Source organism: Lagopus leucura, unplaced genomic scaffold (genome assembly GCF_019238085.1).
Source record: "Lagopus leucura isolate 7727_CA_CO unplaced genomic scaffold, USGS_WTPT01 Super-Scaffold_100157, whole genome shotgun sequence".
In the NCBI taxonomy this organism is placed as follows: Eukaryota; Metazoa; Chordata; class Aves; order Galliformes; family Phasianidae; genus Lagopus; species Lagopus leucura.
In genome coordinates this window covers 33,496,433-33,635,721 of record NW_024962334.1, presented here as the reverse complement: position 1 = coordinate 33,635,721, position 139,289 = coordinate 33,496,433, and the positions used below count along the sequence as shown (strand labels likewise).

General features: G+C 40.3%; 1 protein-coding gene and 1 long non-coding RNA gene across 3 annotated transcripts; both read left to right on the top strand.

The window, feature by feature from the left end:
- Positions 1–11,277: 11,277 nt before the first annotated feature.
- On the top strand, positions 11,278–19,380 carry LOC122189184. The gene is made up of 4 exons (XR_006181732.1): positions 11,278–11,289; positions 16,280–16,319; positions 18,375–18,511; positions 19,260–19,380. It is a non-coding gene; the product is annotated as an uncharacterized LOC122189184 (long non-coding RNA).
- A 7,939-nt stretch (positions 19,381–27,319) lies between these two features.
- Positions 27,320–128,438, top strand: PIP4K2A (phosphatidylinositol-5-phosphate 4-kinase type 2 alpha). Of its 2 annotated transcripts, none has more exons than XM_042888888.1 (10): positions 27,320–27,361; positions 79,451–79,548; positions 80,581–80,677; positions 96,263–96,415; positions 108,731–108,877; positions 111,635–111,673; positions 120,423–120,536; positions 123,627–123,870; positions 124,589–124,692; positions 126,160–128,438. In XM_042888888.1, the coding sequence occupies exons 1-10, from the start codon at positions 27,341–27,343 to the stop codon at positions 126,238–126,240; spliced, it is 1,098 nt and encodes a 365-aa protein (XP_042744822.1). In that variant the 5' UTR covers positions 27,320–27,340; the 3' UTR covers positions 126,241–128,438. The 2 variants fall into 2 exon arrangements, with proteins under 2 accessions (XP_042744822.1, XP_042744821.1); XM_042888887.1 differs by lacking the exon at positions 27,320–27,361 and adding an exon at positions 28,630–28,793.
- Positions 128,439–139,289: the final 10,851 nt, after the last annotated feature.

Genomic DNA, 139,289 nt, shown 5'->3' with positions numbered 1-139,289 from the left:
TAAAATACATTTAGAATGTTATTCATAATATTCACTTCTGTCTTTCTCAGAATAATGTGGAAACCCTATCACAGTTATTAACTATACATATTTCTGTTATTATTCTGTCAGTTTATCAGAAGAGCATATTTTAGATTTCTGTAAGCTATAAGAAGATATGACAGGCAGGCCAGATAAGAAAAGGTGTGGATCTTCACGAGTAAAAATTGGAATAATTATATGCTGTACTTGGTAAGACAGCAATCTTGTTGGCAAAAAAGACAAGGAAGGAAATTGTAACAATTTCAAGGCTGTAGAAAATTTTAGCTTATTCTTCCACTTGGCAGCTATTGTATTAACTGCAGCATAGAGAGATGAGGCGCAAAGGGAAACCAGTAAGCTTTTTCACACTGCAGGCCCCTGGGCGCTGCAAACAAGATCTCTACCGATTTTTATTGGTCCCTTTCATTGTGCTAATGAGGCGCTCTCGCTTATAAAGGGTTTCGCTTGGCTATTGAACTTTCTGCCACTCCAGAAATTGGCTAGCGCTATATAGTTGTATTGTATGTTTTAGCACCTGTTGTTATGGTCATTACTCAGGGATAGTGACAATTGCCCTTTGGTCTTTTGTACACGCTGTTCTTTCCAGCTTCTCTGTGGCTTATTGTTTTTCATGCTCGGAACCTGTCATCTTCCCAGTCTGAATAATTTTCTCACTATAGGACAGTTAGTGTCTCATCAGTCAAACACTCCACTATAGAAGTGATTTATTCAGAGCTGTGGGTTTTTACGAATCGAGAGCGCTTTCCCGAATGACACAAATGATAGCATTACTAAATATAATACTGGGGGATTTATTGCACTGTCTGCTTTATTCTAAACTCCAAGTTGTGTGCATCGCACGATCTCAGGTAGCAGTGTTCCCGGGTCCAGTTTATTTCGGTACCTGTAAGAATGCTGCCCTAGGTCAGGGGACAGGCAGCACGGCGCGGTGGGCTGGCACAGAGCTGGGGAATCGGGCTGCAGCCAGACGGCACGCATCCCTCAGCAGGACCCCTGCGAGCAGGAGGCTCCGCTGCGGCAGCACGGCCGTGCAACAGCTTCATTCCTGCTCCATGATCTCATGCGTCAAATCAAAGGAGCTGTGTAAATGCTGAATCGATGTGTGCGTCGGAGCCCCAGCTGCAAGAGAATGCCGGGCGGGAGCTAGCTGCCTGAGCTCTGCAAGCGGTGGGAAATGCTTGGCAGGTCTGAAGGCTGAGCTCAGCGGTGGACCTGATTGCCACGGACTCACGTCTTGCACAGTCCCTCACGTCTTTCACATGAAAAAAATGGGCGGCTTTACTCACATCGTGCAACAAACAGCAAGAAAACAAGTCACATATTTGCAAAGTCTCTACTGAAAGAGGACAGAATATTGTAATAATGTTAAAAAAAAAAAAAAAAAGAGATACTGTTCCAACAAGTATCTAAAACCAGGAAATAATCCCTACTATAAGTACTGTTGGGGGTTGTAATTTGTGTGGGACTGCTTTTATAAGCTGGTCATAGCTGTCAAGTTCAATCTGCAAGTAATATATTGTGCTAAATAAAGATGGTGTGGATGCATCGAGGGGTATTCTGGTGCTCTGGGCACAAAAATGTTTTGACTGTCAGAAACAGGACTGTTTAAGATTTTGCCGGTGTTTGTATTTGTATTCAAGAAATTATGCATTCATTATCTAGCACTCCTTAGTCTTCTGGCAGGCAAAGTTTTCTATAATTTTGATGTACACTGCATTGATTCTTTTCAGTGAAATTTTAACGCCAAGTTGGTATTCATATTATTCTTCCTCTACCTTATATTGAATTTTCTCATAAAGATTTTCAAATCAAAAATGAACAAAGATGTAGGAAATGACCAGTGCTTACTTCCTTTGACTTAGAACCAAATCTATACCTCAGTTCCAGTTAGTGAGGTTAAGTTCTGTTGACGGTGCAGTTTGGGGTCCAGCCACAAACATTTCTGACATCCCATTACACAGACAATCCAGTACAAAACAAATTCATTATTTATGTTAATAATCCTTCCCTAAAGTAGCTTAATTTGTCAGAGCACTTTGGAAAAAAAGGGTTTTGTCTGGAATTTCTTCTTTTTTCATTTGGCATAAGATAGACCAAATTATCATGACCTAGACATCTGATTCTTGGTCCAAAATGGACAGGGGCAGTGCCAAAGATGATGTAATTGTTTGCAGTTTTTTTCTGAAGACATGAAAAATGCAGAGTTGTTATCCAGTAAGTGCATCAGCTTTCTCTAACAGAGTTGTAAACAGAGAGTTGAGGGCAGATATCCCATAATTTGCAGCTTGATATCCAGCTTGTCTCATATCACTGTCTAAACTCTTATAGAGGAAAGAGCATAAGAAACAACAAAAATATAGTTCTTTCCAGTGAAAAGTACTGGACATGTCTGACTATTACATATACCTCTGAGCTACACCTGATTAACATGTTTGGCTGTTAGAGCGGTAGGAGATACCTGCTCAAGGACAGGAGTTATGTTTTTGGAGGATGTCGTGTCAAGGGTGGCATGGACTGGACTCACCAGTACTGGCTGCCCTTTCCACTCTAGTGTGCCAAGAACTGATTCACATAGCGTTTAATACTGAATAACTGATGATGATTTTTTATTGTTCCTCTGGATTTCTTATCACTTTCTTTTAATCATTTCAGTGTATCTTATAGGATTAGTTCATTTTTCATTGTAACTTGATTGCCTGCACGTGGAGTTACCACATGACATTTCAGATACCCTCAGGTAGCAGCCAAACGTGGCCTAGGACTGGCTATTCTTGCAGTGATCTGCTGAAGACCATGGGACATCTCAAGTGACATCACCAGATGACTGTGTACAACCATCTGAATCAAACCTTTGGGAGGGGTTTTGTTTGCAGGTTGATGTATCTACAAAGAGTAATCTGCATGTGTTACTGCACTTGAAGTTGTTATTCTCAGGGGCAAATCTAGTTAGTACATCCAGTGGAAGCTGGAACAAAATTCAGCTCATCATAACACCACCACCACAAGCCAATTCATTTAGCACAAGCACCTAGCACAATCTGAGATCCCATCAGGTATTCAGGCGTAGCTGGCAGGTCTGGAGCAGATGTGTGGGAGAACAGTGTTCTTCTGGAACAGCAGCCAGAGGCCAGGACAACATCCTCACTAGGAGAATCTGTGCAGAAGCGCAGCATGGGTATAAATGATGGCACGAGTCCATTTACTCAGCTGCATAGTTTTAGAGACTCCACTGGCTGTAGTGAATGTATCACCAATACAGAATGGGAGCTTAGGCACCTAACTGACATGTTACATTTATAAGCATATCCCTAAATTTATGCATACTAATATGCAGGATGATTTTCACCCTTTTGTTCACAGTCTGCTTTTAGGCATTTCAGTATCTAAAAGGGTTTTATAAGACAGAGTGTGACTTTTTACCACGTCCTATAGGGATAGGGCAAGGTTTGAGCTAGGTGATATTTAAGATTCTTTCCAACCCAAATCTAGGGCTCTATGACTGCTGGAGGTCCTTTCTGAACTGCCCAGTGGAGGAACCTATCTCCACCCATCTGTAGCTGGAGCTTTGGAAGCTGTGTGATTCATTTTTTTTTACTTTTTTTTTTTAAACTATCCCTGAAATGCAGCCTCTTTGAGTGGTACGTAATTCCCATACTTATTAAACCTTAGCAGGCCTGATGGATTTAACCTCCATTCCACTCAGGACATAGAGCTATACAATGGCTCCATTTCTAGTATAAAGCTGTGGCAGGGCAGTCTGGTGAAAATAAGCATACAGTCCTGTGATGAGTGCAGCTGCTTGGCTGTGTTTGCATACGTTTTATATATGCAATTGTATTTTACCTTGTATTTTCAAGGTATATTTTGTTGATTTTTTTTTAAGGCTAGCTTTGTTAGGAATTAATTCATCCTCATTACTCACGACTACTTCTGGTTACTTGCCAGGTTACCACTGTCCTTCTCCACTGTGTGCACTGCCACTTCAACTACAGATTTCCACTACCATTGAACAGACATCAAAGAAACAGAAGCATTATAAAAAACACTGTATACGTTTCAGAAATTTCTTTTCCTTTCTCACTTTAAATTTCATATCCAGCAAAAACTCATAAGCAATACTGGACTGTAAAACAGCTTGAAGATCTATCATGGTCATTTGTGATATTTTTGTTTTTGCTATTGTATTTGCGTCATATTAAGAACCAAATTTTCAAGACTTGCCTTGAGAAATGTGTAGATTTCTGTGGACTCAGAAAAATACCTTAGCAAGTAAGTATGGAAAGTAAATGTGCTGAAAGATGGCACACCTGCCTCTCATTGGTATTTCTGGAAAAGAGGCATTTACCCTGAATATGCATTTAGGAAGAAGCGCGTCCCTTAGTGTGTTTGGGAATCTATGCACTTTGAAAAAACTGCTCTAATTATTTTACTGAAGGTGAATAATTTCCAATGTCTGCTTAGAAATTGAAGATGTACCACAGCAGAAGTATTGGGGAACATGCAGAGTATGTAATCATTTAAAAAAAAAAATTGACAGACACTGTGACCTTTCTCGGTCGACATCATCTGACAGCTCCTTGAAAAAACAGCACAGTAAGTGAACTGTGTGTGAAAGAAATGGAGGGCTGGAAGGTGTTCCAGCACCAGTTTGGGAGGGCAGGTCACAGTGCATGGTTTGCTGCATGGATCTGCCAGCACAGGCAGATCCCAGTGGCAGAATCTGACAAATTGGCAAACAAACCCACTGCGCTGTGTGGGGAAATAAGCAGCAGTGTGATGAGACATAAAAAGTCAGTAATGTCAAAATTGTGGTCAGGGAATAGTGTGGCTGCTATATTTCGCATATACTCAATTGAGGGGGGGATATGCATAACAGATGGCCTGAAAACAGCAGTTTTGAATTAATCAGGATGCAAGATTGTGAGGATGTAGATGACAGATTTAGTGTATAGATGGTGAAAAACTAGATATGAGAGGCAGTACAGTGGAAGGATAGCAAGCTTTGCTTGTAGGCTTAGAATTGAGTTGGAAAGTTCTTTTGGAGGTCATCAAATCCAGTCCCTTGCTCAGAGCAGGGTCAGTGTTCAAGTCACAGCGGGTCTTCTCCAGATAAATTCTGTCTGCAAGGATAAATCATGGAATTACAGAATCATCAAGGTTGGAAAAAGCCTCTGAGTTCATCTAGTCCAAATGTCCACCTACCACCAACAGTTCCCCACTAAATCATGTCCCTCAGCACAGCATCTAAACATCTCCTGAACACCTCCACTCAACCACCTCCCTGGGCAGCCTGTTCCAGTGCCTGATGAAATGGACAGATTCCTACACCCTCAAGACAACTTGTTTCTGTGCTTAAGCACTCCCATAGATGACTTTTTTTCTCTGTCCACTCCAAATGTCCTTTGTTGCAACCTGATTCTTGTCTCTTGTCCTTTCTCTGTACAGCTCAGAGAAAGGTGCCAGTTGGGCAACACAAGCAGCAGCTGGATTCCATTCAGCCTTTTCTTCACCAGGCTGGACAGCAAGTCCATGTTTTTCTTGTGCTGGGACTGCCAAAACTGGACATGAGAGATGAAAAGAAGGGAGAAATCACTTTTGCCAGCCAGCTGGCTACGTGGCTGCACCTGGCATGCCATTAGTGCTACTGCTCCTGTGTCCAGAGTCAGGAAACAGGAGTCTGTGTAATGTGGTCTGTGTAACTCTGGATTTTAAGAATCACTAAAAAATCTCAAAGCCCTCCAGAGCCCTTGCGTGAGCTATCATGAATCCAACTGTGAAGTTCTGAGAGTTCTCCTGGCATGGAAAAGTGGCTGAAACTGTATAGAGGAATGGGTAACTGCAGGGCTCAAGGATAGTATGTGGTTATTCATCAAGTTCTTTGTTTGCTGAGGACACGGAGAAAACAAAACAATAAGAAGAAAATTATAAAGCAACAACTGAAATACTGTGCAAGAATTTCATATACAGTGCATAAATAAGAAGTTATATGTATTTTAAATCCATTTTATCTGAAGTCTAGTGCAGGAAAATTAAGTAGATCCGAGCGTGGCTAGAAAGAAGCAAATACATTCTTTTTATAAAATTCTCCATAAATATAGATGCATAACAGAAATTTGTCAGCGAGTATTATGATTTAAGTTTATTCTTTGTAACTTACAGGATATGTCTGTAAAATATGTGAGTAGCACAATATAAGTAATGGTGATGATTTTTACAGGATGCTGGTAAAAATAATGTATATTACGGATGGTTTTTATTTACGATACTATCATAAAACTGTTGACTGTCTATTGAAAGATGCTAAGGAATGTCAGTTTCCCATGTAGGACTTTGTCTTTAATTTCAGTATATTCTTTAAAGGACTATGTAAGCTCTTAAGATTCTTACTATACTGTAATAAATATCCCTTAAGTATTAGTCTTTTTCAATACAAAACAGGTGGTGCTGAACCATGATATATACCTAAAACTTAATCTAAAGCAGCCTTGATCTCTGTCTGTAGTCCTGCCATGATTTATATTCTTTTGTAGGTTAATTCTATAGCAGACTGAAACCACAAGGCAGAAGGTAGAGATGTGTCAAAACTTTCATTTACACTTTTTCAGTTCTGACATTTGGTCAAATCTTGCACGTTCCCTTTTCATAGGGACTATGAAGGATGTGTCTTGGCCTTGCGTCGGATTAATTTTAGGCTCTATCATGAAATCCTCTTTGGTGTTTACAGTCTCCAAGAGCAGAAGCTGCAATGCAGTTGGGGGACTTCCTTTTGATACTAGCTATCAAGAGCACTCTGACATTTTCAATGATTTCAGTTCTGATTAATGCTACTGTGAAATCAGACCCAGCAGAATTATGGTGGATTTGAGTTCACTTACGTATTTATTTATTTTCCAGTGAGTCTACTTTTAATGCTAGGTGATATGGAGAGATAAAAAAAATACACAAAATTTAATCGGATGTAGAGCACTTTAATAAAATAAAACTGCATTTGCAGGATTTAAATAAACCATCAGAAAAAGCTGTATGATGGAATTTAAATCTTAATTGAGCAGAGCTATGAAAATCAGCGTTCCTTCTCAGCCCATCGCAGGGTCTTTGTGGTAGCACATATCCCAGCTCTGCCTGCTTGCAGTCAGCTTCAGGAATGCAATGGAGTTACAGCGTCAGAGAGGTGTGCATAAATGTTCAGTAGTCAGAAACAGTATATTTTTGAAGGGGCTGGGACACCTGTTTTCTGGTTGGCATGGCTAAGCATCAGCAGCCACTGTCTAACACAAAGAGCTCTACATCCACGTTGGCAAAAAATTTGGTGCAAAAAAGCAACAGTCAATGAATTAATCAGTACTCTACATTATGAGAAGTTCAGGGCCTTTACTTCAGACTAGTTTCAGTTTGGCCCCCCAAACCATCACCACTATCATTACATGTGGTTTGGAGCTATCTGAGGCTTTGTTTAGGTAAGAAAGCATCATGCTGTGAGAAAAACAGATCTGCAGAGTGAAGCAGCTGCTGCTGAGAACCTCACATCCACAATATGCACTTCGGAGGGTTTGCTGCAGATTAGATCTTGGCCCAGGCACTGAATGCTCATTAGTAAATGCAGCACGTTAGGAGAAACTCTTGGAATACATCTTCCAGGTTAGTTCTGCCTTCAGAGAATCCAGTTGAGGTTTCTCTGAGACTTCTCTGCATTGTGAACAGAAGAGCAGGTCAAACAGCCCCAAGATCTGCTTCCTGTGCACACCTCTGATCTGGACTGACCAGCGGCAACACAAACATACCCTGAAGTGGTAAGCACTGTCACAGGCTCATGTGCTCCCATAAGGGACTGAAATGCAATTGGTGGCTATATGGAGAACAGACATCAGGTTGACCTCTTCTGAAAGGAAACCTACTGCCTGCAAGCACTGTTCTGCAGGCTGCACCAACCTGCAGTAAATGGGGGCTCTCAGGATTTGTATTGCCTCAAAACAAAATGCTAAACAGACACAGCTGTAGTCTGGATTTTGTGGCAGAACATTCCGTTCCTCTTGGCACCCAAAATGGAGCTGAAGCAGATGAAGCTTCTGCACAGCATTTCAGGAGACAACAATGAGTATTAGAGGAATTTCTGGGGATGGTTTTGAAAATTAATCCGGGTGCAGACATGACAGTCCATGAGCCACTGACAATCCCCGTCCCTTACACAGCCCCAGGCATTTGGGAGCATCATGAACCGAGCACATTTGCACTGTGGAGTGCCTCTGGTCAAAAATGGGGGCAGTGCTTCATTCCAGCGTTTTTTAGGACTGTTTCTTCCTTTTCCTTCTTTCCTATTTTTTTTTTTTTTTTAAATGTGCAGCTGCCTTAGGTCACAGGCATTTGATGCCCTATAGCTGTACTTCAAATATGCAATTTGAGGTTTAAAAAAGCTGTTACACTTGTCATCAACAAACAGGAAACTTTTATTATAAAATCTGTTTCTTAGATAGTCTTAATAAAAGTCATAAACTGAACTTGTTTTGTTGCTATGTGGAAACCATATTGGGAAGGATCTCCGACAGTTTTTCAAACATTCATCTATCACTCTTTACAGAACAGTTTTGTTCGTCAAATATATACAGTCCTAAGAACAATCATAAGTAAATAAAAGAAGTGTTCTATCCACAAGCCAAACAAATATTCTCTCTACAACTAGACCAAATCTTAGTATTTAACTCATCATAACATTTAGCTGAGGAGAGTCAGAGGAACATTACAATGCATTCGCATTCTGGGCCTCATAAGAGTGATCAGGACTATCAGGTAGAAAATCATGTGCAATTACAGAAAGTAATGGGCAGCAGTAATAGTGTCAATAATGATTAGTAGGTCCTTTTAATTGTATTTAATTGCATTTTCTTGAATTCCAGGTTGTTTGTTGAAGCTCTAGATTTCATGTGCCTCTAATAAAATCCTTCAGATCCTATTCCCAGGGGTTCCACTGAAATCAGCACAGGCAAATATATTGTTTATTTTACTTTTAAAAAATCTAAAGGCTAGTTCTATTCTGAATTTGCAGAGGTCTGAATTAAGACTTGTTTAAAAATAGATTGATTTTGATCTGTGATACTATTTAGAAACTCTCTATTTTACAAACTTGCTTGAGAGAACTTAACAAAGGCTGTTATCAGTGAAAATGTAGCTAGAACAAGATTTTTGGAACAATTAATGGCAACATTTGAAGCATTTTGTTTTGTACTAATCTGCACTTCTGCCCTACTGTTTGCTCTGTAACAACTCCGTTTTCTTCTTTAGAGATATATCTGCCCCAACAAACTAACATGAGACCACCTTCGCTATTAGAAATGGACCAAATATCTTATGTACAGGTATTCAGTGGAGAAGGGAGAATGGAGAGAAGTGCTAAAGCCAGAAACTAAAGTTGCTTCAAAACTGTAATCTTATAGAGACCTGATTTTCTCTCATATAATACTATGGTTTTCATAGAGATCCTGACTTTTTTCCTTTGGAAAGTAATGGAAAACTATCTGTTGAATTAAAAAAATCCAGAATTAAATGTAATTACTAAGGCAATGGTGATTGCATGCATATAAAACTGTACAGCACGCAGGCAGGGCAGATATTTGCAGGAGGGCTACGTGACTGTATCAAGTGATCTGATGTGCTGCACATACTGGTGGTGTAAGGAGGAAGGAAGCAGGGATAATCTGATCTTTGAACCATGCAACAGAGACAGAAGAGAATAATGTTTGGGATCATCAGCATAGGATGAATTTCTGAAGCTTTTATCTTTTATGAAATTTTGTTTTAATTGCTTCTATTTGAATTGTGTCTCATTTCTAGTGTCTGTTTGTGTGGAGAAGGAATGATGTTCAACACTTAATGCACTGGATTGAGAGATTTGAGATTTATCTGTCTCTGATTCCCAGTGTGACCTCTAGCTAATCGTTTCCTCTCCCCGTCTCAGTTTCCTTATCTGTAAAGTGGAGTTAATAAGCCTTTCTATCTCACAGAGTGTAGTGAAGTTAGACAATTCAATTAATAGTTGTAAAACTAATTTAGCTTCCGGGGTAGGAAGTGAAAAAAAAACTATAAGGAATTATTCATAAATGCAGTAAGCTATCACTGTCCAAAGCTGAAGAACAAACGTTCTGCTTCATATTTTTCCTGACTTCTGCCACCCAAGAAAGGTTGTTCATCTGTGAAAGATAGAAAGCTTAACGTACTTGCATCACCATTTCTTTCTTTTTACCCAGCATATTTGTATTAATGTAAATCATATCCTTTCATATTATATTATTATTAACTAACTACTAATATCAAATAAAGTGAAAGGAGTAGATAATATTCTCCCTGGGTAGAATGCTATTGATTCTAAGTCTGAAGCTGAGACTCACTGAGATATTGGGTGAATCTGGCTAAGTCTTTAGAGCTGTTTTACTTATGTTTTATGCCAAATAAAATATTATCAGAGCATGGACTGCAAACAAGGCATCATATTGTCAGTAATTTAATTTACTGTGATTTTCTATTATGACAAACATGCATTCTAAAGACTGCAAGAGTGATGCGTTTAAAGAAATCATATGCAGATTAAAGCTTTCCATTTACTAGCGAGCTGTGCAGGCTTCTGTACAAGAAGAAGAAAATTCATTGTGTCTTTAGATTACTGCTTCTCCATAAGCAATTTTGTGTATGGGAGGAGGGCTAAAATCAAGTACAATTTTCTATTAGCTCTATGGTTCTGATATGCAGGTTGCAATAAACAGTAATACTTAGCATACTTGGAAACAAACTACCTTGAAAATACAAAACTTTACAAAAAGACTAACTGAGCTAATGCAGGGATGTGAGAGACAAAAACGAGTTGGAAAATAACTCCATGAAACTAGGAGACTATTCTCATAGTGAGAATAAAACCATAGTTATAGAATTTGTGATGCCCGTACCAAACGCCAGATGTCTGATAGCATTACTGTTTCTAGGTCTTCTCATCTGAAACAAATTTTCCCATGTATTTTTTAAGCAAGCTGATGTTTCCTCATGTGTATGGGAACTACTGAGTCACGGCCTGAACCTCTGATTGATCACCTGAGGCGAGCCATGAGTCAGCCAGAGGAGCACAGGTGAAGGCAATTCTCCTGTGCTGCTGGAAGGGGGGGGAGCCAGGCTCCTCCTAGACCTATTTAAGAGCTGGCTACCAGTGGGGAAGGATCTCATCTGGAGATCCTTCCTTCTGGTGTTCTGTGGTGAGTCCAACTAAGGGTAAGCCTTCCATTTATTCTCTTTTGTTATAATAGTCTACTTCGCCTAACTCTCTTGTTTATTTTATGACTGTAGCATCTTAATATCTGTTGATTATACACTCATGTCTCTAGCTGACAGTTTTACCATGGCTTATATGCAGATAGGGACTTTGGGTAGGGTTCATCCCCCCCAGCACAGAATGGCCACAGCAGGAGCTGGCTCACGGTCAGACCAAGTCATCCCCAGCTGCTCCTATTTTCAGCTGAGAGGGAGCGGACGCTTTCAGGTGATGATTCACCTATCCTGACACAGGATGTGATGACTGGATTTTCTGCACCTAGAAGGGACTCCAGATGAATAGTTTAGATAAAAAAAGACAAATCCTTTGAGTTGGAAAAAAAAAGCTTTTCTGAGATGAAAGTCTCCCCAGTCCTTGCCATTGTACAGATTTTAAAAACAATTTTCTTCTAAGCACAAAAGTGACATTTTTAGTGAGTTACCTTCTTACAAATTAAAAAAAAAAAGAAAGAGAGCCAGAGGCAAGTACTAAAGAGATATCAAGTTTCTTTGAATTGTCAAAAGTGATTGCATTTCTTTGAAAGATTAGAAGAATAAGCGATATATTTAGCTTTCAACACTTCTAAAGGGGGGGGAAAAAAAAACAGGTATCATCTGAAAAAATGTACTTAAGGGTACAGATGTAACAACTTGTAATACCAATGTTAGCAGTGCCATAACAAGAGAAAGAATGAATGACAGCTACTCCTTGCAGTGATGTGCTTTAATTTTGCATGTCAGGACAGCCTGAAAGTGATACTAGCAAAGTAAATTCTATTTGAAATCATAACATTAATAGAAAATACCAGTGAAATAATGTATTTAAAGGTATGAAATATGAAATAGGATAAGCTTCACAGAGCATTTACTTGCCATATGCAACAAAAGGGGCAAATGCAGAATAATTGCCATCAATTTCTGAGTATCTTGGGAAAGTGCACTAAAAATATTGAAATGAGAGACTAAATAATTGGTTTGAGAATTCAAAGCAAAAAAAAATTAAATTTCCTTCATTATTTTTCTTTGTTAATATTTCAGAATATGTATCTGTCAAAATCTTTTCCATTTCAACCAATCTCTTGAAAATGGCAATTCACTGAATTCATCCAGTCTTGGGAAAGTGCTGCTTTATATGGGAGCAGTGGAAAGAGAGAACTTTATAATAAACAACTCAAAGTGCTGGTGGGGCAAAGAACAAGGTATCTGCAATCTGTTGGAAATGAATGGGGAGCCCATGTATACCAACTCTGCAGTGATTTGATGTGTTTTGATGTGTTTTCTTTTGTAATTTTTGCTTTTGTGACATTCAGTTTTCAGTTAAGATTTAAACAGACCAAAAAAAAAAAAGACTCAGTCTTTAAACTTCCATAGCAATCCACAACATAAATCTAAGTTGGAGATGTCCTGCAAATGTTTTGGTTTGATCTCAGCTATTATCATTTGATTATTCATTAGTTCGTCAAATTGCCGAAATGTGACTGAAAGCACCTTGTGTCTCTGTTCTGTTGAGCTGAAGGTCAAGCTGATACCTGAAATCATGACATTACTAAAATGCTTCATATGAGGGTATTTTGGTTGTACTAACAATTGTTTCTGTTCACTGAGATGGCTGCTTCTTAATGGTGCATCATTTTAGTACAGAACAGGAAGAGTGACTTTTTCTTTAAGGTTGCAGAGGAAATGGTTTTATGAATCTCAGTATGAAGATCTTACGTAGAGCCTCTTCAGCATTTCAAGCTGCACACTTAAAAATACTTATTGCAGACGTGGTTTAATATATGTTCCTCACTTTTGATCAAATGGGATCAATATATATATTCCAAACTCAGCATTTCTTTTTATACTTCAGTACAATGCAGTACAATAATTTGGGGGCGAGGGGGTTAATTCTGCCCTAATTACCTAATTGTCCACCTGTACTGAAATGAGCAAAGCAGCAGTCCTGCTCTTGATTGTAAAGTGGTGGAGTTTTTGACTCGGCTGGCACATCGGAAGGCTTTTGGACCCTTGTGCAAATTGCAGTATAATAGCAATACTCTAAAAGAAGTAATTATACCCAGCCTCTATAAGTCAGGAACTGCACACAAAAAACTTGGGCCTTTTAATTTGGTCACATATAATGTATAAAATGCAGTTCCTCTGAAGCTAATGGAACCAGAGGGAGCATTATGATTATGACTCTCTTAATATATTTTTCCATTTAAAAAGCAGGGTCAGCCTTGAACAGAGCAAAAGGATGAAGTATGACTTAAGTGCTTCAGACTGGTGCACAGGATAAAACGAAGCAAAAAACACAGTTGGCCTATGAGTAACTCCTCAGTGCCATTGCTTGTTTGAGTATCTACTCCATAAGCTGCCAGGCCAGCAGCAGTAAATAAGCACACTGTGGTATGGCAGTTAATACCCAATCATTCACTGTTGTTGTTGGTTTGTTGTTTTTTTTCAAAACCTTCAGAAGAGGTAAAACATTTAATATTAATACTATTAGGTGGAGTGGAGAAAAGAATATTTGTCTTTCTCTGTACCATTTGAAATAACACATGGAAAAGCTACTTTGTTTTGATGTGGTTAAAGGGATTCTGGCTAGATCTGTAGCAGTATGGTTTCTCAGTGCCTTTTGACGTCTTTGTAGCCAGCACCACAGCAAGTTTCTCTGTTCAAAGAGCCAGGGACCAGCTTCTCACTCATTTATTAATATTGAGTAGTATCTTACACAGGTTGGCCCTATGTTCAGGGTATACAGAAAACCTCTAAGTGGTATCCTTCAAGGGAACCCACTCCTAAAAGCAGTAATTAAGAGGCAAATGCTGCTGACTTATCTCCTGACTACTGCAGCCGAAAGGTACTTCAAAGCATCCCTAAGGATGTCATTCCCAGATAGGTTAAAACTAATCCTGCTCTGAGTCAGGCCTGCCTCTCTCATGCTGGTGCTGCTACTCATCTGAGCACAGCATATCAGTCTGCAGACTTAAACAAGCAGAAAAATTACTATTTTTCTGAACTGGATCACTCTGAGTTGAGACACACACCAGTAACTGTACACAGGAGGGAACAGGAAACAGGCAGGCCTGAAGGGTGAAGAGTAAGTAAAGGGACAGAACTGCAGCAGCGTAGTTAAGGTAAAGTTAAGGCAAAGGATTGGTAGTGGTACATTTTATATTTGCAATTGCCTTTATTTTGTAATTATAAACAAATAATAAATAAACAGTTGTTTTCATTTTAAGCTCCCTAGTGATAAACTCGTGAAGCAACAGATACATGGCAAGTTAATTCCTTGGCAAGAATGAGGATGGGCCAAGTGGTTATAAGAGAAACGTTTTGAATACCTGCAGAAAGTACAGATCTGGGATTTGCAGAAGCTAGGAGATGGAAAAGATACTTGGCGCACTTAAAACTGTTTCCAAGGACCTAGATTTTAATCCAGACATGAATGTTCAGGAACCCTAAATTAAGTCCTCTATCAGCAGTTGCCTCCCTGTAGGTGTATTTATGCCCGGTTGCTGGCTGAGCTCAGCAGGCTGACTTGGGAAAATAGCCCTCCTGGCAGATAGGATGGCTCTTTGTTGGCATCCACAGGCATGGATGAGGAGAGCCTCTTCTACAGAGTCTACAGATGGGAGTGCATCAGAAAGGGGTTTTTAAACCTTTTTTAAAAGTTGTGCATCATTCACAGAGACGTGCAAAATGAATTGTCTCATTCTGGGCAATCTTCTAAAAGAGGAAGATTTGACAGCGTTTAACAAATGGATGGCAGATTAAGTCATAGATTATAAACTAATGAAGAAGTTTGTATTGAACAATTGTCCATTGTACCTGAAATGTCTTGGCTGAAATTCAAAGGCTGCAAAAAAGTAAATAATTTGAATCATGTATAATCTCATAAACTGGATAACTTTCTAGAAAGCGTCCAAATTCGTTGAGGATTAAAATGCACTAGTAAACCTAATTGCTGTGGATCATGCCTGCAAGGCTTTGGACAATGATGTGAAGAAAGATGCTTGCAGCTGTGGAAAGTTGACTGTTAAAGATTTTCTGTCTGTGAAAAATAGAGTTCTTCATTGAGGGAAGAAGGCTGGGGCAGGACGGTGGCTGTGGCTGGGCCATGCTACATGCCAGGCTGAGGGATGTTCTGGCATGTGGCCTTACACAGTGCCTCTGGCAAGGGACACACGTGGGGAGAGAAAGCACATGATAGCAGATAAACCCATATTGTCACAGTGGCACACTTGGCAAAGATTTGTGCCCTGTTTGCCAGGAGCTACTTATTCACGTTCCTGACTGCCATTAACTTGCACGGCCAATTTATTCTAACCTCTCGATGTCTGTTTTTCCCATCTGCTGAAATTCAGTTAATTAACAAGTGAACTGTGACTTGTTCTGTACTTTAAAAACCTGATCTGATACAGAAATGTTGAATAATACTGGGAACTTCCTTTCAGATACTCCATAAAACTTCTCCCAGATAGCAGGTTCTGCCCAGGGAAGGAAGGATGTGCTCTTAGTTAAAACTTCAGATTTCTCTTAGTATAACATGGCCATGGAGCCAAAATATCTGCTTTGAAAAGGCCAAGATGTTGGAAATTTCTTTCTTTCAGGGAGCTAATGTCCAAAATAGTAGTTTCTAGGCTTAGCAGTAGAGGTGTGTTCATTCACTTCATTTCAGACATAAAGGATGCCTGGGCCTTGCTCCCTTCTCTTCCCCCTCCAGTGGTTTCCAATGATGTGACCCCCTGCTGTGCTTTGCCTCTGCCTGGTCCCATACTGATTCCTGGTCTCCATTCCTCTCAGGCTTTTTCTTTAGGCCATTCATTTTCATTTCCAAGGCAAAAATATTTTTAGCAAGGCAGACGCCAAGTCACCCAAGTGGTCTCGTGCTTTTTTAAGCAGAATGCTCCTGAGTGAAATCCCAAAGAATGTTTAGATCTCATTATTCCCATTTTCTTCATTTCAGATAGCAGTCTGAAGCAGTTTTACCGCAGGCTATTTTTCAGGTAGTTCTTTTTATCTGAACGTTTTTTGATTGTGCTTCTAATCTGGGGATAAATATATTGTAAGTGCTGCTTTCCTACTTCTCAGTTCCCTGTTTTGTGCATATGTTTGGCACAGAGATTCTTGGTAAGGTCCAACCCTGTCAGCTGACCAAGTGAAATTAATGAGGCTATCATCTATGCTGCTGAACTTTCAGCATCAGAAAGGATAGGTGAAAAATATAAATAAAGAGGCTGTGGTGTGCGATCAGCACACCAGAGGCACAGGATGCCATCCAGAGGGACCTAGACAGGCTTGAGCACTGGGCCCAGGTAAACCTCATGAGGTTCAACAAATCCAAATGCAAGGTCTTACACCTGGGTCAAAGCAAACCCCATTATCAATACAAACAGGGAGATGAAAGGATTGAGAGCAGCCCTGCCAAAAAAGACCTGGTGTACTGGTGGTGGATGGGAAGCTGGCTGTGAGCCAGCAATGTGCCCTCACTGCGCAGAAAGCCAACTGTATCCTGGGCTGCAGCAGAAGCATGACCAGCAGGGTGAGGGAGGTGATTGTGCCCCTCTACTCTGAGCTAGTGAGACCTCATCTGAAGTGCTGCATCCAGATGTGGAGTCCTCAGTATAGGAGAGACACAGAGCTGTTGGAGTACATCCAGAGAAGGGCCACAGAATTGATCCATGGAATGGAACACCTCCCCTACAAGGACAGCTCTCTCTACGGAGCGAGCTGGTGCTGCCTGGAGAAGAAAAGGCTGATAAAGTGACCTGATAGTATATCTGATATACACCTGATATACATACACACACACACACCTGATAGCCTTTCAGTATCTAAAAGAGAATAACAGGAAAGAAGGGGACAGACTCTTTAGCAGGGTCTGTGGTGATAGAATAAAGTGAAATGATTTCAAACTCAAAGAGGGCAGATTTAGGTTAGATGTAAGGAAAAAAAATCTTCTACAGTGAGGGTGATGAGGCCCTGGAGCAGGTTGCCCAGAGAGGTGGTTGATGCCCCATTCCTGGAGGCATTCAAGGCGAGGCCAGATAAGATCCTGGGCAACCTGATGTAGCTGTGGTGTCCCTGTTCATTGCAGGGGAGTTGGACTATATGGCCCTCAAAGGCCCTTTCTAACTCTAAGGATTCTATGAAAAACTCTCAAAATCCAGACTGACTTTTAGATTGATCATGCAAACTTGACAGATCTCATCTAGAAAGTGGATTCCTAGATTTCATCTAGAAAAAAATGATGACAAACTTATGGACAATTTTCAGGGTGGGATTTTAAAACCTCAAATATAGGCACTGTGCAGCTGTAAAAATCAGTTCTGAAACACTCTGGGTCAGTGGCAGAGATCTTAGAAAACTGAGATTTTAACTGGTTCAGCCATCAACCCTAATCCTCTTATGTTCGTGTGTTAGGACATAGTACACGGTTGAAAATTGTCACCCAAATCCTATATTCATCTTATATTTAATTGATCTATTTTTGTTAGCCTGTTGCCTAAATGGTTAAGGCATAGTTCTTAAAACAATTACACAAGAATAATTTGAGTTGCACTACAGAAAAAATACTTTCTCCCATACTTTGCTAACTGCTTCAGTAATTTTTAAATTACTAAATATTCTGAAGCTTTGTTTTACTATATTAGTAATGATTATTGAAGCATTACTACTAGTATCAATTAACAAGTGGTATGCCAGTTGGAAGAATGCTATGAATTTAAAGGAAGGTCATTTCCTTGTGTACCAGCTGGGATAGTCTACAGACAGCAGGTACTGACAGGGAATGGTGCCCTGGGGACGAAGCCTGCGGTACTTTAAAATGCGATGAAGAAACTATCAGTGTAGTTTTCCATGGATGGAAGAGGGAAGATTGCATTTCCCTGCCCAGTTTGTTATTGCTGACCACAGCATGGACTTTACTATTTTCTATGCTGACATTCAAATATTATTTTTGTCCTAAAAACCAGATTAATACACAAAAGATTACATGCATTTTTAAATAGTTCCTCATGCAAAAGTTGCTTAGAGTTGGCTTTTTTCCTACTTCTCCTTAGGGATCGTTAGAAGCAGCAGTACTTCAGACTTACCGGGATGCGTAGAGAAATACATCTTTCTCCTTGAGAGATTTGTTCCAAGCTAATAGCACTTTCTGCCAGTGAACATGACTGAAGACAGAGTCAAGAGAAACCTGGTAACTGACAGAAAATATCCCAGCAATGGATGAAGAAGCAAATGAATAAAATAATGAAGTGATAAGTCATACAAATTGTTTCTTTGCTCTGAGTGAAAGGAGAAACATGACAGTATCTGACTGAGCAGGTCACTTTGATGGCAGTCTTCCTAGACCTACTGTCCCAGTAAAAGCTATTTGACTTCATCTATAAGGCACTGTTTGTTTCAAAAGATCAGTCTCATTCAAGCTTTCTCTGCTATTCCTTTTTAAACATCCATCTAATGCCTGCACCTCTGAGTAATTTTCTTGTCACAGAGAGTGTGCAGAAGACGAAAGCAAACCCCCGCTGCTTCCTCCCTCCCTTTTCATTCTATTATTTCCTTGTTTCTTACACTCTCCTCCATTTCCCTTTTTGTCAGCTCTTTTCTGTGCCAGTCCTTCTTTCTGGCTGGTGCGTGTGTGTGTCTGCATATTGTCACAATCAAGAAGTGACAAGGAATAATGCTTTCTCGTATTTTTTAAATGGTGTCTTCATGCTATTGGTAGGTAGTCAGATAGCAACCCTGAAAAATAGGTTCTGCCTGCCAGTTAGTGGGAAGAGCTCACCCATTTACTGTATATGAGAAGACCTAAAACCCCTCCTTTGCAATATTCAGCAGCCAAAATAATGGGAAACAAATACAAATACCAGGTATCTTGGTTATGTCTCCTGAGTTTCCTCAGTCTTGAAAACAGGGGAGCCACTGTTTCTCTTTCCTCCCCCCAGCTTTCCGCAGGAACCCGAACAGAAGCCGTGTGGTGAGCACACTGGGAGCAGCATGGAGATGGCCTCCTTCCCCACAGCAGACCTGTCAGCATGCCTGGGTTTTATCTTTTTTTGTTGATACTATTCTGTGAGTCAATACTGATTCTGAACAGAAAAGGGGGGGGGGGGGGGGGACTAGATCAGTCAGTTCGGCATTGGTTCAGTTTCACCAATACCTTGACTTTATATTCAACATAGCATTGAGGTCTAGAAGGCTTGGCTTGCTGTGTGGTAGTTGTTGAAGACATTTCTGAAGATCAAGCTCAACTTGGATGTTCAAGAAACTGAAAAACACGCTGGAACACATGAATCTTTTATTCCTAAGCAATCTTCATACATCTTCACCTCAAAGGTAAGCAAAACCACTTGGCTTCCTCGTTGTATTCTTCCACGTAGGATGGAAAGTCTGCATTTCTGCAAGGACTGTGCCGTGCCTAACATCATAGAACTAACATCTGTGTAAATAGGAAAACTCTTGCTGTGCTACACTTACTCTGCAGTTTGCAAGCTTCTAATCTGCCCTTTCTGCCTACCTTGAGAGGAAATGTGGTAGTGACCTCATTTGCAAATGCAGAAACAGTGACAGCAGAAGAAAGCTGCAGGTTTGCAGTCTGTCTTCTGCTTCAGTTTTCTGCCACTCTTATCCTGCACAGCTCGCACATACGTAACTGTATAGTTTAGAGAGAGCTTTGAGCATAAACATCAGTTTCTTGTGTGTCATTTCCATCTTTTTTTCTTTCCCATTAATTAATCTCCAAGCCTGCTTCATGTGCAATGGACCTGAGAGAACACTGCTAAGAAGTTTTCAGTGATAGCGTCTAACAACCAAAGCCCTGTCTGCACACAGATTGCATTCTTAACAGCTCTGCTAATCCTCAGTAGCTGCCAGGACTCTGGTTACAACATCAAACCACACATGAAGAAGTAGCAGTGCCTTATCACCTCCAGATCATCAGGAAGTGCCACCCCCACTGCTACATGCATCAGAGAGAAAGGCTGGGGCACAGGCTCCTCTTCAGGCCTGGAATAGATAGGGCTGCTTCTTTTAACCTGCTTTTTAACACCAGAAGAGGCAATGCACTACAATCTCTTACAGCCGGAGGATGTCATACGTGTGCTCTCGTGGCATAGTTTCTGCTAAGAGCAGGAAACAGGCCACTCTCACCAGTGCAGCTGTTGAGCATAAACAACTGCAGTAATGCCTGCACTTGAGTAACTGTTCATGTTAAAACAGTGCTGCTCACGTACTTACAGTAAAGACCTGTGTAGATCAGGCCTCTTACACATGTATTTTCAAACAAACTCGTACAGGAGGGAAGAGCTTCCCTAAACGGAACTCAGCCCAACCCCCACTGCACACAAAATGGCGGTGCTGCTGCAGCCTGCAGCTCCTGAACCCACGGAGGTGGTACAGTCATGGGCATGCAGCACAGTGCCACACACTGAGAAGCCTTTCTCTTGATTCTTGTCTACTGTATTTTATGCAGTTTCTTGGAGATTTGTTGCAATTTCATGTCTAACCAACTCCTAAAGCATTTTCACTTCTGCTCTTGTGAGCAGCAGGGAAGAGATTTAGTGGGGAAAAAAACAGTTTTAAGGAAGTGACTTTTCTAATTTCCATTTTCTTACAGAATATTTCTTAGAAAATGTGTATTTGATATGTGAATTGGAAGAACTTGAGGCGAAATTGGTTTTACATGCGGTAAAAATGTATTTAGCAGAGGCATATCATATTTTACTGAACCCTAAATATTGCTTTTTTTTACGCTGTAGATATAAAATATCCTTTAAAGGAGGAATGTGATAGATTCTATTAAGGTCCCATTGCCAATTTTGTATTTATCAAAATAAAAACATACTACGATTGAGCCATAAGGAAGAAAGAATGCAAACTCACATCCATCCTGAAGAAGGCAAGAAGAAGAATCTGGAGAAATAAGGTCAAGAAGCTCAACTGCACTTTCTGCAAGAGTTATGGGCAGAATTTTCCTACAAGCCATTTCTAAACATGGGAGAAATAAAAAGGTGATTGGGAACCGCCAGCTCAGAATGATCAAGGGCAAATTATGCCTGAGCAACCTGATTGCCTTCTGTGATGAGATGACTTGTTCAGTGGTGGAGGGAGGAGCACTGTATGCTTTGATTCTAGTAGGACTGTATTCTTTGATACAGTCTCCCATTATCTCCTTAAAGCCAAATTAGTGCGATATGGATTGTGTAAGTGGATGATAACATGGGTTGAAAATCAGCTGAGCCAGTGAGCTCGAAGGGTGGTAATCAACCATGCGAAGCAGAACTGGTGACTGGTCATACAAGTGGCATCCCTCAAGGATTCATAGTGAAGATAAAACTGCATAATATCTTTATTCATGACCTGAATGATGGATGGAGTGCACTCTCAGCAAGTTTGTAGGTGCTATTGGAGGTAGCAGCTGCTATGCTAGGAGGACAGGGCTGCTGTTCATAGGGCTTTGTTCCAGAGATGGGACAAGCAGCCATAAACAAAATGGAGCAGGGGAATTCCTATCAGAGATACAGAAAAAACACGGGTGGCCAAATCTGGTAAAGTTCCTTGGAGATTTCAGAACACAAATCGACAAGATATGGAGCAAGCCAATGTGTGTGATTGTTTTATTTAGATGCCATACTTGGGACATCTGTTTTCCACAAATACTGTGCCACTACAGGTTCAGGATTCACTTGGGTTTATCATCAATCAGGGTCTTCATACCTGGTGCTTTCCATCCAAAACAGAGGCATCCAATAGTGAAGGATGTTTTTGTACTTTAAGCTCTGAAAACACTGTCCCTTATTTTCTGCACTTTCACAATACTTCTCTAGGAACTATGTCTCACTATTGGCATTAGTGGTACTTTTTAATATCTTCAGCAGAAAAATATCAGAAAGCTATTTAGCAACACTGAAACAGAGCATAAAGATACCCTTCTTTTAAAACAAAACCCTTAGTAATAGTGGCAGCTGTCTAAATTAGAATGTGTGGGAACCACCACAGTTCTTCAACAGTTCATCACCTATGGTAGTTCCTGTGAGTAACCACAGCAAGCAAGAAACTCTAAAATGGCACATACTAAGGAAGCTGTGCTTCTCAGCTGGAAATTGATAACGCTGCTGAAGTCCTGTAGCAGGAAGGAAAATGTCCCTGAAATGTTACAAATATTAAAAATACAGCTGTTGCAAAATGGAACTTAATCGTGTTATCAAATAAGATGAGCTCTGCACCAAGCAAGATCTACTAAAAGATATGCAGTTAAAGAAAGTAAATACTACATTTTGTTTCTTAAATATGTTTAAAATGTGACTGCAAGTTTAAAGGTTATTAAAGTTACATACAGGAAGCACAACACCTTTTCAGTAAGAAAAAAAGTATTTTGAAAAACATCAGCTTTTAGACAGACACAGACATGATTAATGGATTTATCAGAACATTATACTTAGTGTTGATCAAAATACAGTTCAAGCTAAAGAACAAACAAGAAGATGTATATACAGACTGTCCTTATACATTTTCAATCTTGTTCATAAAATACCACAGTTTTGGTAATGGAATCTACCAATCTTTATCTTTTTGCTGGTCCAGATTCTCTACCCCTAAGCTGGAGCAACAGCACATAGGAGCAGTTCTGAAACTCTGCAGCTGACTACACCGAATAAAACAGAAGCTTGGATCAACTCAGAGACTTCAGAAAATCCCATCTTCTTCAGGAAACTGCACATAAACAACTCAAGTAGTCACTATGAACCTAGAAAGGGTTAAAAGCCTTTGCTAAATAAGAAGGAAGAGGTTAGCCCTTAAAGACTATATAAGCTGCAAAACCTGGCAGTTGTGGCTTGTTAAACTGCTGGGAGGTGGAACTGACGGCTGTGCAGCCTAAGTGGGGAAGTCATAAAAGGGAAGCAGAGGGCCCCAGAGGGAGTGGGATAGCTGAGTTTTAGTGTTTCTCTCACTAGGGGGAATTTACTTTGTTTGAACTAAAATGGGCATGGCTACTGCTAGATGCTGATCACAGTAAGGCTTTTAGTTGGCTTGTTTATGGAGAGTCAAACAAGGTGAGAAGAAGAAGCTGTCCTGGCCTCCATCTCATTTAGGGTGGTGACTAAAGAAGCTACCTCTGGCTGTAATAATTCCCTAAGCCTATACTGGAGTGAGCTGTCTACTGTTTTTCAGCCCATCCTGCTCTCTACCCCCTTCACCCCCCTCTCCCCCCGTCCAAAAAAAAAAAAAAAGCCCCAAAGCATCACTTAGGACAGATGCCTGGTCCCTAATTAGGGCTGATGGCCTCTCTGTAGGCCTCTGGTTATGTGTTATGCTTCCTGTTGAGAAACAGAAGAAAATTGGTAATGCTTAAAATGAAATGTCAGAATCTTTTCTGCTTAAGGAATTATTGCACTGATCTCTGTAAATTAATTTTAGTTTTGCATTTTTAGTTATGTTCCAGAGATTGTTTGAAATCCTCTGCAGTGATGTGACATTCTGTGAACTCTAACTCTTGGTGGCACGTCTGAAGGCTGGCAGGCATTGCTTTCTGCCTGTAAGTGCATAGAGCCAGTAATCATTTCCACATACAGAATGTATGTCTTCTTCTAAAATCAGAGCAATTAAAGAATCTGCATGTTAAGTAGTTGATAGTTACTGCTTTTTTATTTCTCCTTTTCTGTTTTGAAAATAAATGAAATATTTTGTCTGTGTGGACTGCTCTTATTATTTCCATCATCTCCTTAAGATGCATTCTTTAAAAAAGCAGCAGTATTTCACAACTAGGGGCTAGATTTAAAGTAGCCCAGCTCGGCTTGAAGTGACATGTGCTCAGACCAATTTATAGAGTAATGGAACAATTTATGAGTCTGCCTTAGCTGAAATTAGTTTCTGTGGCAGTTGGCCCAAGGAAACTCTGTGGGCCTTCTGTTCTTTGCAGCTGCAGAAAATAATTGTAAAGGGGAATATTACCTTCCAGTAGCTAGGCAAAGCCTCAATTACAAACTGTGATATCCCTTCTCCTAAAAGCAGTGAGCCTAACTCACCACTGGAACTGCTCTTAATGACCAGTGAAACAAAAACCATGTCATTCCTATACATGCTGAAATAAAGTGTCAAATTAGAAAACGTTATGTTTAGACAATAAGGCTAAACAAAACCTTGCTGGAGGTACCAGTAAGAGTAAATAGTCTTTAACAGTGAGCTTGCTCATCCCAGGCTTTTCTTAAATGCTAATGAGAGGGCCAGCACCCGTGTTTCAATATATTCTGTTGATGAAGTCAGTTAAAGACAAGCCTTCATTAGCATGGGCCTGGTAGCTCATTTTCTCCTTTGCTTTCCCTCGTGCACCAGCTCCAGCTGAGCATCTTGTAGCAGATGTAGGAAGAAGGACTTTTACCAGTGGCAGAAAACAATTTATACAGGCATGACAAAACAAAACAGTTTCATCTCCACTGGAGCTTCTAAAAACTGTTCAGTGCTGCTGGCAATAGTAAACTGCTTCACCAGGAGCTGAGTACATTCAGTTTAGTCCACTGGCATACATTTAACAAAGCTCCCAAACACTGTGAATTGACCCTGACCGTGCCCTCCTATTCAGTCCTTATGCAGTTCAAAAGCTTTATATTCAGCCATCAAAAAGTTCTGGACACACTGAAGGAGTCTTAAACGCTATAAATCTGTGGGGGGTGGATTTCTTTAAAGTCAAGTGGGAAGTGCTGCTCAGGACTTGACATATGCAGTAACTCAGAGAATTAATCTCCTGTTCTCAGAAACTGTTCTTACCAGATTGGAACCTACAGATCCTGACTTACAATAGAACATGAATGCAATTGTGGAGCTGCATTGACCAAGAGAGACCTCTCCAGAGGCATCACACACAGCATGCACTAGGTTTAGTTTTTTCTGAAGCTTTTCAGTACCATCCCAGAATATCTTTCATCTTCCACCACTGTATATGCACCATGAACCAGCAACATATACTGACAGCGTCATATTATAACAAAAAACACCAACGTTGTCAATGGATTGAAATAAAACTATCCTGCCTGGCGGTCCTGGTCTTGGCATGAAGCTGATGTGAGTGGTAGGGTCAGTGCTGGGAAAAAGAGGGAGCCCAGAGCTCCAGCTGGAAGGGATCTTGAAAGCTTTCACTGGAGGAAAGGCTGAACCACAAAAACAAATGGACTGCAAGAACACGTAGGTGTTTGCACAGGCTGAGGGGCTTAGTTTAAGGCTTGGCATACTGTCATGGGTAGGGTGAGGTCTGAGTCTGTGGTTAAGAGAAGGAGAAAGCCAAGAGCTGCAGCTGGCTTGGGGCTAGAAAGTGGCTGTCACAGGGAAGTGTAGGCTGCAAGGAAAACTTGGCCACAAGAACTTCCTGGTGCAGGCACTGGCAGGGGAGCATAACCAAGGGTGAGGGTTTGCGTGAGGGGTAAGGTTAGGGCTGAAAGAGGGAGCCTGGAGTTGCAGCTGGGCTGGAGCTAGAAAGGAAACTTGAAGAGAAAAGGCACAGTGTAGAGAAAACACAGCAAAAGGAACATGTTACTATGAGCGCTGGCTGGGAGTCCTGGTCCTTAGATCTGTATTAAGCCTAATATTCAGGCATGGACAGCCTAGAACCGCAGGTGGATGCAGGGAGCGTGCCAAAGGAAAAGGTGGACTTTGAAAAGAAGGTGGCTTTGAGAAGGTTTTGATGCAGGCATTGGTTGGGACCCTGCGTGGAGGTTTAGCGTAGAACTTATTATTCTGAGGCTTATTCTCAGGGTTACTGTTAGGGGTGGAGGAAAGGGAAAGCCCAAAGTTCCAACTCAAAGGGTTTTAAAATGGAAGTCGAGAACGTAAGAAATCTGCAGGAGAAACTTTTACCACTTTTATCCACTGACAAAACACAGTCTTCCTTGGAAAGGTTTCACATTCGCAGAAAAGAGCTCTTCAGAATCTAGGCCAAGAAGACAGCAAAGTCTCCTGGAAGAAAGACAAGAACAACTTCTTGCCCAAGACTCCCCTTCCCTATAATAAACCTACCAAAATATTTGTTGCATGTTACATACTTAAAAAGCAAAATGCTTCACTATACGGATTTATTCTGGAAAGAAGATGGCAGACAAATATGTGACAGATGTCACACCGATGTGTGCAGCATTGTGTGCAGTGATCAGATGTCATGTTCTAAGCATAACGTAAGGAATAAATGGGTTCTGATCTCTTCTAAAAATCTGACTTCAAATCTATATTTAGACATCTAAGTGACCTGCTTTTAGTCAGAGGTGCTGACTATTCAGCTGCTTCCATTGACTGCAGAACGGACAGGAATTTTTGTTTTAAGATTTTTTTTCCCCAAGAACAAAGGCTGTCATTTAGAATCCTTCTATAACTCCTAAATAAATTTACACTCTAAAAATAAAAATAACTAAAAACAAAATATGGCTTATCTGTTCTCTCCTGTTCTCGGTAAACTGAAGAAAAAAAGACTGTATAACAAATGCAAGGAGAAATATAAAGCACTACCAGTTTAGATAACTTTGCTACTGCAATCACAACAGCCGAAGAGCAGAGGAGATAAAACAACCACTGAGCTAGGTGCAACAAGATTCTCAATCCATGAGCACCAGTGTAGGTCTGGGTTGGGGGACCCTAAGCCCACCTGCAGACCCTAATGAGCAGCCACACCTGGAAGGACCAGCCCCAGCCTCTGGCCAGGACCTCTATTTAAGTTCAGAGATGGAGTTAGGCCTGCTCTTTGCTTGAGCTGTGCTGTAAGTGTATTTGTAAACTTGTCTTTTAGGTCACCTTGGCTCTTCTCCAAAAGTAGCTTACTTCCCAGATGGACCTTGTGCTTCTGTTTTCTGGGTGGATCTGGTTCAATGCCTCTGTGGGACTGCTGATGTATGCTGGCCCCTGCACTCAACCTTTATGGCACCAGGTCCTACTGGTGGGGGCGCTGCCTAGACTGGGATTGCCATCAGCTCACGCTTGTCTGTCCTCGTAAAGCAGCCCTGCTGCTGCTGCTCCCTGAAGGTCATCTTGCTTCACGATCGGCCTGCGCATGCAGCCAGGACTACAGCAGGCAGGTACACCTGAGTAGTTAAGAAGTCAGTGGGGGACCTACTGTAAATGCTGTGTGTGCCCAAGGAAGGGTAACTGGGCTGGTGCAGGGTCTAGAACATAAGTTTAATGGTGAGTGGCTGAGGGAACTGGGATTGTTTAGTCCGGAGGAGGCTCGGGGAGACCTTATAGCTCTCTACAACCTCCTGAAAGGAGGCTGTGGTGAGGTGGGGGTTGGTCTCTTTTCCCAGGTAACAGCAATAGGGTGAGAGGTAATGACTTCAAGCTGTTCTAGGGGAGGTTCAGGTTGGATGGTAGAAGTTCCTTCTCACATAGAGCGGTGGTGCATTGGCTCAGGCTGCCCTGGAAGGTGGTGGAGTTACTCACTGTCCCTGGAGACGTGGAGGAACTGTGCAGATGTGGCACTAAGGGATGTGATTAGGGGGCACAGTGGGGATGGATAGGGGTTGGACTAGATGATCTCAGTGGTCTTTTCCAACCATCATGATTCTGTGATTCTCGGCTGTCTCTGAGTTGGTTCTAGTACAGCTGGGGCTGCCCATAAAGCCCTGTGTGCCAGGAGAAGTGTATTTTGTGCGCAGTGTTTCTAAGTTGGGAATGCAGCCTCTGCAGGGTGTCCTATGGCTCTGACCACATCCTGTGTGGTCACCGAGCCAGATAAGAAACACTTCAAAATTTTTGCTTTGGGTACAGCTGGCAAATGCAGCCTGTGGGGTGTATGGACTTCACTAAACAGTTAAACTGCTGCACAGAGTCTGCCGGAGAGTGCTATTTCCAAGGAGAATTTGCTTTCTGTCAGCTAGGACAGCTTAGCTTGCAGGCTAGGGCTATGTCAGGAGACGGTGTGCGGTCCTGTCTCAGGTCGTTTCCTGAGGCGTCCGTTTATGGCGGAGATGTGAGCGATTAGCGCGGTGGGCACGCTCTGCAATCCATTTCCAACCAGAGAACCGCAGTAAGCTCGAGCAGCCGCGTCCTGCAGCCGCTCCCCTCGCAGCGCTGAAGGCACCGCGCAGGCCTGAACCCGCCGCGCGTGCGCAACGGGGCGCCGAGAACCGAAACTCGGCGCTCCTTCCCGCGCCGGCCCGGAGGGGCGGGGCGCCGCCGTGCGTGGCGGGGGCGGCTCCCCCGCGGCGGGCGGGGCCGCGGCGCGCGAGCGGGGCCATTTCGGCGCGGCAGAGGCCGGGATGCGCGCGGCGTCCCGCGGCAGTCAGTCCGTCCGCCGCGCCGAGCCGCCCTTGGGGCTGCCGTGCTAAGCCCGCGCCCGCCGCGCCTCCCGTCCCGCCTGCCGCACCATGGCGGCCCCCGGCACCGTCGCCTCCGTCATGGCGAGTAAGACCAAGACCAAGAAGAAACACTTCGTGGCGCAAAAAGTGAAGTTGTTCCGGGCCAGCGACCCGCTGCTCAGCGTCCTCATGTGGGGGGTGAACCACTCGGTAAGCGACGGGGCCGGGCGGGACCGGGGGGCGGCGGTGCCGCGGTGCCCGCGGGCGGCGGGAGCTGCCCCGGCCCCTCCCGGGCGGCGGTGCGGAAATGCACTGCAGTTCCCTCCCCCCCACCTCACCCCTCCACCAAAAATTGTGAAGCGACGATGATGGAAGAAGTACATAGCGCGGCGAAGTTCCCCGTCCTCCCGCGGCCGGCTCCGGCGGGGCGGTGCGCGGCTCTGCCCCCCGCTCCCTGCCCGCCCGCGCCCAGAGGAGCGTCACATGGCCGCGGGCGGCGGTACGGGAGCGCGGCGCTGCGGCGGTGCGGATCGGCGCGGCGGGCTCCGGCGTTCCCGCAGCCCTTCTGCCGCCGGCAGCCGCTGAGCCCAACTCGTGCGCGGCGCCCGCCCCGCTGCGGAGCCGCCGTCTCCAGATGTGTTCTCGCATCGTTCCGTGCCGGAGCTCTACGCGTAGTTGTCAGTGTGCGCTTTAAATGAGGCCGGTTTTGTAGAGGCGACGCGTCGCCTCGGTGTTGCCTTTGTTTCCTACCCATCCAAATCCGCCCTCTCTCTTTGTGCGCGGTTCGGCGGTGCGGGCGCGGGTGTCGGTGCGGTCGGGTGACCCCACGAAGGCGGTGGCGCAGCGCTGCCGGTGGGTCGGTGCGAGCGGTGGCATCCTGCGGCACGGGCCGGAAAGGAGCGAGCTGCTTAAAGCCTCTGGTTGTGGAAGTGTATGGGGTGCTGCTTGCCGGAATTAGGCCTACAGGATCCTCTTGTCCCTTCTGAATGCACGTGATTATTTTATAGAGATATCTCCTAGGCAGAGCTCTTGGAGGGCAGCAGGCTGGTGACACCGAGCTGAGATGCTGCTGGATGGGGCAGAGCTGCTCTTGGAGCAGAGCCCGCAGTGCTGTGTGCGTCAGCCCCAGCTGTTGCTGTGTGTCTGCTCTGGGCACAGCAGTGCTCACCGAGGGAAGTCCTGTGCCCTCCCAAGGGTTGTACCAAATAACAAAGCAAATTGGGACCAGCACAGTGCTGTGTGATTCCTACCATCCTGTGCTGCTGTGGAGTGCACGGCTGATCCAGTTAGAAGATGTCATAAAGGCACACTTTGCCTTTGTGTGTAGTGCTAAAAATGGCAAATAGAAGGCCTGGAGTTGGTGAGGGGGGTTGGAAGGGTAGGGCAAGCTGGGGAGTATGGCAAGCTTGGAGAGATGTAGGAATGTATGATTTTGTATGAAGGAAGGTGGTAGAATTGAGTATGTGCTGTGGATGCTCTCTGATGTCCTCACCTTGCAAACCAGGTGTAACCATGAGTAATGCTTTGAGCTTGTGGATGCTGTCTCCCGCCCCCAAGTCAGGGAGCATGCAAAAATAACTTGATGTGTGCAAATCCAGGTATCTCTTCGGCTAGGAACGCTGTACTGAAGTACTGCTGGATCCCGGGTTAGGTGCTCACCCTTTTGGTGTGTAACACTGAGTGCAGCAGTGGCTGACAGATGGAAATGAGTGCTTGGTGTGATGGGAGCAGCTCCAGTCAGAACTTTGTGCAGGAAAAGCACAGAGCACCTATGTGCGCTCATTGAGGTCAGGAATTAGGCACGCTTATGTTTCTTAACAAAATAAACAGAAACCCACAGAAGAAAAGGTTAGACTAGGAAATGAGCATAAATTATAGTTAATGACGATAGTAATTAAATAAACTTAGAAAATAGCACTCATCTGAAAAACTTTAAGACTGCTTCCAGAGCTGTGTGCAGCGACTCATGAGATAGTCTCTGAGCCTTAAGGGCTTGAGAATAAGGATGGGGTCTGAAATGTGGCTCCTACATCTCAGCAGAATGTGGCTTACACTGGTATAAAGCACTTGGTGATGATAAAATGGGGAAAGTAGTTTTTTTTCTGTAGGCTTTTTGAATGTAGGGCCAGAATGCTGATACACTTGATAGCCAAGTTTTCAATTTAAAATCTAAGATCATCCAAGTGTGAAGAAGAGCCTGAACGAAACTGTGACAAGAGCTGTTAACCTATCCCTCCTAGAAGGAAGTATGACTAGAAAGGGAAGTGTTGCACATCAGCATCACAAAGTGATAAGGCATAAAGCAAGTGTGTGAAGGTCTGAAGGGAGGTGTGCTACCCAGGGCTCCTAAACACAGTACCTCCTCCCCAGCAGGCCGTGAGGAAATTGTTTTGGTAGCCTTTGAATAGGAGGGAGAATGGCAGAATCCTGCCATCCTTCTCGGATGAATCCTTCTCGGGATTGCAGTCAGGTTCAGGAATAATTTCAGAGGGCGCCTGAGGGAACGCAACATGTAAACATTACTCAGATCCTAAGGAGCATGAAAATGTGCTCACATGGAGAGCAAGGCATTCGCTTTTTTGGTTTGCTGGAAGATGCTGTTATGAAACTTTCACAAAGTGAAATGCCAGAAATGGAAGATGCGCTCTGCTTTCTGCAACCTGTTGTGGTTGTCCTGTTCCCAGCATTGGTGGGTCTGCTCTCTCGTGTTGGCTGTCTGCTTCTATTAGGAGCTGGTTAGGAAGGCTGGAAATCTGTAGAAAGCTGTGCTTAGCTCCTTCAAAACATACCACCCACAAATATGGGAAAAATAGAATAATAGAAATGGATTTTGGCTAACTAGTTTTGAGGTGAAGAGTGAGACATTGGAGGCCTCACCTTCAGACTGTTTAGTGATTAACACAGAAGAGAATGAACACCTAATGAAGTTCTTGAGAATAATGAATGTACAAGTTTGGAAAAAAAAAAAAAAAAAGGCACTAAAACTCAGCCCCTAGAATCTGTAATCGCCATCTGTTTCGGGATGATTACAAGCTGATCTAAAAATTTGCCAGCGCTTGACTTCGAAGTGGCACTTGCTGCCTAATGAGCAAGTGAAACGAGAATGCATGGATCAAATGCCTTTTTTCTCCCCCAGCACATTTGAGGAGTACATCAGAAAGACTATACTTTGTGTGGGCGAATAATTCAACAGATAATCAACTGCAAAATTGCCTTCAACTGCTTACATGAGACACCCTAAAGCCTGATGCTACTGTTGCACTCTCAGCTGTAATCTGGCTTGATCTTTTTAAGAAAAGTGGAACAACATGAAGGCATAACAAAAGGAGCGAAAGCTATGGAGCTCTGCTGTCTGCCAGTGTGGCATCTCTACTGTTAGAGCTGAACAAGGGGAGAATAAAACCAGCGTGACATGGAAGTGTGGCTTTGCACCTCCTGTGTCCTAGTATCTGTGCCATCACATCAGGAAACCTGTAGTTCTGTAGAGATACAAAATAATTACAGGATAGGTTATGCCCTCTGGAGTAAAAACTATTGGCTTATGTTTATCATAGCTAAGAAACCACACAGCGTTTACTACTGGTTATACATCTGCAGAACTTAGTGCAACTTCTGGCTCCACATTTTTCGTATGCTTTTACATGATAGAGTAGTTAAACCCTGAGGATACGGAACTGTGGGGCTGATTCGTGGCATCAGCTGTGAGCGCAGCAGACTGGCTGGGAGCTGCAGAAGGGCAGGGCTGCCCATGGGTAATGTTGTCAGCTCTGTGGCTGGTGTTTACATTAGCGCAGAGCATCACTGCTGCAAATGCGCTCTGATAGCGGGTTTTCAAAGTGAGCGAGGCAAAGTAATGAAGCTCGAGTTATTGATCTTAGAGTCAACTCCAGATTTTTTAACAGCAAGCTGGAAAAAGCCCTTCTTATTAATTGTTTAATGGAGGTAGTGGTAGATTATGTGGGAGAAGGCACTTTCTAAGAAGCAGTGAGAAACTACGTATTAAAAAGCATTGATTACAGTCGAGGAGATAATAAAGCAATTAAAACTATTTTTGAAAAGTCATCTGGGCACTCAGCCCAGATGTTTGTATATAGAAGGAAGTAGAACAGGAAAAGCTATTTACTGAGAGCTTGGTTCTTTTTTGGGTGTTAAGCTCTGTGTTGTTGAAGTTCACTTTTTTTTTTTTTTTTTTTTTTATCTGTGTGGACAGACTACTAAAAATACAAATTGCAAGTGTTTCTTGTGATTGGATTGAAGGTAGTAAATGGTCCTTCATGAAATAAAGGTGGGAGTGATACTTCGTGTGGGTGTCCTCTGAACTACTGAAAGGGAAATGTGCAGTAGCTGCTGTTAGGGGTGAGACAGGAAGAGAGATGGAAAGAGATCTCGTAGCAGTTTCAAAACTGTGCTCTGTGGTTTCTTTCCCTCTACAGAATATGGCACTGCAGAGGTGAGGAGGTTCTTCTGCCTACATGGTTTTGAAACTGAGTTTCATTAACCTCAACGAGGAGGGCTGGATAATGTTCAGTAAAGCAAACAGGCAATGTGAATTGGTTTTGCTGACTCAGCTGAGTCATCTTATTTGAGTATCGTGATGACTTGAAAGAAATTCTGTGGTGGATTGTTTCAGGGCTTCTTGTTCATTAAAGCAGTGCGTTATGCCTTTTGGCTACAGACTAGTAAACACTTATTTACCTCCTACACTTTAGGGTGATGAGCTTTGTTTACTGTAACTCTCACCTGTTGTGCAGTACCTGCTGTGCACGCTCATTCTGTGCTCTTTGTGATGCAGAGCTCCATAGGCTATCTGTGCAGTATGGAGCTAACTCAGACCTTGGGAATAAGATGGAACTACCTATTATTAACCCTGTGTTTAATTTTGCCCAGCCTCTCAGACTTGTGGTCATGTTGGCTTAAAGATATCTTGATTTGTTGAAAGGTCGGTGTTATCGTTGAATAATGCTTGCTATTTAGATGTCTAACAAAAGCCCTGCTTTTTCTTCCTTCCTTTGCACTGTTGGTGAGGTGCATCTTCTTTTGCAAAAGAGCTGCAACAGTGTTTAAAAAAACATAGCTGCTATGGAATGGTAATGAGAAATCTTGTTAGCTTTCAAGGTTTGCATCCCGGAACCATGGTGAGATGGACTAGTTTTGAATTGTTGGGATGGTAACTTCTTGAATGTGGTTTGCTATGTGCACGTCTGTCTTATTGTAGAATCCAGGCTCTGTAGGAAGATCATAAGTTAATTAGTTTTGTGCTGAGAGAGAGTGCTTAATAATGGTGTTGTGAAAATTGTTGGAAGCAGCTGAATGCTGTAGTGATGGATGTCACAAACTGAAAAGGAAACATTGGATCTATCATCAAAGAGCAGAGCTGAATTGTTTGCAGTGGAAATACTTCTGGCCATGCACCTTTTGGAATACTTATTTTTCATCTCACTTGGTGAACTACCACCTTGTGTACTGAGACAAGGTAATTAGTCTAATCCAGCTCTTTGGGGAGCATTTTAAGTTCCCAAGGCAACCTTAATAACATGGCTGTGAGTATATACATGATCCTTTTAGATTCTAAGAGAAAACTTAAACAAAAAATTCCATTTGTTGCCTTACTGGAAAGCCTGTGGAACTCCCCAGTGGGGCTGGGATTTGCAGAACAACGCTGTTACTATCTGAACTAACTCACTGAGTCCCGTTTTTCCCAGGCTCCCCTCTTATTGTCCCTGCTATGTGCTAGCTCACCTCTCACAATCCTGCTGTTCCTGTTTGTGCATCTTATCAATCATGTCTTTGCCGTTCCAGCTTTCCTGGTTGACAGGCTCAGCCATATCTGCTTTTCCTGATCAGTAATTATTCAGCTACTAACTATGACTGTGACTGTGGTGAAGCAGAAAAGGTGGTACAAAGCTGTTGCTGTGTGAGGAAGTGCCAATTTACACTACAATAAGGTTAATCAAACCACAGCCTCTGTAACTGTTGCTGGACTTGTTTCTGCTGTTTGGCACTGAGCTGATCCTGTATTGAGTTCATCTAGGACAATGCGCTAAGGCGGGAAAACTACATTATTCACTTTTCTATTTTAGGGTGTGTTTTTTAGCTGAATAAGCCATATCCTGAAGTGTCAGTCCCAGCTTAAAAGAGCACCTGCAAATGCTGTGTAATAGTGGAGGGTGAAGACCGTCTTAGTTGCTTAGGACAAGTAGAGGGACTCTTAGCTCTGGTTTGTGCTCTTCAGTTTCCCTGTCAGCAGTTCAGTTTCACATTTGGAGGTGAACAGTTGCGTCTAGGCAAAATACTTGAGAACCCTCACTCTGGAAGCCTTTCCAATTATTTTAACCTTTTTAAGCATGCGTGTGGGCATGTGTTTTGTAAGAGATACAATAATTTGTTATACCTGTCAGCTTCCTTGGTCTTATGGAAGACACTGAGGCATCTAAGCTTTCAATTTCTATCTGGGTAGATGACAGATGTCTTTAGAAAAGCTGCAGTGGCTTTGTAGTGACTGCAGTTTTCGAAGTTGCTCTTAGATGTAAATGATAATGGCCAGAAGACTTTCTCAGCAATACTTCATGAGAGTCCTATCTTAAAGATTCTCTTGAGCAATATCAAGGCTGTAGTTATAGCAGTCCCTCTTCTTGGGTGGAGGAGAGAACAATCTTGGTTAGCCTGAGACTAGCCTGAAGAAGGCAGCTTAATAAGGGTTTTATTATATTGAGCTGAAACTGAGCAATATCTGATTAGCTTGGTGCCAAGCCTCCCTAACTCTGTTACCAAAACTAATAGCACTGCTACAGTGCCCTTCATCTAGGGGAGTGCATCATGGTGCAAGGTAGACTTACAGCTGTTTTGCAGTGGTTGGTTCTGCTTTGATCATATTGCCCAGTGTATTGTAGACTTCTTCCAAGATTATTTGGGTACCAGAAATGTTGCAGTAGTTACAGGCTGAGTTTGTTCTATGTACTGGTTTTCTTTCTCAGTGATGCGAACTGTCTGCATTTAGAGAGGATTTTATGGTATTCTGCTGTAGTGTAGCCCTAAGCATGGGTTGGGTTCTGGATGAAATCTTCCTAGAGGAGCTCGTGGATGCAATTGCCATGGTGTGTGAATCAGACATTATGGCTGGCTGTGTCTGAAAAACCAGTCAATCTATGTAACAAAAGCAAGGTTGCTAGTCATGTCTTTTTAAATGTCTGTATTTTGATTTAAATCTAGAGCCAGATCTAGGTGATCAAATTGCAAATTACCAAAAATTGAGAGGGCATTTGAATGAGAACTGGGATATTTTTAAAGACTTTGACGTTGCAATCCTAGGAATTCTTTATTGTAAACAGCTGCTGGTGGATGAGGTTACTTTTTTGCTTCTGTGTAATTTTGAGAGCAGCAGAATGAACACTTCGATTCAGATGATCAGTCCTAAAACTTACGTCTCTTTAATAGATCGTTCCTATTTCAGAAAGCATTATTTTCCTTAGCAGATCGTAAAAGCCATCACTCAGATCCTGTTCAGTTTCTTCTCTGTTGTTTGTACTTGTCATGTGCTGTTCTGTTTCCAGGGGTTTCCTGTGTCTTTTCCAATTGTGAAAAAAATCACATGGTCTGTTCCAGACTTTGATTATAAAGCCTATGAATGCACAACTTCAATTTTTAAGATGGTATGCAAATCAGTTCTCCATTTGTAAAATACATATTAGAGGCTGCCTGGTAGAAGTAGTGGTAGCATCTAAAAGCTCACGCTTGAAGTAAGGGTTTTTACTGTAAGGCCTCCAAGAGGAAGTACTTACTAAACCTATTCTCTGTTGGCTATTCGAAATATGCGGTCGTGTTTCTGGGAAAGATAGCAGCCTAAAACACACTGACTTCACTGGGAAAACCCGTGTCCAGCCCCGCAGCCCAGCTATGGAAGCCCAGGGAGTGACTCAAGGCTGAGGTGCAGCCAAACCCCACCAGGCCCTGCTGGTGCCTCGTGTGGGCCGGGGGCTGGCTGCTTCTCACACCCAGTGCTTTTTCCCCTGTTGCAAAGATCAGGTTGGTGGAGGAGGGCAGAAGAGATTTTCTGGCACAGTTGTTCTTCCTGGGCCTGAGCGGAATCATCAGCACAGCGAGATTTCAGTCTGACTCATGCTGCACTTGCGGCCTGCGGTGAGCCAGGCAGCCTTCTGCTCGTGCACAGCAAGCGCAACCAAATGCATGCAACTCTTTCTGAGTTTACCACTTGTCTTTTACAGGCTGGGGGAAAAATAATTTCCAGAATCTTGGTGCTTGTTAATGCCAGCAGCTCACAAAGTCTTGTAACCCCTGTTCTCAGCAGTCTTTGCCCATTCCTATAGATGCTGCAAGCTCCTGATGCAGCAGTTTCCCCAGCTGTTATTTTGGTCTTCAGCTGATTCAACAATGCTGCTTTCTCCTTCCTACCTACAGCAGCAGGCGGCTCTGGCAGATTCTTTCACTAGGGCATGCTGTGCCCCAGGGCTGTGCTGGTGCAGGGATGTAATATGGTTCAGATGTCTCTTGGCTCACACTCCTGCCCTCTTCCCACTGAACCTAGCTTCCCTGCCTGTGGCAAGGCAAAACGGCATTCAAACCTGGAGCGTCTTGAATTGTGTCTGTGTTCTGCACCATCTTTGTGGTGAGATTTCCTTTACCACATCTCCCAGTACCACTTGTCAGGGATTTTTTCCCCAAATACTGTATTACCTGTGGTTAGCAGTGGTCATCTTCTCTTGAAAAGCAAACCAATTACTTCTCAGAATATTCTTTGTACTTGCTCATTCTTTCAGAGAAGGTATATTGCATGTTTCTCCTTGGAAGCTGTTGGGATGTTTTTAATATAAAAAGCAACATGGATCTTCTGTGTTTACCTGTTGAACTTGCAGGTCATGGTCTTTGGGAAGAGTTAACTTGGGAGACTAAGCTAATTAATTTCTAATTAATATTTCCATGGCAAGAACTGTTTAAATATTTTTTTTAAAAGCCTGGGCTCTTTAAAGGAAGAATATAGATTTGATTGCATAGTTCTCAAGATTGGAAATTATATAGCCACATGTCTAGACAGGATTTGAAAGTGCAAAGATCGCCCTGCTTTTCTTTTACTTAATTCAAGTACTGATGCTAGCTGGCATGTGTCACTTGGAAGAGATTTAATACCTACATCTTCAGGTTGGTGGAAGAAATAAGAGAGAAGTGAGACAGAGCATGTAGCTTCATGCTGTACATTATTTACCGTTACCTTCCTAGCTGACAAGTTTGTCTGAGAATTGGTTTGTCGTGTTTCTGCCAGTTATGTTTTGCATCTTCCCCTCGCATTTGATAGACTACGGAAGTGAACCCTGAAATAAGCTTTTCATTTAAGTTGCGTATTACCTTCCATTTTCACTTCCATTTCTCTGAAATATGTTTTAGTCTTGGCAACTCAAGGACTTTGCTGTTCAAGTAAGCACTTTGTGTGTGCTGTTGTAAGGATTCCTCAAGAACCTTAGCATCCTGAGAACAGCACTGTTAATCTGGCAGATTGTGTAAGAAGAAATAACACTGAGACTCTTATCTTGCACAGTGATGAGAGGGTAAACATTTAGAAGTGGAAGAGTTCAGCTCTGGAAGTCTAAACCTGCCATAGTCCTGCCGTTGATGCAGTTGTGTCATACAGTATATAGCTACAACTTGTGCCAACCACCTTCATCTTTTTAAAAGCGTGCATGTCTCTTAGAGATCTGCCAGTAATGGCAAAGCTTTCAGATGTATCAGCCTGGAGCTTGAGGTGGAGCAGACAGAAGCGTGCAGCCGCATTGGCTGTGGCTTGGAGGGTTTTACCATTGCAATAGCTTTTCCACTGAGGCTTTGGAGGTTATTTTTTTTCCAACAAGTCTGACAAACCAGGAATGAAAATGCTCAGCTATTAGACTCTTTGACTGTAAAATACATAGTGTGCTGTGAGTCATAGCACTGCTGCTGCATAACTGATGGCAGCTTGCAATTTTCTGTTTTCTTTTTTAGAAACAGACTAGTCAAAAGATTGGCATTGTTGAATTTTACTGTACCCTCCAGGACAGAGTAGCTCATTTTCTGTCTGATTAATCTACTGCTTTGTCAAGTGCTTCCTGAGGTCTTAGTCCTGTGTATTTGCATATATTTGCTGGAGTAATGTTAATGGGAAAGTGAGATCTGCCATGTAGCCAGCTGCCTCTGGGCACACTGCATGGCTAGCAGTTGGTATATGGTCAAGCAGTCCAAGGTAGGTATCTGTGCTTGGGCTGGTCACGCTGGCTCAAGATACGGGTAGTGAAATCCACTCTTAAATGTTTACAAGGTGACAAATCAGATAGTGATGCTTATGTGGATATCTCAAATTTTGGAGTTCTTGGGTAATTCCCATCAGAAGTTCGGGAGCAACAAAAAAATAGTGCAAGACTTGCTTCAATTCTGAGTTAAGCTAACAACTAATGACAATTCACTTTAATCTCTTTAATCATCTATAACTATCCAGACAGTGGCTGCAGAATATCATAGAATCATTGAATGGCCTGGGTTGAAAAGAACCTCAGAGATCATCTAGTTCCAACCCAGCAGGGTTACCCACACTAGATCAGGCTGCTCAGAGCCACATCCAGCCTGGCCTTGAACACTTCCAGGGAGTAGTTGCATTTCTTGATTGGAAATATAAAATATTTTGTGTTAATATAAACCAGTGGCTTTTTCCTTGTCATTTAATTCCTGTGCTGTTAAACAGAAGGCATTTAATTAATGTTGATAACTTTGCATGGTGATTTAGAGTTGTAGAATAAAATCATTTACTAATGAACTATTTCAAATGTCTATTATCTTGCTTTTTTTCTCCTTCCAAGGAGAGCTCAAGTTCAGGAAGCACAGTATGAATGTGAAGCCAGTGAAGCTGCGGTGCTATGTGCTTTGGGGAGGAGTTGTGCTTTGTGATGTCTGCCTGAGATGGGGGCTATGAGGCATGGCTCCAGTCCCTGGAAATTAACATTGTGTGGAGCAGGGAGGGAACGGAGATATGAGACGTGATGCAAGTTGGTTTAGTTTAAAATAACTTCCAAAATGACTTAATTCTCCTCGTGGCCTTTTTAAGTACTGGTGGTAGCAATTAGTGGGCAGGAGAACATGCTGTGAGTCCGGCTGTGTTACTCCTTTCTGCTGAGGGTTTTTCCTAGCTGTAAATGTTAACCAAACAGAAATGGAGAGGAAATGGAGGTGTGCAGTCTGTGTTATTTTTAAACCGGACTGCAGATGGTCCAAATCCATAGTAACTGTTCTGGATCTTGGAAACGCTTCTGTTTGTACCAGTGATAGAGACTGACACTGGGGTTGTTGCTGAACCTAGCAGTCAATGTGTTAAACTTAATCCATCTTAGATTGCGGCATTTAGTGCTGTGGCTTTTGCAGCAGTAGTACAGAAACCTCGGTCTGCTTTCCTGAATCTTTGTCCACAACTTAGAAGATGCCACTTTTTTCATTTATTTCTCTGGTATGAGCCTCCTTCCTGGCATTATATTGGGCTGTGGAAGGTCTTCCTTACAGAAATGATACAGTACCCTTCTCTCCATGCTTATGGCAGCTCTTGCTTCTAGTTTTGAATGTGCATTGCTTTCTACTTCTGTGGCTATGGCTCTGTTGGGTCTGTGACTACTGGAGGAAATCTTTCCTGCAAGTGATGAGTGTTGCTTATGCTAAGTAACAATTTGCCAGACACACTGGTAGCTTTTTTGCATCTCCATGTGCTGTGGGAATCTGAGTGTGAATAGCAGTTCTGGAGAGGGTAACTTTAATACAGCTGTGATGTGTTGCTTCACTTCTGTCCCCTTCCAGCAGCAGTAGCTCATGTTTTTTTCTTTCGTTTTTTTCATTGTCCTCAGTATCATGCCCCTGATCAAGCTGTTTAACTTACCAGTTCAGTGGGGAAAGCTTGTTGGGGAGGAGGAGATACTTCTAGGAAAGCAAGTAGCTGTTTGCTGATGGAATCTGGTGTTGCAGAAGGCATAGCAGGGCGATCCTGGGGGGTGTGATAACAGCTGGAAGTGAGTCTGGTCCCCTCACCAGGTTAGCAGATGCTTGATTTGGATGGTATCCCTTCAGCCTCATTCTTCCCAATTTTAACCTCACTTACACTCGATACGCTTACGAACTCTCACAGTAGTACTATTCTATAGTTGTCTCAAGCAAGCAGGTGTAATATTTACATGAGCAAAAATGTCTTCTTGAAATGACATACATTTTTCTGTGTGGTGACCACACACTGCCATGTGCTTTGTGGTACATTTAATAGTTTATCAGCTTACTGAAAACTTTGCTTCTGCACCTACTGCTGTCCAGTGCACTAAGTTATGTTTGTTGAGGCTGGCGTAAGACTCTTATCTGCCACTCCAACAGATGTACCTTAAATTCAAGTGACTGCTCTGCTAGTGAGCTGCTTTTGCAGCTGGTCTTTTCTTAGGTGGGCTTTCCACCAAGACATGTTAGTCAGTGCCAGTCATAGCACTACCTATGATGGAAGGTAAAGGGATAAATGCCTCCAGTTGAGCCTTTCCCAGCTGCATCTGTTTCTAATAACAGGAGGCCTGGTGCCTCCTGCTTAGTTCATGCTGGCTCTAGTATTTGTCTGATCATCCAGTAAATCAATTCAGCTTGCCAAAAGACCAGAAACTAATCTGGTAAAAATGCTGGTTTGACCTTTAGTTTTTTGTTCTTGCCTTTCCTGGGATCATAGATGGGACCAGTTTATTTTCTGGTAAAGCAGAGTTGTTGGAGAAAGGCAGGGGATGGAGGCTGTCCCACTTGCTAAGTAATAAGCTGTGTAGTTCAGCTCAGCCACATAGCAAAAGGTCGCAGAACACCAGCCGGGGCTATGCAGGCTGCTGCTCAGGTTGGTTCCACCAAGCAGGCTCAGAAAGGACCTATGAATGCTGGGCTAGGAGTGCAGGATGGTGCTTGCACAGACTTGGGCAGCCCTGGAGCTGCAGCCAGAGTGGAGCACGAGCAGAGTGAACGCTGTAGTACTGTGTTCTATGGCAAAGTCTGAGTTTAGAATTCTTTTGACAATGAATTGGTCTGACAGTGAGCATTTTCACTTCTTACTCTGTTAGGCTTCCATACGTCAAGCCTGATACTTGGCAGTACTTAGGTGCTAGCATGCTTTCACCAGCAGATTTCAGGCTGTGCATGAGTTGTGGTGCATCTGCTCTGTGCAAATGTTCTAGCTCTTCCTGTTTTAGTGACAGCAAACCCTCTTTTGGGCCTGAGGAATCTTCAGAGCTGAAAATGCTCTGCGTAGGACTCGTGCATCAAATATTCAGAGCACAATACAGAGTATTCAGGACTAGAGTGCTGGTCTTTCAGTTGTTTTGTCTTTGGTTTTTTTTTTTTTTTTTTTTTGTTTTTTTGTTTTTTTTTTTGCTTGTTTTGTTGCTAACCTTTCTACCATAGTTCTTGCAAGAGTTGTTTGAGCCTACCTGGAGGCTTTTCTTTGTATCCTTAGTATTCTCTGATATCTTTAATAAGTAATATATTTTTATGTGAAGGTCTCCAGAGAGAATTGCAACTGCATACATGTATAAGTGTTCCTGGGAGGTGTAACACTGCTGATGTTCTCAGAATACAGACAAGATATGTTACCTCATTTTGATGCATCATAATACAGTTATTGTGATTGTTTTCCAGGCTTCCTCCTTTCAGCATTTTCCATGCAGTGCTACCCTGAGAGCTGTCTCTTGTCACATGTTATGGATCTGCTAAGCAGTGAGCTTGAATTAAGTTGTTAAACAAGAATTTTGATGCTTGGCTATAGTATACTTGTAGAAAGGAATCGAGTTTTATCTTCTCAGGTCATACTGAATAAATGAATTCAGATCTTGGTTCTAGCTATGGTTTATTCATGGTAGGTGTCCCTGATGCCTTGCTTTCCTATGGCTGAAGAAACTTGGAAGTATGACGGATAGCTGCTGCTTTGCAAAATGTTCTCAACATTTGAAATCTAGGTGACACAAAGTATGTCTGGCTGTGTCTGTGAAGTGCAAATGCAATAGCAGTGCTGAGGTAGCTACTTCTGGTATGTGCACCAGAACTGTAAATTCCCTACTGAAACTGGAGAGTGGCATATTCACATGCAGCCTGGTAATTTCAGCAGGCTTGAAACACAGTCAGCTGTCTTGGCAGATGGCCAAGGACTCAGGAGGCTGCTGGAAAACTTCCAGGTGCTAATAGAGTGCATTTTGATTAAATTTAACTATGGCCGCTGACTCTTAGTCTGCGCATTTCTATCTGTTAAAATGTGTTTGTTCCTAAAACTAAGATTTGATTTAAAAACCTGTTCTAATACTCAAAGGGTGAGGCATGCAGTATCCGTATGATGTGGATCTTATCTCTGTTAAGAACAGTAAGGGCTGAAATATCAGTGCTGTTTGAGTGAGAGGATGTAGCCCATTGCATTACGTTTCTTTGGGTGCCACACACACTCAAAACAACCTGGATATTTCAGAAGCTTTAAAATATTTGTCAGCGGCCTGAAATCCTCCCAGCAAACACTGCTGCATTAGTTATGAAGTCTGTTTTATTGCTGGTATAATGAGCTCTTCAAGCAAACAAAAATTTTGGTGTTGCAGGATTGTGGTGTATCCTTGGCCTTTAGCAGGACGTTGGTCGTGCAGGTTGGCTGCGAGCCTGCTGGATCTGTTATTGTCCCAGCTGTTCTACTGCTGATGCAGTGGCAGTGACAAAATGGAATGGTGGGGCCAGCCCTCGTTTCAGGATGCGTCCATAAAGGGAAGAACGTATTAAAGCAAGGCAGCAGAATGATGTTATTCTTTGCTTCATTTGCAAGAAATGGAGAACTTCAGACCCAAAACTTAAAATTTCAGACTCCAAAGAATAAACACAGGATTTGTCAGGCTGCTGCCAAAGATGAAGGTAGTTATGTACAAGTGCCTTCCTGTGAAAATTCTTGGAAATGGTTCTTATTCTGATATCATTACTAGTTTGGGAGAGGGGGGAAGTAGATTACTGTAGTATCTGCAGGAGTGCTGCCATGATTGCTGAATGGATGTTCAGCTCTCTTTGTAGAAGTTCCTTGCATGAAGGGATTGTCAGGTCAAGGAGTCAATCTAATTGAATGCAGGAGTGATGAAAGGTGAGGTGATGCTGGAATGTCTCTGGAAAACATTTCAGACAGCTGATGCGGACATGTAGGTGTCTATGAAGTGAATGGGCATGCATCAGGCCTGTAAGGACGTTTGTGTAAGGACAAGTGTCTGAGGAGCCTTCAGATGAAGCTCTCTTTAAAAGAAATAAAATTTGCGTGTCTGAATATGTGAAAACTTGTTTAGGTTTATGGCTCTTGCTCAGTTTTTGTTCCCGATTGCTTGTATGTAATTGCATCACCACCTCAGTTCTGTCACTGTACTGTGTAAAGTAGTTTCCAGCATTGTTAAACTACTCCTGTCATTCCCTCAGGCACGTTAAAATCTGCAATAAAGTTGCCATGTTTTAGAGCATGGTTACATAGGCTGTACCATCTTATTGTGGAGGTCTGACTGTTAAATAACTGGCTTTTATTCATGAAAAAGATCTGTCTGGTTCATTACTGCATTTCTTTCTGGTCTGACTTCTGATCCTTGCGCTGATTAGTAAAATTAATTTCTGAGTTGCCTTGCAAATTAGCTTTGGAGGTGAGTAGATAGGCTTTTGTGTGATCGGGCTGCTCAGCTCTGCTCAACTCCACTGCACCTCTGCTGAGACTACAGCAATACATCCCTGAACAAGGTTCTTCGCTCAGCATTTTTTATTTTGATGAGTGAGTCAAGGTTGTACAGTGAAGGAAGGTGATGGTGTGCGAGGCAGTATCCTGTGTGGTAGGGCCACGGGAATGCATGTTGTGCGGAGGGGTTAGAAAAACTATTTTCTATTGAGACTAAGGCAATTAAAGCTAAGGCTAAGGGAGGTGAAAACAGGGGAGCTTCATTCTGTCAGTCGCTGGAAAAAACATGCAACTAAGTGACTTTGATGTTGCGATGTGAACACGGTGTGGACGTTTATTTCAGTGTGGCTTAAAATCAATGTCCTACTGCTTGTCTGAAGAAATGCTTAACACTTGGAAGCCACGCATGAATGTTACTTGTATGCTAAATGTGCCAAATATTGTGAATCTTATTTCAAACGCTGGGTTGGTTTTGGATTTTTTTGGAGGGGAGGGGTGGCTTTGATTTAAAAACTGTTTGGTTTTAGTGTTTGTGAGTCTCCTCTGTGCCTAGTGGGTGAAGCAGTGCCCTTCTAACTCTGGATATGTAAGAAACTGTTCTGAAATATATTAACCTTTTTGTGAGCACCTTTATTCCAGAAACTGATGGAACTAGTTCTATAGCTATTACAAATGTAATGTTATGGAGTGCTATACATACCATTACCTCTCTATGTAAGAAGTGGTGCACGGTGGAGGCATGGCACTGTTCAGGCCTGTCTAGCTCTTAACTACTGTTCAACGCTGGTTTTTGAGTTGAAGTATCTGTGTTCCCAAAAGACTTAGCAAAAAGGATTTTTTTCTTGCAGTGTGTACAGCACATGTCATTAAGGGTTTGCTTTTTAAGGCATCTTCAGTGAGACTTTATAAGATTTTTTTTTTTTTTGCAGTGATTACACCGGGAAAATATTGAGCTATGCTTTTCTGTCCTGTATGGCTGTATATGAATTGTTCCAGATGTTGTGCACTGGTGTGAACTACATCCCCTACCTCTTGTTTCTGCTGCTTACATCCAGTTATTCAGAGTGTCTGACCAAAATAAAAATGTTAATTTGTATCTCATCGGCTTTAGTTGTAAAACAGCCTCATCTTGTTTACTTAAATTACTGATTTATGTAACTTTCAAATCTGTTGAGTAATCCATTTTAAGTGTTCTTAGCAAAAAAAAAAAAAAACCTCCTCAGGTGCAGGAGAGACTTAACTGCAAAATTGTGCATATGGACCAGTACGTATTAAAGGATCAGGTTAAAGATGAGCAGCTACTAATTCTTTTAGGAAATGCTTCAGTTCAAAATCTGTATAAATCTAATCTTCAGAGTTAAATATGGCAAATGTCTGCTGAAAATGTTAATAGTCTGCTCCCTCCTGGACTTCTCATATGTTTAAGCCAGGATCTTGACTTCCTTGTTTATTTTTTAAAGGCCAGTTGCCTGCTGTTGTGCAATGCTGAGTCCTCTCTGCTCGAGGCTTGGCTAATGGATGTATGGCTGCAAGATGAAGGAGGGCCCTGCTCTTCTTGGATGCATGGTGCTGATCAGTGACAGGAATGCCATGAAAAGGTAGACTTACCATGGAAGAAAAATGAGTTTCTTGCACTGGCAGGGACATGGTCTGCTCTCAGGAGCTGCAGTATACTGGACGCAAATGGTTTCACAGCTGCACTTGATGATCAGCCTGTAATTAATGTGAGCTGTTCACCTGAGCTGGAGCTATTGTGTGCTGCCAGCTCCTCGTGCAAGCTGTTGTTTGGGCTCTAGCTCTGGTGTCTGTGTGCTGGATTGCTGTTTGTGGTACTGCTTTTTGTTTCCTGTGGTGGTGATGTGTTTTTTAACTAGTGCTCAGATGTAGCAGTTACCAAAAGATGATAGTTTTCATGTCTCCATTTCAGAAGGGTGAAGCGAAGGGCTGTGTTTGCTTGTCGCTGACTTCTCTGTTGCAGACTCCTGTCCTGCAGTTGTTTCCTGGTAGCAGGTTGGGTTTGTAAACAAAGTCGTGGGTTTGTGCAGTTGGTCAAAAAAATCCACACGGGCCCCGTCTACGTGGAGATGTCAATGTGTGCGAATGTATTGGCTTTCAGCAAAGTACCCCACTGTCTGGAACCCGGACTATGGAGTTTGGGGTTGGTGTTCTGTTCTAATTAAAATATAAATGACTGATGTGGGAACTAGATCTATTGTAGGGAGTTGGCCGACAATAAAGTTCAGCTACCACTTAAATCACTGTCAAAATTGTTTTTGAGAGCCATAAAAGTAACTTTATCAAATTCATGTTTTTCCGTCTTTGGATTTTCAGACCTGTTTTATTAAGGGGCTGAGGCACATTTTTTAAGAATAAATAGAAGTGTCTTTGCAACACCAGTACTGTATACCCGTTGCACTTATTACACAGTTGTCATCACATAAAATGACTGAAATGATGAGAGCAGACTCGGTGGTGGTGGTTTGTTTTGTTGTTTTTTTTTTTAAGAAAGGTGTAAGCATCTCTGATGCATACATCACACATTGTGTCAAGGTCTCTCATTCAAAAAGATGCTATTTAAAAGTACAGGTGGAGGAAAAAAGCAAATAAACACACCATAAACCTAATGAAGCAAATAACCAGACAGCTCTTTAAGGCTTGCAGCTCTCAAGGTGACATGGAGGTGGATGTATATGACACGAAGATGTATTGAGGCTGACCATAACTGTTCAGGAGTGAGAAATTAGTGGTACACCAATATACAATGGAGTCCAACAAGTAATTGTTGTGAACTACTAACAGGAATAAAGGGTAAACCAGACAAGGTTGCCACAGCACTGTGTAAGTCCAGCTTGAACCTACATTTTGAAGGCTACAGTCCTTATCTCCTGTCAAGAAATGTAGTAAAGCTCGCTCTGCTTTGAGATGAGGGCAACAGGGGGTGATCAGAAACATGGAACAGCTTTGATGCAAAGAGTTGTCTAGTAAGTCAAGACTGTGCTGAAAGAGATATGGTAAGTCAAAGGCAAAAACAAGGATTGGACAAGTAACTTCTACCTTTTTCCATGCAAGATGCAGGAGTCGCGTTCAAACCGAACAAGCAGTGGTTCTTGCAGGGAGGAGTCAAGCTCATTGGTAAAGGGTTTTGTGGATGCTAAGAGTTCACATAAATCCAAGGTTAGTTATAGTGGCTGAGTGTTGAAAAGCCTGACCAATTGAGTGTTACTAAATGCATAGCAATTACATTCTGTGCTGAGTTGGAGGGTGGGGAGAAAAGTGGTGTGTTCAGTCCTTGTAGTGTTCCCTGAGATACTTACAGTCTCTGCCACATAGAGGGCTGGGCTGAGGGGCTTTCAGCTGAGCCACAGCGCTTGCTTTTGTGTTGTGCTCTTGTTGGTGTGTGACAGTACCTCAGCCAGGACTGCTGGAGAGGCCTGGGGGTACATCTTTGCAGTAGTTTAAGATTATTCTGATGTTTCTGCTTCACTTTAAAAGGTGAGTGCAGAAGAATTACGGGATTCTGTGTCTTTGCACTATATTTGTCTAAATGTATCAGATATGATGCTGTTATTATGATCTTGGAGTCTCAAATTTGAATTCTTGGATAATAAAAGCATCTTTAATATTTGATTACAAATTGTTGATATACTAGACTTTGCCTATGTTGTAAGAAGAGCACTGATTTTTAAGTTGTCAATGTGATGAACATCTGCTTTACCAGTGACAAGTTATTGCTGCATCAGTTCATAATGTGTATTTTCTATATTTCTAGCTTATTACCGCACAGTAGAAACCTGGTTGAATTTAATGATCTTGCTGCAGTGAATTTGAAAGCAGTCTGAATATAGTGCTAGCTCTGTTTTTACTTGCTGTAAAGGGTTTTCCAGTTCTTTGCAGTTTGGTTAAGTATTCCATATTTGTTTCTAAAATAGTCTGATACAAATGCCTCTTACCAACACACATTCCAATGTGTACGTACTTGTATGAGCTCACACAGAGGATGCTGTTCTGATATAACTTAGTGTTCCCTTCCTCGGTTTAACCTGTGAGACTGCAGTCGGTTTTGTTAGATGCTGTACAAAGGGTTCGTAACTGGGCAAGGGAGGCTACTGATAATCAAGAGCTGTGTTGAGTTCTTGCTTTACCATCTAATCTTTGTGCTTTCAGTTGTCCACACAGATAACCGAAATGCTGAACCTTGCTTTTCCTTGTAATAGGATGGGCGGAGGGAAAGCTTTGCTGAAGAGTTTATTGTAAGAAGTAAATCTTGCCTTTGTCCTTGGCTCACCACCTCAGCTGAAATTAAAGATTGCTTCGTTGATTTGAGCAATACCAGCAGTAGCTAGGTTAATAGCTTTTTCATACATGGGATTTTTACAGTCAAGCTTCAAGCCTTTGTGTAAAGCACAATTGTGGCATCACCCAGCAGTGATCGGCTGCTTGTTTTTATGGACTGCTGCCTTCCTTTGGTGTCTTGGTATTTCTCGTGTTACATTAGTGCTGTTTCATTTTTCTTTCTGAAATAGTAATTAAAATCTGATCTTGCATGAATATCACCCTATTTGCTCTGTGTTGGCTAAGAATGTGCTGCAGTTTTATTTTCTTACCCTAAAGTTTTTAGCTGAGGAGACGAATAAAGTACCAAGCTATGAGAAGACCAAAGCTGCCATTTGTTAGAGTTGGGACTTAATTGGAAAAAAAAGGCTGGAGTAAAATAAAAACAGAGTGCTTGAGATGGACACTGTATCTAACAAACAGTTAAAACTGCTTTGAAGCTTTGCATGGGCTTTAATAGGATCTGAGCAGAGTTACTAATCTGACGTGGGTGGCATTAAATATCAACGCATTACAGGAAAATGGTTACTTCTATATGATGTGTGGTGTGTACAGCCAAAGGCTTTCTGGTTAGTGTACTCTTGATATTTAGACCGAAGCTTTTTATTGTTGACAAATACTTTATTTCAATAACAAAATATAATTTCTTTTGACAGTATAAACTCTTATGAAGTCTTCTGGAGCACCTAAGATGTGTTTTATCATTAAAGGTGCTCAATTAAATTGAACTTGTGGGGAAGGATAGCTTGAAAGATGTTAACGATGTACTTTTCAATGTAAAACCTCTTGGTCCTCACCTACATTTCTATATGTGCATCACTCATAAATAGCTTTCCATGTGTTCTCTCATGTCTGTCTGTCACAGTAGCTATGTTGGGAGAAGATGAAAATGTTTCTTTTTCTTCCTGAGTTAACTTCTACTGAAACCAATGTGTACTGGTTCTTCCCATCTGTATTTGTAAGTCTTTGGGTCTGGTATCCTTCCACAGCAGTGAGCTTTGTTCCTTGTCTGTATGCCCACTCCTCTGCTGATGCCAGAACTATGAATGTACAAAGCTTTGTTCTGTACTGATCTACTTTTCACAAGTACTTTATAGTACATTCTAACAAATTTTAAAAGGATCACATAGAATGGAATTGTGGTGGAATTGTGTTGTCTTAAAGCTTTTTTTAGGCTTCTCTTAAGAAACAGCATGAGTCTGATGGAACTTCCCATGTTCAGAAGTATATTCTGACTTCAGGTGCAATGTGTGATACAAGTACTCTGCCAGCTGTTGGGCTGGATTCCTCAATGCTGCAACCTGTGCTGCATGGGAGTGCACAAATGACTTCAGGCTGGACTGTGCTGGAAAGCAGACCTGTGAACTCATTTAACTCATTAGGATAGAAGAAACCTTCATGCTCTTCCTCCCCTTTTGTGAGCTGAAGCCACTCGCAGGGAGGAGGATGGGACCTGTGGCTGGAAGCAGGCAGGAGGGAGCAGCATTGGCCCCTCGGGGCACTCTGAGCTGTTATATTGGCCCCATAAAGTGCCCTGAGCCATGCTCTGCAAATCCACCTGGATTGTAAGGAATTTAAGACCTTCTGAAGTCTGAACTCAAACTGCTGCTAAAACTCAAAACCAAACATGTTATGTAGCCCAAACGCAGCAGGAATAGCTGTAACTGCCTCCTGAAATGAAAAATACTTGTGTTTGGCAGGGAGAGAAAATAATAAAGTGTGGTAGTACTTTGGAAATTAAATTAACTTTTATAATTAAATTTTTGATAAATTATATAGATTAAACTTTTGCCTTCAGCCTGCTAGGACTTCTAAGTGTTGTGGCAGAGATGTGGAATTACTTGTAAGGGGAGCTTAAGTATCAAAGCAGTGCACTGGGCAGTGTTTTGAGTTGAGCAATGGAGTGATGAAATGGCAGCAGTGGGTCCTTCCACAGCCCATGTGCTGGAATCCGAGCTACCACAAGCTTGCAAGAGCACTGCGCTCATTCTAACAAATGGCAAACACAGCACAGACCCAAAAGCTAATGCAAGCAGGCTGTTGGGAGTGCAGCAGGGAACAGCTGCCCTTCTCTTGGTGCAGTAGGAAGTACAGGTTCCACTTTGTGCCTGGGGCAGACAAAACTATCACTGTGGTTGTCAGTAATTATTCACCGAAATACCTGTAACAAATGGCAGTTACTAAATATGCCACTAAAATGCTTCTCCTTTTTTTACTGCAGTATTTGTATCTTACAAATTCTAATGCAGCTAGCAAACTGAAGTGTGAAGAGAATGTCAGCAACATGTAATGTCTGTAATTTGTTACTTGTGGAACAGCCTACCTGTCTGAAACAGATTGCATAGCACAGTTTTAATGGCAAATTGCACTGCCAGTAGAAAGAATGGAGATTTTATTCTTTAATTAGGTTCATCAATTGCATTTGGTTGGTTGGTACATAGGTAACTGGATTCAGTCGAGCAGTTTAGATTATATTTACAGATTCAGAATATGCAGTGCTTTCACAATAAAGCTGTAGTTCAGCTCCTTTTGCCCTCTTTTTTGCTCCTTTTGTTGTTGTCTGCTGTGTGTGTACTGTGAGACTTTTTCATTTCTGCCACACAAAGCTGGCTGATGCTATTTCTGCAGCTGAGGCAGATGTAAGAACCAGGGGGCTGCTGCTACACATGCCTTGAAGGAAGCTGAGGAGGTTGTTCTGAGGCAACCTTCACTGGTTTTGTACTCGCTGAGCAGAGTGTGCCAGTGCAATTTTCTGGATGGACTGGGAATTCCAAGGATTTGTTTCAGTTTTGGAGGCTGTATGACTTTGAAGGTCAGGTGCATTACATTTAGGAAACGCTTCTGCAGTTACACTGCCCATAGCATAGAGCTTCTAACTACATGGAATGAGAAAATACATTACAGGTCTTACCTGCTCTGTACTGCTTCATGGCCCTACTAGTAGCTGCCCAGCAGAGCTGTTGGTTTAAAGCTGCTGGCATGAAAGCTTAACACACAGAAAACCAGCTGCCTTCCTTTCCTTCTGCCTTTTGCTTCCTCCTTCCCCACCTCCTGAAGAAAACAAATCTGTATTTCTGAGGGTTGATATGAACAAAGAAGAATGATTTCACGTGAAGCTGCATGAGGATGGGGTTCCTCTTGCAGGCATCTCTTTCCCTGAAACAAACAAAAATCTAGTCATACCTACTTGTAGTTTGTTGTTTGTTTTAAGGCTCCAAATTAATCCTGTTATATCCAGAAAATTGTTGAATGCACGAGGCAAGTGTGGCCTGAAACTTAGGATACAGGCAGTGGTTAGATTGCAAAGATAAAAGGCTGTTTGAAAAATTACATGGACCTTTTAAACATGTGCTTCTTTAAAACACAGGGAAAAATCATCACATTCACTTCAGGTTCTTATTTCCTACGAAGCAACTTCAGCTGACAGGTTCTGCCTGAAAAATCTGAGAGCTAACCACTGATATGGTGGTCAGGACAAGGGGAAACGGACATAAGCTGCAGCACAGGAAGTTCCGCACAAACATGCGCAAGAACTTCTTTACAGTGAGGTGACGGAGCACTGGAACAGGCTGCCCAGGGAGGTGGTGGAGTCTCCTTCTCTGGAGATGTTCAAGACCTGCCTGGATGCCTACCTGTGCGACCTACTGTAGGGAACCTGCTTTGGCAGGGGGGTTGGACTCGATGATCTCTGGAGGTCCCTTCCAACCCCTACAATTCTGTGATTCTGTGAAACAAGGCTTGGGAAAATATTAAAGCCCCATTCAAAGATTTATTTTTTTATTTTTTTTTTTTTTTTTAAGGTTCAGGGCTCTGTGGATTACATGCTTTGATTTCTCTGCAAATGTGTGGGCTGGGTGTTTTGGCTTTATTTTTACATAAAAGCAGATGCAAACATTGATTCTGGAAAATGGGGTGTTCCTATACAGTAAGATTTTCCACAGAATGGCAGGAGTAAGTAACTTTCAACTGGTGGTACTTCTTTAAATTTCAGTAATAACAGTGTTTTACATATTACGTATGCAATTGTGTGATCTTCCTGTAGATTTCTCTAAGAGTGGAAACAGTTTATTTTGTTGTCTTGGACGGGGGGGAGATCTTACTTTGAAAGATGGAAATCTTTTAAACTCTTGCAACTATAGCATTTTAGAGACCTGTGTATTGAGAAACAATTATGCAAAATTACAAGGTGGGGAAAGTGCTTGCTGTAAAGCAGTGCAGAAATGAAATGCAACAAGCCATGGCTTTCTGCCTTCAGTAGGTGCTAAAGCTGGCTGGAAGCATGTGTTCATTAGCCCAGTTGCTGGTGCTGTTTTTCTAGCAAGTTACTGTTGGCTTCAAAATGCAGCACAAGAACCCAAGCCTGTAGCAATAAAGGTGTGATAGCACAGCTGAAATGTTCTTGACTGTGTAAATGGTCATGTAACTTCATCTTGGAGCATGGAATTCGGATTCCATGCATTCCATCATTTGGAATATGAAGAGCATGCTAGGAGCATAAGTATCTTTTTCCCAAAAGATTTATACTCCTGTTTAACACGTGTTGACTGTTACTGAATAAAAACACAGGGAGAACTGAATTGACAGCAAAACAGTGATGCCTACGAAGATGCATATGAGAGCTTCTGCATGAAACAAGCCATGACTGAACTGAAGTTGCAGGAAGCACTGTTGTAGAAATGGATGCTGAAGGCTTGATCCAGCTTCCAGTTTAATCAATAGGGCTGATGTCCTAATGGAACTTTGGTCCTCACTGCCTATTTGCCGATGGGTATGGAGACAAAGGCCTTGGTTTCCTCCCATCTCAATGCAGGTGACTTCTGGCCCTGCCTTCTTGTCCCAGATCTGACTACACGACCAAAAACACAGCAGCTTTGATGGGACCTGCACTTTGAATTGCACAGTCGCAGAGCAGCAGAGGTGGCAGGGCTTTCTGGATCCATCTGGGCCAACATGTGCTGAAGCAGGGCCACCCAGAGCAGGGTGTTCAGGTGGCTTCAGGAAGGTCTTCAAGGAGGAAGGCTGCACAAGATGCTCAGAGCGAAGCATCTGGATGTTCAGCTGCTGTGTGCATTGCAGAGATGTGAAGGCATATTCCTGATGTGCATCTTCTGTGGTGCTACCTGCACCTGTAAGCCCCCCCCCCCGCCACTGCAGACCTGATGCTTGCCAGGTTTTCTTACTCAGGCATGGGGATTTCTTGTGGTACAGCAGGTGTATGGCTGAAGAAGAAAATATCAGATTTTGCTTGAAGCAAAAAAAAATACTAATTTTTGTAGACACTGCCTTAGAAGGAGAGACCATTGCAGACATCACTGAATGCCTTCAGCCCTGTTGGTCATTCAAGCAAGCCTTCATCTCCTGCACAACGTACTTAAAAAAGAAAACAACATTTAAAACAGTGTTTTTAATTGAATTTTTTTTATTGTCTTAATGGGTAACATTTAGCACTGGCTTTTTTTTTAGAATGGAAAGCACTAGTGCTGGTGCTAGCACTAAAGCAGCTGCAATTTGAACATACTACATGTTTGTTAGAAAATGATAGCCCTCAACTGGAAAAAGAGTTCATATACAATAAGTCTTCTGATCCAAACTTCAGGTTGTTAAATGAGCTTTGCCTGGCTGAAGCCCATTCTGTATGTGTCAAGAGGACTTTGGCTTTAAGTTAAGCTGATTCAGCTGAAGTCAGGTTTTCCTTTCTTGCTCTGTGTGTGAATAAAACTGAGGTATGGTACCTCAAAAATCTTGAGGAAGGGTGAAAAGTAAAAGTAGTTTTGTACTTTGAAAAGTACAGTAAAAGTAATTTTGTTAGACAGCAAAATGCAGATAACATGAAGAAAGCTAGTTTTTGTCATTAATGGGCAGTGATGTTTGTTTTCTTTAATTGGTGTCTACTGTTGGACAGTTTTCTGCTTCAGGACAGCATACAAGTTCTAAATAATAATTAAAAAAAAAAAACAGCAAAAAAAACAACAACCCTGCTTCTTTGTAACCAATCATCATCTGGAATATTAGAGAACAAAAAAGCGAAGAAAGTCTTTGATTTCCAGTGTTTTACTAACTTGTACATACGCCTTCCTGCACTCTGGTATACATTAAAAAATGGCACAGTGGAGGGTACCTTTAACTGCTAGTAAATGAAAATGACGGTTCACACTCAAACATCAACAAAGGTGAATGTGTATTATATAAATAGGGATTTTTTCACTGATTTATCCCTTCAGGTTACACCCCTGGCCTTTTTGTTTTGCTCAACAAAAGTCGCTGTTCTGAAACCATCTCATCTACTGCTAGGTTGCTCTTTCATCACTGTTGAGCTTCAAGACTTCAGTTTGCTCATTGCGTCCCTAGTAAATTTTTCAGATTGAAGCAGTGTATATGTTCTATGGGGAATTTAGAGGCAGAGGCAAGAGGATAAAACCCAAGGTGTTCTATGCTTTGTATCTCCTTTCTGTAGCAAAACAGGGCTAGAGAAAAGCTTGAAAATATCTTAGAGTCTTAAGCCTTTAAGCTCATCTAGGTGCGACCTCTGTAATCACTTGAAAAAGCTGTGGTGTTGTGGAGATTTGTAACAGAAATACTGTGATTGATACAGATTTAGTGTGAATTGAAATGTAGATGGTAAGGAACCATCGAAAACAGCAGAATAATGGGTTAAAAGCTGGGCTGTGCTGTTAACCAAGGGCACCATTCCTAGCTGTAAAAGCTGAGGAATGTGTTGTTTATGTCGGACCAAAAGGAGGGCTCTGGTGGGTAGCTGCCAGAACTGCATCCCGAGGAATTGTGCTGAAGTTACTGCATATCCCGTGTGCCATTCCATTTCCTGTTGACTGTGGAGGAAAACAAATGAATATTGCAAATGAGGAAAAAGATGATGGGCACAAAACCTGACCTAGCAGCTACAGAAACTGAAATCAAAGGGATTTTGAGACAAAAGACTATCCAGAATCAATTAGTGACTCCTGAAGGATATACAAGGTCTGTTGAAAATGAAATCTTTACCTTCATTCAAAAAAAAAAAAACAAAAAAAACCCCAACAAATTCCAGGAGGCCAAGATGAGCACATTTTTCCCTATGGCAAAATTGTGTGGTGTTCACAGCATCTGCGTGCTAGGGAGCGTGGGGGAGGGAGAGAGGGAAATCAGAGTGGGAAGGCATAAAGTCAACTGCTTTTATGTATGTACATTTTATGTGACACTAATTTTCCTACAGAAGCTTTCTTGAAGACAGTGAGCACATAACTTGCTAATAATAATTTTATTATTGTTTACAGCTAACATAGTGAAATTGGTTTGTTAAAAATAGGTTGAAGCTCTCATCCAATGGTATCGGGTATCTTGTGAAACCAACTTTGTGCTAGCAGCAAGATGGTTTTACTGCAGGGTTTGTAAGAAATGTGGGCTTTATTACACAGAAAAGTAAATTATCTTACATTTTTGGATTCTCTGTCATGCTGATGGTACTTACTGCAGGGAAGTGTGTGTCCTGTAGGAGACGTTTCCTCTGGGACTTGTAAAGATGTTCCTTCTGATAACATACTGCAGTCATTCATGACCCTCATCCTTCATGTCACATCTCTACCTTCCTTATCCTGGGGCAGGCCACTCTCGTGCTCCTGGGAAATCTTGCTGAGCTTTCCAGGTTTGTCCTAGCAACACTTGTGATGATAAGCTGGAGCTAAGAGCGTCTAGGTTGTTGCCTTAACTTTCAGTTCTGGAGAACAATTTGCAGTAAAGCATTTCAGGTTTATTGCATCTTCTCTAAGTGGGACTTTGTCCCTTGTGGCAGCAGCGTCACAGGAGCCCACTAAAAGCAATGGGCAGCACTGGGTGGTGTGACCAGCATATGTACTGGCTGTACTGGGGTGTGACACACATTAAGCTGTCAGATAGTTAAAGCCAACACAGAACTTTTAAAACCTTCAGCCTCCAAAGTGAGATAAACTGATCTGTGGGAGGAGTGGAGGCTTTGATGGGCCAGCAAACCAGCACTAGCTGTGGACCTGCATTTCCACTCTAAGGACATTGGAATATACCTAAAGGCAGGCAGAAAGGAAAGGTGTGTTTCTTCCTAGGAAATAACCTTCTCTCCTCGCTAAAGAAGGAAATTGACATGAAGTCAAGTTTACAAAAATACTCACATGGAACCAAAAATATTCACTTTACTGGAGCAGGATAAGGAAGCATCTCAAGCTGATTTCTGAACTCTAAGGATCAATTTGTGTCCAAGTGTTTGTGTACATTTTCATCTTCTCCAAGTGCTATGTCTTTGCAGTAACTCAGAAATACTGAAGGACATTGCTAATTCTTTCTGTTTGTCATCTCTGTGACTGAGAAAGAATGGGAAGGATTAAAAAAATTTTAACAGAAAATTGAGTTTTGTTCTGCAAAGCCCTGGGGTGGTAGATGAGAAAAGTTTTACCTTCCATTTCTTCATATTAATAGAGCATCATTATAGCAAATCTGAGAGATCAGAGAGCAGGTTTATCAAACGTCCTGCAATGGGCTTAAGACTTGCTGCCTCTGTTGGAAGAGAACTCGCTCTCATACAGCATTGCTCCAGAGCCAGCGTGTGATCTGAAGGTGCAGTTGGGCTCAGCCCTTTGTACTGAGCAAGAGACCTCTCCTTTGGTGCAGAACATGTATTGGTGGTGGAGTTTGGGGTTGTAACTTCCCTAAGCTGTACATTTTAATACATGCATGTTAGAACCTAAAAAGGAGTAAGTTGTTTTGGCAGTGCTCATTGACAGGCATATCTAAGTAGAAACTGTGTACTATAACACCTTCATCGTGTTCTGTTCTGTTTTCTCAGCCAAGTCCTACTGCAGAATTAACTGTCCAGGCAGGGCAGTTCCTATGACAGCATCTGACTCAAAGTTTGCGTTGGCTTTTTTTCTTGAAAGCAGAAAAGGGTCAGTCTGTACCACAGTTCTGTTTACAATTATCATCACTTTGCATTGGAATTTGCCATTGGAGAATTGCAGTTCTCTGTGCATGCCCTTAAAGTGTTCTGATCTAATTTTGTTGCCGATTGCTTATAGTGCATATTTTTGAGTTGTTTTTCTTACAGTGGACAATTTGTATTAAAATAATATTGCAAGAGTTTTTAAGCAGAGTGTAAATAACAGCTGTATCAGATTTCTTGCATCTCATTTTTTAATTGCTTTTTGCAAATGATGAATATTTTGAAAGATACCCTTTTGTAATAGGAGAATCTGGTTTACAGAGCAGCACTTAAATATTTTAGCATGTAAATTTGCCCAGATCCCAGCTTTGCTTCTGTAATGATGGAAAAAAGAATAGGCACTGGACAAGTCTGGCTCTGTTTCTGCAGCCGCAGAGGACTGTGTGTGACAGCTGGTGACACCGTGTTCCTCCCGAGACAGCAATGGCTAGTACAGATCCAGTTACAATGAGAAAACATCCCTGTGTAAGGAGGCAACTGGAGCTTTTCATGAAAGAACTCAAACCGACAGTAATTTCCTTTGAAATCTCATTTTAAACCCTAAATATTGAAGCCACAGAGAGAACAATAGGAGGCTGGCTGTAGTGTAGTCTTTACTCAATGAGTTAATTGTTTGGTCAAATATAATGATTTGTTCACGAGTTTCTTTGAAATCTTAAGCCCAAAGGCAGAGGGAATAATAACTTCAAAGTTAAATAGCTGGCAGAAATGTGGAACCTACTGGAAATGGAGCAGAACACCAGTTACTGCCTGGTTAGAGCCTGCATTTTCAAGAGCTGCACTCTTCTAGATGTCTATTCTAATAGGAAGAGAGATGTGATACATGGTTGTAGCTATCTTTTAACTTTTGATTGCCTGCACGATGAGTTTTTCACATACTTTTTTGAGCTTCTCTACCTTGGAGTTGAAGAGCACTTAGCAGCAAACACCTAAGAAAAAAATACTGCATAATCTCTGTGCTTGAAACAACCATCATTCACATTTTTACTGTTTTGTTAGGGATTAAATGTGCTAATGAGCCGAGCTGTATATAACAATAACAGTGCTGTTGGTGCTGCTTTTTTCCTTCTTATTTAGCTTTATCAATAAGGAGTTTAAAAGTTCCCTTTTGAGTGATGTCAGAAAAAATGTTCAGTCCATTAACCTGTTGACTCAGCTCAGCTGCCATGCTAACATAATAGCTTGTACCAGAAGAGACATAACTGATGGGTCTTGTTCCTTCTGTAAATATTTTTTTCTCCATTTCCTCCTTACTCACCATATCTTACCTGCTAGGCAACAAATCACGGGATGTAGAGAATCACAGAGAATTTTGCTGATCACACTCCTTTTTTTTTTTTTTAATTCTCCTTCTCTGTGTTACTTCTGTACTTCTATAGTCTTAGGGCCCCTTTCATTTTCTTAACACAATCCTTTAGCTTTTGATGCATCCAAGTTTCTGTATCAGACAGAGATGGTATGACAGAGTTTTGTAAGCTACATTAATTTATGTAATGGATACTTGATAGGACAGAAAAGGCTGTGATTGTTATTTTGCCTTCTCTGAGTTTCATAAACTTCACTGTGAACATATTAAAAGATGCAGGTTTTCGAGATTATCTGTTCCCTATTTCTCAGGCACTGATTTGAAAGAGTATAGTGAGTGATACGCAGTCAGCATCCTTATCCTCCTCATGTCTCTGTCTATGGGCAAGGACACAGGAAGAGTATTTTCTGGTGAGATTTTTAACAGTTCATATTTTTAGATTTATCTTAGTCACTCTGAAGCCTTCATAATAATAATAAAAGCTCAGCATTTGTTCTTTTTGAAGAAGTCTTGAAGCCTTTAATTCGTTGTTTGCAGATGTTTTGCTGTAGCCCCTGTGGTTTTGTAAGCCCCCGGCAGGGATGGTGGAAGTCAGAATGTGGCACAGTGCTCTGTAGTCTTGCCCAATGGCAAAGGAGATTGTTATCTTCCCACACAGTTCTGCACAAGTGTTGCTCTTGAATTCAGACTAGTTTTCCACAAAATATTTATAGTCTTTGTATACAGGGGGAATTCCTATCAAAAGACAGAATTCAAGATTGATTTGAGAATAAAATGTGTGTTAGAAAAGTCCTGTGCAAGGCTCTCAGCGGGCAGCATTTCCCTGCTCATGTGCCTGGGTGAGCTCCTGTTGGATCTGTCTAGACGCTGGTACGGCGTCGGGGCTGATAGTGCCAAAATTGCTGTGTCTGTTCCTAGCTGTGTGATTTGCTTCCCAAGTACCAGAGGAAACCTGAAAAACTTGCTGTGTGTTCTCATGCTTTGGTTGCTTCATTGCATCTGACCCAACTGTTGGTTTTTTTGTGGGTTGGTTGTTTTTGGTGGTTTTTTTTTTTTTTACATATTCTATGTTGCCAGGTTTTGGAGGGTGTTCTTTTTAAGTGCATGTGTAAGTTTTCAGGACGATTAGCACTGAAATCGAATGGATCATTATGTATACTCCCTGAGTTAATTGTACGTTCCAGGGAACTAGGGGCAGCTTGTACCTAAAAGCTTTGTGGTGTCTCCTTGCTTGGTGTTTTGCTGTCATAAAACACAGGACCAAGACACAACTGTCTAACAAAAGGTGGTTTTCTGTTACTAATCATGTATGATAGCTGCCTTGCAGGCAGCATAGTGGCAGTCAGCACACCCACTTAGTGTCAGCCAGCAAAGGAGGTAGTTCATAAAGACTTACTTTGTTTTTTTCAAATAAACAAAACTTACACAAAGAAGTAAAGCAAGAAGTCAAATGCATCCCACAAAGCACTAAATACCCCTCTTTAAGCAAGTTTTAGAATGATTTGGTGCTACTTTTTTTGTTGTTTATTTTTAATTTATGTATTCATTTAGAGGGAAAGCAACCCTGTGTTTCTTGGTTAACCAAAGATTCCCAGAATAAAGCAGACTCTAGAACCTATTGCTAGTGTTCTTTTCCAGCTGAGATTGCCAGAGTTGTATGAGAAGAATTAACTTTATGAATTCTGTACTTGAAACCTAACAGTGGATCAGAGCAAGCTTCTGGAGCTTGCAAAAATAATGTGAAGTATGCTTTGTTGTTTATTTTATTTCTAATTGTGGTCCTGCAAATCAGATCAGTTCTGTCCCATTAGACTCCTGAGGAAGTCCTAAATTTGAGGCAAGATGCTGCTTGTTTAGATGCAGTTGATGGTTTTGTGCCATCAGCTGATGACATCAGAAATAAATAAATGAAAATTCTTGGTGTGGGAAGAAGGATTACCACACAGCTATGGCATGGGCTGCTCAGGATGAAATACTGTGCAGTATTCTCCCTAAGTCACTGCTCACTGTCCTGCCCTACATCCCTTGTCCTGCTGCCTCCTGCCAGCTCTGGCACCGTGCTGACCTGAGGCTGAGCCATTTCTATGCTGCCTCACTGCAAGGAGAGCTGCAGACTGTGTTGGTGTGTGGCTCAACAAGAGCAAGCGTGAGCTGGGCACTGACTGGGGGTAAAGGCAGGGCAAAGAAAGAGGCCAGGGCAGGAATGCAGCACATCTGCTCAGGCTGTCTGTAGCACCCACTGCAACCAACACAGGGCCCAGATGTCGCAGTACTGCATGTAGAAAGCCACTTACACGTGGAGTGGTTTTCAGGAAAATAAGAAAGGCCCCTGCTGAGGGCCCTTTGCATTTCTTCATACCCAGGCTCTAGGATTTTTGTTGTTCAGCTTATAGAAAAGCAGTTAAATTTAATTCAGAAAGCAGCTTACTTAGCTGTTCCTTGCAATAACAAGATTTAGGTCAGAAAAGATTGGAACAAGAATAACACTCTTTTCTGTTGAATTTGCGCTGCTTTATTTACAATCCAGAATTGTCATTTTGCCCATATTGTCGGTCAGTCTCCTCTTGTTTCCTTTCCAAATGCTGTGTGTGAAAGGCCAGGTAAGCTTTTTCTATTGATTTAGTTAGAGACATGCACAACTGCAAAGATACTTGGGCAGATGTTGTGCCCAGAACAACTTGTAACTCCAAGAATAGATGTTTCAGATCGAGTGTCATGCTGATACCTTAGTGGGTTTTTTTGCCTGGATTGTGTTTTGGCTAGCTTCCTTCCTGAGTTCCTCTCCTGTTCTTTTAGCTTCTTTCTGCAGTTCTTGGCTCTTCTTTTGTTTAACCTGTCAAAATCAGTGGGAATTTCCATTAAGTTACAGTAGTTAGAATGCAGCAGCCCCAGCCCTACTTCTGTTGGACACAGGGAAGATGAACGTTGCTGGTCTGACTCACCTTTTTTATTTCAGTGGTTTTATAAAGGAGCTCCGCAGATACCAGTGCAGATATTTTTGATTCACAGCCTTTCAAGTGAGAGGACGGTCAGGTTCTGCTTGTAGCAGTGACTGTACGTTGTGCATGCTGTCAGGAGACACAGGAAACCTTCCCATGTCCTTCAGTTCTTGTAGTCCACCTTCTTATCTCATGTAGCCTTTTTCTCTGTGGGTATGGGATGTTGGCTGCATACCAAGTAGATCAGACAACTGCTGTGTTTCTGCCTGCTCCAAAACTGTTCATATCATATTCCCTTTTGTTACAAGAGGTTGTCTTTTAAGAGAATTTAAAGTCATTTTCTGAGTACGTTTTGTTTTTCACATTTCCATGACAAACATTAGATAAAACAGAGTAAAGGTTTTGCCAATCACTTGAGGATCAACTTTGAGATTTGTTTACAAGAGTGTATTATTGTGGTAGGATAGCTGATTTTTAAAATACGACTTCCTATTATGTTCAAAGGACACAACAGTCTGCTACATTTTGATTGAAACTCCCTGGCTGTAGTTGCTTCGCATTCAGAAACACCACAGGTGTCTTTCTCACTGTTTTATGCCACAGTACTACAAGTCAGATTCCATCTAAAGGCACCTTCAGTCAAAAAGTCATGTTATTATACCACGTACACCTTGTATGATACTGGTTTATCTTGTAACTGGATATTGAAGTCAGCATCAATTCTGTAGTGCAAAAAAGCAGTCATGTTTTCGGATGCATAAGGTAAATTATGTTATTCTTTCTGTTTTAAAGCATTTGGCTTCTTTTTTTTTTATCTTAAATTCAACATCTTAATGTGGCATTCAAGAGAGAGGGGAAGGTTGCCCACAAAAAAAAAACCCACAACTATTTTTTTAATCTGTTCAGCTTTTCTGGACTGTTGGTAGTTCAGCAGAAAACCAAGAAGCGATTCCAGAAGAAATACTGATACACATTTGAGAAAGACACCATCAGGATTGGTCCCCACTTCTTAGTGCCAGAAAGCATTTTTAGGAAGCATAGTCATAGGGGTTGGAGGACCTCTGGAGGCCATCCATACCAACTCCTTCTAAAGAAGGTTCCCTACAGCACAGTCACTCAGGAAAGTGTCCAGGTGAGTTTTGAATACCTCCACAACTTCTTTGGGCAGCCTGTTCCAGTGCTCTGTCACCTGCAAATTAAGGAAATTCTTTCTCATGTTCATGTGGAACTTCCTGTGTTCCAGTTTGTGCCCATTGCCCTTTGTTCTATCACTGAAAAAAGTGCATTATCTTACAGCCTCTTTTAAACTGTAACAGGATTGATATGGACTCCTCCATGAAGATGAGCCTTATGCCCCAGCACTTCCATAGTCAGTTGAGTCCTGCTCTGTGTTTTGCTGCTTTGATGCTTTACTGGTAGTTGCAGAAACCATTTACAACTTTAATTGCATTAAATCGTAGGGCAGCCTAAAGCTGAATTCTTTAATCCATTTCTGTTTCATTAATCAATTTCTGTTCATTAACAGGAGACCAAATTTACTCTAGGAAGGAGGAAAGTGGAGTTAGCAAGCATGTATTTAGGTTTTTGCCTCTTGCAAAGTGGCATGTGCTGATTTTGGTAGAAGTGGTCTAAGAAGAGTCAAGGTTGAGAGGCTGGTTATGGGCTCAGTATGAAAATTCACATTATTCTTGGTCAACTGAGCTGGTAACAGCCTGCAGCAGTTTGGAATCTGGCATGTTATTTACCAGTCTGCTTGTGACTGGGAGCTGGTTGCTAGCATTAAGTTGCTATCAACTAAGTTGAAAGGTAGGTAGGTGTCAGTATGTGTCTCCTGGGTGTTTTGGGGTGTGCAGTTTGTTTGCTTATTAGTAGAAACACACAGGTAAACTGTTTGGAAGTCCCTCACTCTCTACCCCTAATCACAGCTCATGAATGTCGGTTTGCTTTGGGTTCTGTGCTTGCCAGGAGACAATCATTTAAGTTGGATGCTTAAGCACTTAGTTGCCAAATTCAGACTGCTAAATGAGCGCAAGGAAAGAAGGCAAGCTGTAATTAGTAGTAAGGTAAAAATGTTACAAGTTACATCCATTTGTTGTTGATGAAACAATTTACTTAACGTTTCAGATTTTTTTTCTTATTGTACCAAATCTTTTTTTAAGGTGTTAACAATGAAGGGGATGTTTTAAGAATAAATTACCTTATAATTGTCCCTATCTTTTATAAAACAATCAGTGCTGTAATTTATGAACTCTGAAACGTTTTTTTCTTTAAGTACTCTCCTTTCAAAGAACATATTAAAAATAAAAAGTAATGACCACTTTATATGAAGACAGCATAGATGTTGCAAAAAAGCCACATAAGTATTTCAATAATTTCACTGAAAATACATTTGTGCTCTTTTTCCTGAGTGAAACCTTTTCATGGTTTGGACTATTCCTTCAGAGTACTCATTAAGCCAGAGTTCACATGTCCGGTTTGTTGAGATGCTCTCTTGAACTGAAAGAAAGATTACTGCAGTGATGTGACATTTTAGTGATTTTTTTTTTTTCCTTTTTTTTGGGGGGGGGGAAGGGAGGGAAGATTGGGGGGAAAAAAAAAGAAAAAGAGAAATTTACAGCTTGTGACAGTTTGAGGATTAGGTGTCCTGAAAGGAAAATTGGGCAACAGTATTTTTAATGTTGTTATTGTGCTGTCATCAGCATTTTTTCTATTGGAAGTTTAAGTGTCAACAGTTATGCTTTCTAAAGTTGAAGCCTTTCCAGTTATCTGTCACTGCCTTATTTATTACAGCATATGAATAGTCAACTATAAATTAATCACTTAATGCTAACTTATTTCCATAAATATTTGGCTGATACGTCGTTTGTGGGGTTTTATTTATAGTGTAACTGGCAGAGTTTTCATAGGAAACATCTCAATAGCAATTAATGCCACTTCACTTTTCAGACATTGACCTGAGTAAATCTGCAGTGCTGAGCCTCGTGAGGTTTACCTTCACATTCCAGCCCCAGTCGGTCCTTGGTGTACAGACTCTCCCAAACTGAATAAAAGTAAGTGGGAGTTGTTTCTGTTGGGCATTTACAAAAATCAGACCAGAGATGCTCTGAAGTGAGCACCCCAAAATCAGTGGAAGGCTGAGTACTGAAGTTGCAGGTGTGAAGCTGTGCTTCTAAAGGGAAAAGATTCCTGACAAGCAGAATTGATAGCTGCTTCTGTGTGTTGTCTGTTTGCTTACAAAATCACACTCCTTCCAAAATGGCTTGTGCCACTGGGAGACAAACTAAGCTACAAAAGCAAAAGTGCACAATTTGGTGGCATATAGTAGTCCTACATTGTGGTTTAATGGTGATATTTTCAAATGTAAAGCTAGCCCAACTTCTTTATGACCTAGATAAAACTAATAATCTCCAGATAGAGAGGCAAGATGAAATGCAGAAATACAGCATTCTGTGTATAGAATGTTCACGAAGACTAAAACCTTTAAAGAAGTCTCTCACATGTCTTTCTTGGGTGATACTTGTCTTATTTTCAGTGTTGGGGATCCTTGGCTGTTTTACATGTGGGATTCATGCAAGCTACTCATATTCAGTATTCTCTCATATTCATATTCTCTCAGTTCTTCGTGTACCTACAAATTGGTGTATCTTTAGCTTATGACTGCCTATTTGTCTGGCAGGAGATGCTCAGGGGTCCTTGTCTTGAAAGCAGAAGAGGACCTACGTACAAACACAGAACAAAATATTAGTTCTTGCTTCTAGGTCTTTGTGTCCTGGGTGTGGGTAGCATGTTCTCTGCTGACGTTACAGTGATCAGAGTACAACAGCATCTGTTTATCCATCATTCAGTACTCTATCGGAGATTAATACAGGGCCATTTTTAGAACTGGCAGATAGATGGTATGTGATTCTGGAATGTGTATTTATTTAGTTTAGTATTAGTGTGAGTATTTAAGGTCACTTGAACCAGACAGGGCACTATGAGTCATCTTTATCCCATTGAGTTTACATTGTGGCTTAAAGCATTTCTTTTTACTTTTTTTTTCTGGAATATGACCCTAGAAAAACAACATATTCCTCATGTTGTGCCAAGTGCAGCTCTCCTGAAAATTGGCCTGCCTTGCCTTCCAGGGTTATCTACTGTTATGCAATAGTAGTGGGAGGGAAACAATACAGAAGGCCTGGAGACAAGAAGAAAATATTGCACTGCTGGCAGGCTTCCTGTGTTTGAAATCTTCAAGGAAGTCTTCAGCTGAAGGAAGAAAAACAGAGATGAGCGTTGGAAAGATAATCCTCCTAAACAGAACTTCAGCAGAGCTTTTAGTTTCACTGCTACTTGAATTCAGGTTTGGGAGTTTGCAGTGTGAGGGGCTGGTCAATGAGGAGCTTACTGGTGATCTGAAGATCAGACTTAACCGAGAGTATAAGCACAAGGAGAGACAAGAGAGTACTTGAAAATTTATTAATTTCTGCTCAGAACTTTGTAATTCTACAAACTCAGTGTTAAGTGGTTTGGTTCTTTATATATCCAGAGATTTGGGGATTTTTTATTTTTTATTTATTTTTTTCTTCTTCTATCTGTGTGTCCAGGACAGGATACTTATGTTACATTTGATATAAGAAATTACCCAGAGAAGCTGTGGATATCCCAGCCCTGGAGACGTAAGGCCAGGTTGGATGGGGGCCTGGGCAGCCTGAGCAGCCTGTGGCAGTGAAATTGGACCTAGATGACCTTTAAGTTCCTTTCCAACCCAGACCCTAGTTAACATAAAGTTAACATTAGTTAACATAAAGTTAACTAATTCAAAATGCATTCTTTCTTGTTGAGACAGTAAGAAGAGTACCTGAGAAGAATATGTAAATATTGAAAAGCTTGCAGTTCAGATTTGAATTAGAGAATGACAGTGTTCTAGGGCATAAGAAGAAATCTAATTGCTCTTCCTTTATAGAATGCATACTTCTTCAGTCTTGCTGAGGCTTAGTCGTAGAATCATAGAATTGCTCAGGTTGGAAAAGATCTTTATGGCAGTTTGTAGAAAAGTATTCAGGATTATTTAGGGTTTTTTTAATATCGCTTAGGAGTTGTATGTGTTCTTGCTATGAGTGAATAAAATTCTGTCCGCTTGAGAATTAAAGAAACCTCATCCTTTAAGACGTCCATAAGACATAAGACAAAAATGTGTCAAACAAGGCTCCCTTTAATTGAACCTTCAGAGATGAGGCCTAAGTCTCTAGTAAATTTTAAGGCAGACCTTTGGGCTAGAGCTTTTTTTTCCTTTTAAAATAAAAGCATTCCCCTAACCTGAAGTACTTTAGTGTGTGATATGTTTCATGAGCACTGGGTTGCTGTGGGCTTTTTCTTTTTGATGGTTGGTTGGTTATCTGATTTATTTTGTTTTCTACTAGTTGACTGAACTTGAATCTCAATTTTTGTTAGTCTCCAAAAGCAGAAGATGAATCTACTTCTGTCCTCTTCCAAATTCTGCTTTTGCAATTCAAACGTATAATTTTGGATGTTATAAATAAAAATATCATTAAATGGATAGTCAAGGTTCTGTTTTTATTGACAGGACTGCTTTTAAATCTGTTCTGCGTTTGTAATTAACGCAGTGATTACTGACTGTAGAAAGGACAATGTATTCTCATCACTCTGAAGAGTCTTGACAGAGGTTTGTAGGTAACAGTTTGTTTTATAGCAGAAGAATCCTCTTTTAAATCACTCCTGTGAAGCTGTGTCCAGTAAATTGAGATGCAGTGCATTAAACAGGCTTTCTTTTCCCTAGGTTAAATAAAACAATCTTAAATATCATAGATAAACAAAGTCAAAATTAGATCTCACCTTTCATATCATTTTTTTATTAGTGAACCAGAAAAGGAAAGGAGGTTGTCTTGCCTTTTTGGCTCCCAGCTGATTCCTCAACCCCAAATGACCTTTTCATTCATCTCTGGTAGTTGAGTGGATAGGAGTGAAGAAAATATTCTGTCTGCACCTGAAAAAGAAGTTAGTTACCCAAAGCTGGTTTTGCAGCTCAGCAAACTCTGATTTAAGTACCTAAATGCTGGCAGCAAAAGCAATCGTCAAAGGTGTTTTGTGAGCAGTAAGCCCAGTAATTAGTGCAGGTTAATGTTATTTCTGATTTTATGATACATTTACAAGATACTAAAGTTAAAACTTAATTTAAATGTCAAAAACACCTTTCCTGATGAATCTTTATTCACCTTGTAATAATTAAATTTAAGACTGCACACAGCACTTTTAACTTGAGGCTTTTTTTTTTTAGCTTGTATCTGAACATTTTAAGCCAACAAATTGCAGAAAGGTGCTTTTTTTTTTTTCTTCCTGTCTTTACTTTTGTGTGAACTGAGAGTGGGTGGAACTGACAAACTGGCCCAAATGAACAAAAATTCTTGCTAGCAGGTTCATTTAAAGCTGTGTTGGTTTTTGACTTTGGTTCAGCATGACAACCACTCACCCTCATGTGTCAGAAGAGGAAAAGAATTGGTGGAAAAGCGGGAGAAAATGGGGAAGGTTGGAAATGCTGCTTCAGGTGCTGCTGGCTGATGTATGCACCTTCCTATGTTTTTCTGAACGCACCTGTGGCTCACTGAACCTACTTTCCTCTCAAGTTCTTTCCTGCTAGTAGGCAGAGGCCTCTCCTAGCCTTCCTAAAAAATGCTCTGGTGCTTTTTCAGTCATAATCTTATGGTTTACTAATGCTTATGTAAGTATTTGGGAAGATATATTTACAAGAAAAAAGACCTGAGCTTGCAAACTTGCAGTAATTTTCAAAGTTTCCTGATGATGGAAAAACAAACATGTTCCTTCTCTTTCTGTGTGCACACATCCCCCCTGACTTGGGGGGCCACCACTTACCCTTCATCCATTTTTCTTGTACTTGGAATGGTAGAGATTAATGCTTGTCTTGAAACAAGGGCATCTTTTGGTCTCAGGCTCCCTGAAATAAAGTGTATGATGGCAATGTCTTTTTCAGATTAAATATAAGACTATTGTTTCCTTTTTAACAGATTTTAAAAGAAAAAACAACTTTTTATCTAAGTCTAAAAATGGAAAAATGCGTGTGTGTGCAGTGAGGAATGCGGAGGGCACAGGAGTGCACATTCCAGAACGCTGCTGCTGGCGCAGGGATGCAGAGCAGCTGGGAGCTGTGCTCCCTGCCAGGGTCCTCGGGCTGCGCTGGGGCCTCTGTGCCTGAACACAGCTCAGGTTGGTCTGCCTGCCTTTGAACCTTCAGAAGAGCAGTGCCCACTTTTTGGTGCAGTGTTCAGAACTTGGAGTGGATGTGTTTCTATCATTTATTTTTTAGGTTGTGTTGGAGAATTCTGTGTTAACACATAGATTACATTTATGGTTGAAAATGTGTGTTGGTAGCTCAGGGCTTTAACAAAAAATTATATGTATATTTTCTTGTGTAAAATGCATATATCTGTATGTGACATTTTTTCTCAAGGGATAATTTAAATCTTTTAAACATTTTAGTTTGGATTTTCAAGTATGGAAATAATCAAAAAGCCAATTTCCTTTCTCAAGCGGTTCTTCAGCAATACATAGCCTGAGATGAAAATCAGTGATACGAGAGTGGTTTTGTAGTCTAGTCCTGCCATCCAGGTCTTGGAATTACAATCCTAGAGTTCAGAAGAGGAAACAAGTGGGGGTTGATCAAACTGTGGCACCAACCACGTTCTCAGGAGAAAGTGATTTTGACTGAGTTTGATGCATTCAACACAAACACAGATAGCACAGTAGAAAACATTGAACTGCTTTTGTCACTAGAGCTATGCTCCCTGGGACTTGGCTGGGCCTTGTGCATGCCCATGGGCCAGAGCTTTGAGCATGCTATGGTGTTCAGCTGCAGCCCCCAGCCTGCCCAGCGGCAGCGTGTGTCCTGCCTCAGTCACTGGCACAAGAACATGTTTGAGACTTTTGCCTATGAAGTGCTGTTCATAAAATGTATTACCCTACAGTGTATTTTTGCCTTGATCATTATGGCTAATGTTTTGTGGTTGCTGTGTTTGCTGAGTGGTAAAATTGGTTATTTCTGTCTGATCTCCTTTCAACGAAGTACCGCGACACCAGTGTGTGTTAAGATTAACAACGCTAAAACAACTGGAGTTGCTTTTTATTTATGGACCATGACAGATATAAAGAGGATTTGTGTCTACTTGCCTATTGAACGTGTCCTGTTGTCCTCGTAAGCTTATGAAATCCTTTGATAACAAAAGTCTGACCTGTAAACTGAGGAAGAAGGTCATGCAATTGTATTACTTCTAACAAATTGTGCCTTGTTTCATATCAAGGGGTAGAAATATGTTTGTCTTGAATTGTTTAAGCATTTCAACTTCCAACTCCACCAGAATTGGACCATGATGGGACTTGCGATTGCTAAATCCCACACTGTGCTTCAGCGCCCTCCCTGTGGCCCCTCAACTCCTCCAAACTGCCCCAAAGGTCCTTTGCCCTGAGACTGAGCAGGCTCTGGCGTTATCAATCACTGTACCATGGTCTACATGTTCAGCTGCAAGTGAGCACTGCAGTGGTTATGTCTGGGCAGTTAGTTTCCAATAAGCAATGATCATTATTCCTTGAAATTTTGTATATAGCAGCATTGCCAAATTAAACTGGAATTCAGCATGGAAAAACTATATCCAGGGCAGAAGCAAAACTCAGTTCACTGTGTTCAAGTAAACACAGCAAGGAACTGCTCTCTCCCAAATGCTTAACAACTGGCAGATAAAATCATGGCTTCAGTAGCAAGAAGCTGCAGAGTGTGTATATGAATGCCTATGTATCTTTATGTCCCCACTAGCCTGACCTCAGCTGCCAGCAGGGCGTTGCAGAATTTGGAAGTAAGAGCAGGGTAAATACAAGAAAAATACGGTGCAACCAACATGCCTCAGGGAGATAAGCTAAGGGATTTCTCTTAGCAGGGGGAATGCAGTTCTTCTCATCCATTTGGATTTCTAGTGTGGTATTTTGTCTGGGGCAGAAAATTATTGCTTCAACTGGAGGATGTAGGTCTGTAGTTAAGGAAAAATTATAGCCGTAGGCTGGCGTATGGCATGGAGATTGATGATTCTGCAAGGTCTACGTTACAACTAACAGCATCTGATAAAGCTTTGCAGAGCATTTAAATATCTGTAGAGCAACCCTTATTTGCCTCGGTTGCCTCTGGTGTAACTCCTTTCACGTCGTAAGTTACATTTCTGTAATGCAAATGGTTAATTGCTTCTGGTTTTCTGTAAATTTGCTTTAGCCTTTGACTGATAAATAGTCATAAATGTACAAAAAGAATTGTTTTAATGTCATCTTTTCGCAAGTCAACAATTTCCTATTAGTGAGAGTGGAATGTGTGACCAAAAAGCCTATTCACAAGCCAGTCATCCTCCTCCTTAAAAGAAGAAAAATATAGTAATGTGCGGTGCATTAGCTGTATTATGCCACTGTAAAAATTACCGAAATGTTTCTCTTTCCTCTGTTTGTTATTGCTTCTGGACAATAACAGTGCCTGTCTAATGCATCAGATTGTTGCTTTATGGTCCAGCCAGCCCAGTCTGTCATTTTGCGAGAGGATGCTCTTGAAGCCTTGCTCTTGACTAAGCAGCTGCATTGCAGGTGTTATATGTGAAATGGTTCCTTGGGTTTTATACTTAGCCTTTCTTTGCTGAAAAGATGTTATAGCATTTAGGTGAGAATACTGCATCTGTGTGTTTGTTCAACTGTCTACTAGAGTATTATGTTTAATTGCGTGAACACATTTTTCCTGTTCAGAAAAGTTATCCTTGGCAAATACAGTCTTAAAGGCTGTTATGAGAAGTGATCATTATTTAATAGACTCTTTAATTGTTTATTTTTCAAGTGAGTAACGTGATTCATAGATTATAAGTGCAGTTTCATTTCATTTTCTTCCTTTTCGTTGAACTCGTCTACTAAAATGCGCTCATTCAGGAAATCAGCAGTACATTTATCTAACTTTTGTATTACTTCATTAGAGAATCCAACATGTTTTTATTAAATCTTTTCCTCTGTCATAAATAAATGCTTACTGTCTCCTAGCATCCTCCTATTTTTAGATAGTCTCTTGTGAAGCTTTGAGAACACAGCCAAGAGAACTAAATTTTATCCCTTGCCAAAGGAGTTTTGTTCTTTAATTAGAAAAATAGAGACCAGATTGCTATCAGTCCTTCTGACAAGTATGTCTATTTTAAATGAGGATTTCAAAGAATATCTGAAGATACAAGCTGCAATCAAAGATCATATTAAAGTACAACTTCACAGCACATAAGTTGAGGTTTGAAGAAGATTACTTGAGATGTTTCTGGCAAAAAATACATATGTATGTATATTACTGGATTGTTTTTTTGTTTTTTGTTTTTTTGCAAGCCCACTGACAAGTAACATGCAAATGGTCATCTGAGCTGTGTGCCTTGTCTTGTTTTCTTTTTAAGCATGTTATTAGCAAGCAGGGATGAGCTCATCTGTATTGTGTGCATCACAACTCATCCAGATCTGGTGGACTTTCATTGCATTATGATTTCCTGTTGGACCAAGACTGCATTTTATTTCTGCATGCCATTTGCTACTCAAAACAATTCTTTACAAAAATATTCACTCTAGATCACATTCCTATTACTCTACCTTCATTTTCATCGAGGCATACTAGCATCCTTACACACAATTGCATTTTTCCCAGCTTTTCAGTGGGGGGTTATCATGACAGTCATTATGTCTGAACTGCTTAATTCATTTTAGTTCTTTGATTATTTGGCACATTATGAGGTGTTAATTTTTGCACCCATTGAAAGGTGTAAGCAGATGCGCAGCAAGTTTAACCAGATCTGTAGAAACATGGCTTTCTGCTAGTTGAACAGTGTACAGCAGTACTTGTGGATTCTGTTTGCTATGGAGATGTCCAAGAGACTTGAAAGACTTAAAAATCTTGCATCAAAGATTTGTGAAAGGAATCTGATTTGGGTGCTTTTGTCGTGTGTTCTTTAAACGCTCTCTGATGTGGGTGATAACCAAGCCACGAAGTCCTCTGTTTGAATTTTGAACATTGGTATTCCAAATTTTGAAGTTAAATGCCAAGAAATGAATGCTTTTTAAAACTACTTTTTTCCCTCTGCTTTGGGACTTTCTTTGGTTTATTTCACCATATCTTGTTGGATCTTTCTTAGGTATGTCACGGTCTATTGCTTTCCAGAGGATGCATGACTCTGTACGTCCCTGCCCAAAAAGAGCATCATGCCATTGAGAACTGTGAAAAAAAAGTCCCATTGAAACATCCGTTTTATATTGTGAAACTGTTTTCTGTTTGTTTTAACTCAAAGACAGACCATAAGACTTCAGAAAAGTCTTTCTTGTTAATATATAAAAAAGAAATAATCTTTAATTGATGCACTCATTTCTCAGAATTTCTTAATCCATAAAATGTAATAAATATTTTTGCCAAGAAATTCAAATATTCTGTGTTTTAATACTTAGCAAAAAGTATGCATTAAGGCAATATAAAAATATTTGGCTCAACTAAGGCTGCTTTTCCAGCACTATATTATTCATTTTCATTGAAAGCCAACAATCTAATGACAAGTATCACCTCAACTGTAAAAACATGAAGCTTCTCTATGGTAATTACTGATAGATGTTTTGAGATGTGTAACATGTCAACATGTATTTCTGTGGCAGCTGGGTGGGCTTTTATATTGATTTGGATTTTTTCCTTCATATACCTTAAATAAAAATGATGGTAAAGATTCAGAAAAAAATGACATACTTTACCCTGTTTTTTCCTCTCAGTCATATAATTGGTTTAATTTCAGGAGTTGTTTCTGAATCAGTAACTAGAAATTACTTATATTGGAGAAGTCTCCTATGGCATTTAAACTCCTTGCACATTGTATAGTTAATAAAAAAATGTCTGAGTAGATTTTTTTTACCTTGTACTTTTAGGAGAAAAAAAAGAGAGAGATGAATTTGTGTGATTGAAATGATGAAAACCTCATTTAAAACAAATTAAGGAGTATTTTGCTGAACTGATTTATTCCTCTCCAGCAGAACTTAGCTTAACCTTTTATTTCTCTTGCAAGAACGGCTTTGAGTGTAATTTAAACTGTCAAATGACATTTATCAAATGATGGTTTTGCCCCGTAACAGGCAAATGTCTTCCACAAAATTGATTAGCTGCTGACCTCCTCCACCCTTTCCAGACCCTGCAAGGTAGATTTCAAAGTGCTGTAAAATAATCACTTCATTTTCAGTTTATACTTCAGCAGGAGGCGGTTAGTGCCCCGGTAGCAGTGCTGCAGCGTGCTCCCATATGGCAGCAGGGTGCTGGGAGCCTTCCAGGCCCTGCCCTACCGTGCACCTACAGGGCCTCATGCTGAGCTCCCTGCAGCTCAGCAGCAGTGTCAGGAATGGCTTTTTGCTGATACTGGAGTGAGTTACAGTACAAAACTTCTATCTTCTGGATGAATGTGCTCCAGTAAGCAGGAAAGTGCCATTTCCTAAGGTCTGTAGGTTGTTCAGTTATCAAGGAGGTTCCAGAAGAAAGAAGGATGCATCTCCTAAATATGACATTTTAGGCCCTTAGTAGCTTCCTCCGATGCATTCTTACTTGTCAGCTCTGTGGCTTTGCTTGGTAAGGGCAAGTCCAGAGGGCTTGCTCTTGTAGGCTTTGACCTATAGGTAGATGAACTGACTCGAGCTCTGTGCCTGGATTGCTGCATCAAAATGGTGGCTCTGTAGCTTAACAAAAAGCGCTGCCTAATGTTTTTTTGCTTCAGAGCAATTTGTGAATTTTCTTGCCAACGAAGAAACTGAGACGCAGAAAACAAACGATGAACATAAAAATACCAGAACTGTTGCTGATGTTAAAAGTTCAGTTCTTTTTTTAGAACTCAATAATTTCTTTCTTCCAAACTCTTCCACTCCTACTTCTTCCAAAGTCTGTGTTTAAAAATACAGAAATTAGAGAAAAATGCTCTTGACTTTTCTCAGGCTGAGAAACCAAATGTAGCTCTTTTGTGTCAGCAGATCTGACTGCAGTGATTGGTTTTCAGTTCAGACAGGGCGTTGGGGAATGAACAGAGCTGAAAAGAAAGGAGCACTTCCCCAACTTCATCCACACACATCACCCAAAGGAGCAGGGGTTTTCCTGCATGCGCAACTGCCGAGGGCCAGAACCGTAAAGTCTTTTATCAAGCTGTTGGCTGTGAAAATGCCAGTGCCTCCATACGTTCGGCCTGAGTCTGATTGGCTGATAAACTGAGTTAAAAGAAAGCAGTATCTGTGCTGCATGGTAAAGCTAAGATATTAAAAACAAGAAACTGCATATAGAATAAAGGCTTTACATGGAGTTTCAAAAGCATCCAGTAAATAGTGCTAACTGGCCTGCATGAGATTCATGGTATGTTTGGAATGAAATTTTGCTCATTGGGTCTACCTGGCTTCTTCCAGTATATATATATTTTTTTATCAGTAATACCAGCTGTAGTGCATTCTGCAGGTTTATCACTGCAGCGTCATACTGATTGGCATCAGATTGTATTTGTTGGAGAATGGGATCGTTGTTCTGGCTCTTCCAGCTAAACATGCAATATATGCTGTAAATTGCCTTTATTATATGCTGCTTAAATATCTCATTGTCTGCTTTGCATACAAGCAATTTATTGCTGCTTATGTTCTGACAGAATGAAAACTAATGTTTAATTATGCATTGCCCTAGTAATGTGGTGTTTAGGGTGAATGTATCTGAATTAAATAAAGGCCATTAATAATGCCTAACAATTTATGATATATTCATTGCTAGATTTCAAATCATATAAATTAGAGAAGCTTATTTGAAATGTCACCACTATAAGATGGCTTTGTGGGAACACCTCTCTGTGTGCTAATTTCAGAATCATTACCAGCTGAGTCTTACTATTCATTCAATGTCCAGTAGGCTTTTATTATTCCCTTATTTGCAGTTTAATTACAGCCTCTGTTTTCCTGACAGTGTGAATTCAATCCTGAACCTGCAGGAGCAAAATGAGTTGCAATCAGTAGGTTTTTGCCTGAAAGCCTCCTTCCCCTTCTCCCCCTCCCACCTACCATCCCTGAGCCATAGGACTGAGCAGATCCCTTCAGACAGATTTTTTTCTACCGTATATTTAAAGGAGCAATGCCATCTAAGGCTTTCAAAGCATCATCTTTAAAGCTTTTAATTCACGGAGGATATCTGTATCTCACATAAGCAGTTGGTTTTGTGCCAATATCACAAAGATATTGGAATAAATATCTTGAGAGGTTTTCAGGTGATTTTTAAATATTCTGTGTATATGAATTTGAAAATACTATTGAAAGATATGAGATATTTCCGTATAATGTGCGTGGATACTGTGTAACTAAAATCCTAATCAATTGTCTTTAAAAATAATCCATTCCCCAAGGCTATTGGGTGGATGTAAGTTCTTTAAAGATGTGGTAAGCATTGTCTGCTGGGGAGAAAAAAAAAAAAAAAGAAAAAAAAAACAGCAGCAAAATTTGGAATTGGTGAAAAATAAATGAATCACAGAGCAATTGGTGGTGGTGGAACTAGAACTGTTTGGTTTTTTTTTGTCTGAGACACTCTGAAAGGCTGAAAGTACTCTCTCACTGTTTCGTATTTGGTCACTTTCAGGCATGGCTGTTCCCCGTACAATTCTGTGATTCTGTGATTCTGTGATTCCCATAGTGATAGCAGAGTGGAGAATTGATCCCAGTGACCTTCACCTTTCAGCTTTCTAGTGCACATTTGTGGGGGAGTTCAGGATATTGTTTCTTTACCCAATATGGTTCCAGTTTGCACCACAGTGCAATGTCACAACTATTCCCTTCTGTGTTGTATGCACTTTCAAATTTAGCCTCGTCAAATCCATCCTAAAAATGCATTACTACACAAAGAAACAGACCTTATTATACTTGAAGGGTTTAAATTAATTAATGGCCTGTGCCGCTGGGACATGCCATTACTCAGCTGGTGAGCTATACCAAAGGTCACTTCTACTATATGTTCATTGCTTGCTTTTTCTTCTCTCCTCCTAGAGGGGAATTCCTTAAAATATTAGAGAAATTATATTTCCAGACCTCAGAGGCAGTGAATCTCCATTAAAAAAAATTGTTCTGCAATTTTTTTTTGTTAGAGTGCTTTTTTTTTTGGTTGTTTTTGAGGGTAGGTCTGTGTGTGCATTCACATCTTGTAGGGAGCCTCCTGGGATAAGTGTTTTGAAATTTCTATTTACAACGTAACAAGCTTTAAAGTATTCAAATAGGAGTATATGTGGGTATGTTACTCTTCCACATAAGTAATATTGTACGGCCTAAATGTGCAATTAAAACTGTGCCGCTATAGCACAAAGGTAAATCTTTGCAGTGTAAAAGCATACCTACAAATGTATTTGGAGGCGCTTTACAGTAGTAAATTAAGAAAGTGAACGCATGCAAAAAATTTGATTGATGCAAATTTGATAGTCTAAGCCCCCTAATTTGGCAGTGAACTTGCTTTTATTATCAATAGGTCATTTGGAGATGTGTGAGTTGAGCATAATTAATTGTATTTGACTGAAAATTGTCTTGGTATCACTTTTGACTGGGATGGAAGGGGTGTGGGTCTCTATTATCCCTTTTTCAAGCATGGAATTCATTGCAAAATCTGGCAATCTAGGAAAGTAGCTAATTCTTTATAAGCAAACAAAGTTCTGTATCGCTGCATAATCTGTCTGCTTTTCCTTAGTTTTATTTGTGCAAGAGCTAGGCTAGTGTTCTGCATGCTCATGGAACTGCCCTGTGGTTCCAGGGTGAGATTGATGTGCAGCGATATCAAATGCAGTAAAGAGCATGTATGTTAGATGTTGTGATGTTCGATCTATGTGCTGTTATTTCATGTCATAGTTAATGAGGTGTCAGCATGATTTATTAGGTTCCTACAGCTGTGTTTTCAAAAATTTTCTGGAGTTCCTTCTTTGTCCTGCTTTGGAAGGAGGAAGGAGTGTTCTCCCTGGCACTTCAGGGAGCAGCACACGGTCAGCCCATCCAGGCATCTCTCTAGTTTGTTGCTCTTCTGTACAGCTGTGATGCCTCAATCTGTTACTTCTCAGGGCTTTCCAAAGAAGCATTCTGTAAAGGGAATTCAACTGATATTTATCAGTTTTCATGTGGGCCGCAGAGGTCTGAATAATAAAAATGAGAGATGGCAAGACACATTACTGAGACTTAAAAAGACTGAAGAGTGATGAGGCTTTCTGACCTGCCTGCTTGCTTCGGTTTCTTCTCTCTTTTTAAAAGCAAAAAGGTTCCTCACTGCTTTCAGGTTTTGTTTAACTTCAGTTCTGCAGAAGGTCACGCATTTTTTCCTCTAATACTTACAGCCTACAACTGCTTCAGCAAAGGTGTTTCAGAGAGCCTCTCTTAAACAGGATAGCATCTAAGGACAGGAACAGATTCCCAATTGGGAGACGCTTTTGCATAAGAGCAGTGAATGCTACAGGTCACACTTACTTTGTTACATCCACCTCTGTTGCACACAGAACTCTCACGTAGAGTTCTCCCCCTGCAGCCCGCAGAAGGCTGCTGAAGCAATGTGTGCTGTGTGGGTCTGCAGCACCATAAGAGCATAGGCAAAATGTATGTGAGGAGTCTTTGATGACTGTGCTTTTTATCTCCTTAATGATTTGAAAGAACTGCTACAAGCTAGCAATATTCTGATAAGTTTTTCGTCCTTTACTCAAAATTTCCAAAATTAATAGTTGGTTAATGCACATGATTACCAAAAACATGGATACAAACTAAGTAACTGTGAAGTTGTTTACGTTCTGTCATATAGACGTGGCCAGAATTGGATAGTTCTTAAATCCCAAGTATGAATGAAAATTTCAATACTGAGGATGCAGACAATATTTATTTCAAAACTAGAAAGAGCAAATGGTACCCATAAATATAACAAAATAAGGAAAACCTTCGGACTTCTGCATTTATTTCTAGGTACAAATTTGGCTATTTAAGTAGTTTAGTGAGCCTGAATAATCAAAAAAGTGCCTAAATGCTGTATCTTGCAAAAGCTTGGCTGAGGTCTGTGCTATTGTACAAAACAGGGCTCTTCTTCCTGAGTCCAAAGCTTGTGCCTTCATATGGAAGCAGCGTTATATTTTCTGTAAGTAGTTTAAGACACAAACAGGTAAGACTAGTTTGTAAGCTGCAAAGGTAAATAGTCATTTTAAATACAGGATTTAAATTGTCTTTGGAAAATGTCGCTCAGTTGGCTAAACAAGAACAGTAAGAACAGTGTGTTAGGATTTAAGAACATATTGCTGGTGTCCTCACTGACTTTCCTTAAAGCACATGCTCCAGGTGTGCTTTGAAACACTTTTTTCCAGAGACTAGTATAAATACAGAGTGCTCTTTCTTCTTTCCAAAGAGTCTACCTTGTTAATACATTTAATCTGGAAAGAATAAATCTCTTTTTGCATTTTTCTTCCAATTACATTCACTCCCATACGCATACACAAGCGACTGCAGGCTAAATAACTTTTTTTTCTTTTAATTAGAACACATGCAGAATCTTTGCAAAATTATTACCAACTTAATATATTCTTTTTCCTTTAGATCAATGAACTGAGCCATGTTCAAATCCCTGTTATGTTGATGCCAGATGATTTCAAAGCATACTCAAAGATAAAGGTGGACAATCACCTTTTCAACAAGTAAGTACAAGTAACAATTCTTTGTAGATGGGGATAGTGGCAGTGATATTTTTATGAAGTACTATGAACTCTGTTATTTTTCAGCTGATGGGACTGAAGTTTTGATGATTAAGTTAATCCTGTGATAAACATAACCATCTGTGCTGTTCTGAAAAGCAACAGCAGGGGCTGCTGGGCAGTATTCTTCTTCCATATGGTTTATTATTGCCTTGTGAATATCTTATATACTGAAGGTGATCCTCTCTTGGTGTGTTTATTTGTGGCTGTTCCAAATGTTTATTTGGGTATTTTTTTAAAACATAACTTCGGGTGCATGTACTTGTTAATATTTTAAATGAAATATTTGGACAAGAATGAAAATTTAAAGTGTATATCAAAACTGAATGATGTATAAATTTTACTAATCCATAATATGAAATTATAGCAATCATGTAAGAGTTCCAAAAGTATTAAGATAGCTAAATATCATATCCGCATCTCTTAAAATTGTCTCCCATGATCGGTATGTGCGCACGTGTAAAACTATTAGTGCCACTGTGTGTATAACCTGTTTAATAAGACATTAGGAAAATGAAGAATTCTGTTACTTGGAGTCTTCTTCTCTATGGAAAAGTTCAAAGTTACTTTTCTCAAATCCGAAATGAACAGCGGGATATTAAAGCTGGTCCTGCACTCAGTAAGGCCAATTTTCGTGAAGCTTTGGCACTGTCCGTGCTTTCTGGTGTCACAGATGGTATGGTAATTCTTGTATAATGCAATCTGAGATTTCACCTTTGAAATAATTTAAGGGCAATGGCAAAACACTCTTTCCTGCTTTTCAGTGCAGGTTCAGCTTGTTAGAGACAAACATGTATAAACTTACTGAACATAATAAAGAGTAGAACATGGTGAGCCCAAAAAAGTAGGGCTTTAGAGGAGAGATTGTAAATCTCCTTATTCTCTGCTTTGTATGAACAGAATTGAAATAATACCCTAGAGTTATTAATTGCATATGCAGGTAAATGGTGTTGATTTGGTTTTATATTCTTTCAGAGAAAACATGCCGAGTCATTTCAAATTTAAGGAATATTGTCCAATGGTTTTCCGTAATCTAAGAGAGAGGTTTGGAATTGATGATCAGGACTTCCAGGTAAGTTCACTTTCAAAACATCCAGACCAGTACATATACAGGTTATGCTACAGTTGTGAACAGGCCAACCTGTTGAAACAGTATTTCTTTGTTTAGGTATTAGTTAGAAAAGAACTAAGAGGAAAAAGTAGTCATTCGCCCTACTCTTTCCCCCACCTGAGCCATCAGATTTCAGGTTTGCCTGTCTTACCTGTCTTATGGTCGCCCTTCCTGATCTTTGGTCCTCCTTGTTTCCCACCACAGTACCTCCCGGCCATAAGCTGAGATATTAAAACTGAGAGGTTATATTAAAACTTGCAGAAGGAGGGAAGAAACATGTCTGTGCACTGCTGACAAGAGATGCTGTGTTCAGCTGAGTCACTCTGATAAAGGTTGCTTTAGGAACGCGTCCATGTTAGATGTAGTTTCTGAAACCATTGAAGCCATGTGTTTCCTTTATGTATTTTTTTGTTCAGAAAAGAGTAGTCTGTGGTAACCAACTCCATGCTCCATTGTTGCCCTTTCTTTTCCCTTTTTTAAAAGGATCTGGAAATAAATAGCTTGCAAAGAGCAGATACAGCATAGCAAGAAATTGCTCTACATTTGGCAGTATTGTTTCTTGCAGTCAAAGCTTCTTTCAGTCTTTGCAAAAGAAAGTCCTTGAACTCTGCTTCAGTCTGATTTGCCAGTACTCACTGACATTCCCTTTTCCATTAACTGTTCCTAATGCACATCATCTCCATCACAGGGATAATTCCTTCTGCAGTCACCCTGGTAAACAGCCTGTCCTACATAGCACTTGCTCTGAGTGTCTGCTTCCTGGCATGTTCTTTTACTTTTTTAAGCTGTTTCAGTATAGGTTGCAATTCCTGTTGTAGCCTATCATTAAGATATATCAGAAGATATTTAATAAATAATAATACAATTTTTATTAAACATTTCAAGTAGCTAAAAAATTATACAGAATACTTCTGTGATGCAATACAGACAAACTTGAATGCTGCAGCCCGAATCTAAATTCTTTCAGCTGCCACTTTTACTAATTTTCCCCTTTCTCAATATGCAGCAGCATGTTGAAAATGCATAAAAATTGGTTAAAATGTGCTTGCATGACTGAGATTAAGTTATGGCCACTGTAACTTTAGGAAGGTATTTTGCTAGGAAATGGAGAAGGGAATTTTCTCCCTTCCTCTCCTTTCCCCACAGTTCCCTTCCCTTCTCCACAGTTATAATGTCTGGGGCTAAAATATCAAGTTACATTCCTGGTTCAGTTTTCTTGATGGACCAATGAGAAATGTTAGGAAAGGTACTTAATCCCTTTATAAGAAGGTTTCATTTTTCTTGGTAAAAAAAAAAAAAGAAAAAAAAAATCAGTGTGTAAGAGAGAAAGATGTGATTGCTCCTGAATTTAAAATGATGGTGTCAGTTCATGGTTGGTCTCTTTAGGAAGATAGGGTGATAACAAAGTTACTTTTCAGTAAATATCACAGAATCACAGAATTGTAGGGGTTGGAAGGGACCTCTAGAGATCATTGAGACCAACCCCCTGCCAAAGCAGGTTCCCTACAGCAGGTCCCACAGGTATTAGAAGACTTAAGATGCTGTCATTAGTTAAAGCTGGGAAAGTTGGCATAATCTAAAATGCTGTATTCCACAGCATTATGGAATTCCATCTCCAGTTTTCATCTCCAGTACTGTTCGAACCAAATCAGGAATCCCTTTGTTAATTAACATTTGTTGGATTTATTGACTGTCACTAAATAAAGCTTCCAGATTTCCGGATTTAAAAAAAAAAAAAAAAAACAACCAAAAAACTTTCTTGTAGCTGTCTGTTTTAACAGCTTCTGATAGTGTAACCAAACAATTCAAAAGAGGAAAATGCAACCACATCCTTGTTTTTGCTTCAACGCTTACATATTATTTGCAAAAAAAAAATCTTCAGTGCTATTTAGTATTTCAGGTGTATCTAGCATAAAAAGAAGGTAGATTAATATATTTTTGACCAAGGGAAGGCAGTATCTGTGTTTTCTGTTTTTTTTTTCCTCCATCCAAGCAGTTTATCACCCTGAATTCTTACTGTACAGGACTGTTATAATAAAGGAAAGTAAAAATACTCTGAGTAGCAATATATTCAAACACATTTTTAAACTCAAGTTATTTTTACTAAAATATACATAAATGAAAATCCCAGTCACAGGATCACAGAAAGTCTCCAGGGACGGCATCAGCCACATAACCAGAATTTGTTGTGATCTTATTATAAAATAGGGATTATCCCCTTTAAAAGCAGAAGTTGTTTTCATTTTGATTCAACTTTCCCTTTGATTTAAAAGGGAATTTGACAGAGGTACTGTTTAAAAAAAATAATAATAATAGAAAAAAAAGACAAAGATTCCAGATAATCTTTGTATTCAAGGAGTTATTTCAGTGAACGTTGATTAAAGTGGTTGTCTTATACTCAGAAGTAACCATGATTTGGAAAAAACATGTACAATATTAAATGGAGGGGAAGCTTATGGAACAGACAGCAGTGTTTCTTACAAAATGATATTCAGGAAGGGAGTCCCAATCAATTGTGAGCAATGTCATTCTCAACAGTGAGCAAGACAGGACTGATGTAAATAAGGCAAGTTACCCTCTTCATTAATCAGATATATCAGTATAAATTGTGCAGAACGCTTTTTTAAAATGGTTTTGTTTTCAGAGTGTTCAGCAGATATTCTTGATAAGCTTTTCCAGAAGACAGACAGTGCTTACTCACGAGGAAAGATTAACAAACAAACAAAAACCTGCATCATGAAAACAATTTGTTACTGTATGCTCTAGTTTCTGAGCTATACTCATTTTAATTCTTGGCATTATGTTATTTACTTCGTACAATCATAGAATCATAGAATAGCTTGGCTTGGAAGAAACCTTCAAGATCATCAAGTCCAGCCGTAACCTAACCATACCACCCTAACCCTAACAACCCTCTGCTAAATCATCCCAGGATAGTGACTCAGCCACCTCCCTGGGGAACTTATTGCAGTGCTTAACAACCCTTTCTATAATGAAGATTTTCCTGATATCCAACCTAAACCTCCCCTGGTGCAGCCTGAGGCCGTAAAGTTTTGTGGGCTTCTAAAACAGAAATATTCAGTTCGTCTTTAGAATGATTAACATAGAGATCTCCTCATAGAGACCTTCTCTTAACTGTGAAGAAAGATTCTGTCTTAAAAAATATTTCCCTACATTCAGTGCAGCTTCAGAACCTGGAGAACTCAAATTATGTCACTGCTGCCCTGCAAGAAGCTATTTCTAGCAATGGCTGCTGCAGTTCTTGTAATGGGCTCCCACCTTCCACACGAGGAAAACCAAAATGTCTCTGTTAACCTACCATGCATCTGTCTCCCTTTCATAGCTAGTTGGGCATCTCTGAAAGATGTCTGGATTAGTGCTGATCTAAGATTATCTTCCTAGAGGTACATGCATTGGCCAATTGGCTTTTTTTGGTGATTCGCCCTTTATTATGGGTGGCAGTGCAGAGAGTATTGTGTGGATTTAGTTAAACCTTGAATTTTATCCTTAGTTTGCCTATATAAACTTGTCATGATAAATTACATCTTCAACCTATGTTAAGAAACTTTGTTTCTGTGTGAAAAGTTCCTTTTTTGGACCCTGAGCATCCTCCTTCTTGATTGCCTATTACTAAGGTATTTATGACATCAGATAAAAATAGTACGTTTTTCTTGCAAAAGAAAACTCAGGTGATGTTCAGTTAGTGTGAATCAGAATTGCATTTGAATACTGTAAAACCTATAAAACCATTTTAACCACTTACACAGACTATGAATTATCAAAACAAAGGAGATTTTTGTTTTATTCTATGCTGTGATATGTTACAAGTAGGTGCATACAGATCTCATTGAAGGTAGTTTCTAAAAGTGTCAAAGAAATTCTACAATTTCTAAAAGCACTAAATAGTGCCAAATTTTGCCTTGATAGGGCACATTATCTTGAACTAGTGTTTTTGTTAGTCTTTTTCACTGAGAAACTTTGTAGCTCTAAAGATCGTCTTAACATTAGCAGGAAAATACATGAGAGCATTATCTGTTCCTAACTGGGAAAAAAAAAAAAGAGAAATGGATGCAGTAAAGGAAACCTCTAGAATCCTAACTCACTGGAGTCCTAAATTAATTTTTCATTTCTGCACCCCCTCAGCTTCAGACACTGATTTTGCAGAAGTTACTTTACAGAAATGCCTCTTATTTCCCAAAATATATTTACTCAGTGGGGTAACTTCAAAGGTTTTTTTTTAGTTTAGTTGTCACCATTTCTTACCTAATAAAATATGTGAGTATAATTTTGGCAGAAGAATTATAGGACTGGCTTCTAGCAAATGTAAAATTAGGAGAGGTTGGCAAGATAGCAGCTAACTGATGCCCCCCCAACCAACTCCAGAAAAATAGGATCTACTGCTGTTACAAATGCTTCTGCTCCTGTTGCTCTGGAAAATAAACTTAATTTACTGTCCTCCCACACATCTGTTCTTGCTTAAAGCTCTTGCTGAATCCTTCATCTGGATTCTACGAGGCAAAAGAGGGAGACCGGGTTCTTGCCCTATAAATAGAATTGCTCATTCCAGAAGGCATCAGTGTCCCACTGTACCTAATGATCCTTCTGCAGGAAATTGGGGAGAGAGCAATGGATTTTCATTAAAGTTTTAGTACATGGTGTAATAGGAGACATGCTCGCTTCTGACTTTGCCTGTCTGTAGAAGCAATTTGTAGTAGTTGTCTGTGTAACATAAACAATTCTTAAAGGGCTTGTAGCAGATAGTCATTTTAATTTAAATAATCATTTTAATTTAGAGCTCCCTGTTATTTATGTGTGCATTTCTTTCCATATAAAAGTTTGACATCTTGAAATGAAAATTGAGATTTTCTGTTTCTAATCAATTTCTTTTATAGCAAACCATATGAACTCAGTATCTTTCACTTCTTCTGATGTGTGACTCTCCTTAAGTTTCAATATCTCTTGCAGATTTCTGTATAGAAGAATTTCTTAAAGTAGTTTGTAGTCCAGATTCTAGTGTAGCTGCAGATAGATACTGCAAATTTTGGATTAATTCTTCAGAAGTTAGCCTTTAGTATAACTGTTTTCATAAGTATCTTTTTCCTACTACCAGCTTTCTCGTAATGAATATTTTTACTCTTTTTGTGTGACCTTTTCAATTCCAAGAAATCATATTTGGAGTTTGCAAACAATTTTACAACCTTAGATGCTTGTTTAAACAAAAAATATCAGTTGATAGTGATGCATCTTTTTGAAACAGGCTTGTGACTTGTTGTACTGAAACTGTCTGGGATGAAGTTAACTTGTTTCATAGCAGCTTGTATGGTACTGTGTTTTGGATTTGTTTGGGACAGTGCTGATAACAAACTAATATTTCATCTAGCACTGAGCAGTACTCACAGAGTGTCAGGACCTTCTGTTTTTGCCCCTCTGTGACTAAGCTGGAAGTGGGCAAGAAGCTGAGAGGAGACCTGGCTGGAACAGCTAACCTAAACTGGCTAAAGGGATATTCCATACCAGTGTTTTAAAAAATGCATAAATACTCCTGGAAGCAAGAACTACCTGAAAGAAAAATTCTGTGCTGGTCATTTCAGCATGGCAAATCTGTCAAATGAGAGACCGGTAGCGTATAGTCTCTGGATCGCAAATGAACGTTGGCACTAGGATCCTCAGAACTGCTGACATCTTTGACGTGGGCGTATGTGGTCGTGGTAGTAAGGTGTGGAACCAGCTAAGCTGACAACTGTGGCATTTCTGCTCTTTCCAGTAGATTATGTACTTTTCAGTACATTAAAAACAAGGTATACAATCTGAATGTTACGTTCTAGGATTTGATGCCATAAATGTGAGCTGAAATAGGAATTTAGGGACTGTGGGACTGGACCTTAGTAGGTATGGCAACACTACAGCAATTTTAACTCCAGTTTCTCCTAGTCTTCACTGGAGAAAGCAAATATTTTACCTTGCTTTCAGTAGTGTCTTGTCTAAACTAAATATCATTCACAGCTGGGTAGTCAAACTAGAAAAGAGTGATTTAGCATGTGTTGGCAATATCAAAAAACGAGCTGATAGGAGTTCCCTGAGCTGCTATGGGGCCATCCTTGAAAATGAGGCAGCAAGCCAAGCTTTGCAGGGCTGAAGGGGAAAGGCTCCCAGATAAAGAGCCCTAGTGTTTTCCAATGCAAGTGCATGCCTTAAACTGACAACTCCAAATCTAGACTGTCTGAATAGGGTGACTTGATTTAGGGAAGAATCTTGTATTTTATTGACTCTAGTGTCATTAGACCAAGTCAAGGACCCCATAGTCTTGATCACAAGAACAGAGCTCATAAATGTTCAGAGTTACGTCTACATCTGAACAAGACGATAGAAAGCAGTTGATATTTCTGACATCTGACATCATATCATAGTATCACAGAACTAGAGTGATTTGTTTTTCTCTCCTGGAGCCCCTGTGACATTCAACATGGCTCTCTTGAAACCTGCTTCTGAGCTGACTGAAAACAGAGCACAGTGTTGACCATACAGCTGCCAAAGGCAGGGAGAGGTCATGCCACTGAGTATGTTTGTATGGTGTTGGTGGTCAGTCATACATTGCTACATGCTAGATTTCTTAAATATAAGTTGGTGTTTCAGTAGAGTTTCTTGATAGACTGATTCTGCGTGCAGATGTAACTGAGTGTGCTTTCCAGAAAATTTGTCAGTGCAAGCTTTAGCAAAAGCAGTGTTCCCACTGAAGTTTCCCACCTCTTAAGATGACAGCTTGTGTTATGAGAGAAATGTCTTCCTGTAAGTCTGTTCTTCTGAAGAAAAATATGAAGACTATTTAATATGAAGCATTTTCCATTGTGCCATCCTGCTCAACAGCTGTGGTAGAATGCACATTGCCAATGCTCAAATAAAACCCAAAAGTTCTCCCTACCCATTGTTGTATGACAAAACCAGATACTTCTGGATTTGATGCTTCTGCTGTTTATAGTATACACTGGTGCTTTGTATAATATATATATAATAACACTGGTGCTTTGCCTTTCTTCTGTAGAACAGCAGGTAAAGCATCATCCTGAACACATTCCAAGAAGTGGGCTGCTTGTTTAAAAAGCAGTAGAAAGCCTTGAAAGCTCCATATCCAGTAGTATGACACCATTTCTATCTGGTATGTTTCTTTATCAGTAATCAGTTAATCCATATTCGTAATTCCCAATGTCTTTGAAAAAGTAAAACTGTGAAAGCTGCAAGTCTTCATAAGAACCTGTGCATGAGCCAGGCAGTGTCACAGAAGAATAGCCAGATCCTGTGTATGTAATTTCCCTAGCAGCAATGAACTACTGCCAGGCTCTCCCTCTGACCTATTATTTCAGTCATCACAGAGCATCATCTGTGCACTTGTTTTTGCCTGTTCGTTCATGCAAAGCTTGCCCAGAGGCGCTCATAAATAGCTTGGGATTTGATCTGATTAGTCTTTGGGGTATGTGGTTCGAACAGTAGGGGAATGTCTTGTGACACTCATTTTAGCATCCCACGACTTTTGAATGAGATCACAGTACCAGAAACTGTTGTTTTGTTTTTGTCCAGGCGTTGCAGAATGGAAAAGATTTAAATCAATGAGAAGCTGTTAAGCCAGTCAATTTGAGAGATTACTGTTCTTGTACATCTCTCTGTGCTTTATCACCAGAATTTTCCTGCTGCCCTTTTTTTCTTAAGAAGCTCTGTGTCTCGATGGTGATTTTTATTGGACTCCCTTTTAAGATTGGTTACATGAAGAATTTGTATTACATCCAACATAGTTCGCAAATCCAAGGTTTCTAAAATATAATCTCATCTGTTAAAGCAGCAGTTAGAAAACAATGACATTTACATTAGTTGTGTAGAAGATTAGAATGAGCTAATTAAATTGACCTTTAAATCTCTCCACCCTCTCGGAGGCTGTGGCTAATCCTTGACCTCCCACTGTGGAGATAAATATCCTTGCTGTGAGCATTTCAGGCAAAGTGGACAGAGGAAGAAGAGACTTGCCAGCAGTTTGTCTTTGAAGATGAGGGCACTACTTTGCCAGTTATAAATGCAGATGGCAATTGAGGAAGAGGGACAAACCTTTCCTGTACTTCGAGCAGGGCTGAAGGTTCTGCTGCGTGTGTCTTCTGACTTCAAAAAAAAAAAAAAAAAAAAAAAGTGTTTCATTCAGATGATGTAGCTCCAAATAGCTTAACTTATTGCTCTCAGAAACAGCCAGCATCTCTCTGGAAATTGTTCTCAAAACTGGTCTCCCTTTTTTTGCTGTCTTGTGTTGGTAGAACTAGAGTTATCAATTATACGATAATTTCTTTGTTACAGTAGGCTGCTATTTTTATTGACCGATGCACAAGGTAAAGTATGTTTAAAAAAGATAACATGCTAAGTGTAAGTGATGCTTCAGCTGGTACCTGGTGACTCCTCTGTCAGTGTTTGACTTGGTATTTTGTGACTTTGTTGTTTTCTAAAACACTAAGTTTTAGGGGACTTTATAAACATAAATTAAAACTGTGTGAATAAGAGAGTATTAAATGACAAGAATCAAAATTTAATTGTCAATGAGCAATTGACATTTCATGTAGTGGAAACCTGCAGAAGAGGCAAAATCTGTCCAAATAGCAAAGAGTGATAAAGACAAAAATTTCATGCAGTACCACTTGGACCGCCACCTGGCATCCTGAGCCTATCCAAACAGGATGCCTTTTAATGTCATCAGATAAATAATTATATGGAAAAAAGGGAGTGCATACTTAGGGAGCAAAAGTCTGCCTCTGAGGAGGTAGCAGCTCTGAAAAGGAGCAAAAGGCCAAAGAGAACGAGAATGTAGCACTAGTGTGAGCTTTCAGTGAGTCAATTTCAACTGCTCTTTTGGGTGGTTAAGTTGGACGGTGTGAGATAAAGCCAGGAAGAACTAACTTTTTTGAATGTCTGTTTATTTTGTACTTAAAGCTAATATATTGTATTTAGTATTGCTTCTGGTCATCTTAAAAAAACAGACAGCAATTTGGATGCAGAAGAGATATGGGAAACTGGCATCAAAGCGATTTAAGAACATAGAGAATGCCTTGTGATGGGACTTTCAGCAGTACAAGTGAATAACTGCCAGAATAACTGCAGTGATGAGTCTTTGGCTTGTGAAGGTGGAAAATCCAGACTGTCTTATTGGAAGCTGTTCCTAGACCAAAAGCAAAGATTGGAATTCAGTTTTGGAGAAGCTGGGTGAAATGGAATGGCGTGTGATATGTGGTGGTTGTGTTGGCTTCTAGTTTATGAAATTCTGTTGAAGGCTCCAGGAAAGCTCTTGTGATTTGGTGGGAGCTGTTTTGTTTCTAGGATCTTCACAGAATTTTGGATCAGGACCTCTGGTAAGAACATTCTCCTTATCCACTGTATTTTTACTGTAGGAATTTTAATAAAACTCTGCACAGAAAAACATGCTGATGAAAGAGAGGGGGTCTACAGTAAAACTGAATGAGCTTGTAATTAACTTGCTAAAGAATGTGCTGTTCCTAGATGAAATTATGATCTAACATAGGTGGGCTGATTAACATTTTGTATCAAGAATTTTTCAGAAAGTGAAGTTCTAGCAAGCGGTGTAGCTTTTACCCATTTATATGGAAAGCTGTATCTAGATTATTTCTTCAGAAATTAATTCTTTGATGTGGGACAAGTTCTTTGTGATTTGTACAGAGGACCGGATGAGTATTTCTGGTTGCCCGCAGATTTGCCTGCAGTGCAGTGTAGGTGATACTTTTAATATTGATTTATGTTAGGGCTGTGAGACTTTCAGCCGGTGATTTCTCATTGAGAAACCATTTGGGAGAGAGAGGGAGGTGCACAAAAGGGAAATTTATCTATTAGTGGTATCTCTGAACTTGGCGTGCTAAGCGTGTCTTCGAGTTGTATAAGTAATTACATATGTAATTTAGCATAGTCTTTAAATGACCTCATAAAAATATTCACATTTCAAAAGTACAAAACCTTCATTCTCCTGAGACCAAAACCAGCAGGCACAAGATTAAAACTTCACAAATTAGAGGTGAACAGGGAATTGGCAGAACACAGACGCTCAGAGCAGGAGGCTTCAGGAGAGCTGCTAAGTGAAGCTGTTAAGTGGAACAAAGTGCGTGTGGCTGGCACATGTGTTTGTTAGTTGTAAGGGTGAAGACTGAGGAGAGGCTGGAACCGCTGAGAAAATGTGAACAAGGTACTGTGACCCTGTTTTCTCAGAGTTTTGCTCTCACTAAAGATAGTGCTCTGACATGGTATAGCTAGATAAATTCCCCACTGTCTGTTTGCACAGAGCGCAAGTGAGCAGCAGTGAGTGATAGTAAAAAGGTTGTTAGGATGGTGAACCTGTGTCTTTCAAAGGGTATTTTCCTATATCTGAGGGATATACTCCCTGTTCTGTCTTTATGATTCGTAAGTCTGTTCTCAGTGAGGAGTGGCTCCTTGCTATCTGCTCATATTCCACTTGATTTTCCCCTAATTAAGAAAGAGAGCCCAAGGGAACCCAATCAGGTTTTAGCCATCATCTATCTCTTCCTGCATCTCCTTCACCCTCCCTCAGCCTTTCTTGTATTTTCCTTTCGGAAAAGGGAGATACTTAATTTTCATTCTTTGTTTCCTTCTCGATCCCACATGGAAGTCTCACCTAAGAAGGAGGTTTTCCAGCTGGGCACCATGCTGGTCCTGCCTAATGAGTTCACTGCTGAACAGGAAAGCAGAGGAAGCGCCCTGTGCTACTTTTTTTTTAGGCACATTGAGTCAGCTTTTCTTCCGACCTGTTTGCACATGGATGTCAACAGTGCAATTTATTATTATCCTGTTCTGCTCACTTTTTGCACATAGCATCACTGAAGTTTATCAGTGCTGTTGTGTCCAATATTGCCTCCCAAGACTGTACTGCATTTGACGGGAGAAGTCTATGCAGTGCATCTGATAACAGTCTCAACTACAGAGCAGTACAGTTCAAATAAATGCATATTTTCAGTGTAATCACCACTACAGGATGACTTTCTTACTATTGTCTGCATTAAGATAAAGGCGATTCTCTTAAAAACCGAGCTTAGACAAACCCAAAATAAGTTTCACTCTTGTCCTTATCTAGATATATACTACAGGGCTAATATGTAATTCCAAAAGAGAAAGTTCCACAATTTGTCCACGCGTTGTGGTAGACAGTGCATACCAGAGGTCACATGTGGTGCTACTGATAGTTCTGTCTGAGATTTCTTACCAGTTATGAGTTTAACTAGTGGCTGTGCATCAGAGGGGCTTACGCGAGACCTTGTTGGCCAGCTTCTGTGCTAACTTATAAGAGATGCAATTTCCAGCACAGAGTTTCTTCCGCTTCTAATAGACGTGCTATTCATTTGTTAGCATTTGGCAGGGTTGAATGGGATTCAAAATGGTTTGATATATACAGAACAGTGTTGAGTCAATCAGGTAAGTTAGATTCACCTACATAAAATGGGTGGATGATAGTGTTTTAGAAGTATTTTTAAGTAGCCACATCGTTTCCGCTTTGAATCCCATGAGCTCTTCTGGTTTTATCTTATCAGGTGCAGACCAATTGCTGTCATCTTTTCAAAGATTCTTTGTTGTGATGATCATGCGACTGTATTTTTATTTTATTGAAGACTGATTTCTCATTATAAAGCAGTAGAATTAGTATAGTTGGAAGGTAGGACATTTTGTGTGATACATGGAGGCTTTGCTTTTGAAAGAATTTGAACTTTCCTCTATTCACAGAAGTGAATGTGAAACATGACAAATAAAGTTGTCCACAGACAAAACTGAACCATATATTATCAGCACAAGAAAGTAATAATACAATTATTATTATTCAGCCCAATATAATGGCATTGGTTTTAATTTTTCAGCTTTTAAAAATGTACTTATTAATTAAATTTATGCATGAATCAAAAGAACGCACAGCAGTTATCATTAATCTTAAACACTGTGTTCCACCTTCTTTCAGTGTTCAGATGAACTATATTCTGTATCTGAAAAGAGCATTGTATTGAGAGTTTCTACAGGAATGGAGTTAGTAAAAACAGTGTCAATGATTTTAATTAAATGGGTTTTCTTATCTTAAACATGTTTAATGTTTAAACATCTGATCTTTAATTCATTAATAGATTTGGAGTACTGCAGGGAAGGCATCTGAGTTACCTGTACATGTATAGAATTGTGCTGCTTAGTACAGTGTTGTTTGGTTTGTTCTAACAAATTAATTATGTACATGGTAAAATGATAGTTACATGCATTCTTAATTAAACTTGATATAGATAACTAGAAAGAGAATAGCCATCTACTCAAAAATATATGCATACCATTTCTGATGTATCAAAGCATTGAGAAGCTGTAGATTGTGTACTAAATAATTGTCTATGTATACGTTCTATTGTTCGCAACATATTCGATATGATAGCTGTATTTGCAAATTAACTTGTCATTATAATTGGCAATCAAGCGGATTTCATTTCCATTAGAAAAACAACTATTGCAGGAAAGGACATGGATCAGTTAAAACTAAGTGACTTAATGAGGTTTCATCCAGTTGATTTAAAATATGACTAAATTTATTAATTTGTTTGAATTGGACTAGCTTCTGTTTTTTTGTGAAGATGGATTGTAATGAAAGAAGCATGATAAGGAATACTGGTTAATTCATTCTCTTATTTTTTCATATGTCATTTCTTTTAAGGCAAAATTTCTTACTGCTTATGTTGTCTGTTTTTAAATGCATCAGGTACCACACCAACAGGAAATATTTTTAAAAATAAAAAGAAGAACCAAAATAAGTACCTTGGTTTTGGGGGGTTGCTCCATTAATATATTCTAGAAATTCCTGGTTAAGAATGGGATGAATGGAGGTTATGTTTTCAGGAATACTGTACCTAAAAAGTAGGAAGATCTTTATCTTAAGCCCTAACACTTGAGTGAGTGCAAGTAGTACTTGTGAAGACCAAAGAGGACACGTTCTAAGTGAGAGGACTGTAAGAATAGCAGTGATGATGTCTGAAGTAAAAATGCGTTATTGGGCACAGAATTGTTGACCGAGCTTCAGCATATGGGAAGTCCAGAGCAGCTTCATTTCCTGCGTGCTGCGTCTCAGTCATGACATTGCCATCAGTACTGAGTTTCAGAGACACTTTGGGAAGTCAGCTGCTTCTATTTGTACCAAAACCACTCAGGTTTTTCATTCTAAGTGAGCACTCGCAGATAGGAATTTCACTCAAATCTGACACGTCTTCTGGTGAAGTGTTAAAATGTGCCTCAGAAGCCCTTGACATTTTGGACAATGATGCTGGTCCAGGTCCTCCTTATTATCTTCCCTCTTTCCATCCTCCATCTGAGATTCCTTGGCAGACTGACAAGTGTACTTTTGAGCAATTTTTTATAGCACAACAACTTAAGGTTCCCCTCAGGTTAATTGCTTTCAAGATTTATACCACATGGGCTTACAGTTTAAAGACTAGGGTTCTCTGGGAGCAATACGTTCAGAAATGTGTGGTTACTGATGAACACTTTAGCTTTATTGGAACAGTTAACCTCAGAATAATGCACCTTTTTCTGCTGGGAACAATAACAAATAATTACCCAGTAGCCTTTATTATTGCTAACTGAATTATAGCCTAATAATTTAGCGGTAGTTCAATTCACTGGATACACTGATGATTACCCATGCTTCAGCTTTTCTCAAAGTTGTGAATAGTTATTATGTTTCATCATATTTTCTAGAGTTTGTGGTGATGGTAACTGAATTTCCATTGCATTTGAAAACTTTCTGTGATCAGTTTGTCATTTAAAAACATTAAATATAAACCCTGGAAAAAAAGTCAAGTTCTGACTCTAGAACATAGAATGTTTGAATGGAGGATGATTTCTAAGACTAAGTCAATATATGATTCAGTTTTAAAATTAATGGACTTCTGATATGAAGTGTATTATTAAGAAAATTCAGTCCATTTATAGTACGTGTTCCCTTGGGTAGGCATTGTCAGTACATAAAAAATACTTCAGTGACGGAGTGGTGGGAAATGAATTAGAGTAGGGAACATCTGGAAACAGGTATGGAAAACTTAAATTCCCTTAGTAGTTCAGTGTATGCAGCACTTGCATCTGTTAAAGTTGGCTGACAAAAGCCAACACAGATCAGGAACTGAGTCTTCAGTGGTTGTCCTAGAATCTCTGATCTGATCAGTCTAGGAAAACTGTTCATTTATAAGCATTAGGGAGGCATCCACATCCTTTGTTTCTTTAGTGAACAGAGAGAATAGCAGAGAATCACATTTTGTCACAGATGTTGGTAATGCCTGTAATTCACTGAGTGAGTCTAGAAGTGTACAGGGAGAAGTCTGCAAAGATTTATTTCTTCTACATGACATGACAAAGCTTTTCATTGTAATAAGACCTTATGGGGCTGTGTGCTTTTAGGTAATTTACTGTTATTCCTGATACTCCTGAGTACTTCAGTTGAACGAAGTAAGCTTGTGGGAAAACGTTCTTACCTCACACTAAATTGATTTAAGAAAGCATCTCACATTTGGGTCAGGATTTAAACATTCTGAATGCTTGTTGAAGTCAGTGGGATTCCTTTATGCAATCAGAAATACGAAGGTGTGTGTATGTGTTCAAGCTCCTTCTTAAATGGAGGATACAGTTGCCCTCATCTCTAGGTTGCAGTTGTTACTTAATAATAATTGACAACAGCGCTGACTCCTTGGCACTGAATTTGAACACTTTCCTCAAGTTAGTGTGTGCAGTTCCTGCTGGAATTCCAGAGCTTGTGATCCCAGATCCCTTTGTTGCTAGAGTTAAAGCATAAGCACACCTTCAAATAAGGTAAGCAGTATTCTGATCTGAATACTGCTTAACTTTCTGGGGAAAAATTCTTTTGCTAGTGTGGGAGCACAAGTTGTATCAAGCCCTAGTCTAGATATGGTCACTCATCTCTAGCAACTTTTTCTTCTGATCATTATATAGTTATTAACTGTTCTTCCCCTCCTGAGCTTGTAGAAAGGCAGATGTGTCTGTTTTGCCAAAGAAGGAACTGTACAGTAATATCACTTGCTTAACACTAGATATGAAATCACTGGAATAGCTCTGGTACCACATCTTGGAAATCTCCCTTGGTTATGTTATTCAGCCAGTCCTTCTGGCTTAAGAACAACTCCTACTGCACTGTAAAATGATACTTGTTAGTAGCGTTGAATCCTCTGGTTATTATGGTGTAGAACAGTGGTTCTTTTGGGTTTTCATGACTGTGTATTTTTTTCCCCAAAGCTGATAGCATATATGTAACAAAGTACAGTAAATCTACACTGACTTTTAAATCATTGATGGTCAGTACATTCACCCAAACGCTCTCTGGTTCTCAAAATATTTAAAGGGATTAGATGCTTGGCAGAGTTCCACTCAGTGACTATTCAAAATACTTTAAAATAAATGCAAATGTTTTATGTATGTTTTAGTTAGAAAATGTGTATATTTTTGTCTGACAACACTTGTTTTTTATTCAATTGACAGAACTCATTGACAAGAAGTGCACCTCTTGCCAATGATTCCCAAGCACGCAGCGGTGCCCGGTTTCATACATCTTATGACAAAAGATATATCATCAAAACGATAACAAGTGAAGATGTAGCAGAAATGCACAACATACTGAAGAAATACCATCAGGTAATATGCTGTTTCTTACCAAAATGCGGAGTATCTTCTCATGTATTGCAATGCCAATCTTTTTTAAAGTGTTAAAAGTTTAAAGGAATAATCATGGGAAAAGAATAACTGATATTTTTTTTTTCCTTTTGCATGTCTGCTTTATGGTATACTTAAAATAATAAGGCTACACTCTTCTGAATATCCAAGCTAGCTTTTAAGTAAGATGGTATGTCTGCATGGTACAGATGATAACTCGGAGTCCATAGGATCCTATTCCTTACTACAAAGATTCTCATGCTTTCACCTCCAGGCTTGAAGCTACTTTATTCTAGGCTGGTTTGGGGATCACCGTGCACAAGTGTATGAATGCTGCAGGTGATCTTTTTCTTCTCAGTCTAAGCATGGAATGTGTTTCACTACTTACAGGTTTAAAATAATAAATGTTGAATAGCATGAGAACTTAAAGATTTGATAGAAAGTTGATATAAAATTCCAGCTATTGGAAAAAAAAAGATTTTGCCAATGTACTTTTATATAAATTACTTTGAAGTCAGAAGGGAGCAGGGGAAATCCCTGAAATCAACCTTAACAGTTTTCATGCTGTGTCAGTGTGTGATTTGTATGAATGGTACAGAGGGAAGCAGAACTTGGGAAATACAAGAAGGCTTAATAAAAGTCAGTGCTAACTTCCTTAGCTCCAGATCTGTTTGAATAAGCTCTAAGGCTGCATAAACCAGGGAAGTTTTTAAAAATGGTCTAAAATATGATGCCCAAAGGGAGGTGGGTTTTTTCCTTCTTTCCGTCTTCCTGCTCACATCTGTGAGTTGGAATTGCAGGTAAAGACTTCAGAATGTTCAGATGTTTGGGTTTTTTTGTTTCTGTTGTTTTGCCTTGTGATGTTTCATAATGTTCTGATACTGTATGCCACTTCAGTAGAAATCACAAACTATATAGGTTGCTCCAAAAATAATGCCTCTTCTTTGTTTCCAGAGAAACTACAACAGATAGAAAGAGCACAATAACACTGTTCAATAGAGCAAATTCTCGGCTGTAAAGCACTGCTTTTCAACACAGTCACCACCATTAGCTATGTATTTTTGCAAGTAGTGAACAAGAGCCTGCATGCTGTGCTCATAAGAATCTGCTCTAGTGGAGGTGACCCACTGTTTCACAGTTGTTATGATGGCACTGCTACTAGGAAAATGTTGCACACACATTTTTATCAGTTCATCTTTTATCAGCCCTAATGGTTGGAATTCAGAAGGCTCCCAATCGACACTGTACAAGTGTGGTAGAACAGTGCAGCTGAGATTGGCAGTGTACTCCATGGTCTTCAGACTGGCATGGGGTCCTGCATTATTGTGTTGCCAGAGAAAGGTTGTCTTTTTCTCTTGCCTGACTGAAAGTTCAAGCCTTAGCTTAGTCAGCGGCCAGATGTGTCTGTAGAGTTGATGGCTTGTCTGGATTCGAGGAAATCCAGTAGGATCACCCCTTTCTTATCCCAAAAGAAAGTGCATGTCACTTCACCTGCTGAAGGCTGTGTCTTGAACTTTTTCTTCTTCACATGCTCCCACTTTGTGGTCTGCTGTTCTGACTTGTAGTGTTGACACGACGTCTCATCGCTGGTGGAGACGCGATTCAGGAAGCTGCCACCTTCAGCCTCGTGTTAGTTCAGTAGTCCTGACAAACTGGCACATGTTCTTTCTGTTCCTGTGTTAACATTTGTGGGACCCACCTGGCACAAACTTTGTGATATTCCAGCATTGCCAATTGTTGTTTCCAATGCATTAAAGCCGGTATTTGGCTCTGTACACAGTTCCTAAGTCATAAACCACCAATTCTCACAGATAAGCTTCACAATTACTCCTACATCAGATGCCATTTTATGAGACTGCCCCTCTGCTGCCATCTGTCATGCAACAACAAAACGTAATGGAATATTGGTGGGACTACTGCCACAGCACCAGCGTCTGCCTCTGACATTGAGGGCCAACATAGTAAAATAGGAGGCATTACTTTCAGAGCAGCCCTTGCACATTTAGAAAGCAACACCAATGAATATAAAGTACCAAGGCCTGATTATATTTTTTGTACTTCTGCAACTTTTAAAAGTGAAGAGAGACAGAGGCATGATTTTGGGATGTTAGGAATTGTACGTATTGCCAGCCATCCTCACAGCGCTTCTTCCAGCTCCATTTCTCTCTCCTGCTGTATATTTGAGATCTGTGAGTTCCATTCAAGCCCCAAGTTGTTGTGAAGTCTTCAGTGAGATAGATGTTTCCTTCTTCTCTGCAAGCTGTACATCTATTTAAATAAAATGTGAGACAAGCATGTGCTTATTTTAATAGCAAAATATTGTCACTGTCAGAAATCTTTGTAAGACCATCTTTTAATTTCAATTTTGTTAATGAGAAAATTTAAACTATTATCTGTAATTTGGGAGTGTTAGAATTTTCAAAGTTACAGTTTTAGCTTTGATCTAAAACAGTTTTCATTTGCGAAGTAGTGCAGGAAAATTAATGCTCTGGTCCATTTCTTATTTGGCATTAGCAATTAATAATCCAGATTTCTTTGAGACTGTTAATCCAGCTGACAAGTCATACTGCTTTCCAAAACAGTCATCTCATTTCAAGAGTGGCCATGAAGACAGTGCTAGCATGGATGAACTTAACCATTACTGTAATCTGTTATTGTTCATGCTTTCAAAACATCAGAGTCCACAGTAGGTAGCTTACTAGTGACAATGATTTGCATGGTATCTGTGGCAGTCATCTTATTTGCCTATGTGCTGCTATCTGTGTAAGAATAAAAGCATGTGCTTAGGTAGTGTTAGAAACATCTTACACTTTATTATGTTAGTAACTTAAATAGATTTAAGTCTGATATCTTTCAGTAGTGTCTCCGAAAGATTCATAGAGAATGGTATTTCTCTTCATCTCTGAACTTGAGAGTGCTTTACAAATGCCAAGAACTCAAGTACAGAGGCAGTTTAATAATTGGACTTTTAATAAAATAAATTAATTCCATTGTCTTCAGTAAAGTGCTGTTAAAAGAATAAAATTGTTATAGTTAAAGAAAATCTAAATTAAATCTTACTAAGTGTGGTGACACAGCTGATAACATGCCCTGTGTTTTGCTGCTGGTAATTGAATGCGTGGTCTATTAGGTACAGTTGGTCCTCTCATTTCTCTAGATATTTTTTGGACAAGGAAAGCATATCTTATTATGCTGGACAAAGTCTAGGGAACCTACTGTCCTGGTGAGCAGGTCTTTAAATAATTCTCATTACCAAGTCATCGCACAAAGTTGCCCTCAGGTTACGCTTGTGCTAACAAACCATTCAATCCAGGTATCGTCCATTGGTACTTACTTGATCTTAACAGTTTAATGCTCCCTACTGTGGTTTTGCTTTGAGCCTACTAGCATCCTTCCAAATAATTCTGGGCAATTAACTTAGACATTAACCTAGGCCAGTTGCTATTCCTACTTTGCAGTTGGAACATGGGCATCCTGACTTAGAGAAGGGTTTAGTAATTTGGATGTGTGTTCTTTTGTTCCGGTTAGAACTTTTTCCAGAACACAGTCCAACTCAAACGTACCTCCATGGTCCCATCAGATGGCAAGACTTTTCAGATATTGCACTGGATGTTCTTGTGGAAATCTTTGTCAAAACAAGTTCTCTTGGTTTTAGCTTTATTCTGGCATATTCTCTCTGAGTAATAAAGATGCATAAATCCTGATTTACATACATAGCTTATTGCCCACTATCTTCCTGAATTGTAATTGTTACTGCAGCTGATGAGGCTGTTTGCAATCACATATAAAAGTGACACATTTTTAGGAAAAGGTCTGTTCATTAATTCTCCCCCAGTTTCAGTGCACTGATTGCCAGCAGCATTCTTCACGTGTGAAAATTTGTGACCCAGTTAAATTAGCTCCACAGCTGAAATGTGAGTGCAAATGTGACTAGTTTGGGACTTCAGTGGCATGCCCTTTTTCCATGTCCTGTGTCAGGCTGCTCTTACAGTAAACCCATGCTTGGAGGGCTCGGCTTTCCAAGGACAGGAGCATATAGACATGCTCAGACCCAGTTATGTAGTGCAGGGATCCTGGCTGGAATAACCTTTCTCAGGCACGTGAAGACCAGGGAGATGATTCATGTGAATTTGTAAAGAATGCTTCTTTTATTTCCAAGTCTCCCTTTCTTTTTTTTTTTTTTTTTTTTTTTTTTACCTTCCTTCTCTACAGACTCATCTCACATTTATTCTGCAGGCTGAAACTCTGAGTGAGTTTCATTTAAACCATATTTACTCACCAGTGTTCTTACTCATGCTTGCAGCTCCAAACTGATGGAATCATTTTAGACCTTGACAGTGTCTCTCTCCTCCTCCTTGCTTAGGACAAAACAAGCCTTATCAAATGTTTTCCCAGTCTGCCTGAGTTTCTCAGCAGTACATACAAGAGGGGTAGCTATCTTTAAGCAAAGAAGACAAAGCATCTGGGAGCTGGTGGGTTCGGCAGAGAAATGTGGCAGAGCAGTTTTCCCATGAACATTTATGAAATCCAACTCCAAGTAATGATGATTTTTTGTGAGTCACCAAAAGGTTAGACACGTAGACTGCTACTAGAAAATAGAAATAAAGGTTTGGGTGTTTTTTTTTCATCAGAAACTGGATATTTATCGTCCACAAACCTATCTTTTTTTGTCCTTTCTCTCTTTGTTTGTCTGAAGTTGTAATGCTCTGTTCTTTGCAGTTGTGAAGAACTGTGGTTATAGTTATGCAACCTGTATACTTAGGTACTTCTAAAAGGAGTGGGAATTGTGCACAGCATGTTAACACTTGTAAGACTAAAAATATCAAGTGTAGAATGCCTTGTTTTTAATTAACGAAAATTATGTAGGTTGCTTTGAAGGTAAAGTCTCCTATTTATTTCTACAGAAACTACAATAATACTATTCGATAAATTCTCTACTACAAAATGCTATTTTTCAGCACAGTCACCACCATTAGCTATGCATTTTCTCCAGTGAGCAAGAGCCTGCGTGCCACACTCATGAAAATCTGTACCAGTGGAGGTGACTCACTGTCACCACTGCTGAAAGCACCACCTATTGCCTCACTGTGCTCACATCCACTGTTTGGTTTCAGCAGGTGTTGATTAATGTCAGTGGGTTCAATTTTTTCCGCGTGGAGGGATTCAATTCCACACCTTTGCTTCATATGCACTCCCATGTCAGACACTGTTCTGTCAGACTGCCCCTCTGCTGCTGTCTGTCACATGGCAACAAAATGTAATGGGATATTGGTAGGAAGGTTTCACCTCTACTGCCAATGCAACCAATATCCGCCTATTTTATGATGTTGTGGGTCAACATCATAAAACAGGAGGCATTACTTTCACAGCAACCCTCATATAATGGTCATGACTGCACAGCTTAGGGAAACTGGGCTTTTTTCAGGAGGCAGGTGGCTGGTAACTTAAGAGGGAAAACAAAATAAGTCAGTTTGACTGAGTTTTCTGTTTTCCAGGTAGAGCTGCTCTTGTAATGTTGGGTGGGATGTTTCGAAATGACAAGTTACATGCCTCCTAGGTTATTGTGTTGTTAGTACTTTATAGTTTTTGGGGTTTTTTTAGTGATCAACAGTAAAAATGAAATTATCAAATTCCAAGTCTATGGCTACATACTGGAGATGTATAAATAACTAAAACTGAATCAAGTTTGAAGGAATACCAGGAGAAGTTACTATAGAAACAGCGTACAAGTATATATAGCAATTCAAGCTTCAAACTGTTGAACTGTAAGTAGCAGTTTTGACAGTTGTAAATTGTAGTTACTATCTGAAACTGTGAGTTAAGTCTGTTTATCCCATCCAGTGTGATGCTTGGTTTTTTGGTAGTGGCATTCAGGCCTACAGACTCAGACAGATGGTGAATACTCAAGTCTCAACATTGATGCTTTCTGTCAACTCATCACACGGGTCTGATGTTTGCAGTACTGAGTAAGAATACTAGAGCTTGTTTCTTTTCTATTTTTTTCTTGCAAATCTGAAAAAAAAAAGTCCTGGGGAAAGGTAAGCAACTGAGCATACCACTTCTGGCCTAAACAAATAGGAGGAATAAAGCCTTCCTCCATACTTAAAGTTGCAAAACTTATTGTCATTTATGAAGAATATAAACTCCAGATCCAGCTTTCTATCTACATTTAAAAACTAATTAGCCTAGACAAAACCACCTACATTTCTAAGTGCTGTGGTAAACGCAGGCATGTGTGACACATGGAGTTCTGCTGTAAGTTTCTATGCTAGGCAGTTTCTACTACTATGGTATTTTTGGTACATAGTATGAAATACTGCTTTCAGTCACATTTTGTTTGAGATGCTTATAGTAGTGATATATTAGCAGTTATTAGCAGGGCTCTTGTAGCTGTTCTTCAGGAACCATTCAGCTGAACATCATTTACTTCTCAAATACGCTAGAAGCATTGTAATATGCTCAAAAGGACAACACTGAAATACTTTAAAAATCATTGTTGTATTGTCCCTACCTACTTTCAGAAGTAGCACAACAGCTTAAAATTGTGTGAGTTAATCAAGCATATTAATGTTAAACACTTAAATAGTACTTAATAGGGAGCAAAAAGGAATACTCACTTGAAACGCCTTCAAACCTACTGCCGTTTTGGTTAAAATATGTACTCAGACCCCGAAAGCATAGATCAGAAAACTGGAGTTAAGACTCTTGACACTGTTAAAGGGGATCTTAGTGAAGTCTTTTGAGATACATGCATTGCCAGGGTTTCACTCTATTTATAAGGAGCAGGTACACCCTGTACCTCCCTTAAGTATGTTAATTTCAGTATATGTTCAAGCTGTGTTTATGTGTCCTTTGGATACATTGCCCCATGCAAAAGTGCTGTGGAATAATTCTCATAAAACACAGAATATAAATGTTTATAAATTACAAATATTTCCAAGGACAGAAATTGGTGCCAGTTGAACAGAATTCTGTAAGATGTTCTAGTTTCTGAACTGAACGAGATATGTTGTCCTTCTCAGAGAGCTAAACTTGCAAAACAGTGCAATCCTGTGCCCTCTGAGAATAGATGAAAGACAGGTGGATATTTTTTAAAATGAAATGAAAGTAACTTGAGTTTCTTGTTTAAAAAAAAAAAAAAAAAAAAAAGCCAGCACCTTTTGCACACCTATCTTTATTAAAATGGACTTCAAAAGGAGTGTTTTTTTTCCTTGGTGCTAACATCCAGGTGTTTTAAGTGCTTTTGTAAGGAAAAAGAAGTTGGGAAGACATCCCAAGGCAAGTGAACAAGAGGGATCTGTAAGTATACAAGCTTTCAAGTATAAATCTTATCACAAGTGTGGGTATACTGCAGGTTTCTATAGGGGGCTGCCAACTGCACGTCCTCTTTCTTACACAGGTAATAAATGCAGAACTGCTACCCATTGCACTGCCTGCCTGTCTCTATGGCAACTGACAGAAGTGGTGAATAGCAGATGCAGCATGTTGGTTAAGGGGAGAAACTGCCCATTTTCCACAGACTGGAAACAGAGCGGTGATCTGAACTGGATGAGAAAGAAGGATGAAAGGAGCTAAAAAGGAAAAAGAGAATCATAAAGGAGAAAACAAAAGTAGCACAAATATGACCTTAGCTTTTGCAGAGGAAAAAAATGTGAAAGAAACAGGAAGAAAAGCGAAAGGAAAAATCACAGACAATCAAGTGTAAGAAGTGGAAATAGTACCAAGAGAGCATGATTCAGAAGCTGAAGAATAGCACAAGGTATTCAGTGGGAGGTTGGAGAAAAGGTGATAATTGTAAATAGATGGAAAATCATTACTGCAAGCTAAATGCAGTTTTGTCCTAAATACGATGACAGCCATATAGGCTGAAGTCTATCCCAGAAAAGCAGGTAAGGACTAAGTGTCCAGGAATGTGCACTGAAGTAGGCTAATATTAAGCCAATGCCATCCTAAAGCAGAGCTTTAAGGTTGTGTCATCCTCCATGCATGTTTTTGGGTTATCTGTGGCGAGGCTTTTCATTTTCCTCCCTGTTTCTTCCTGAGTCCCTCTGTGTGTACCACAAAAAGAAGGGGAAGGATAGGTGAAAAGGCAGAGCAAGGCAGTATCATATTCTGTTATTTAAATGAAAACACTCAAGAAAGGATACATTGCATGTAACTGTGACCCTGACTCTCTAGGTGTGCCAGTGTGATAAGATTTATGGGAGATTTGCTAAGAAACAGAGCTGGGAAAGGCCTTCTGCTGGCTCCTTGTGTGAATCAAGATAAAAAATTAGTTAACATGGGCATTAGATGGAATTCAACCTGTGCAAGTGGGACAGACCACCATGGACTGGAATCGTTACTGGAAAAGTGTTGACGAAGTTCATTGAATGATGAGAAGATTCATTAGGCAGATATTTAGCTACACCAAATGGCAGGATGAATTTGGCTACAGGGAATTCACCAGTAGCTGTTTCTTACGTATTTAGTGTATTTAAAATTCCGTCACTGATGATGTTCAGGGCACTTCCAGAAGACACAGCAAGCCCAGTGACTCATCTTATTGTAGCATTATCAAGAATATTGTTCCTGGTAGCAGATAAGCTGCCTAGATAATCACATCCAGTGATCATGTTCAGATTACGTTGCACTTGGAGGAACTAGTCTTCATTCATGTCAAACTCATTCCACAGATGATCTTCCAGAAGAGAAAAATGCAAAAACGAGAATTTTACCCTGTATTTTTTCAAAACTAGCCAGAAATGGCAGAGAGTATTCAGCAGTACAGCTGTATGCACTTTGTTATCTTTTGGTCATCCTGATGGCTTACTAACATTACCAAGAAGAGGAAGCTAAGAGTCATATTTTTTATGTAAAATGAGGTTGCGTAAGTTCTGTTCTTATTAAGGAATTTTGAAGCCATATTTATACAAAGAATAATGAGAATGTCAGGTCATAAAGAATTTCATATTTTCAGCTTTAAGCATGGGATTCAGGAGAGCTCAGAAAATTACATATTTGAAAACTGTGCTGCACAGCTGATAGAATGTGTCAACATGCTGACGATACTTTATTTTGTTAATGGTAATATTGTCCTCATGCTGTGCAGAAAAATGAAAATTGTCTGAATTAATAAGAAAATATGATAGGGTGTTTATTTTAGCACTCTTTAAAAATGGATTTTGTTACTGCATATAAGGACTTGTAAATGTACCGGCTAAGTGTTACAGATTTATTTAGCAAGGCTGCTTGATGGAAATATTTTAATGCTCTTTTTAGAAAGAATTAACATAAAGTCTGAAATCTTTTCTTCCCTTGAAATTCAGCAGTTCTGTTAAGCTGATGTTCCGGCTTATTTTCTAGGCTCACTTTTATTCCAGCTGTGAGCAGGAAACTTCAGGAAATCATTCCTAAAAAGCACCTTGAGGTGACTAAATTGCTACTTCATTTATATCAAGATGGGCAAATTGAAAATCTGCCAGCCACAGTCACTCGTGCAAGTCCTGCTGGGCTCCCACCCAAACAGAGGACACATTTTGCCTCCTCTATGATGCAGATATGGGGGATTGATAGTTTGAAAGGTAGGAAGTTCTAGACCAACCTTATAGATTCTGAAAGCAAACAGCACAAAGTCTACACAGTTGTCAGTGAGTGGGAGTAAATGGCTGCAGTATATGATCTTCTTTGGGAAGGTCTCTTAGCAATCTGCAGTAATATACCCAAGTCCTTTTTTGCCAGATGAGGTGCAAATACTAGCAGAGTGTTTCATGTCCTGTGATCCATTCTAGTCACATGGACTTTTCAGAAGACTTGTTAGCAAAATATTAAAATGAAACAGCAGTGTTGGCAGGTGGCTAATGACAATTTACAAATAGGATTTAAGCTACTCTCATTAGTTGCCTTTCCCCATGGCTCATATTAAAGAAAAGTTTGGGAGTTGGCTGTATACTGCTAACCAAAGGATTTGTTTTATGCTGTTACAGGAGTGTGTTGTCCATATTCTTTGTTAAGGGCCTTGCTGTTTTACAGGTGGGGATACTCAGCACCAGCAAGGTTAATATGAGAAGAGTTAGCAATATCTAGCATTGAAGAGACAATTTAAGTGTCAAGCTGGTGGAAAGGCAACTGGACGGGCAGGGATTAGCCTGGTCCTTGAGATGCCCAGGTCTGTTCCTTCATGTGGCACACACTCCATAACTCTTCTGCATCTCAATTCCCCTATCTGGAAAACTTGAATAACAGTTTCCCTTGTACTGCACAGGAATTCAGATTCCATAGGCAAGAGCTGTAATATTAGAAATGGATGGGATTTTTTAAAAAATTGAGTGGCCTGAAATTCTGTGACAGTAAGCTCTTCTTGGAAGGTAGATTTGTTTTATCATCATTGTAGAAACTAATCATTGTATAGAGGAAGTCATTTAAGGAGTGCTGTTCTGAGAACAACCTTTAACACCTTCTAAAGCATTAGGAAGACATCAGCCTTTAGGATATATGCCAAATGGTTGATATTTATAACCATGTAAGCAGTGCAGCCTGAATAACAGAGATTACTGTTTTAAATATGTTTTCTGTAACCTTCACATTAAGGGTTGTAATTTGTCTTTATGATCAGATCTTTTGGAAAAATTACTGGTGGTCAAAATGAGCTGTGTATCTGGTGCACAGTCCTGTGGCCAGAAATCCTTTAATGCAACAACTCTGCTTCAGTATCTGTTAAGAACTAAAGTGTTTCTCAGATGCAGGATGATAATCTTTGTGCACTCTTAGAACTGAAATTGCCTTTGGGGCCATCAGGCTGCTTTGCATTTGGGGATTTGAGCTTACAATGCTAGACTGCAGCATCCGTGGCTTGTATATGGGTTGTAACCTCCAATAAAGCTGTGGGGCAGACAGAAAATGTTGTTATAACCTGAACTTTTAAAGCCTGAAGCTGGTGTGTCTGAGTTGTTAGTCTAAATTTTATTCTATTCACAGCCAGTGGTTTTAAGCTTTGTTGATCGCTCACTTTGGTTCTTGTCACAAAGGGTTGTTTTCAGGGTGCTTAAATCTTCCTTAAAATCTATTTTAGATTTTTGCCATTTAAAAAAGGGAAGTCTGTATTGGTCTGTGCAGGTTCCAATGTAAAATTATTGAAAGAAATTCCTTAAAGCTAACAGAGCCAAAAATTGCTAAATCTTCAGAGTTCTAAGAGCTTTGGTTGTGTTATTTGTCAGCAAACACTAATTACCTTTGTCAAACAGTTCTAATGGCTTATTCTTTCACCTTGTTCTAAAGTCTCCTGTATTTTGGTGTGATGTATTCTACTAACAGGTCACTTTGTCACAAAAGAAACAGAGGTTTCAGTATTCAAAATAATTTAAAAGTTGTTCTCCATTAAGGGCTTGAATTTTTAAATTTTCTCTGAGTTTGTCTGTTTGGTACTTGGTAATAACAGAAAAAGGAAAGCTGTTGATGGCTTTTCTACTTCATTGTGGCTGAACTTTTCCTTGATTCCACAAAATTGCTGTGAATATGTTCAAGTTGGCTTTAGTATTAATACAGTATGGACAGTTTTATTGTAAGAATAAATATTCATTCAATACTTCTCATCTTCAATGTAGTCTGTACTTAGATTGCTGTTTCTTCTGATGGTCACTCAGTAGTACTTTGAACTTGTTGTTTAAAAGGCAGATGATTTAAATTTAAGAAAATAAATAAAGTCAGGCTTCAGGTGCACATGGTGAAACTTTCCAAGCTTGATAGCATGTTTGTAATGTAACATGGCATCCTTAAGGAAATGAAATAATTCCTAAATTAAAAAAGGTCCTTATACGTCACTGCTCAGCTCTGAGCAGCAAGGTGCCGGGAGACAGTTGGTGGTGGTACATAATGCCTGTTGCTGGTGACAGCACCATAAATGGTCCTCACGTTGAGAATGGAGGAACAGATTAAATAAGGGATAACTGAAGTACTGTAAAGTATTGTGACGTTTGAAAAACTATTTCTGGTTTTTTTTTTTTACACCAATACCAAATACACATGAGGTGCACTTTTGGCCCACAGAAAGGGACTGATCTGTCCCACACAGCCTGCTCTTCCAGTGACATCGTCTGGAGAAGTTACAAGTTAAGCAGTTCACGGTTTTATTTTTTAAACGCTGAGCCTAAACGCAGGGCTTTGTTTTGGTGTGATTTTTCAAAGGCTTGTCTCCACCCAAATATACGTTTGAGAAGTAGATGTGTTGTTTCTGGTTGTTTTCCCTTAGAAAATGCACGAGTGCAAATTTATATCCTGTCTGTCCCTCCTCATTCTTGTTTTTTCTTTTTGCTTCTGCAGTTTATCGTGGAATGTCATGGGAACACACTTCTTCCCCAGTTTTTGGGCATGTACCGGCTCACTGTGGACGGAGTTGAAATATATATGATTGTTACAAGGAATGTCTTCAGCCATCGTTTGTCTGTTTATAGAAAATATGATTTAAAGGTGAGAAATAACTGCAGATAAAATAACTGACAAAGTACCTGAAAATCTTTAATGTAAATGCTAGATTCTGCTGTTGATTGAAGATTGCTCAAAATTTTAATGAATTTAAACCTGTGTTACATAACAATCATGATGAGCTGGTGTAATTCTGCATCTAAGCTTAGAAAAGCTGAAAACTGATTTTATAGAAAATAAAAATTTTTCTGTGTTGTGCATATTTTAAATGGAGTGCTTTTACCAGAAATATTGTTATATATAACTAATGGCTAAGGGTGAAGCACTTCACACAAGAAAAATAAGAATTCTGCTTACTGTGGGCTTTTCTCAACGTTATGGAAGGCCACAGCTGACTGTGTGGAGGACTTACATAAAATGACTACATGATGTCATTATTTAAACCAACAAAATGCTACTACAAAGTACATCACTTCTACAGAAGGTTCATATTTCCTTCTACAATTTAAAAATAGTTCTGAGAAAAAGAGAATTGCTCTTAAAATACAGAATTTCTTCTGTTGTTATCATAAGGTGTGTTTTAGTTTTGTTCTAAAATGTAATTTCGCTGATATTTAATATACAGCACTTAGAATAAAGGCCTGAAATACATTCATGGTCTTTCTGCATAAGGGATTGTTTTTATTTCCTCCATAAAGTCTCCCTTAGAAACCTACTTCTTTCTAATGCATTTAATTTCTGTGTTGAATCACTACGTGCATCTGCATACTTATTTTAAGATATTTATTCAGCTCTGTATTAAGAGGTTTGTAATGCTGCATGTTGCAGCAACCATTCCTAGGAATTTACCTAGGAACTGGTTGTATAGTTGACTGAACCTCATCTATGAGAACTGATTTCCTGACTGTTGACTTCATGGTTTTTAGTATTTGGCAGAGCTTACAGAAGAAAGATGTTTTTAATTTTGTTTTTGCTCTTCTTTGAATTTACCCTCTCAGATTTTAGCTGTTTTTCATTTGAAATATCCTAGTTGATGCATGAGGTGACTAGTGCAGAAAGCAAACATTCAATCATAAGCTGCCTCTTTTTGGAGGATTTTCTCCAAAAGTGCCACTAAGAATGAGTGACTGATCTCAGTCCTGAATGGGAAACAAGTAACTTCCAAAAATTTGAGAGAACTACATATATTTTAGAGCATCATAATGACCATATGCATTAAAAAATGGGGCAAAAGCACAATACCAAAAACCAAATAGCATGTAATACATTCTCACCATTGGTCTAGGCAGCACTGCATTTGCTGCTGCTTACCTCTGTGAATGCTTCTGTACACTGTTCAGTTTGTCCAGCTAGGCAAAATTGCCTTAAAGATAAACTTCCCTTGCAGTTTAAATTCAGCATCAGTGTCATATTGTTCTTGAAAATTACTGCCCCCCAGCATATGCATAATGACACTGCTAAGATTATAAAGAGTTTTTTTCTTAATTTCATTGATACAGCTTTTGCAGTTACAGGTTCAGACTCCATTTTTTGTAGGTATTTCTGACACCAGCTTAGCCAAAAGTCTCCACTACGGATCAGCATAGGATTTCAAAGGTATTTTCCTGTCCACTGAGACTTTTTCTTAAGATTACTTCAGTGTTAAACTTCACAACCTCCAAAATTTTTACTATTGCAAATCTTTTTTTCCTTATTTGGTTTTCTGCTGATCGTTGTCCAGACCCAATAGTTCTGGAGGCAGGTAGAGCACAGAAAACGCTATAAGTAAATCAGTAAACTAAAATATCATAGACTTTTGTTGGAGTTCTTTATCAGCTAAAGATATAATGAAATGCAGTCTCTGCTTTCTGGACTGTACATAATACTGAAGGTCTGCTGTCCATTTATCTTTTCTCTCTGTTCTTTCTAAGTTTTCTCTGCAGACAACAAAATATGATATAAAAATGTGTAGTTCTGAATTCTTACATTCTTTGAAGTAGTGTAAACCCACTCGAGCACTTCTTTACCCTTCCAACAAGACAGAGTTGATATACCAATCTTTCAATATCCAATGCTTACCATGTTACTGTAATGAAGGCATAATTATGGCTACTGTTTATTGCAGTGCTGTTACCTGATAAACTCTGGGTACCGAAAGGTGTGGTCCTTCAAGAAGTTTGTAAAGAAATATATACAGCCATTTTTTTGGTCACCTCCAGCTTATTCAGAAAGCACCACATTACATACACATCTCAGTCATTAAATAAAAAGTATCTTAAAATACCCATTATGCCATTGGTAAACTGTAAATCTTTTGAATCCACTGTTGATCTCATCTCTTCTTTTGACTTCATGTTGCTGCGAGGTACACTGTTCTTGTTTGTACTTTGTGATCTTTTTTTTTTAAATATTTGTATGTACCTATATTGTGTGACATCCTTTTTAAATGTGTATTATGTTTGCCCAAGATATATATAGAGTAGGGTATCCCACAGCTGTACATCTAAATTGGCAGAGAAATTTCAGAAGTCTGCCAAGCCAACTGAACTTACAAGGTTGTCTCAGAATTAGGATGAGACATGAGGAAGAAACCCCATCAGTCACAGAGACAATAGGTACAGAGCATTTGAGGATTTAATCCATCCTTCTTCTCACGTGATAGATCTTCTTCAAGAGATGGCAGAAGTTGAAGACATTCTACCTCCCGTGTCACCTTCTTAATTTCAAAGGATGCAGTTCATCCACTTTTTGACCTGTTATCGTAAAGTTTTCAAATTAGTTTCTGACATATGCACATTTTTAGATCCATTTTTTCTGTTTCAGGGCTCTACTGTGGCTCGAGAAGCCAGTGACAAAGAAAAGGTATGGTGCATTTCTGTTTACTTTTCAGTTATCTAAACTGCTAGCTAGTGTCAGGACAAGCATAATCAGTGCTGTTCTGCCCCTTTTCTTTGTTTTCTGTCATATTCTCCCGCTTGAGTTCTACCTTATTCCATCCTTTATCTTTCCTGTATTTACTGCAGACCTTTGACTGTTGGTTTGCAATGGTGTTGAAATTCCAGAGGTAAGTGAGCCACTCGTCTGCCTCCTCCTTTTCCTTTTTTCTCTTCTCTTCTTAGTTTCTTCAGGGCCTGCCCTGTGGTAGGAAAACATCAGGAACTTCATTCTCTTCCTGCTTCTTCATCTTCTTTTTCTTGCTCTTTAATACAAAGATTTATGGACACAGATTTATGGAACTATGTGACGGGGCACTACTATTGTGAATGTAAAAATGAACCAAACCTCGAATTGTGATAACCACTGGTTATGTAAAGTTTGTTCAAACAAGCCAGCAGCTGACAGGCATGGACATATAGAGGTGTAATGAGAGGGAGTAGTCTCCTTCAAATTCTATAGCTGGAACTTTGCTCTAAAAGGAAGTTGGTCACTTTGTTTTTCTCCATCTGCAACTTGAGTTCATTTGGAAAATTGAACATTCACAAAATGTTCTTTGAGATTCCAGTGAAATACAGTGGCACTTGAGGCTTGTCTGAAGGTTCTGCAGGTAATCAAAAGTGGAACATAGTCTCCGTTCTGTATGACTTCCTAGATTTCCAAACTTTTGAGCGGTCTACGAACTTGTGACACTAGTTTTCCTAAGTTTTCCATAATTCTTCTGAATTATGCTGTTGCATAAGATCATTCAGCAATTTGCTTTAAAGACTTCATTTTGTTTTGCCCCAAAATTCCATTCCAATCACTTGTTTTTATCCTAAGCATTAGTCATACCATACCAGCCTCTTTAACTCTTCTGTTGTGAATCACACAACTGCAGTAAGGAGTGAGGGGCATTCAGTAGCTGTCAATGATGCATTTCTAGCTGTAAGAAACACTCTGTGTGCTGAGTTTTTCCACTTCCTCTTAAGGTGTGGCTGAACACTTAAAATTCTTCCAGCGGTGTGCAACTAAGATGTCACAAATGTCAGTTACCATTGCAGTAATCTGCATTAGCTCTCCTTTTCTGTTTTGGACCCTTAAGATCATTTCTTGAGTGGTCTTCATTCCTTTCTTGTGGTCTGTTTTTGGTCTCATTTAGTAGCACAACTGTAGTGTCTTTAGAACAAAGATACTAACTCTTCAGGTTTCTTGCAAGTGATACCAGTGTCATTGAAAGCCTCTGCTGGTAGTGCTGAAATTAGCTGACAGAAATGAGGAGGGCAAATTACTTGGATGTGACTGCTTCAGATTATAATATTAATGCTTGGAATAATAATGTAAATATTACTAATATTACACATTTAGCTCTACAAGAGATGATACTGTGCAGATATTTGGTGCTTATGTTTTTGAGGAGTTTTAGGAATATCAAAATTAGATAAGTCATGATACACTGATGATATAGAGTTAGTAACTATGTATCTAATTACTATGTAACTAGTGAGAACCAGAAAGAATCACTAAATTCTGTTCTCATGCAAGTCCATGGCAAAATTGTTATTGAAACTGATTATAGCTGACCTGTAACAAAGCTGTTTAACTATATAAAAAAAATTATTCTCCATGTATAAAACATCAAATTTTAACTTCAGCAAGACCAATGACAAAATTCCTTTCAACTTCTGAATGTCTGGAGCCTCCCCTTTCATTTTGCACATTCATATGAAAGCTATATAAAAATTGCTCCCCCAGATTCTCCTTCTGATCTTCTAAGTTTCACACATATTCTTTTCAAATGCATTTGATTTCTTGGAGACAGAACTACACGAAGCCTATGGAGCTGTATTGCAGTCTCTGGCTGTTAGAACAGACTCCTACTACTCATAATTCAGCAAAGAGGTGATAAGTTACCGCTCTGAACAAACATTTCTAAGCAGGAGAATGAATTGGGTAGAGGGAACAACATTGTACAAGCTCTTTGAGAATCTGGCAAGGAAAAAATAATGTTTTGCTATTACGTGCTTTCTGTGCACATTTTGAAATCTGTCTTTTGGTCTGGAAGGGGTCAGAAGAATACATAAGTATCTTCATTGTAGGTATTTGGAACTCTAGGTTCAGATCACTGTGATCTTAACCTGTCCTGCAATAGGAGCTATGAGATAAGGAATTTCCTTATATAAACTACTCAACATATTTTTAAAGATCTGTTCTTAAGCTTGAATGTGTTTGTGTACGAATAGACAAAGATGGTTTGGTTTTTGAAGCGATGTAAGCAGTGCTACATGCCTGCTATCGTGAGATGTATTTCTGTATGTGTGTCACTGCACTGGGGACCTTGAGAATTGTGTTGAAATCTATGAAGTTCGAAAAAATAGTTCTGAGTGACTGAACAGAAGAAAAAAATACCTGTCTGGTACCTCAGATACCTGCCTGGTGTTGTAACTTAATAGCTAACATTTAGCCAGGGGCAAATTAAAGCATCAATTTATTAATATCACCCTGCAATGACACTATTAATAACAGAATCCCAATTAACGGCAATGTTAATTAATTACTTATTGTAGGGATACCCACTGCTATTCATATATGAAAAACAGAAAAGTAATAAAAGGCAATAATCTTTTGGTGCTAAAATATGAGGTTAAAAATGTCTGGCCATGCTGTAGGTTTTAATAAGCTTTTAAGTAATTCATGTTTAATTTGAAATGCCAGTATTCAAAGTGATCAAATGGTTTTCAGAATGTCAGGCACAGTATGTTGGCTTCCTTTACAACTGCAGAATCCAGAAAACAGTGAAGTGGATCTTTCAGTCGCTTTCTAATGAAGGTTGCAAATTTTAAATAAATTACTCTGGAATGACTTGGATGAAATGGTGATCTTCTTGACATATTTTCCTATCAAAATACTCTGTGTTACTTAGTTAATAAATGAGAACCAATCAATTATGCAAAAAAGATTTATTGGACCATAAAGTAAGAAATCAGGGGAAAGAAAAGGTATTTTTCTATTTTAGTTTGGTAGTGTAGAAAAGATATGAAAATTCAAGGTTAAGATTTTAGGAAGAAAAGCTGGCTGAATGACTCTTAAAAATGTCTGAATGTTAACTTTCTGTCTTATTCTCAGTTTATCTTCCGTTTGACTGTTTTCAACTGTTTAATATCCTAACATATTGATGATAAGCTCTGAAACTGTCATTTCAGTGTTTTATGGTAATCAGCGTGGAGACAAGCTCCATCCCTTAGATTTCACCTTAGCACACAATTCTTCTCATTTGCATTGTAAGTGATATTTTTAATAATAAAGTCATCACTTTCTTGGCAACAAATATCATAACATGCACTTACAGATGTCTTGAATTTAAAAAGAACAGTATGTTTCAACAGTTGTCAAGTTCTGACAGCTGCTCCTTTATTTTTTTTAGTCTTTAGTTCCGCCTTAAAAAAAAAAGAAACATTAATAGTGGGCATTTTCTATTCATTCCTTGGACAATTTTGCCCTCTTAAGTGAAACAAGGATAATGCAGAACTCCCCTGGTGGTCTGTCTGCTCATAATTATGCTGTACTTTCAGTATGACATCAAATTAGCAGTTCCAGCTGGGAGTACTTGTAGTTATAAAGAACTTTAGGATGTTGCTGGTGAGTGAACAATTCAGAAACTTCAAGAAGCAAATAAAACTAGGTGATGTGAAAACTATCATATTTCATCTTCCTTGTAGAATTTCATAGAATGATAATTATGTCTTTCTGTTAATGCTAACTGGGTTCTGTTACTCTCTGTGATATGTGATTTTTCGTAAATAAGCCCAAATACATAAAAAGACAGTAAATACAAGACCTTAGCACCAAGTTTACGCAGTCTTGAAGTAGGTAAAATTTGATTCAAGGCAGATCAGCCCCAAAGCTTAGAATTTTTTCCTGCTGTTTTAAAAATGCATTTTTGACTTATTTCTTTTAATGATTTCGATTTGCTTGTTTGCCAGTCGCACGCAACAGAAATGAAGCATGACTGCTGTTTCTCTGTGAAATACATCTCAAGTTGACGTATGCAGAGATCATAACTTTCAAATCATCACACTGCCATGCATTGCAAAGATAACAATAAATATTCAGAGTTCAGATTCCTGTTTCAACACTTTGCCTTCATATGATGCTAACCCATGACTGTTATTTAAGCAAATCACTATTTTCCTGTTGACTGGTGGGTAGGTTTTTGGTTTGGTTTTGTTTAAAGGTCTGTATTCTCTGTGTTAAAGCAGTTGTTTTTTTCTTAAAGAGAATCTTGGTCTTGCATTTTATGTTTCATGTTCATTTTGTAGCTGGAGAATATTCACTATAGGTATAATTCTGGATGCATTTTCCTGATCACAAGTTTTTAGCTACTACTTTTGTACATGCTTGAATTCTTAATCCATCTACACTTTCTTGCACAATCTTTTGTCCTACAGAAATCCGTCTCGTACCTTCTAAAACCTTTTCAGCATTCTCTCAAACCCCAGTTTTGAGGTTGCACCTTTATTTTCATTGCCATTTACAGTCCCCTTCTGCCAAACACTGCAGTAGGACCTCGTTTGGTCAGAAATGCCTGCCCAGGACAAGGCAGTTTGTGCAAGAGAGGCTTGGAATCCATAACCAGTGGAGGAGAGCAGCTCCCATCTCCAGACTTCCAAAGGAGATTATAGTTATTCTTTCTTCCTGTGGATCTGGTGCCTTCAAACCTTTGACTCAGTTCAAAACCACCTGTGCCAAACTATTGCAAATAAATTCATAATATCCTTCTTTTAAAAATGCTGCCTTCCTTGTATGAGTTTAAAGTTAACATCACTTTTTTAATTTAAAAAAAAAAAAAAGTAAAAAGTGAATGCACTAAGAAAAGAAGCCTAGGATGCAGAACTTAATTCTTGGCAGATGTTGTACACCATTTCCAAAATGTATAAACTGACAGCCCAGTTCTGCCAGCAATTAGCTGTGGGAATAAGGTGGCTGGTGACTAGTTCCAAGCAAACATTTCCATGCACTGTTTCTCCCACAGCCTACTCTTTGCCTTTGCTAGGTGAGGTCAGGTGGTGAAGTTAGGGGTTTTTCTGTTCTTGTTTGTTTGTTTGTTTTCCCTTCTTCAGTCCAACAATTATTCTCAAACTTCACTGTCCTACAACTGTTTTATCAAGCTTCTTCCAAAATGTCAGCATTAATACCAGCCCATGATTGTTATATTAGGTCATAATGCAAAAAAACCCTTTGGAAAAAAAGAAAATATGTACTAGTTTTTCATTTTAACAAATCAGGATAGGATGCTGAATTGAGATGCGTAAGACATCTGCAAAAACTACATCCATGTCCATATAGAAGTGAAATTTCGCCTCTGATTCTTCGCAGTAATTTTAGTTTTTGAATCTGGCTTTGTGTGTTCTGTCATCATAGTCCAAAAAGAAACTGACTTCATTGCTTTTCAGCCCTCTCAAAGACAGTAAAACCTTCTTATCATTAAAGTTGTCTGTAACCATGGCAAACTTCAGAATGTGAACCTGAAGTGTGTAAATAGCGTGCTTTTCTAATAAATAGATCCTCCATATTTGTAAAACTACTGTGCCTTTCTTGCATCTTTAAGTAGGGGATTAAAAATGATGGAAGTGGTTCAGAAAGAAAATCTATTATTAATTTAGTGGAAGTAGTTAGATGTTCATCTCCTGTGCAGCTCTTAAAATATTTAGTTCTTTAATGATAGTAATATGTTCATTATAATGAATTACATTCTGGGAGAATCTTTTTCCAACAAGGATTTTGCTTCATTGGAAATATTTGAGACTTCATTAAAATTTAATCATATCAATTATTTCATTAAAGTGAAGTCCCAATTTTTTCATTCAGATAGTGTTTCAGACTGCCACAATGTGGTTTGCTTTGTATTTATTTCAGTGCATCAGTATAAAATGTTCGTATTTGAATTTTGCAAAATGAACACATACATTATGAATGTTAAGTAACTCCTGGAGCCACTTCTGGTTGTATATGTCATGGGTTTTCATTCCTAAATCCTCAAATAAATTCTAAGCCATTAATTTGAGTAAAATTGCCACTAGAATTTCTGCTAGTGCTGACTGTGATTAATAATATTTGGGATTACAGCAGTATCCTAGGGCTGTTCAGCTTCAAGTAGATGTGGGGTGTGATACTGTCTAGCACATAAGAAAAAAAGAAAGACACAGAAAGCTTTGTCTGGAAAGAGGTAGAAGAAAGAATGTATTCTGGGGGCATCATTCACATAACATGGTGAGAGCAACCACCAGCATGTAGCTCTTTAGCTCCGGTTTCTTATATTGCAGCTTTTATTTCTTGCTCTTTTTGTTTCCATGCATCAGTGCTGGCTTTCAGTTCATGCTTGCATTTGCGAAGCCTTCACTGCTGTGGGATCTAGGTGAGGAAACGTGCCCTCAGACAAAACCTGCAGGGTGTTCAGGCCTGAGAGTCTCAGCATTGCTAGCGCAGTTCTATTGAAAGTAGCTCCTGCCCGGTCCAGCAGAGCCTGCCCATGGATCCGCATGTCATGTCTGAGCCACGGGCATTCCTTGCCTCCCCCAGTCTCATACAGCATCAGTGGGGTTTTTTTCAGTGTCGATGGGCTTGTTTTGCTTTAACCACTGCCTAGGGTCATCTGCTGCTGGGACAGCTGGGCGCAGACATAACTCAAGATGAGGACTTTTTAGTGACTTTGGTGCTAGCCGTGAAGGAGCACGGTTTCTGCATTCTTTTCATTAGTGTTTCAGCCTTACTGAATTCATCCAAATCCTTCCATTCTTGAACCTCCCACACATCAGATTCCATCGCTGGCCTTGGCAGCATCCCTACATCCCCAGCCCGCCCCTGCAGAACCAGACCTCCTCTGTGGGGCTGTTTGCGTGTGACAGGAATGCTTATCTGAAATTCCCCCTGCTCCCTTCTCATCCCGAACCTCTCGTTCAGTAGGTCAGAAAGAAAATCGATGCTGTCGTACAGCAGTAACCAAATCACTGCTGGCTTTAGGAAGCATCTGTGGCACCTGTAAGGGAAGCACTTCAGGACAGCTCACCCGAGGAAGCAGTGCCCTGAGGCAGGGCTTTTCTTTCATGTGAACTTATGGATAGAAAGCCTCTGGAGCAACACTAGAGGGTATCTTAATACATCACAGTGTTCTAGGTGCAACGTGGCAGTGGTTCAGAGCAAAAAGGCTTGGACTTTAGTTTTTTCCAAGGTTCATAAGTATTGGGATGCAATGAATTTAGCATGGATTCATAACGAAATGTTGGAGGCAATAACTTAGGTGATAACAGTTACTTCTTCACAAACGGAGCATTGTGGGATCTGAAGCAATTCCTAATTTCCAAGTCCAAGAAAATAAATTTGAAGAATTGGGAAGCTGAGCATTTTGGCCACTTCTGTGCACAGCCCAACAGCAGGAAAAGCTTCTGGGAAGATGCATGAAGGCACTGCAGGGTCTGCTGTGTCATTTGTATTTTAATCTTGTGCTTTCCAGTATGCGTGTTTCAGAGAAGCAGCAGAAGATACAGACGTCTTCTCCTTACTGTGTTGTAGAAAGAAAATAAACTTACAAAAAGTACTGTTTGGTAGAGCTACGTACTTACTGCTTGTGCTGGTGGAGGATATTCCAGTGGGCTGGTGTTAGCTGCTTTTCATTCCTAGTGGGAGGACTTGCAAATGAGGATTAACACTCAGGTGTTCTGCCACATTTCTTTGTAAACAAAGCCTTTTCTTCCCTAATGTTGATGAGAGATGAGGGCAGGGAGAAAGACTGAATGGGCAGAATTTTTCAAGGCTCTGATTGTAGAAGCTATGATTACTTCTGGGTCACTTGGCCAAATACCCTGGAGGAACTATTTTGTCATCTGTTTTCTTGGTTGGGTGTTTCTTTAGAGCAAGTTTTCAGTCATTGCCCTCTGAAAACAGCCCGTTTGAGGGTCTCAGTACTTAAACTAGTGGTTACTGCAGCGGTCATGTGAGAGTTTCTGGCTTTCCTTAATGCTGTTGCAAATCACTTCATGGCAGAGTTAAAGGTGAAGATAATCAACTAATGCTCCAATATCAAGAATATTTAATTATGTATTTAAAAGGCAGCAGTCTTCTCTGGCATTCACCACTTCTAAGCAGCATTGCATAATTCATGTTCACTTGATATTTTATAAACAGTTATTTGGTATTAGGCACTTACTAACATTTACAGTAGCTATGTAAAGTGTAATCCAGTCTGGCTTGATCTGTAAGCTCTGATGCAGTAGCACTTCATTATGAGGTATAGATTGTGTCTCAGCTTCACTTACTGTCACTTTGACAAATGATATCTTGGAAGAAGTATGGACTTGAAGGTTAGATGCAAATGAAGTATTGAGTTTGATATTTTGTCTTAGTTAAATTTACTGCAGTCCCAGAGAATGTATACCTTGTAGGCTCTCAAACATGGTAAGCAAGGGAGGACAATTTCTGCAAGTGTAGTTGCTCACACTGCAGAAGTGGTGGGGCTTTCAGCTGTGACAGCTCACTAATGCCCTCTTTTGGGCCTTTGAGAGCCTTCCACGTTTTGGGAGGTTTGAGGGTTCAGCTCCTGGTGGGACTGGAGAAGCTTTTGCTCTGGACCCATTCTGAACCATCAGCTGCACTGCACTTCTGTTTGTGTTCTGACTCTGACAGCAATTTTTGTTTATTTTAGGCCAAAGAGCTGCCAACATTCAAAGACAACGATTTTATTAACGATGGCCAAAAGATTCATATTGATGAAAATAACAAAAAGATGTTCCTTGAGAAACTCAAGAAGGACGTTGAGGTAAGAGTGCCCCTGTTCGGTTCTTTGTTGTTAAAATGTGTGGCAAATTGGAAATGGCTCAGGAAAGCATACCTGTAATTCATAAATGAAAACTTTATCTGTAAGCACTGACTGTTTTAAATGAAACATAATTTAAACTTTCAGGAGTTGCTCACTGCTTTTGCTGCTGTGATAAATGGCTTGATGCCATAGCTGGTTGCCATGCTTTATCCCTGCCTTGATGATGTGATGTAAAAATGATGGTACTACTTAGTGCATAAGGCTTTACAAGCATAGTCCTTCCAAATGCCCCCAAGAGAGGTGAGTATTGCTGGTTGTTTTACAGGTGGAGGTACACCAGGACTGCCTGATGTTAGCTGGAGCCATGTGTGTGGACTGCAGCCTGTAACAGATAATGTAGCTTCCCTTACTCACGGCTGTGCATGCTCTATTTGTTTCATCTTAGTAATCCAGTTTTAGATTATGCTTAGTATCACAGCAGTGATACATAGAGAAATCGGTATGTACCAGGTGGACTTATTAGCATAGGTCTTACAGATTTCTAATTGGCTGAGTGTAGTCTATTCCTGCTAGAAAAATGTTAATATACAAATATAATGTCATACTTACTATGATTGATTTAGCCAGTCAGCAAATAAAGAAAACTAAATTTGGGGCTAATTCGTATAACTTGACTTCAGTTTCTGTAATTCAGAATATTATCAATAAACACAATATTTTGCAATCCCTGTACTTAAAAGCTAAAATCTGTTTCTGCTTGTTGGAAGAGACCTGATAGCAGATTGCCCCTGGGACTTAACGAGACTTTCAGCTACTTCTGTCAGCATGGCCATGTGAACTGACTTGTCTAGTTTTTCAGATCTGTATCTGAGTGTTGTTCAGAAGCTCAGTAGTTGTACAAAATACTGAAGACTTAGAATTTGCAATCATTTGCTTTTGAAGAAATGTAATTTCCCATTGTCATAATGATGAGAAATTTATGATGATGGTAATTATGAAAACAAAAGTACTTTGTGAAATATCAGTATATGCTTCTCCTATATTTGGAACATTGTGGTAAAAAATTGCTCTGTCAATGTCACAGCTCTAGAGATAGGTTTATTTGAACTAAATTTTTGTGCTCTTTAATATAGTGCAGTTGCTGACTAAAGCTTTTAGTTTAAGTAGGTTGCAGACAAGATCTTAAACATGTGCAGTGAATATAGAAGATATTTTATGGCTGCAGAAGGTGGATTGTGTGCTATCTTTTACATCATCTACTGGATTGTAAATACAAGGGCAGAATCTAGATAATATCTTGAGAGGCTGTGTTTTATGATTTTGGAATTTATACAGAGTATTGTTAAATATACAAAGACCACGAGTGTGAAGTGGTCTGACACCTGATTTTAATGAAGTCAAGCTGTTCTTCAGCCTGTTTTGCTTTTACTGGTTCTTCTGCCCTTGCTAGCTAACTAATAGTTTACATTTTTTACCTGGACTTGGATGCAGCTTTTACTACAGTGAAGAGAACTTTGCATAAAATTATCTCATGAAAAGTATTTATAGTCAGACTGTGAAATAGAATTCTGAAGAATGTGTCTCTGTATCCATTCTTTTTTGTCATTAAATGTTTTTTTTGTTGCACTGTGTTTCTCTTATAATTGTCTCGCATCCTTTCCTTTATTCAGACTAGCACATTATAAGATCTACTGCTATTGTAGTAATAACTGTTGCTGCTGTTCTGATGGCCTCTCATCCATGACTTTTCTCAGTTCATTCCTGCCTCATTTCCTGCTCCCTCATTCCACTGAAACTGTCCTGAGCACAATCACATAAGGGTGTTTTTTTCCGCTGTAAGTCAGATGATCTTTACTCTGCTTTCACAAAACCCTTGTTCCTCTAATTAGCAGTTCACTCTTCTTCCCAAGGGTCTGTTCTCTTTCTTGTAATTTTTTACCGTTATTGGTAGATTTTTCTCCTCTCTCTTGATATTTATCAAATACCTTACTGGCTTCCAATTCTCCAATTTCCACTCCATTTCCTTTGGCCAATTTCATCTGTTTTTCTTGTATATTACTGTATATCTTCTCTTCCAGTCTTGTGAACAGTCTTTTGCTTTATTGTACTTGAAATGGTTAGAAACCAACTTCTTTCTTCATAAGCCTGTTCTCAATCTCTTTTCATAATATACTTCTAGCACTTTAATTCAGAGTCATGTTAGCTATGACTATCTCAGAATCTCAGAATCAGGATTTTGACAAACTTGTTTTTTTATTTCTTGATGTTTTCATACTTATCTCATTGTTCCCTCCCACTATTCCAAAGTCTGACCAACATCCCTTCTCTGGTCTGCTCTAATTTGAATTTTATAGCCTGTTAGTTCTTCTAAAAGCTAAAATGATTTGTACTTTCAGGTTCTCTCTGTGTGTATCATAAGCAGGGGTCCCTCCTATGGCAGCTTCACTCCTTGAGCTGTCAATCCCTTCTTCTTGCTTGGTAACATTTCTTATTTTCATCTTCCTCTTTTCTCCCTTCCTTACACTGTTCCCATCAACTGAAAGAACGGTTTGTCTACACAGTAAGTACATTCATTTCCCAGTTTCTTCAAACTCCCATCTTTAGCCTTGATTCAAAGGTGTGCTTTCGTTCATGTTTATGTTTTGCTTATGTGACTTGAATTCTGAAGAGAGTATGGCATCATTTCATTTCTTCGTGATGTAAAACTTCACAGTTGCAATTTCCATTGCAAGGATATTTAAGCACTTTTGCGTGATTCTGTAATAAGGCTGAGAAGGAAGTGAAGGGACAGACGTGGCTGCAGACCATGGCTTCCCATGTGCTGCTGTGGTTGTCAGAACAACTCTAGCTGGAACACTGCTACAGTATCCTAGGGCTTTTTAGTGTAAGTTGTAAGTGGCCTGCAGCTATCACTACATCTTAACAATTAAAGGTCTCTCTTTGCTAGCTTTATCACTTAGTTCTCCACTTGGCTTTTTCTTAAAAGTGCCCGTTTTTCTCAACCGATGGCATCTTTGTAACTTCTCTTATTTGAAAGTGGAGCTCACATTTGTCTGTGATACTGATAAATTGCTTATTATCACTTTCTAGTTCCTTGCTCAGCTAAAACTCATGGACTACAGCTTGCTAGTTGGAATTCATGATGTTGAAAGAGCTGAACAGGAAGAAGTAGAGTGTGAAGAGAATGATGGAGAAGATGAAGGTGAAAGTGATGGGACACACCCTATTGGAACTCCTCCAGACAGTCCAGGAAATACACTGAACAGCTTGCTGCCTTTGGCTCCTGGGGAATTTGATCCAGCTATTGATGTTTATGGAATAAAATCTCATGAAAGTAAGTAGTAATAAACATTTGCATGCTAAGATTCTTACACTGGAACCCAAACATCTTCACAACAATATTAAGGGAAAGTTACGTAGAACAATATAAATTTGCTTTGTAGAGGAGGAAATCAGTTGTTCTTTGGGTGAAGCAAACAGCAAAAGACATCTGTGATGCACAGCTTTGTTACTGAACATATTTCTCAGATGTAGTGATGTGTGGGGATGCATGCAGTCAGCTAGCATACCTGCTGCACAGTCAGCTCAGGTTCTGAACTAGCTGTTCAGACATCACAGTTCTCAGTGGCTGTTCAAGACAGCAGTGTCTGCTGTTTTTTTCACCAGCATTTACATTAATAAATATGTAGTTTCATTCATAAATAAAATATGCTTTTGCTGACTCAGAAGCACTGCCTCTCATATAAAATTTAGTTTTTCCTTGTTTGTTTGTATAACTATAAAGGAACTTGAAAGCCACGTTAAGTGAGCAATAATTCCTATTTCTGTATGCTGGTGTTTTATTTTACACTTATTCAGGGGTTTCACAATACATATAAGTGCATTTAAACTTTCACTTAGGAATATCTTGAGCCTGTGGTCTCTACAGAACTTAATTTTGACTGACATTACCCTTCCCCAGCTGCTGAGTGATCCTAAAGAAGTCTCCTTTGCTGGAAGGAGAAGGCATGATTGAAATGTCATTCTCACTTTCATGTACTTGTCCTTTGCAGGTGCACCTAGGAAGGAAGTATATTTTATGGCCATTATTGACATTCTTACTCATTATGATGCAAAAAAGAAAGCTGCCCATGCTGCAAAAACAGTAAAGCATGGGGTAAGTGTCTGTTTTCTTCCTCTGATACAGTTTATACTTCTGCGTTTTTCTTGTTTAGTGCACTGATAGAATACATTTCAAGAGACCTGTGCAAAGGAGAGAGATTGTTTTTTCCTAGTTTCATACGGGGTAGAACAGCACAGAGTAACTTCTATACATTGCATACTAAAGCTCTCTCTTCAGCTACACACATTTTTGTTACCTATAAAGAAGACCAGTGAGGCACTGCCCTTTTAGGGCTTTGTCCCGCATTAGTGGGATGTATTTTATACTTGCAGACAAAGCTGTTCACCAGGTACTTGTATTAGCTTGCAGCTCAGTGGAAGCTGTTGTGAATCTTACTTCTGACACGGGCCCCTGGTGGTTTCATTGTTGGGTACAACCTGCTGAAAGTCAATTCCTCAGCATATAACGTGTCTGACTTTCAAAGATTTCTTTCAAAAAAAAAAAAAAATTCAATTTGCAAGATTAAGTATAAAAAGTACATGTTAGATACTTGGATACCATTCAGTGAAGGCTTGTATTTGACTGCCATGAATTTCTTTATTTTTGACTGAAACTGCTGCTGAGCAGCAGACACCAAAGAGTTATGGCAAAGCAGCCCAGTCTTCCAAAGTGAAGATTTGTATTTTCCATTATCACTTGATGGTGTTTGGAGGTCAGAATTTCCTAAGCTCATTAAAAAGATCATAATCATTTCTGAAGCTGGGGTCTCTCCTCTAAGAATCAGGGCACTGTGGATGGTTTTAATCAGAGTTTGGGTTTTTTGAGTTTCCAATAGAAGGTGACTTAGAATGCCTAGCAGTGAGAGCCCTGGACAGGCTTGCAGTACATTTTGCTCATTACTTTCTCCATTCTAGAAGCACTTGAACGGCGATGCAGGCCTTGTGCAGCCATTAGCTGGCAATTATTAATGAACTTTAAAAAAAAAAAAACAAAAAACCCATGATCTCGCTGAACTAGTAGTTGTGAAGCTCATTTGGGGAGTCCAGGTTTAAAAGTTGGAAAAAGTGTGTCTCACTGTTCCCACATATTCCAAAGCAGATGAGTTAGCAGTCAGATAGCCATGTGCATCAGCCAAGTGGGGACACATGGGATCCAACTGCAGTGGTTCAGTCTCCTCTACAGGAAGATGCTGCTGTTCAAGAGATGGGAATCTGTGAGTAGCGTGCTTAGGTGTGAGCAGTGGGAATTGTATAGGGGAATGAAACACAATGAAAGTAAAGAGGAATAAAGAAAGTGAAGAGTGCCATTCAGAACTGGGAGGCGGATGCTGTGGTGCCCAGTGTACCTGCACTGGTGTGAAGCCTAAACAGGTGCCTTTCATATTCTGCTGGAGGGTTGGTGGAAGTGTGTGTGTCTGGTTCTGAGACCGCAAGTTAATCCATCACAGGGCTGCTGGTGACAAAGCATCCACTAAACACTGCTTCTTCCTTCTTTCCTCTTCCCTCTCCATCCTGTATTTAGGCCGGTGCAGAAATTTCAACTGTTAATCCTGAACAGTATTCAAAGCGCTTCTTGGACTTTATTGCCAACATCTTGACGTAACCCCTCATGTCACAGCGGACAGACACGAGACCTGGGGACAGCAGCAGAGACTACGAGGGTAGGGAAAAAGGAACTCAGAGAAGCGCTCATCTTGCAGAAAGCAACCCCTTTGTTTACATCTGCTGGCAAAGATGACTGAAGTGGGGTGGAGTACTCGCTTTAACAGCTGCCTGATATTCCCAGCATAGTTCTAGCTATTTCTGACTCTTTCGTGTGTGCAAAACAAACAAACAAACATTAAATTAAATAAATAGAACAGCTTACTCAGAGTGCACTGTGACAGTCCCACTCTGACGCTACCAGCTGAAACGGAGCAACTGAGCAAAGAGGCGTGGGGTGGGGGTGGGGAAAGTAAATGCATGTTAAGTCTACAATATTGATAGCAAATTGTAAACTGTGGATCAGTTTATTTTTTGAACTAAAAGATACGTGACAGTATTCATGACGGTGATGATAATAATAAAAACCTTACTGCGAATGTTACACTCACACCGTGCACACTGGCACTCCTTACAAACAGCACTGCAGCAGTGGGCCCGTGGTGCTGGAGCTCTTCCCATCAGGTTCCTGCAGTTGGGGGGTTTTTGTTGGTTTTTTTTTTCCCCTTTCTCCCATTTCTTCCTTTTCCTCCACACGTTGCATTGGGCAGCCCGTGCTCTCAGGCACCAGGAGCTGGTGTCTCCTACCTTACAAAGAGCTAACGTGTAATTCATGCTGTGCGTACATTTTTGCTGCCGTGAACTTACATTAAGGGAAAACCTTGCTTATTTCACTTTGTTACCCGAAGTTTTCATTTGTTTTATATTCTTGCCATATAGGAACTAATGTTACAAGTGGAAAAAAGCTTGTCTGAAGAAGTGCATAGTTCTGGGCACCAGTAGCAGAGTCTCTCACCCTCAAGATGTGCGCGCAGATAGAAACTCCATTCTCTTGTAATTTAATGGGAATTTGCAGTTCGGATGCTTACGTTGTACTGCTTAAACGGCGGGATTTTATTGTAGATTATCCCTCTAAAAATTAACCCCGGATTTTACTGTTTACATGATTAGGAAAGCAGGGATATTTCTGAATTTTAGAGCTGTGTACAGTATGTGACTTTTAAGTTTACATGTGAAGTTGTTTTGCAGTACAGATGAAGTATGCTCGTCACCCTCCAAGCGCAATGTGCAGCCATGTACTACGGTGAATGTCTCACTCGCGCCCCCGGCAGACTCTTACAATACAATGAGGAAGGATACTGCAGAGGGATTTTTCCCAAGGACGTCTTTTATCACCAAAACGACCTGTCCTGCCGTGTACTCAAATCTGATTGTACAGTGCATTGCCTAAAGCTGTGCTGATCATGTTTAACTTGTTTAAAATTTTTAAACAACCACATTGTATTTCTGCTCTTCTTGTATTTTTCCCTGGAAGATTCCATGCTTGAAAGACAAATTTACATATGCTTAAAGTTTATCTACTTATACACTGTGCTAAAGCTGTGCCTTTGAAATTTCTTTATTGAAATTGTTAGATTTTGTAGGCAATCTAAAGGAAGTCAGGCCCTCCCCATCATCATTTCTAACAGAGATCAGGAGTGCCAGCATGCCTTCTCCATTACTAACATCAGTTCTACTCAGCCTGCACCTGTGCATAACGTACGTTTTACTTCCAAGGAGCCTATAGATAGCAGCCCATCTCACTCTTGGTGGCCAAAGGCATGCTATCCCTTTTGCTGTGTACTAATTCTTTTCTCCTTTGCCCTACCTTCCCTACAGGATTTTTTGTTACATTTGACTTAGTGATGTCTGCAGCACTGTAATGTATGTGTATACTTTTGTATTGTATGTATTTAAATAAGTTGGTACTGTGGCTTGATATTTTGTTGTCCTTTCCTGTATGCCCCCCCATCGTCTGCATTTATCACCAGAGTTTCATTTCCTGTGGCTTCCTGAAGTGTGAGGCCGCAGCGAGACCCTGAAGTCAAAATGAGGTACACGTACTTGGAGTAAATGTTCCATTGCGGCCAATCAGTGTACATTTTTAGACCATTTTAGAAATGTACCCTTTTTGTCTGTGTAGCAGTTTTGTCACTCATTATTGTTGATAAACTGTTTATTTGGACAGGGCAAGGAAGTCTCATTATTGTATATGTTAGCGCTTAGATTACACTCCAACCATGAGCAAGGCTTTATAAAATAAAGCACTTTGATGACTCACTAGGTAATTCCTTTGGTCTCGTGTTTCAGCCGCTTCTGCTCGCTTACAGAACTAATTTTGGATGTTAAAATGAATGTGTAGCCAATACCAGAAAGCACAGTCAGAAACTTGGAACCTTTTCATTAGATTTTACCCTGCTTCTTCCACATGCACGTAAATGGCTTGCAACCTTTGCGTTCTGTGTTTGGGCTGTGCTCCAGAACAGAGGTTTGGGAGCGATGGCTCAATGGGTGAAGTCCTGGTCTTACCCCAAAAAAAGGAATATGTCCTACAGTTATGAAAGCATGGAAAGACTGGCAGAATTTGCCAGCACATGTAAGGGCTTGAGCTCAGAGTCACATAAAAATACTTGGGAATAAGCCCAGATAATTTCTAGGAGAGGGGGCTTTCTGGCCTGGAATTCCAAGGCTTTGCTCATCAGGCCTCCCAGCACATGAAGCAGCCTGCTCAGCCCAAGTGGCAGAAAAGGAAGTTTTGTTCTTTATTCTGACTGACTTAATTCTCTTAATGCGTTTGTCACTTTTCACTTCCTTTTGTTTTACTGCACAGACGTAGCAAGGCAATGTTTTCAGAAATATTTTTACCTCTAAAATACACCCGACAGACTTAATGATAATATAGACATTCCCCACAGGGAAGGCTGTTGAGGAGCTGTTCTATTAAGAGCAGGTGAAGTGATGGGGAGGGGAGAGAATCCGCTTCTTAATTACTCATGTAATGATATCTCCAGCGTTAACCCAAGCCTGCATGTCACACGGCTGCTCCAGCTGCTCATGCTGTAGCACAGCCATGCTGCTCCTGGACTGCTGCCTCTTCAGTTCACCATTTGAGCTGCTTCTGCCCTGTCTGGCAGCAGCCCCCAGCTGGCACCCACTGCCCCCACTGCAGCCTCTCTCTGCCCATCCTGGTGCTGTCCCCTGCCTGTCCACACAGGTGGGGGTGATGGATGCTGAGTCTCCCTGTGGCTGCTGCTGGGCACACTGTATGATTCAGCACTGGCTCCAGCAGGCAGTCGAAGCACGTTGGCTTGAGGAGGTGCACGTGTATGCTCCAGCACAGGAAGAGAGTATCTTTTCTGATGACATGTTTTCTCCCCCTGTGACCCGAAGAAAGCAATGATGGTCATCAGGATATAGAAGCCAATGGGTTCATTAATGCTGGGACTGCAGAAAAAGAAATGAAAACTTCTTGAGAACTATATTTTTCTACATAAACTGTACTGTAAATGTCCAATCTGAATTTCCAGCTTATCCCCTTGTGCTCAGCCCTCCTTTCCCACTGTGGTAGCGGCAAGTCCCCACATCACAGGCTCATTACATTCTGATGTTCTCACCCCAGTGTTGTGCAGTGTCTGTCCTCTCTCTGCTATCCCTGCTTCTTGGTGTCTTTCAAACTTTCGTATTTCTCATGTAATGGGAAAAGAAATAAAGTGGCTAACATAGAGGAGAATTCAGCCTCACCTCTTCCTTCCCATCTCGATTCCTCTGTAGCAGCTGCTGTTGCTGAAACTCAGCGTGCTCCATCTCCTCACCATGCAGAGCAGGGAGCAGCAGCTGTGCCATGCCAGCAGTGCTGTCTTCACCCCACAGCAACATGAGCTGCTGCACAGCTACATGCACAAGTGAGTGGCAGAGCCAGGGAGCAGCATCTTCAAATGGCCAAGACGATGTGCGAGAGATGAAACTCACAGTCAAACAACAGCCTTATTAAAAGCATTAGAAAATGGGAGTGGAAAGGACTTGAAGAGGGAGTTACATCTGTCCCAGAGCAGTTCTGCTGCAGATGAACTCTGCCAAGAAGTGGGGCAATGCTTACCAGCGAGAGCAGTTCCGAGGGATCCCTCTGCTAACCCTCCCATGCCTCACTTGTCTATCACTGACAGATTTTTTTTTTCCTGGTATCTTTCCTGACTGCATTAGAATGATTTAAATCCATTAATATTTGTTCTATCTACAGTGGACTCTGAGAAGAGTTTGTTCTCTTCCGCTCTCAGTTTCACTCAGTGCAATTCTGCCTTTATGTGCTATACAGGGTAAATATTAGCTTTGGCACATATTATAATGTGAATATCCCCTTTCTTTATCTAACAAAATAATCAGAACAGTTGAGCCAGGCAGAATGACCTGTATTCTATTTTTAATGCCAAAATCTAAAAAAAATACTAAAATCACCCATTAAAGTGGTGCTTCTCAATTGCCAGCTACATTTTGTAAAGGGATTACACATTTTTATTTTGAGAATTTCCCAGTAATCCATTTAGCACCTAATCCCAGAAACGCACAATGATCGCTGTTTGAACAGAGCGCGGTGTGGAAGCGGGCACTCAGCTGCTGGCTGCAGTTGTTGCTGTAACTGCAGTACAATGCCAACCTCTTACGGACTTTTTTCCCAAAGCAAATATCATCTTTGCTTTGCTGAGAATATTCTCATTCCCCAGGCTTCTAATCTCATCCCCCCCCCCAGTGATATGACATAACGTAATCATCTGCTCCTCGATAATTAAGATACAAAATTTACTTCTTTGTGAGTTGGCATAAGTTCACACCTATTAGTGCTGTGACGATTTTCAGCCATTTCAGTTATTACCCAATGTGCTTACGTTCACAAAGATCTGCTCTGCTCCCTGCCCGCCTGATGAGCTCATACCAACTCACTTAGCTGTGTGTGTCTATTGGAGTCAACAGAGTTGTGAGAGCTGGGTGTTTCGCAGCAGCTTCACACTTCCACACAAGGCTAGAATGTGATTTAACTTGTTGCCATTCTCCATTACCAATATTTCCACTATTTCTTCTTGACTCTGCATCAGAAGCCCAAGACTGGAGCGCTTCACTTCCTTTCTATGTACTTTTCCTTTGCCCCATAAAAAGCTTTTCATTGTAAGAAAATCTCAGCCACGCTTCTGCCTGCATCCTGCGTGGCACACAGAACTCCACACAGGTGCTGGCTGACAGCACCAAAGCCCACATGCCCTCCTCCAGTACGCAGCTTCCATTCGGCTGCAACACGATGCACCCACTTGGCCCATCCATAGAAGACAGATGTGAAAGCACTGTCATTCCCCTAATGCCCACATCGATGTGGTCCGATCTCCCCCAGGTGATGGAGCTCCAGTTAGGACTCACAGCCCTCGTGGGGAAGGGCATCAGATCCACTTATCCACCCCTCCACAAGAGACAACGGCCGTGCCATGGCAGAGCAGGGGGAGGCTGATGGCCCTGAGTCACCCATCTGCCATATCCAGCTGCAGGGTAAGGCCTTGGGCATGTGGAGACACAGGAAGATCAGAATACAAACATGTTAAACACAAACTGCTCTCCTACATGGGATTTTCTCTACTTACAGACTTCCAGAGAGGAGATGCTCTTCCTGATGTTGCTGTGCAGCAAGCAGGGCTCGTTGCCCAAAGCCCCTCCAAAGGAGCAGCACCATCACTGAGCGACTGCAAACTTATTAACAAGAATACTGACAGCATTTGGCCCATTCCTGTCAGATGGCTTGAAAAAAGGAGAGAAAAAAGCTATCAAGCTGTTAGTAATCAAGTCCCATCACACACTAAAAATACCAAGAAGCTGTTTCAGCAGGGTGAGGGACAGAGCAAGCTGCACCTCGAGACAGGTGCATAACTCCAAATTTAGAGCAGGCCAGCAAGAAACAGTAAGCAATGAACCAACCATGGATGCCCAGATAGCGAAGGTTGAAGATGATCTTCAAATATAGCCGAGCTTTAAAAATCAGAACTACTGGTTTAAATTAGTCCATGCTATGTAGGCAGCCAATGTAAGGAATGCAGATGGAGCAGGACAGCAGAGCACCAAGGCATGTGCAGCTCCTGCAGGGCCACTGCAGTGCAAATAAAAACAGGAGCTGTGCTCTGGAAGAAAGCACCTGAGCTGAGCTGTCTGGGGAAAGGACAGGCCACAGGGGAAGCCAATGGACGTAACCCAATATTGTGTTTCTAGAAATGCTTCTAGAATTCTCTCAATACATGAAGCAACTAAAGAAGAGTGCTGCACCATTATATAGGGCTTCCCAGCTATTAGGAAATGTAGTTCCACAGCCAGGCATAACCAGGCACATGTCACAGCCCACCCTGACAACGGGAAAAGTTCAGCGAGCTCACAGACCCCAGCCAGAGATCACATACAGAGACACTTCTGCTACTTTCTAGATACTCTGCAGATGTTTGACCAAAGTTTGGCTTTAATTCTTCCACAGTGCAGATGCCAACATGAAGTCAGAGCCAGGAAATTAATCCTAGATGTTAACAGACAAACTGCTTTTAATCCTAATTGTTGCTTTTCTGCTAAACAAAGTGGTTTTAAACAGACCTCCCATGCAGCTTGATGTGCCTGAGCCAGCTGCTCACGCGGAGCGCTTCGGCCCCTCCTTGCTCCTTGCACAACACGTGCCCTTACCTTCCCAAACCAATTCCCCGCCCGGAACGCCCTGCTCTGCTGTTCCAATCTCTGCAGCAGTTCCACCTCATGTTGGCCACAGACAGATCTTGCCTTAACTGTGACTTTTCTATAGCTAAGATTTACAGTGCTGAGACATAAGTGATACTGTTTCTAAAGCAGGAAGCCCATTCTGCCAAGCCCGAGCCCTTCCTTCCCCCCATTACTTATTTTATAACACACTCCAGATATCAAAGAAGTCCACAGGCACTTGAACCGGCTTCTAGCTACAGCTACCTTCGGTTAGAAATTAAAGTTTGATGCAACGCACAGGAAAGGCTCTCTCTGAACACAATAGGCATTGAACCCAACTCTCCAAGCATAACATTCACATCAGCAGTAACGCACACCGGCTCGTGCTGCTGAAACTACAAGGTGCTGCTGTTGTAACAATGCCAGCATAGACTCATATTTCCAGTTTCTCTGATTATGGATCTGGACATACTGTGGTGGAAGTCCTTACATAAATACACATATACTCACATACACATGCATTTATATATGCATATTATGTATTTCAGCAATTAGGATGCTTCCAGAAGGATATCCTGATTTGCACTGTATGTACATCTGTACTAAAAGCTCTACAGCACAACAGCAGCCACAAGAGGTGAGTCAGATCTCTCACCAAAGTTTCACTTGATGAGAAGTAATACATTCTGACTATACAGTACCATCAGTGATGAGACAGCCCTTCAGACAGCCCTTCTCCTGAGCAGAATCTCCAGCCCATTTGCCTGATGCTCCTGCAGCTCAAACATCCCTTCGACTGTCACATACATTCCCACAGACCAGATGAGGGTAGGACAAATGGGGCTCCAGCACACACATACAATACGTGCCAGTGTTTCTAGAGCATAATTAATACCATTCTGCTCCTCCACGCAGTGGGGAAACTCTATCCTAATCGAGGGCAAGAAAAGAGGGCTCAGCTCGTGCTGACCTTCTTCTCAATTCTAGAAGAAAGAGTTTTAAATACATAACTTAAAACACAAGCATGAGCATTTCAACTTTGCATTGGCTGAAGCAATGCAGTACAGTGATGCACTTTGGCATGGATTGCTTCAGCCCCTTCAGTAAAAGGTAAGGTATGGCAGGAGCTTGGTTTAGAGCCAGGCACAAAAGCCTTAATTAAATCAAAATACGGGAAGTCTACTACTTTCACAAACACATAACATAAAGCCAATTATGCTCAAAGCCTTTGCAGTATCATTCATTTTTAATCGAAAAAGAAATCCACAAAATCAGCTCGAATGAATCCATCCCCACAGCAATGGCAGTTTGCACCTGTCCCGCATGTTACACACACTGCCTGCACCGATCCCTCTGATGAGTATCTGAGCTGCAATGCAGACCCACATCCACATGTTCCTCCTGCAGATTACAGCACAGCAATGCACGTAAGGACCTGCCCCAGCACTCTGCCTGCCCTGTCTTGGACAATTGCACGGATGGACTGAAAGTCCCAGCAATGCTGAGCACCAAACTGTGAGACGCACCGAGCTGCATCATGCAAACAAACCAGGTATGTGGGAGGTGACTGAAGAGGAGCAAAGGGTAACAGCTGTGAGCTTACCTGGACAACACAGAGCAAAGCTGTTAAGAGTAGGATGGCGTCAGTTCACATTTGTGCAGCTATGGCACACCCCTTTATTCACGCAACACACGGTACACAATTATGCTATGGAGGTCACAGGAGTCAGTTTTCCCTTTCATCTTATTCACATCAATTAGGAAAATATGCTAAAGTTTCAAAGTTCACCTAGGCTGGGGTGCTGCTTTCTATGGTGGTAAAGAGTCAGATTCTCAGCTCCAGAAGCTGACAGCCTGTGAGCGTGGCTTCAGGGCAGGGGCTGCAAACAGACAAACACAATTCATCTTGAAACAAAACAAAACAAAACAAAAACAAAAAATCAGAGCTACCTTTGGTGTGTGCACCAAAGAAACACTCCTATAGGCGTCCCTGGAAGTCACAGTCATTCTGCAGGGAAACACTAATGGGAAAGGAGTGGAGTGGCAGCAGACAGACGTGGCTGTAGGGCAGCAGTCCCACTGCCCACCTGGCAGCACCCAGCTCTGGTGCTGCTGCAGCTACTGGCAATGAAGCAGGCTGATTCCAAACACTGGGACATTCCTTCCACCCTCCTGCTAAGGTTTGTGCTTCAGCCTCGTAATTCATGCTAACCTTCTTCAGCAGTTCGCTAGGAATCCACCCTGAGCCCCTGCTGTCATCTGCCAGGCAGCTGTTCCTAGAGTTCTCTCCGAGATGTCCTTCAGGCAAGATGTGTATTTCTCCACATATAATAAGATTCTGAAACCCCATATAATCCACTGATAAATCACTCTGGTGTGGAGGACAGTGTGAGATGAAAGCATTTCTTCTGCATACAATTTGTAGGGTAGTGTTCAAAACTGCAAAAAGAAAAAAAAAAAAAAAAAAAGACCAAACCAAAAACAAAAACACAAGAACCACCTGCAGAGAAGTGAACACACCTTCAACTCCATAAAGGGAACTTCCGCGTTTCTTTTCAAGCTTCCTTTCTCCATCAGTATGCTTGACTGTAAAGCAGAGACCGAATGGAAACACGCTGCACCCAATCCTTCTGTGTGCTGAACTGGCTGCACATTTACAGTAACACCAGCACTTCCCAGCAGCCTCAGGCCCGTCACACACACCCTGTACAGCACTGCTGTGGAGGTTGGTGCCTGGGAAACCCCCCACACACAAAAGGCGCAGTGGTAGCCTGGGGTCAGCAGCTGAAATGAAACACGTGATGGCAGCTGCCTTGCTGACAGCATCGGGCTGGGAGATACAGGGAGGATCATACATACTTCCTGGCACTCCCTTTTGTGGTGGTTGTGCAGGAAGGGACGTTAATGCAAATCACTTCTCAATGGTACTTGCAGCTTGATGTCAAGAACGACCCTTGGGTTGGAGTCTACAAGCTGTCTCCCTAGAGGAAAGGACTGGCATCGATTGGCATAAGACTACTGACAGCAAATACGGTTCTTTAACAGCCATTTGGCTATCAAAAATGATAGTCAAATATAAACCTTCATTTAAAGACTTTTATAATGTTAATATACTCATTTGGACTGTTAGTGTAAGTGTACTGCGTCATTAATCACAGTAATGGTACATCAGCAGACAAGTGAGGTTTTGCTCAGATCTATGATTGTCCACATCAGTTACTGGCTGCCTTTAATTAACAAGGACTGACCTCTCCGCTTCTCTTTCTATTTCTGCAGTTATGAAAAATCTATTTCTGAAGGTGGACTCCTATGATAAATGGAGCACGTCAGTGAAGCGGCTTCTGATTCCAGTTTAAAAGACATATATATAATTAAAGCAGAAAGTTTTTCTGCACAACAGAGACCAAAATTCCTCCCATCTGGAAAATGTAAATACTTCCAATCATTAAGCTACAAAGTCTCAGCATTTGCTAAAAATGATATAGATACTCAATACTGTGCCATGTTTCTGAAGCTTCAGAGGTGATCTATGAAACGTGCTCTTCCCCCGCTCTTTACACAAAGCACATCATTGCAGGTAGTATATCCACTGATTGCACCTCAATTATTCTCAAAAGGGTACGTTCCAGCCCAGCTTAGCACGTGCAATAGGAAGTAGACTCTCAAACCATCTGGCAATTAAATTTCTTACGTCTTAGTTTGTGAAAATAGATCAAAACTGGCTTAAAAGCTGAACTCTGATCTGGGATTATACCGTTGGTCCTGTAAGGAAATAATTTCCAATCTACATCATCTAAAGAAATGCCTTAAGGACTACCACGGTGTTTCATTTTTCCCCTCAAAATTTCTATTACTGGGGAAAAATAGAACAGAGACAAAAACATTTTCATCGACTCCCACAGGTCTTTTATTAGACTCCAGAGGCAAAGAAAATACGTAACACCTGGCTTTTGGATGGGAAGAGGAAACTAGAATTATTTTTATCTGTTTCCCCTCTACACCTCCACTCCATTTCTCCCGCCCCTCATTAAGCCATACGTCAACTCGGGACAATCCTCCTTTTCTCCAAACTCCCTCTGACAATGCATTAATTCTCCGGTTCATTTCTGCAGCACAGCCCCTTTCTCTCACGTTTAACCTGCTCTGAGCAGGAGCTCACCCACTGCCCAAAGCGATACCTCACACACACACACACACACACACTTTTTAATTCACCATTAAAATGGTATTCTGTGCTCCAACCAGGTTAATCTGGTGTGCACCACAGACATTACCTCATCTGCGCAGCACATGCAGCTTAGCGCACGCAGTCTCCTTTATGTGACAATCTCTTCAAGATTGCAAATTATCATCTCCCTATCAGAAACATGAAAGCATTTTTCACATTATGAAGAGAACGATGGCACAAAGGCACCATCAAAACTTGCAGTGTATTTAAAAGACAATGAATATGGGTTAAAATAAAGAAACACATGTTCACGTAGAGTCAGTGGTGTCATTGGGTTTTATAAGGGAATTCAATCTTTGTATATGAGTGCAGTTTCTTCATTCATTTGTAAAATGTTAAAGGCTGATCAGACTTGTGTCTGTAGCTGAGTTGACAGATATTCTATCAGACCTCAGAGAACAGTGCAGTTAATTGTTACAGGTTACATATAAATAAGTTGTAAGTGTATATATATACATACACATATATATACATATTGTATATATGCATATACACATTGTATACGTATGTATATGTATATACATAACCTGTGCACTCAGCAGTTGTTCAAACTTAGCAGCCTGGTCCAATAATGGAAAAGTCAAACCTGTATTGAAGAAATACTTTTAGTTCTTCATGTTTTGGCACAAATTATTTATGACCCAGGATAGCAGGAAAATGATTTCCATAAGCAGCTTGCTTTTCTTCTTTCTTCTCATCATTCTTCCTCTAAACACTGGAGCTCACATAACCCATATGTACACTCCTTTACTTGTTCTGCCAGAAATACTCAGTTCAGCGGTGTTACTGCACAAAAGTTGTGCCCATCTAAATTTCACCTATTGTGCATTAGAGGCTTGGTCTACTCATCACAATAGAACTGTACTGGACTTCCAGAAGGAACAGAAGCAGTCACTCACGAAGAGCATTGTCTAGAAGGCTAAAAGCGGAGCTCTCATACTCCACTACATATAATTCAGACCAAGCTTCATACAGGGAGGAACAGCTGGGCACGCTTTCCTTTCTTTTCTGTCTTTTGAGAACGGAGAACAACCGATACATTTGCAGTATTTATATATGAGTTGTATTTAGAAACCAGCCATACACTAAATAAAAGCATCTTCAAACACAAATAGGCAACACTTCAAAATCTCCTGCTTCCACCAAGCAGTCTGCATTTAGAGCCCACGTCTCCACTAACACAATTGCATCTGGACCATTATGTTTAACGGCCCTCAGTGGACCTACCCCTCCCTCAACCTCCAATACCTTTGGCCTCCACAAGTGTTGCATGTATTCCAATACCTTCCTCTCCCTGCACTCCTGGAAGCCTGAATGAGCTGTATTGGCAGAAACCTCCAGGAGGTTTGAACAGCATGTTTTGAGGATTAGAACGGTCAATACCCCAGAGCAGAATAAAATGTCCTTCTAATGGAGAAAAAAAGAGGAAATTGCTACATCCCAAAAATAAAAAATAATTAAAAGATAAAAGGGGGGAGGGGGGACGACTTCTGTCTCTACAGTTAACATTCCTGAAGCATTTTATCATTTTGAATATACACTGGAAAAAAAAAGTCTGAAGAAAATAATCCAAGTCCCTTCCCATCTCTCTGGTTCTACCCTTTCCATGGAACTATTCACATCAAGCTCCAAAGACAACAAAGAACTGACCTTCAGGCTGATCCCATCAAATGCCTTTTAGGCTGCTTTTAAGTTTGCCTAGATCTAGACAGCATGCAATATACAGCATCAAGACTCAAGGAAGGGCAGGCGTTTCTACATTAAACACAGATAATGCCTATATTACTTATTAGGAGACACGAACTACGTCCCTGACAGCAAAAGACAACTCACTTCGTATTTCCAGGGCACACTGATAAATCAATGGAAGGCTGCAAAATAAAGAACTGTTTCTTTAAATAATAAAACAGAGATCCAAAGGGAGACTTGGCACATATGTAACACCGAATCTGTTTCACCAAGGACACCGAGACGCCGAGGGCCGCGCATACAGCAGTACTGGGGTGCTGAGCAAATGCACCCACAGGAAATAGCGAGAGGAGCTGAATAAAGGCAGGAATGCTCTGGCAGGTCTGTTCAGATGTGCAGATACAGCAGACGTGCACGAGCTAAACAGAAACACACAGGTTACTGTAACCAAGAGCTTTGTTAAGACAAATTCACTTCTGCAGAGCGTAAAATATTTATTATCACCA

What these genes read in the sequence shown, in the direction of transcription:
- PIP4K2A (XM_042888887.1), top strand. Translation starts at nt 28,653, where the DNA reads ATGGCGGCCCCCGGCACCGTCGCCTCCGTCATGGCGAGTAAGACCAAG. An exon ending in TTGATGATCAGGACTTCCAG is followed by an intron (nt 80,678 to 96,262) that starts GTAAGTTCACTT and finishes TTCAATTGACAG; the next exon opens with AACTCATTGACAAGAAGTGC. An exon ending in AACTCAAGAAGGACGTTGAG is followed by an intron (nt 120,537 to 123,626) that starts GTAAGAGTGCCC and finishes ATCACTTTCTAG; the next exon opens with TTCCTTGCTCAGCTAAAACT.